Source organism: Diabrotica virgifera, chromosome 10 (genome assembly GCF_917563875.1).
Source record: "Diabrotica virgifera virgifera chromosome 10, PGI_DIABVI_V3a".
In the NCBI taxonomy this organism is placed as follows: domain Eukaryota; kingdom Metazoa; phylum Arthropoda; class Insecta; order Coleoptera; family Chrysomelidae; genus Diabrotica; species Diabrotica virgifera.
The window spans coordinates 7,860,813-8,004,991 of record NC_065452.1 but is presented as its reverse complement, the minus strand read 5'-3'; the positions used below and the strand labels follow the sequence as shown (position 1 = coordinate 8,004,991).

The 144,179-nt window shown below is 34.0% G+C and overlaps 1 protein-coding gene across 1 annotated transcript; it reads left to right on the top strand.

The window, feature by feature from the left end:
* The first annotated feature begins 1,587 nt into the window (after positions 1-1,587).
* LOC126878596 (uncharacterized) lies at positions 1,588-2,511 on the top strand. The gene has a single exon (XM_050641404.1). It carries the CDS (start codon positions 1,588-1,590, stop codon positions 2,509-2,511), a length of 924 nt encoding a protein of 307 aa, XP_050497361.1.
* Positions 2,512-144,179: the final 141,668 nt, after the last annotated feature.

The following is a 144,179-nucleotide window of genomic DNA, read 5'->3' as shown; positions in this document are numbered from 1 at the left end:
AAGCAATCAAGAAAAATCGCCTACTAAACTAATAAACAAATGATTCGGTTATTATGTATTAATTAATATTAATATTAACCTATAATTATTATAGCCGGGGAGGTAGTGTCAAATTTAACCGGAGCATTTTAGCATGGCTGTTTTTTTTATTTAGTTAGGTGTTCCAAAGCTTATTAACAAATGATGTGTCAGATGGCCCAAAACCGGGGATTTTAGGCAAGAAAAGGTAAAATGTGAAACTTGATGGAGAAACGCTACAACTTATGTGTCAAATATTTATCTCCGTGAGTTACGTGTATAAGAGCCAAGAATACCTAGCTACTGGCTTTCACCCAGACGACTCGGGTTCAATTCCTGGCCCTGAAAATCTTTTTTGTTTTTAAAATTGACATTTTGATTTGAAAAATGATTATTTTTTGATAATACCACGTTTTTATTATTTAGACGACACAATATAAAAAAAGTCTGTATGTCTTTTATGATAATATTATAATATTACTATGATTGACCTCCTTAATAAACAAAGTTGTCGTACATAATCCCCTAAAGCTTACTTAGTTAGTACGACCAATCTAAGTGAAAAGACATAATCTATAAAAGACATACAGACTTTTTTATATTGTGTCGTATAAATAATAAAAACGTGGTATTATCAAAAAATAATTATTTTTCAAATCAAAATGTCAATTTTAAAAACAAAAAAGATTTTCATGGGCAGGAATTGAACCCGAGTCGTCTGGGTGAAAGCCAGTAGCTAGGTATTCTTGGCTATTATACACGTAAGTCACGGAGATAAATATTTGACATATAAGTTGTAGCGTTTTTCCATCAAGTTTCACATTTTATCTTTTCTTGCCTAAAATCCCCGGTTTTGGACCAGCTGACACATCATTTGTTAATAAGCTTTGGAACACCTAACTAAATAAAAAGAAAACAGCCATGTTAAAATGATCCGGTTAAATTTGACACTACCTCCCGGGCTATTACTACTGTATGCGGCAAAATAAACAGTATTGAAATTTGTATGTATCAGGCGCCGAAACGTACTGAGTGGTTTCCGAATGTCGTTATAACGTATGTGAATGTCGTGATGATAGGTGCTTCAGAATGGTTCTCAGTTTTGCAGAAAAAATTTTATTATGGAGTACTATTTTCGGTCATACGGAAGAGGTCACGAAAACGGCCAAAGCTTAAAATCAACAATGGTTTCAGCAGGACGGAACAACCTGTCACACTGCCAGGAAGTCTCTTCGAATACTGCGCGATCATTTTGGAAGTTGCTACTCACCTGAACTAACGCCATCAGATGCGTACATATGGGGAATGCTGAAGGAGTCAGACAGATCCACCTTCTGCCATTTCGGATCAGCGGACTGGAATTAAAGATTTTTTTGTGCCAGAGTGAGTGGCAGATCTAGAAATTTGTCTTGGGAGGGGAAATTTGCCTTAGGGGGGAACTATAGTGGATTCAAATCAACAGAAAAATGTCATATGGAAGCCCTGGGTGTAAGGACTCCCTCAAATGCGGCGACTCAAATGCATGGTGCTGAACCAAATCTAATACGTTAAGAAAAACATATAAGTACAATGGAATTCAAGGCAGCTATAAACTCGATGCAAATGTCAGGTAACTTTTATGAAACTTGGAAATTCTTCATACAAAGATTCAAAAACTATTTACAAGCTACAGAATTAGCAAAGAAACCTGAAATAACCCAGTGTGCACAGCTATTACAGTTAATAGGGGAAGAAGGGTTCAAAATATATAACACGTTCAAGTTCTCAACGGAAGAAAAAGACAAGTTAGAACTGTTAATAAAAAAATTTGAAGCACATTTCAAACCAAAAAGCAACGTGTCAAATGCAAGGTATTGTCTGTTCACCAGAAAACAACAAGAAGGTGAGTCAGTAGACAAATTTATAACAGATATTATAAACAAGGCAAAAAATTGTGAGCTAGAGAATTTGGAGGACAGTCTGATTAAGACTTGCATAACTTGTGGGGTAGCAGATGAAACGATGAGACAGAGACTATTAGAAGAAGATGAGATGAGCTTGGAAAAAGCAATCAATCTGTGTAAAAGTATAGAAAGTTCGAAAAACCAGTCTGAAAAAATGAAATCAGAGGAGGTACACTACATAAAGAAAAGAAACTTCAATAAGAAATATGTAAATAGAGAACAGTGGGAAGACAGAAGACTGAATCCAACTCATTCGATGTCCCAAGACAGCCAGTTCAATGGTAAATCTGGAAGCAGTTCAGGGTGCAGTAGATGTGGAATGGAGCACAGGGGCCAACCTTGCAGGGCATATAAAGCTAAGTGTAATTTATGTAATAAAATCGGGCATTACGCAAAAGTATGTTTTCAAAAACAAATTAAGTATGTAGATGTAGATGATTCAGAATCAGATGATTTGTTTATAGGCTTGGTAAATACTGAAAATAGCAGTTTTGATGATAATTTCATGATAAATTTTAAAGTCAACAAGCATAATTTAAGCTGTAGATAAGATACAGGGACAATGGCAAACGTAATATCAATTAATAAGTTAAATTATCTAGAAGTTAATGTTGAACTACAGAAAATAAACTGCAGGTTAACAACATTTTCAAATGAAACACTTAGGGTCATTGGAAAATGTAGTTTAGAATGCAAATATCAAGATAACATGTACAACATAATGTTTTATGTGGTAGAAATTAATTCACCAACAGTACTAGGTCTTCCTACATGTAAAGCTTTAAATATATTAAAAAGAATCAATACTATAGAAAAAATTGAAAATAATTTGAATCCTAGAGAAGTTACATTTAAAAATGATTACTCTGATGTGAAAGAAATATTTAAAGAAGTTTTTCAGGTATAGGCTGCTTGGATGAGCCATACAAAATCGTGCTAAATGAAACTGCACAACCAGTTACACATCTTTCAAGAAAGATTCCACTACAGTTAAAGGAGAAACTAAAACTTGAATTAGCTGAAATGGAGAAAAATGGAATAATTGAGAAGGTTGTTGAACCTCCAGATTGGGTCAACTCTATAGTCTTGGTAAGAAAACCAAAAAGTAATTCCATAAGAGTTTGTATAGATCCTAGAGACTTGAATAAAGCTATCAAAAGAGAGCACTTTCAACTCCCTACGATTGATGAAATTGCTGCAAATTTAAAAGGTAATTTAAAAAGGTAAAAGCGTTTATTTCAGAAAGGTTGATGCCTCAAAAGCATTTTGGAGCATAAAACTTGATGACGAAAGTAGTAAATTATGTACTTTTAACACTTGCTATGGTAGATATAAATTTTTAAGACTGCCGTATGGCATTAGTTCAGCAAGTGAGGTGTTTCACAAAAGATTCAGTAACATATTTAATATGGAGGGTGTAGAAACATATATTGATGATTTAATTGTTTATGGCTCATCAAAACAACAACATGATAAATGTTTATATCAAGTTTTAGAAAGAGCTAGGATAAATAATGTGAAATTTAATTATAAAAATGTAGTTTTGGTGTAAAAAATGTAAAAATTTTAGGATTTAATTACAATAAAGATGGTCAAAATGTTCATAGTGATAAAATTAAAGCCATTCAAAATAATGAAAAAGTTTATATTAAAGATAAAAACAAATTGAGAGGTCTTATCACAGAGAAATTAAGAGATAAAACCTACTCGATTAAATTAAGAGATTCTGGGTCAGAAATTGCAAGAAATAGACAATTTTTAGTTCGCATTCGTGCAACTTCTGACGATGAACATTCAGATAACGAATCTGAAACTAGTGAGACCCAAAATTTTGAAAGTGTCTCTGATAACCATTCTGATCATCACTCTCCAATAAACTTACCTCCACAAACCTCTTCAGGTCGAATTGAAAAAAACCTGATAGACTAGATTTATAAGTAATTTTATTATAAAATAAAGGGGGTAAAGGATGAATGAAACAATTGTGGAAATTTATAAATGTTTATTTAAAGATTTGTTAAAGAAAGTTATGTTTATTTTGTCATTATAAAAAGAGGGGGATGTGATGTATGTAAATAGGTAGTATTCGGAACGCACTCAAGTTGGTAACATTGTAAGAACAAGAACCCTACCACGTGTTACATTACATTATTACACTAGCTAGGCACGGTTCGGCGATAGATGCCTAAGGGTGTGAGCCCCTCTTGCGCGTTTTTTGGGTTCTGTTGGTGTTTTTTGTGATTTGCGCCTTTTGTTAGTTTTTTATTTTTTGTTAGTTTTTTTTGTGGTTTAAGCCATTTTTTGTGTTTTTTGTCTATTTTTTTGAGAGCTGTCTGAAGCATATAAAATCAACATTAGTAAATACAATGCGATGTCAAAGGAGAGGGCGTTCTCTTCTTTTCATAGAGTTACGATGTACGATAAGTCGAAAAATGATTTTAAAAAATGGAGAATGAAATCGAATGAGCAAAAGTAATATGTACAGTAATATTTACAACCCGTAGAGGAACATGTCCACCTGTATGTATTAACCACAAACAAATACCACAGAAAGATGATGTAAAGTTCCTTGGGATTCACCTGGATAGAAAACTGACGTGGAAAAAACACATATTTTTCAAAAGAAAACAACTGGGTCATAAAGTGAGAGACATATATACTGGCTAATAGGAAAACAATCCCAGTAAATTACTCCTATACAAAGCGATGTTAAAGTGAAGACTTATGCGATAGAACTGTGGGGAACAGAGGCAAATTCTAATATAGAAATTATACAAAGGTATGCTTATTCTTCTTCTTCTTCTTCTTCTTCTTCTTCCTCTTCTTCTTCTTCTTCTTCTTCTTCTTCTTCTTCTCCTTATACTTGTAGATCTGTCGATTTGTTAATTCCGACGTTGAAGTATTTCTTGAGAGGTAGACTGTCAGCTATCTCTCCATCTTTTTGGTGGTCACCCCGGCGGACGCTTGCCTGATGGTTTTCCTTCTAGCGCAATTCTTGGTAGTCTGTGCTCCTCCATTCTTTTTACATGACTGAACCATTCTCTTCGACTTTGCCTGCCCCATCTGACTACATCTTGCACGCCACATTGTTCCCTGATGATGTTGTTTCGTATTCTATCTCTTCTTGTCTTCCCTTCTATTGCTCTTGGTGTCTTCATTTCGGCTGTTCGTAGCATGCTTTTGGTTTCATTGGTGTCTTCTCTTGATTCAATTCCATAGGTCATAATAAGTCTTGGTCTTATTATACAAAGCTGTCAGTCGAAAATACTAAGGATGATTTTAAATATACCGTGGTATATCACCAACAACGCCATATATCGAGATGCAGAAATAACTTATGTAAAGGAAGAAATTTCATATTGAATAAAAAAAATACAAGGACCGATTGCGGGAAAACCCAAATCACCTAGCAAGAAATTTTATGTAGATGCGTACAGTACATAGTTTAAAACGTATAGTGAACTAGTGTCAGCAGACAAATCATATTGTGCTTATTGCTAAGGATGTTTTTCCCAGAACCAATAATGGTCCAATAGACTAACATTAAGAGAGGCATATTAAAGGATATGTTCGCCACATTGTCAACAGTTTAACCGACATCAATAGTTGTTAATCCGTACTTCGTAAAAAATGCAGATTGTCATGATGCGGATGCCAATAAACAAATATAGAGTATGCTAGTTACATTAACAGGTACCGTAAATCGGTGGCCAAGTTTATTAAATGTTTATTAGAAATACGCAAAAACCACTCCTGTTAGTGTAAAAATTACCAACTATTTTAGAAGACGACTCACGAAAACCAGTGGTCAGTGATAATTACAAAAAATCTCGAGCCCGATACCGTAGGTCCAAATGGTCTTTATAATGGCTTTGTAGACCAGTAGTTTGTTTTCTAGAGACAACTTGGAGTTTCTGCCGATACTCCAGTATAGACGGCTTAGCTTTAGTCCTAACTGCTTGCGTTTAGTGAAAATATGTTTTCGCCATGTTAGTCTTCTGTCTGGGTGGATTCTTAAGTATTTTATATCTTCGGCTTGAGGTAAATTGTTGTTGTTAAGTTGTACTGATAGGCAAGTTTATTTACGGAGTGTAAATGTTACATGTGTAGATTTTAGTTCATTTGCTTTCATGCGCCATTTCGACAGTTATTTTTGTATCTTGTTGAGGCAGATTTGAAGTTGTCTTGATGCCATCTTTGGGTCTTTGTGTGAAGAGAGAGCAGCTGTATCGTCCGCAAATGTGGCTATTGTAACCATCGGTGTAGTAGGAAGATCACTTTTGTACAACAAGTACAGGATAGGTCCGAGTACACTGCCTTGTGGTACCCCTGATTTTATGGCGTTCACAGAAGAGTATTCTTGGTTTTGTCTGACAAGGAAGTGTCTATTGGTTAGGTATGATTTTAGTAGCAGGAAGTGGAGATATGGAAGTAGGGTGTTTCATTGGGAATCGGAAATACTTGAATGGTGAATAGAAGTCACTGAGGTGGTTCTAGATATACCACATTTATTGCCTCACTGATTTTTATAACCGAGTTACAGGGTGTTTTTTCGATTTTGCCCATTTCTTTCTGGGCCCATAACTTTAGAACCACCCTGTATATTTTTTTGATATTTGGTACACATATGTCCCATTTACAACCCAAACCATCAAATTACTAATCACAAGAAAAATCCAGGTCCGGACCAAAAAAAATTATAAACTCATTGTTATCTTAAAATAACACCCTGTAAATTGAAATTTTCAAAATCCGTTTGCATATTTGAAAACAGCACAAAAAACTAAGTTTAATGGTTTACTTAAATTTTTCGGCCAGTTAATTAATTGACTATAATTTTGAAATTATATTGAAGTTTTTAATATTTCTTAGATTAAAAAGCACGTATTATAAACATTTAAGCATAAATTGTTAAAGTTAATGAACAAATACTCATTTTAAAAATAATCAATACTTATTTGCTACATTAGAACTACCCATTTACTAATCATGGTCCAAGGTCAATCAAGAAAAATTCAGGTCCGGGTTAACAAAAAAACATAAAATAATTGTGACCTTGAAACAACACCCTGTATATTGAAATGTTCAAACTTCGTTTGCACATTTGAAAAGAGCACAAAATACTGAGTTTACAGGTTGGCTTAAATTTTTTGCGCAGAATATTTAGTGGCTTTAATTTTGAAATTAAATCTATTGAAATTTTTCAGAACTCCGAGATTAAAAAGTAGGTTTTAGTAAATTTTAATAATAAATTAATAAAGTTAATGAGTAAATACTTATATTAAAAATAATCAATACTTATTTACTACATTGGACCGACCCACATACTAATCACAACATAAATCCAGGTCCGGATTAACAAAAAAATATAAAGTAATAGGGACCTTGAAACAACACCCTGTATATTGAAAGTTTCAAAGTCCGTTTAAACATTTGAAAAAAAAATACAAAAACTAAGCTTCATGGTTCGCTTCCATTTTTTCGCAGAAGATTTAATGACTTTATTGAAATTATGCCGAAATTTTTAGGAACTCTGAGAACTGAAACAAAAATTTGAATATAATTTCAAAAGTAATTTCGTTAAATCGTCTGCGCAAAAAATTAAAGCGAGCGAATAAACTTAGTTTTTTCTGCTATTTTCAAATGTTCGAACGGATTTTGAAGATTTCAATATACAGGGTGTTTTTTCGAGGTGACTATGACTTTATATTTTTTTGTTAATCCGGACCTAGATTTTTCTTGTGATTAGTAAATGCGTCGTTTTAATGTAGTAGATAACTATTGATTATTTTTAAAATGAGTATTTGTTCATTAAGTTTAATAATTTATTATTAAAAGTTAATAATACCTGCTTTTTAATCTAAGAGTTCTTAAAAAGTGCAATATAATTTCAAAATTAAAGTTATTAAATTGTCTGGCCGAAGGATTTAAGCGAACCGTTAAACTTAGATTTTTGGGCTCTTTTCAAATATGCAAACAGATTTTGAAAATTTCAATATACAGGGTGTTGTTTTAAGGTCACAATGAATTTATAATTTTTTAGTCCGGATCTGGATTTTTCTTGCGATTAGTAGTTGAATGGTTTGGGTTGTAAATGGGACATATATGTACCAAATATCAAAAAAATATACAGGGTGGTTCTAAAGTAATGGGTCCAGAAAAAATAGGCAAAATTGATGAAACACCCTGTAGCTTAGTTACAAAAATCGGTGAGGCAATAAATGCGGTATATCTAGAACCGCCTCAGTGATCTCTATTCACCTTGCGAGTATTTCCGTTTTCCAATGAAACACCCTGTATATTACGAGTTTGCCTTGTCTAAAAACTTATTTTGAGTTCATTAGGGCTCTTAAACTATCTAATTTTTTATTCCCATTTGCTATTCTGACATCGAGCTCACATTCCCCTTTTCCATTTTCATCGAATACTGCACACAGGAATTCAAAATTGCCCACCCTTTTAAAACTATCACTTATAGACCTCACACTAAATTCTTCTTTTTTTTTTCTTCTGCACCTCCCTTGATCATATGTATATTTGGTTTTGTCTTCATTTAGCTCTTATCCGAATTTCTGTGCTCTTCAATAATTTTCTTCACCACTCTTCTTAATTCTTTCGCGGTTCTTGCTAGGATCGTTAGATTATCAGCAAATTCTAAGCACTTGCGCTTATAGTGGTTGGGGTAGTTACCCCCTATGATGGGGGTTGATGATGTAGAACACTATTGGTTAGATATGTATTTATTCACTAACTCTAAATGTACCAGTAACTAGTTGGTGGGCAACGTCTATCTTCTCACTAACTTGATGTTTCAATATTGAATGAATAAAGATTGATTAACGAATGATCTGTAATACTTTCTCCGTATCTATAAATAAACTTGTAATTGTTTTTATTATGATTGCTGACACGATTCGACCGTGAAATATTCATCAAAATAGCTGACAAGAGCGTTCTCGAAACAAGTGCATTATATTGGGAAATCTGTGTCACCTATTTATTTTACAACAAATAGTAATGTTTGTTTTTAGACCTTTAAAAATTAAATGGATATGAATTGCTTTTGGGATGCTAATATAATTCCTGTACACGCTCATTTTTCATTATTGTTTCTTCCACTTTCATGCTGCATTTTCTGATTACAGTTTCTAACACTAAGTTTAATAATGTGGTGGATAAAGGATCTCCCTGTCGCAAGCCTTTTGCAACCATAAATTGATTTGAAATGTGACCGTACCAAGCAATTTCACAGGTAGAATATGTATTTCCACAAATAAAACATGGAGAGGAACTTTACCTTCATAACAAGTTGTCTGTATCTCCTTTAAGAAGAATATGTTGTGTATAGTAGATAATAATATATCCTTTATAAAGCCGGCCTGATACTCATGTAGAATTCTTTTCATACCAAGTTTATTAAATGGTTATTACAACTATGCAGGAATGACTCTTGTTAATTAAATATTTTAAAAGACGACTCATAAAAACCAGTGGTCAGTGATTATTAAAAAAAATCTCGAATAACCGAAGTACAAAAATGCAGAGAATGAATTAATACACGCTTAAAAGAGGGGAGAATTTCCTGATTATCGAATTTGTATCGCGAAAGCATTGCCATTCAGTAACAATAATCGAAAAAACCATATGCTAAAAAAACCATTAAAGAGAGAGCACAGAATAAATGAGATTGAAATATAGTAGGATTAAATCCTGGTCCCCCCTTTATTGTCCCATTGTGCCGGATATCCACATTCATAAGTGTTGTTACTCTGCAAAAATGACAAAATGCGAACGTAAATGGGGTGAAAACGTTTCGCATTTCACATTTCATCCTTTTTACCACAGAGAGGGTGTCTGGCACTCGGTCTAATCGCATATGTTTTTTACTCTGCTGCGGAAAACAATTTTTCTATTAAATACGATCAAATACTCGTCCTTTGTACATCATGAGAAGAAAAGTTATGGTTATCGGAAAAAATTGGGTCATTCTCGTTGTACATTTATATAGTAGGTCACGTAAAGAGTGCTTATTAGAAGAAGTAAAATATATGGTTAAATGAAACAACTAAAATAATATAGAGCATCAAAAAGTTAATTGATGGATAAAAATATAAAAATATAAAACAACAAGATACGAAAACGCTATAAGATGAAATGCTAATACATCACTCATCATTCTCTTTGCCTTATCCCTATGCGGGGTCGGCTTCCCTAATTGCATTTCTCCACACAATTCTATCGTGTGTCATATCAATGTTAATCCTCTTTAATAACATGCCCTGCCTTATCGTCTCCCCCCAGGTCTTCTTTGGTCTTCCTCTCCAATTCCTTCGAGGGATCTGCACTTCAGCTAATCTTCGTATTGGGTGATTAACGTCTCGACGTTGAACATGACCAAACCATCTTAACCTATGCTCTCTCATTTTGGCATCAATTGGTGCCACACCTAGACTTCCCCTAATGTACTCATTTCTAATTTTATCTTTCTTTGTCACTCCACTAATCCATCTAAGCATTCTCATTTCCGCCACATGCATTCGTTGTTCCTCTTTCTTTTTCACTGCCCAACATTCAGTTCCGTACATCATAGCCGATCTTATGGCTGTTTTATAGAATTTTCCCTTCAGCTTCATTGGAATTTTTCTATCACACAACACACCACTCGCTTCTTTCCACTTCATCGATCCAGCCCTAATTCTACTGCATGCATGTCCATCTATTTCTCCATTACTCTGTAATACCGATCCTAGGTACTTAAAACTATTGCTTTTCACAATCATTTCACCATCCAAAGATACCATTTTACTTGTAGTAACTCCATCTTTAAATGTACATTCCAAATACTCTGTTTTTGTCCTACTAAGTTTTAAACCTTTTTCCTCCAGAGCTTGTCTCCACTGTTCCAGTTTTTGTTGTAAGTCTCTTTCACTATTTCCTATTAACACTACATCATCAGTATACATTAGGCACCATGGAATGCTACCTTGTAGTTTCGCTGTTATCTGATCCAAAACTAATGAGAATAAATAAGGACTAAGCACCGAGCCTTGGTGCAATCCTACTTTCATCTGAAATTTATCAGTCTCTCCCACACCTGTCCTAACACTAGTCCTAGTGGTTACTCCCTCATACATATCTCTCACAATCTTTACATATTCACCAGGGACTCCTTTCTAATTGAGTGCCCACCACAGAATCTCTCGAGGAACTCTATCATATGCTTTCTTAAGATCAATGAATACCATATGAGCGTTGGTCTCTTTATTCCTGTATTTTTCCTAAGCTGAAAAGCCCGAAATGCTAATACACTAAGCAGGAAAATTAACGCACCACCTTAAAAATGGAACATTTTTGATGTCTCGAATTTCCTCAACCTGTTGTGTGATTTGAGAGATTTTTTTAATATATTATAGAGTTTATTCTTTAAGAATATCGGTATAATAATATTTTTGCAGGACAGGTAAATATCTGTGTATACCGGGTGTACCAATCATACTGTGTTTTTTCCTCAACGTCCTTTTGGAATATTTTAGAATATATAAAATATTGAAACTAAAACTCAATTGTAGCCTTAGGCTTTTTTAATATTTTGTTTTTTTTTTTTATTAATTCGCTTATGTTTAATAATAAAAGATATATGTATTTTTATAATGCAAATCGTTTTTAGTAGCATAACGTATTTTCGAAACACTCGAAATGAGGTTTGATCTTGATCAATATTATTCCAATCTCGAGAGCTACTGTTTCTACTTCTTGTAGGGTTCTAGGTCTGTCAAACGCTGCCGTAGTCTTCTGCCAATTATGTCCCACAAATGTTCGATCAGGTTAAGGTGTGGACTATGTGGTGGCCAATTCAAAGTCCGCAGATTAACCTGTTGTAAATATTCGGTTACACTTCGTACAACGTGAGGTCTTGCATTATCTTGCATAAGCAAAAACATGTCACCAATATAAGGAGCAAAAGGTACAACGTGTTCAGATAAAATATCGGTTATGTACCTTTCACTGTTTAAATAACTTGCAAGTAAAGGAATAAGATCTGTTGCTGGTAAAGAGATTCTTCACCAAATCATAATAGACCCTCCATCAAATAAAGTCGTTGTACATAATATGTTGCGCTGGCCATAACGCTCATTTTGGTCTCGGATTACTCTTAAACGCCGATCGGAATTATAGAAGCAAAATCTGGATTTCAGAAGGAGATCTGGAGATTTGGAGATCAGAACAGGTCAAAATATTATTCCAGTTTACGTGTGCTCTACCAATTTGCGATCTAGCTCTGGGGTGGTATGCAGTTAATGCTGTTCTTGTAGCTCGTCTTCAAATACGCAAGTCATATTCTACAAGACGTCTTCTCGTGGTATCAAAATTCCTTGTCGGCTTAGTTCGTTCTTTTAACTCGCATAATTTAATAAAACGGTCTTGAACTAGTAACTCGAGGTCTACCTTCTCCGGGATGTCTGCTGTAGTCTTCCATTTCTCTAAAGCGTTGAACAATACGGGAAATTGATGTATATGAAACTCCCAAGTTCCGATCGATAGCATGGTAGCTAAGTCCTTTGCTGTGTAAAATCACTGCCTTCAACCCACTCATCACGAATCAAATTCCTTGTAGCACGTTCCATTTCCACAAAACAAGAAAAAAAAGTACAGACTTAATTGAAATTTTAAATAATAAACCGACTAATTTTCACAACAAACCAGACACTTTTTGACTGTTAACAATTTGACATCTATCAAATTGTTAATTTCTCATAGCCTACTTTTGGCTTGTTTATTAAACTAAACAGAAAATGAGAATTTATTTATGGAAAACATGGCTAGTTGTAACCGTACCTAATTTTTTGTTATCCAACATAAGCAAATAAATCAAAAAACAAACTATTAATCAAACCTAAGACTACAATTTATACAAAGTTTAATTTCAGTATTTTATTTATGCTAGAATATTCCACAAGCTGTTCCAAACTTCGAGGAAAAAACATAGTATGATTGTTACAACCTGTACACAATTACATTTACCTGTGTGTAAACGATATTACAACAATATTCCTAAAGAATAAGGCTATAACATACTAAAAAATAACTCAAATCGGACAACAGGTTAAGGAAATTTGAGACATCAAAAAGTGGTGCGTTAATTTTGCTGCTTGGTGTATATAACGAAGAACGAAGGTATAAAAACTAAACAAGAGAACAAAGACGATAGTAAAAAAATCATAAAGGACTCAAATACAAAATCTAATAAGGTCACAGAATAAAATCAATGATAAAATAAATGATAATGTGTCAATGGAAGTTAAGACATACATAGTCCCAGAAACAAAAAAAAAAAAAGTTTCAGTCCATAGAAATAAAGTATCTAAGGCGAGTTCGAGGTGTCAGAAAAAGAGACCGATTAAGAAGCTCCCAACTTAAAGTAGAACCTGTCAGAATTCGTGGAGAAGAGATAATTGAGCTGGTGGGGTCATTTGGTGACGATGGACAACCAAAGAAAAACCAAAAAAGTATGGTAAGCAAAACAACAAGAAAAATAAAGAGATAGAGACCAAGAACAACTTGGAACACATAAATAAATAACTAACTAATATGTAAAATAGGATGGTATGAGGCAAGAAGAATTGCATCAAATAAAATGGATTGGAAGAAATTTGATCACAGTGGAATTTAGATAAAAATATTACTCTAACACCTGTAAGGTGGTGTACCATACTTAGTGACCTAGATTATGAAGAATTAATTTTAAAACACCGGTACACAATTGGGTCGAAGACACCGTTATTCTGTCTGGGTAGATTATCAGATTTATGAGCGAGATTGCTCTTATAAGTGAGATACACAAAAATGTATAAATACCAAACACCAAAAAAATAAATAAGGAAGAGAACAACTCTTCAAGAAAAGAAACGGCGTCACTGTTTCTAAATGTTTGAATAAAAAAACAGAAATGGGATATTCACTAAACAAATTAAAAAAATGCAAATATCATTTATATAAAATATGTTAAAATTCTCTATATCAAACTATATTCAAAAATATCAAAATCATATTATAATATCACAAAATGCGCAAATAAAATATTCAGGTAAAATATTCAAATAAAGTAAACAAATGTCATATTAAATATTAATAAAGTTATTATCAGAAACAACATGAGAACTGTTTTACTAAACTCTTTGACTAACTAGAGTGGTGGTGATACACATGGGTAGTGTGACAAACTCCAATTCAGTCGAATTCGGAACAAGGCTCAAAAAAATACCTGAAATCCGGGACTTTTGAATGGAAATCGGGCCATTGGTTTTTTAAATATAAAACTCTAATATCATGATTTTATTGAGTATTTAACATTTTTATGTTGACAATGATATTTTTGATGGGATTAAGCCACCATTGGTTATAATGATTATTTTCTTTCATATGAGATTCTGACCAATAGAAAGCTACACAAATAAAAATTACAGCGATAATTTTTGATAATATGTATCCCGTCGTCAAGCATTACGTCAGATGCCCTTCGTTGCTACTCAAAAATGAACATTCAGTGACATTAATGACAATTAATGTTTTACAACTTATCACAGAGAACACCAAGAAACAGGTTTTAAACCAGGGAAATAAGGCAAAAATATACCATGTTCGGGACACTTGAGCAGCCAGGTTGCAAATGGGTATTATACAGGGTGTTTCATTAATAATTGTCCATATAGTAACTGGACAAACCTTAGCACAAAATATGAAGATTTACCCTAAAACATTTAATAAAATGTGGTTTCTTACTGAGTTACCTAAAAATTTTAAAACTATTTTTGCTCAGAATTTTAAAACTATTCGACGTATCCTTTTCATACTTGACAGAAAGTGCGACTACTATACACTCTACTAAATTATGATAAACAAACGTTTATATCTACTACCAGAGTCGTACGACAGGGGATAGTGAATGGTTGACCCTTCTCAAATTCTACGCCACTGGAGGAATTACTATTTTAGTGCCATTTTTAGATTTCCCAATACTTTCTACGTAAATAATATACTCTTCATTGGTAACGATAAAGTCATTAGTTTTCGTTATATTTGAAGTTAAATATGAAACGGCACAGTTATTTTGATTAATTTATGATGATTCATATGATTAAAATTTAAAAATTATTTGTACACAGTACTTTAAAATTATTTGGCGTATCCTTATCATACTTGGCAGAAAGTGTAGGTACTGTACACCCTACTAAATTAAGATAAATAAACGTTTCTAGCTACTACCAGAGGCGTACGACAGGGGATAGTGGCTGGTTGACCCTTCCCAAATTCTACGCCACTGAGGAAATTGCTTTTTAGTGTAATTTTTTGATTTTCCAATACTTTTTATGTAAATAATATACTCTTCATTCGTAACGATCAAATGATTAGTTTTCGAGATATTTAAAATTAAAAATGAAGCGACACAATACAATAATCAAAATAACCGTGTCGTTTCATTTTTAACTTCAAAGATCTCGAAAACTAATGACTTTATCGTTACGAATGAAGAGTATATTATTTTCATAGATAGTATTGGAGAATCCAAAAATTGAACTAAAATAGTAATTCCGCCAGTGGCGTAGAATTTGGAAAGAGTCAACCATTCACTTTCCCCCGTCGTACGCCTCTGGTAATATCTAGAAACGTTTGTTTAACATAATTGTTCCTCTCTCGATTTGTGGGGTAATTTTTAATAAAGTAACATAGTTTTACCCCCGAGAAGGGGTGACATATACCCCAGGCTAAAACCGCAAGTTGTTATTGTCAATTCGTGAAAATGAATGGAGATTTACCGAAATCGAAGGTCATAGTTGATTTTTACCTTCAGTGACTGCACTATAGAAAGAAAATGGCAATTCAATAATTGAGATGCGTATATTTTGCGAGCTCATAAATTATTAAACGATATGTAGTCGCCAAATTATTAATTTAAATTATTTTAAGTACTCTCTCTTAAGCCGGGGATATGGGATGGTTTTCTTGCGAAGGGGTTGTAGCTCTATAATCGAAAGACGCGTGATTTAAGAGTTTATTCTTAGAATATAAGCTATACGAATTAAACTACTATTAACTTTTTTTGTAAAAACTTACAGTTTTTCAGTGATTTACGAAAAACCGCTTCAAAACATGCATTTTTTTCACGAATAATTAAAATCTTTGATCTTTAATAACTTAAAAAGTATTGACTTATTTTAATAACTTTATATAATAAATTTTGCTTTTAATTTGTTCTTTTATTGATTTGTGCAGTTATTTTTTACAAAATAATTTTCACCCCCGAGAAGGGGCGGTATCCACCCTCAGGGTAAAGGCGCAAGGTGGTACCATGTCACTTTTGTTTCTTGAGGTATCCTCTAACCACTGACCAATTTTCGTGAAAATAGATGAAGGTTCACCGAAATTGAAGGTAATCGTTGATTTTTACCTTCAGTGACTGCACTATACAAAATAAATTGCAATTTACTGATCTAAATCCGCGTAATTTGCCAGCTTATAAATTATTAAATGATATGTAGTCGCAAATAATTAATTTAATGCATTTTAAGTACAACTTTCTCTTAAGCCGGGAAGATAGGGTGGTTTTCTTGCGAAGGGGTTGTAGCTCAATAATCGAAATGCACGTGATTTTATAGTTTATTCTTAGAGTATATAAACTATAGGAATTATATCCGCAATACGATATATTTTAAGTTTTCTCAGCATTTTTCTCTTAAGTGAAATCAATTAAAGGGTTGTTTGGGGTGAAGGGGATGAGCTCAAAAATCGAAACTATATAATTTCAGGAGCTCATAAATAGCTCGTAATTCTGCCGCAAAAACCGATTCAATATTCCTATTTTTAAGTAGTGGGGGGGGGCTGACTCAGTCCCCCCCACTAAGGTATTAAATTCCTGCTAAATTTTTAGTTTGCGGAATATGAAAGCTCATAAATAACTCATAAATCAGGGCTATTTGTTTTTTAATTTTTCCAAGTGGGGGGGGGGCAGCTCAACACGGGTCAAAAACCCATGTTGCGTCGCAGATTTAAAACGGGTAAAACGGTTGAGTTTAGCGAGATGAATGTAATATACCTTTTTTAAGTAAAAATATTAAGAGAATAAAAGTTTTTATTCCAAAAGTATGTAGAGTGGGTAATAACAAAAATTGAACCTATTAAATGAGCGCTGAAAGGCGTATGTTATGTATGTCTCATTTTTGGTGGCGAATTTAGATTCCTCGTCCCAAGAAACCCCGGTTAGCAAATTTCGTATTATTCTACCATGCCTATTAGGAAATAATTAAGAATAAATAAAATAAAAGTTTAACTTTGACACCCTGTATTTCGGTTAATATTAATTTTCGTACTGAGGTAAGTTAGTTTAAATCGACCTATTTTAACCTCAGGAATCTGAGGTTAAACTATGGCTCATTCTTTACCAAACACCCTGTATATTATTTATTTCATACATACGCTACCACAAACCGATGTAAAAAATATATAAACTGGGAGTGTAATGGAGATTTTTGGGACAAACTGTGTATGTATATATTTAGACAGAATGTTATTGTATCTGTGGGAGAAGATACCTACTGAAAGAAAAAGTGTAATTATGCAGTAAGTAATTGCAGAGGACGTGGCCGGGTCAGTAACTGGCTGTAGTGTAGATGATTCTCCGTAATTCGCAAATGAGTGGTGGTGATACACGTGGGTGTATTATGGAATTGTATGCAAGCACCACCGGCAGAAGCACAGGCAGGAAATAGAAAATGAATCAGGAGTGCGGCTCTCATGCTCTCAAGCATAAGCACCGGTTTTTGAAAAGTTCAGAAGTTGTAATTAGTTTTGCCGAGACCCGACGTACTCTTTTCTGTCCGATTGGGATTTTTAATTAAGCTTACCTCGGCTTTTTATATTCAGAAAGTGTTTTTCGACTGGAAAAATATTCAGTTCATTTGCTATTTGGCCGTCATCGCTACCCTTGGTTTGTTTTCTTGCCCTCTGCTCTTACCCCTTATGCCCTTGCCTTCGGCGATTCATTCTGCATTAACTGGCCACCGTTCAACGTTACAACAAAAACCACTCGCTAAATAACAGAGGCGTACGATTAGAATAATTACGAAGGTATTGTAGTTCAATGATGTCAAAGAAGCAGATATTTTTATTTCTCAATATTAAACAGAATAAAAATTTTGGTGATCTACTGGACCTGAATTTAAATTTAACGTTGTTGAATGGGTTTCATGTGAGAGTTCATTTTAAATGAAGTAAAACACAGACGTAGTCTCAATCATTTAATTGTGTACTTCCGAAGACCGGTTTCGCTCTCTATAGGTTGCAGAGCATCATCAGGTCAACGGTTACAAGTCACTAAATGATTCGGATACAAGGATCTATAACCTCATTATACCATAACATGATGTTTCTGCTTAAGTTATGCTAACGGGATATGGTGGAATAGACGGAGAATGTTACAAAGGTAAACAAGTTTATGGTATTTGGGATTTCTTGAGGGTGAAGAGATAGTTGTTGAGAGACAACCAACAAAACTGTGTCTATTCTTGTGTTTGTGAAGCAAAATAGTGGATGTCATATATACAATTTTTTAAAATGTTTACTGTTTACAAAAAATTTTTTGGAGGTTTTATTGGTTTTAAAGATTTATATTTTTACTTATTAAAGAATTTGTTCTTATTATTTTATTTATATTTATTAACAGAGTTCTATTTATTAATGTGTGTGTTAGTGCAAGATTGACAACGTTTGGATAAAGACGGGTAAAATGTATATTATGTATGTTAGATGTGGATGTGCAGCTGTATAATGAGGTTATAGCTCCTTGTATCCGAATCATTTAGTGACTTGTAACCGTTGACCTGATGATGCTCTGCAACCTATAGAGAGCGAAACCGGTCGTCGGAAGTACACAATTAAATGATTGAGAGTACGTCTGTCTTTTACTTCATTTAAATTTAACGATTTATTTCCGATTAATTACTAAAATAATATTTTGGATAAATAAAATAGGCCCTACACCACTATGTGGTAACAGGGTTTTTTGAAAATGTGTATACAGGGTGTTTGGTACAGACTGGGCCATATCTTAACCTCAGATTTCTGAGGTTAAAATAGGTCGATGTAAGCTAACTTAACTTAGTACGAAAGTTGATAATAACCGATATACAGGGTGTCAAAGTTGAACTTTTATTTTGTTTATTTTTTAATATTTCCTAACAGGCATGGGATAACTACACGAAATTTGGTGATAGGGGGTTTTTTGGGACGATAAATTCTCCACTAAAAATTATAAATATATTACCCAGAGGGCGTCATATAGGTGTTTCAGCGCTTATTTAATACGTTAATTTTTTTATTCCTCACTCTACATAACTTTAAGATCAAAACTTTTTTCCACCGTTATTTTCACTTAAAAAGTATACTACATTCATCTCACTAAACTCAAGCGTTTTCAAAATAAACGCGTGTTAAATCTACGCGTTTTAAATGCAAAATTCAATTTTTTGCATTTCATTGTAGTTACTAAAAACCATTTGACATATCTTTGTCATACTTGGCAGCAAGTGTAGGTACTGTACGCACTACTAAATTCTGTTAAACAAAAGTTTCTGGCCAATACCAGTGGCGTCCGACGGGGGAAAGTGAATGGTTGACCCTTCCCAAATTCTACGCCACTAGCAGAATTGGTATTGTAGTACAATTTTTCTATTCTCCAATACTTTCTGTGTAGATAATATACTCTTCATTCGTAACGATAAGGTCAGTAGTTTTCGAGGTATTTGAAGTTACAAATGAATGGGCATAATACATTAATCAAAATAACTTCCTATTCTTCATTTTTAACTTACGATATCTCGAAAACTAATGACTTTATCGTTACGAATGAAGAGTTCGTTATTTACATACAAAGTATTGGAGAATCTAAAAATTATGCTAAAGTAGCAGTTCCGTCAGTGGCGTATAATTTGGCAAGTGTCAACTATTCACTTTTTCCTGTCATACTCCTCTGGTAGTAGCCAGAAATGATTATTTAACATAATTTAGTAGGGTTTACAACCCTACACTTTCTGCAAAGTATGATACGGATATGTCAAATAGTTTTAAAATATTATTTTTTTTACATTTTATTCTTTATTTAAAGAACTATTATTCCTACCCGTTACTTTAAAATTATTTGAAATATTATCCTTATCATACTTGTCAGAAAGTGTAGGTACTGCACACCCTACTAAATTATGTTAAATAATCGTTTCTGGCTACTACCAGAAGGCGTACGATAGAGGAAAGTGAATGGTTGACCCTTCCCAAAATCTACGCCACTGAAGGATCTGCTATTTTAGCATAATTTTTAGATTCGCCAATACTTTGTACGTAAATAATGTACCCTGCTTTCGTAACGATAAAGTCATTAGATTTCGAGATATTTGAAGTTAAAAATTAAACGGCACAGTTATTTTGATTAATGTATTATGCCACTTCGTTTTTAATTTCAAATATCTGGAAAAGTAATGACTTTATCTTTACGAATAAAGAGTACATTATTTACATAGAAAGTATTTGATAATTCAAAAATTGCACTAAATAGGAATTTCGCTAGTGGCGTAGAATTTGGGAAGGGTTTACCCTTCAGTTTCCCTCGTCGTATGTCACTGGTAGTAGCCAGAAACGTTTGTTTACCATAATTTAGTAGGGTGTACAGTACATACACTTGCTGCCAAGTATGACAAGGATAAATCAAATGGTTTTTAGTAACTACAATGAAATGCAAAAAATTGAATTTTGCATCTTATATTTAAAATGCTTTTAACTCAAAAGCGGTTGAGTTTAGCGAGATGAGTGTAGTATACCCTTTTTAAGTAAAAATAATATTGGAATAAAAGTTTTGATCTCAAAATTATGTAGAGTGAGGGATAAAAAAATTGAACGTATTAAATGGGCGCTAAAATACGTCTCCGGATAATATATATTTTTTAGTGGGGAATTTATGTTTCTCCTCTCAAAAAACCCCCACTTACCAAATTTCCTATTGTTATCCCATGCCTGTCAGGAAACATTCAAAAATAGATAAAATAAAAGTTTTACTTTGACACCCTGTATTTCGGTAATTATCAACTTTCGTACTTAAGCTTAAATCGACCTATTTTAAGCTCAGAAATCTAAGGTTAAGCTATGGCCCATTCATTACCAAACACCCTGTATATATAAATCAAATAAATCACCTAAATCACCTTGAGGCTTTCGAAATGTGCTATAGTAGAGGTGCTATAGAAGAATTTTAAAAGTTTCTTGGGTGGAGAAGATTCGAAACTCCACGATGCTAGAACGTCTCAGCAACACTACTGAGATTATAAAAAACTTCAAGTAGAGAAAGCGGGAGTATTTCTGACATGTAATGAGAGGTCAAAATATAGGTTGCTGCAAAATATTATGCAAGGAACAATAGCAGGCAAACGCAGTCCAGGACGAAGAAGAATCTCATGGTTGAAGAATTTGCCAGATTGGTATTGTGTTGAAACAAGCATGCTGTTTAGGGTGGCAGTGAATAAAATTAAGATCATCATCATCATCAGTAACTCGACAACACTTTTTGGGTCCTGGCTTGTTGTAGGATTTTCCGCCATTCTGTTCTGTTCCTTGCTTTGTTTTTCCAGTTGGTAATCTCAAGCGTTTTCAGATCTTGTTCCACTTGTTCCATGTATCTAAGTTTGGGTCTCCCCTTTGACCTTCTTCTTACTGGTGTCTGCCTCATTATATGTTTTGGTGTTTCACTTTCCAACATCCGTTGAACATGGCCCATCAAGCGCAGAAGTCCGATCTTTATGGATGTTATGAAGTCGGGTTTGTTGTATGCTGCGTATAGCTCAAAATTATATCTTCTGCGCCATACGTCATTTTTTTCACCTCCTTATATATGCGTCTAAGGATTTTTCTTTCAAACATACCTAATAGGTTCTCATAGCTTTTCGACAGTGTCCATGTCTCTGATCCATATATAAGAACCGGTTTTATGAGGGTTTTGTTTATTTTGCATTTGGTTTATATTGTGATGTTGTTAGATCTTAGATGCTTAATTACCCCATTATATGTTTTATTAGCAATATGTATTCTTCTCTTAACTTCTTCACTGACATTGTTATCTGCGGTAACTAGTGAACCTAGATATGTAAAATTTTTCACGCTTTCGATGTTATAGTCTCCTATTGTCAGATTCTGTAGGTTTCTTTGGCCTGGCGATTTGCTGGCCTTCATGTATTTGGTTTTTATTTCATTAATCTTTAGGCCGCTGTTTTGTGCCGCTCTTTCTATCGCATTAAATGGTTCTATCATCTCTCTTTCGCTTCTAGCTATGATATCAACATCATCTGCAAATGCCAATATTTTTTGTACACTTTTTGTTATTATTGTTCCTCTGGTGTTGACTTTTGACTCTCTAATTATTTTCTCTAATGTGATGTTGAATAGAATACAGGATAGGGAATCTCCCTATCGTAGGCCCGTTCTAACATGGATTGTATCTGTTAGTGCGTTTTGAATTCGAATTTTGCTTTGTACTTTAAGTGTTTCTTTTACTATATCAATGAGTTGAGTTGGAATATTAAAGTTTTTCAGGGCGTGGATTAGAAATTCTCGATGGATGCTATCATAGGCACTCTCAAAATCAATGAAGAGATGATGTGTGTCTATATTAAATTCACTAGTCTTTTCCAAGATTTGCCTCAAGACGAAGATCTGATATATTGTGGGCTTCTGCCTGCAGAAACCATATTGATGTAATAAATTAAGATAGCTATGATTGTAACCAACGTTCTGAAAGGACATGGTGCATGAAGAAGAAGTAAATTAATGAAAATTATGACATTAAGAAACATAAAATTTTAATTAAAAACACTTTTTTGAGGTGAGAATTTTTACATAAAATCGTTAAAGAAATGAGAAACATGGGCATAGATATACAAATAAAACAAAAAATAGCAGTTCAGTTTAAAAAACTAAACCTAATAAAAATTAATATCCTTTTAGCAGAGTTATTTGGTGGCGATCGATAGACAAGGAACAAAGCCGTTGTTGACCTGGCCAGACAAAGACAGTAATCAGCCTCAGACAAGGACAGTAATGAAGCAGCTGGTAAAAAATAAATATTCAATCGATTTATTGTCCCAACGTTATTAAAAACGGTCATCTGTATCTGTCTTCGCTAATGGCTTTTCTATTTGTAATTTATGAACGGCACATCCACAATTTTAATTTCAAGGCCAGGGCTCCATCGAATTTCTGACTACATGAAACACCCATCACCCATGTCGCACTATTGGACGAACTTTCGACAAAGATTCAAGCGAATGACTTCCTAATGAAATCATTTTATGTGGGAGAAAACTTAAAAAAGTCGCCAGAATAGCATCAGAACCGGATCTACTGCATCATCCTAGGCTAAAGAATTTAAATATTTTTTTATTATTTACAAAAAAATAGTCGCTTTAACCAGTCGGGTCATTAGCGACATTAGTTATTACATTATATTAATAGGCCAGGGTAATAAGGCAAAAATATACCCTGTTAGTGACACTCGAGCAGCCAGGGTACTGAAGCCTTTTTTCGACAGACAATACCTATGAGAACAAATTGTAACTATTTCCTGCGTAGGATCTGGCGGCCATTTTTATTTATAAACAATTTAATGTCGAAAAACGGCATTTTTTCCGTTTTTTCTCAAATCAATGGAAAACAGTGTACCTTGTGGTTACATTAGTACAAACATCTTCGTGAGCATAGAAAAACCTTTAAAATAACGTATTACACAGATTGATATACTTACTTATTGTTAATATAATTGCGAAAAAAGGTCTGAATTGCAAAAAAATTAATTTTGCCATAACTATTGTAAAAATTAGTGTACAGCTTTGAAATTTTTGTCAAATGAGGATTCTGTAGTGCGTAATATGTGACAAAAATTTCGAAGCGATTTATTCAATTGTTTATGTTTTATTCAAATTGTTTATCCCAAAGAGGTTTTTTGCAATAAAATAAGTCAGAAAAACAGAATCTTAGAACCATTCTGCAGGTGTCAAATAAAAGAGCATAAGCTAAACTTTCAAACTTGTTTAAAAAAAGTTAATAAAAAGTGCATTTATTAGTAATAAATAATTATGCAAAAGTCTCGTCAATTTTTCCTTATAAACAATTTGAATAGCTTTTTTGTTATGGCCGGTACAAACATCTTTTTACATATTCTACAAGATGGTATTTTTACACAAACTTTAAAAAAAAATAATTTAGCCTAGGTCAATGAGGGCCAAAGTTAGCAACATTTTTTTTTAAATTTACAGCTAATTTGTTTTTAATAAATAGGTATCGAAAATAGCGCTTTTTCACTTTTAAAGACATGAAGTCTTCATACAAAAAATTCTGGCTCTATTTGCTTTTCAAGGGAGTCGTCAATAAAGCTTCAGAAATGAAGTATGTAAATCCATACGACCTAAAATTGAAATATTAACTTCAAAATCCTACAGTTTTTTGTATCTTGGGAACCAACCAATGGATTTTAATGTTTTTTTTAATTTGTATGTACTTTTAGCGTACTTTACAAGTAAGGAGTCAGTTGATTCATAAATTATAATAACCAATTTAATTTATTTAAACAAAAAAAAAACAATTTATTAAATTTTTTACCGTGTTTTAGGTGCACAACTACCAAGTAATGTTATGTATATAATAATTGATAAATAATTGTTATGAATATATATAATATATACAGGGAGGGGCTAAATTATGGAAAAATTAATTTTCTCTAAAATGGAAGATTGTGGAGAAATCCCGAAACAGGTCGATTTGTATTTTTAAATTACAATGTTTTGGCATATATTTCATATTAGTGACGTCATCCACCAGAGCGTGATGACGTAATCGATGATTTTTTTAAATAGGAATAGGGGTGGTGTGACACCCCATTTGAAAGGGTGTTTAATTATCTATTCATTAATATAAATATTAATATCATTATTTATACAGGGTGGCCAAAAAAATAATTTTTGAATTAAATTAATTGACAAAAAAGAAGAATGTATACAGTTTATTTATCTCAAAATACTTTCTATCGCTGTCAGAAAATTGAAAAAATGTTTATTTGGCAAATAAACATTGATTTTCGCCCAAATTAAATGTTAAAACTGCAAAGAGGTTGTTTGTGATTTAATTTAAGCGAAAAGAAATGTTTATTTGTGAAATATTTTTTTTTATTTACTGACAGCAGTACAAGGTATTTTGAGTTAAATAAATTACATACATTGTTCGTTTTGCGTCAATTAATTTAATTCAAAAATTATTATTTTGGTCACCCTGTAAAAATAAGGATATTATTGTTGATATTACTGAATAGACAATTGAACACCCTTTCAAATGAGGTGCCACATGACCCCTATTCCTATTTAAAAAAATCATCGATTACCTCATCACGCTCAGATGGATGACGACACTAGTATAAAATATATGCCAAAAAAATTGTAATTTAAAAATACAAATCGACCTGTTTCGGGATTTTTCTTCAAAGTCGTCGATTTTAGAGAAAATGAATTTATTCCATAATTTAGCCCCTCTCTGTATATATTATATAATAATAGAAAAAATTCTATAAAATTTCGACTTTTACTCTATAAGATTGCTTACAGTTGCAGTAATTTGAATTTTGTGATTCATTGTTTATCAAATCATTTTTATGTCTTAGATTTTATATTTATATGAATAAAAAATATAAAGTTTTTTTCAATTACAAATTTAAGAAGATTTTTTAAAATGTACCTATAGAGTAACTATTTATACGAATTTTCTATTAAAAATCATTACATGTGAAAAGAACTCATTTGGAAAGTATATACAACAGCTACTATTAAGTGGAGAAATTTTTTACTTTTTTGTAAAAAGTACATGTAAACATCTATTTGTAAGCTAATTTTTGAAGTATCCGAATATCTCTTTTCTTGTAAGAGAGCTGTAAATAAAACACTGCTTTGAAGGTTTATTTAATTAAAAATATCAAACGCACTAAGATTAAAAAAAAACAAAACAAAATTAACAACAAAACGAAACAATTCAATAGTGAGTATGTCCATCTCTTGCAGCAACGACTTCTCGCAATCTGTTTGGCATCGAATAATGGTGTGTTAATATTGCCTGGGGAATAGTCCGATATTCCTCTACCAAGGCCATAACTGTACCAAATTTTCTGGAGGCCTGGGATAACGGCGAATAGCTTTTTTTTAATTCATCCCATAAATGCTTAACAGGATTGAGATCTGGGCTGCATGCGGGCCAATCTTATCACTCCAACCTCTATTTTATGAGTCAATCAGTGTTTTAATTACAAAAAATGATACAGCTCTTACAAGAAAAGAGATATTCGGATAATTCAAAAAACAAAATTTTAGTGATGTCTTTGGGATAATATGACAGGACTATAACACAAAATGAGCCCTTCCGTTTTTCCACAGAATTTTTTTAAGTAAAAGCAGAAAAAAACGGTTCCGTTCACCCCTGTATAATGCCATGCAAGCAAATTTTTTTTGTTACCGGAAAAATACGAAACGATATCAATATACTTATGTATGTATCTACAAATTGGTGCAAGAATCTTAAAAATCGGAGCACAAATATTAAAGTTATAAACTATTAAACCTAATAAAAAATTTTGGGTGGCCGAATTTTGTGTCGGTGAGTGTAGTAATAATATATTTATTACAATTTTTTATCAATTATTACATACATAACATTGTAGTTGTTCACCTAAAATACGGTAAAAAAAATTTTTTTTGAAAAAAAATTTTTTTAAACAAATTAAATTGTTTATTAAATAACTTATAAATCAACAGACTCCATATTTGTAAAGTACGCTAAAAGTACATACAAATTAAAAAAACATTAAAATCCATTGGTTGGTTTCCAAGTTACAAAAAATTGTAGAATTTTGAAGATGATATTTCAATTTTAGGTCGCACGGATTTTATGCTTCTACTTCGTCGGTAGCAATCGGGTCGCTTTTGTACTTCATTTTTGAAGCTTTATTGACGACTCCCTTAAAGAGAAAATAAATCCAAAATTTTTTCTGAATACTTCGTGTCTTTGAAAGTGGAAGTGCGCTATTTTCGACTCTTATTTATCATAAACAAATTAGCTGTGGATTTTTAAAAATATGTTGCTAACTTTGGCCCTAATTGACCTAGGCTAAATTATTTTGTCCTAAGTTCGTATAAACATGCCATCTTTAAGAATATGCAAAAAAAAATGTTTGTGCCGGTCATAACAAGAAAGTTATTCAAATTGCTTATAAGGAAAAATTGACGAGACTTTTGCATAATTATTTATTACTAATAAATGCACTCTTTATTAACATTTTTGAAGTTATACTTCTTTAGGCGCGATTGAGAGTAAAATTTCATAATACTGCGCGCATGCGCACACAGAGAGTATGGTATAAACGTTATACGGGATCTGATTGGGAGTTAAAATCATCTGTCAATAATTGTTCAATATGGAGATTTTGGATAAACAAATTAATGTTGTGTATGTTAGTTTTTATTGTTGTGATGGCAGAGCAAAAAACAAATTTATAATATTGTAGTGACTTTTTAAATAGATTTTAAAAGCGACAGGTACGTAATAATTGTAAATGTTTCAGTATCCTAATAAAAAAATTCATAGGTTCCTACCTATTTGGAAAATTTAAAAAGAACCTAGCAAAATAGTATGTAATGCTTTGATTTACATAATTTGATTACCATCAAAATTTCTATCAATATTCACCTAATATATTGTTTTCTTACTCTATGTTTTGTTTTTAATATTTCTTTAAATTCTAAATAATTTCAATTCAAAATCAAAATAAATAATTTGGTTAAATTCAGAACCGTCAAAAGTTTAATTGGTTTAGTTAGTTGATCTTCGCACATGATGACACATGGTCTCCGTGGGTAAAAGTTTAAGGTGAATGAATTTCAATACTAACTGCGCTGAAAAGCGGGTTCGAACCCCAATGGAAACTTTTATTTTTTATTTTTTTATACATTTTATGATTGTAAGTTTATTTATTATATAATTTTTTTCAGAAAATGCGTATTTAGTTAAAATTGTTTCCTACATTGTTCAGAAATCATTTGTGGCATTTTTCAATGTATTTGTTTGTGTGTGTTTTATTCTTTTATTATTTTAAATTTTGGCACTGTTTTTGGCAATTTTTGAGAAGTAGTAAGTATTAAAATTTGTTTAATATTTAAATAAAATATAAATAAACTGTTTAAAGTATATTAATTTCGTTGAAATCATTTAATAGGAGTATAACTTCTTACGTGCGTACAAAGTACACACACATTCTTTTTTTAAACAGGTTTGAAAGTTTAGCCAATGATCTTTCATTTGACACCTGCAGAATGGTTCTAACATTCTGTTTTTCTGACTTATGTTATTGTAAAAAAAAGCTCTCTGGGATAAACAATTTGAATAAAATATAAATAATTGAATGAATCGCTTCGAAATTTTTGTCACGTGTTAAGCACTAATGAACCCTCATTTGACAAAAATTTCAAAGTTGTACACTAATTTTTACAATAGTTATTGCAAAATTATTTTTTTTGAAATTTAGACATTTTTTCTCAATTATATTAACAATAAATAAGTGTATCAACCTTTGTAGTACGTCATTTTAAAGGTTTTTCCATGCTCTCGAAGATTTTTGTACTAATGTAACCACAAGGTACACTGTTTTCCATTGATTTGAAAAGAAAAAACGGAAAAAATGCCGTTTTTGACACTAAATTGTTTATAAATAAAAATGGGCGCCAGATCCTACGCAGGAAATAGTTACAATTATTTGTTCTCATAGGTATTACCTGTCGAAAAAACGCTTCAGTTCCCTGGCTGCTCGAGTGTCATGGAAAAAACCTTATTACCCTGGACTATAAATTGTACAAAGATGTATCGTTTAGAAAGCTAATTAAGTTTTTGGTGTTTAATTAAAGTTCACTTAACACCGTTTTTAAGTCACTGGAATTATTATTAAAAACATGATACAAAAGTAAAAACTTCAACTTGTATTCTAGTATAAAATCGTTTATTTAAAAACTATCTAAAAAGTCATCCAAATGGATTGCAAAACGTTTTGATTCTAATTCAGAACATCTTCAGTGCATTCTGCAGAGTAGTTTGAAACTAGCACACCATTCAAAGTGGTAACCCCATAATATATGGTTTAAATATGTTATTTTAACAAAACATGGTGACTACAAGTCGATGTTATTTATTAGATATAATAGAACACATGCTCAAAGGGCAACATGGTTCCCTGCTCGAAAATGCTAGGTACTTGCCAGTACAATGGGCACAGACCAACTTTGGGCCCTTTGAGCATGTGTTCCTATTATATCTAATAACATCGACTTGTGGTCACCATGTTTTGTTAAAATAACATATTTCAACCATATATTATGGGGTTACCACTTTGAATGGTGTGCTAGTTTCAAACTACTCTGCAGAATGCACTGAAGTTGTTCTGAATTAGAACGAAAACTTTTTGCAATCCATTTGGATGACTTTTTAGATAGTTTTTAAATAAACGATTTTATACCAGAATAAAAGTTGAAGTTTTTACTTCGGCATAAGTTTTTTAAACTATGGTATACAGCCAACTATTGGGTTTTTCCCATTGATTTTGGAAATATTATTATTTTGTCTGTTCACTGTAGGTTTTCCACATTCTGTTTGAAGATGTTTAAGTAATGTTGACTTGACGGTAGTCACACGCTGGAATGTCATCCTTAGTTATTATCGGAGTTTGGCTACCATCACAACAATCTTAACTTTGTTGGCTGCAGTTCTAAAGAATTGTATTGAACTGCACCCGTACCACACCCTTAAATTTCGCCACCAGGAAATCCTCCTACGTCCCACATTTCTCTTTCCCCAGATTTTTCCTTGGATTATGAGCCTTAGCAGGGAGTACTTTTCCCCTCTTATCATGTGGGCTAGATATTCCAGTTTTCTCGTTTGTATGGTTTTTATGACTTCGTATTCCTCCCTTTCTTCAGAAAAACATCTTGAATGTTTATATTTTTTAGTGTCCAAGCTTTCATGCCGTACATAAGAACGGAGAAAACACATCTATTTAGCATTCTCGTTCTCAATTTGAGATTTATATCTCGGCAGCATAGGAACTTTTTCATTTTGATAAATGATTGTCTCGCTATTTCTATTCGCCTCTTAATTCCTTTTGTGTGGTATCTGGTAATTTCATTATACTCCAGGGTAATAAGCTGGAAATAGACCATGTTCGGGACACTCAAAGATCCAGGAAGCTGACTACTTTTTTAGTTATTGTAGGCCTATGGGAAGAAAACCTACCTGTTTCCTGCCTAAAGTTCGCGTCCGCTTTTTAATTAATAACAATTTAGTGCAAAAATCGCGGTTTTTTCGATTTTTTGCACCCCATTCAAAAGCTAAACAGTTGACATGAAACTACAAAATTTAAGTTTTTAGAATTTTAAAAAGCCTTCAAAATGCCGATTTTTGAAATTTAAAAAGTTAATTTGTTGCTACGCAAACTGCAAAATAAGTGAAAATCGCTATTTCTCAATAACTTTTACTAAAACTACTTTAAAACTTAAATGTTTCACCAAAAGTTGTGTATTGGTGTACTTAACAAACCCTCAAAATTTGAGACCTATCCATGAATTAGTTTAAAAGTTATTCTATTTGTTTATCCCAGAGACCTCTATTTTGCAATCACATAGGACAGAAAATAATGAAGATAAGGCAATTCTGCGTATGTCAAATGAAAGTAGAAAAGTGATACTATCAAAATGTACTAAAAAAGGATTAAAAAATTATCTAATATAGTCAAAAATACTAATGCCCAATTTTTGAAATTTTGTAGTTTATAAACATTTAGAACAACATTAAAAATATTGTCCGTAGAAAAAATCATTTTACATATTCGAAAAGTTGGTATTTTACACAAATTCTTAAAAATATTGTTCATTGTTGTATTCTCTTATCGCCCTGCAAATGACACCGTCTAGCCAGCCATCCTCCGATAGTTGCAAATAGTAGTTTCGTGAACGTGCTTCATTAGGATGAGGTAATTTAAAATTTGACTCTCATAAAATTTTGGTTATCGCTATTGTTTTAAACGGAAATTAATCTTTCAGTAATCAAAAATGAATAACCATTTTCAATTTCGTTGCAAAACGAAAATACAGCCGAACCATATTCCAGTCCAATCAGAGAGTGCTGCAAGCACCTCTACCGGTTTCGAAACTTATTAGTCTCTCATCAGGAGGCACATATGCTGCTCTCCCTGATCCAACCAAAACAAACCCCAGCGTGCAGTCCCGAATTGCAACGAACGAAATGGCATAGATGCCCTAGCGGCAACTGCTAGCAAAAGACTAAGTTTTCACTCTAATGGCATATAACATATCCCACCAGAATGAAAACAATGGGAACCTTCTCTGGTTACACCTCCGAGGCTTCTACAATTTGCAAGCCATACGGATGCTGAGACTAAGGAAGATGAGGGAATTCTACAATTTACAATTCACGTCACATCTGCTCAGCGCGGTAAAGTTCCAACGAGACTGGTTCCCTTCATACTCCACACAGAGTAAATGTAAATCAAAAATGAATAACCATTTTCAATTTCGTTGCAAAACGAAAATACAGCCGAACCATATTCCAGTCCAATCAGAGAGTGCTGCAAGCACCTCTACCGGTTTCGAAACTTATTAGTCTCTCATCAGGAGGCACATATGCTGCTCTCCCTGATCCAACCAAAACAAACCCCAGCGTGCAGTCCCGAATTGCAACGAACGAAATGGCATAGATGCCCTAGCGGCAACTGCTAGCAAAAGACTAAGTTTTCACTCTAATGGCATATAACATATCCCACCAGAATGAAAACAATGGGAACCTTCTCTGGTTACACCTCCGAGGCTTCTACAATTTGCAAGCCATACGGATGCTGAGACTAAGGAAGATGAGGGAATTCTACAATTTACAATTCACGTCACATCTGCTCAGCGCGGTAAAGTTCCAACGAGACTGGTTCCCTTCATACTCCACACAGAGTAAATGTAAATCAAAAATGAATAACCATTTTCAATTTCGTTGCAAAACGAAAATACAGCCGAACCATATTCCAGTCCAATCAGAGAGTGCTGCAAGCACCTCTACCGGTTTCGAAACTTATTAGTCTCTCATCAGGAGGCACATATGCTGCTCTCCCTGATCCAACCAAAACAAACCCCAGCGTGCAGTCCCGAATTGCAACGAACGAAATGGCATAGATGCCCTAGCGGCAACTGCTAGCAAAAGACTAAGTTTTCACTCTAATGGCATATAACATATCCCACCAGAATGAAAACAATGGGAACCTTCTCTGGTTACACCTCCGAGGCTTCTACAATTTGCAAGCCATACGGATGCTGAGACTAAGGAAGATGAGGGAATTCTACAATTTACAATTCACGTCACATCTGCTCAGCGCGGTAAAGTTCCAACGAGACTGGTTCCCTTCATACTCCACACAGAGTAAATGTAAATCAAAAATGAATAACCATTTTCAATTTCGTTGCAAAACGAAAATACAGCCGAACCATATTCCAGTCCAATCAGAGAGTGCTGCAAGCACCTCTACCGGTTTCGAAACTTATTAGTCTCTCATCAGGAGGCACATATGCTGCTCTCCCTGATCCAACCAAAACAAACCCCAGCGTGCAGTCCCGAATTGCAACGAACGAAATGGCATAGATGCCCTAGCGGCAACTGCTAGCAAAAGACTAAGTTTTCACTCTAATGGCATATAACATATCCCACCAGAATGAAAACAATGGGAACCTTCTCTGGTTACACCTCCGAGGCTTCTACAATTTGCAAGCCATACGGATGCTGAGACTAAGGAAGATGAGGGAATTCTACAATTTACAATTCACGTCACATCTGCTCAGCGCGGTAAAGTTCCAACGAGACTGGTTCCCTTCATACTCCACACAGAGTAAATGTAAATCAAAAATGAATAACCATTTTCAATTTCGTTGCAAAACGAAAATACAGCCGAACCATATTCCAGTCCAATCAGAGAGTGCTGCAAGCACCTCTACCGGTTTCGAAACTTATTAGTCTCTCATCAGGAGGCACATATGCTGCTCTCCCTGATCCAACCAAAACAAACCCCAGCGTGCAGTCCCGAATTGCAACGAACGAAATGGCATAGATGCCCTAGCGGCAACTGCTAGCAAAAGACTAAGTTTTCACTCTAATGGCATATAACATATCCCACCAGAATGAAAACAATGGGAACCTTCTCTGGTTACACCTCCGAGGCTTCTACAATTTGCAAGCCATACGGATGCTGAGACTAAGGAAGATGAGGGAATTCTACAATTTACAATTCACGTCACATCTGCTCAGCGCGGTAAAGTTCCAACGAGACTGGTTCCCTTCATACTCCACACAGAGTAAATGTAAATCAAAAATGAATAACCATTTTCAATTTCGTTGCAAAACGAAAATACAGCCGAACCATATTCCAGTCCAATCAGAGAGTGCTGCAAGCACCTCTACCGGTTTCGAAACTTATTAGTCTCTCATCAGGAGGCACATATGCTGCTCTCCCTGATCCAACCAAAACAAACCCCAGCGTGCAGTCCCGAATTGCAACGAACGAAATGGCATAGATGCCCTAGCGGCAACTGCTAGCAAAAGACTAAGTTTTCACTCTAATGGCATATAACATATCCCACCAGAATGAAAACAATGGGAACCTTCTCTGGTTACACCTCCGAGGCTTCTACAATTTGCAAGCCATACGGATGCTGAGACTAAGGAAGATGAGGGAATTCTACAATTTACAATTCACGTCACATCTGCTCAGCGCGGTAAAGTTCCAACGAGACTGGTTCCCTTCATACTCCACACAGAGTAAATGTAAATCAAAAATGAATAACCATTTTCAATTTCGTTGCAAAACGAAAATACAGCCGAACCATATTCCAGTCCAATCAGAGAGTGCTGCAAGCACCTCTACCGGTTTCGAAACTTATTAGTCTCTCATCAGGAGGCACATATGCTGCTCTCCCTGATCCAACCAAAACAAACCCCAGCGTGCAGTCCCGAATTGCAACGAACGAAATGGCATAGATGCCCTAGCGGCAACTGCTAGCAAAAGACTAAGTTTTCACTCTAATGGCATATAACATATCCCACCAGAATGAAAACAATGGGAACCTTCTCTGGTTACACCTCCGAGGCTTCTACAATTTGCAAAATCCGTATGGCTTGCAAATTGTAGAAGCCTCGGAGGTGTAACCAGAGAAGGTTCCCATTGTTTTCATTCTGGTGGGATATGTTATATGCCATTAGAGTGAAAACTTAGTCTTTTGCTAGCAGTTGCCGCTAGGGCATCTATGCCATTTCGTTCGTTGCAATTCGGGACTGCACGCTGGGGTTTGTTTTGGTTGGATCAGGGAGAGCAGCATATGTGCCTCCTGATGAGAGACTAATAAGTTTCGAAACCGGTAGAGGTGCTTGCAGCACTCTCTGATTGGACTGGAATATGGTTCGGCTGTATTTTCGTTTTGCAACGAAATTGAAAATGGTTATTCATTTTTGATTTACATTTACTCTGTGTGGAGTATGAAGGGAACCAGTCTCGTTGGAACTTTACCGCGCTGAGCAGATGTGACGTGAATTGTAAATTGTAGAATTCCCTCATCTTCCTTAGTCTCAGCATCCGTATGGCTTGCAAATTGTAGAAGCCTCGGAGGTGTAACCAGAGAAGGTTCCCATTGTTTTCATTCTGGTGGGATATGTTATATGCCATTAGAGTGAAAACTTAGTCTTTTGCTAGCAGTTGCCGCTAGGGCATCTATGCCATTTCGTTCGTTGCAATTCGGGACTGCACGCTGGGGTTTGTTTTGGTTGGATCAGGGAGAGCAGCATATGTGCCTCCTGATGAGAGACTAATAAGTTTCGAAACCGGTAGAGGTGCTTGCAGCACTCTCTGATTGGACTGGAATATGGTTCGGCTGTATTTTCGTTTTGCAACGAAATTGAAAATGGTTATTCATTTTTGATTTACATTTACTCTGTGTGGAGTATGAAGGGAACCAGTCTCGTTGGAACTTTACCGCGCTGAGCAGATGTGACGTGAATTGTAAATTGTAGAATTCCCTCATCTTCCTTAGTCTCAGCATCCGTATGGCTTGCAAATTGTAGAAGCCTCGGAGGTGTAACCAGAGAAGGTTCCCATTGTTTTCATTCTGGTGGGATATGTTATATGCCATTAGAGTGAAAACTTAGTCTTTTGCTAGCAGTTGCCGCTAGGGCATCTATGCCATTTCGTTCGTTGCAATTCGGGACTGCACGCTGGGGTTTGTTTTGGTTGGATCAGGGAGAGCAGCATATGTGCCTCCTGATGAGAGACTAATAAGTTTCGAAACCGGTAGAGGTGCTTGCAGCACTCTCTGATTGGACTGGAATATGGTTCGGCTGTATTTTCGTTTTGCAACGAAATTGAAAATGGTTATTCATTTTTGATTTACATTTACTCTGTGTGGAGTATGAAGGGAACCAGTCTCGTTGGAACTTTACCGCGCTGAGCAGATGTGACGTGAATTGTAAATTGTAGAATTCCCTCATCTTCCTTAGTCTCAGCATCCGTATGGCTTGCAAATTGTAGAAGCCTCGGAGGTGTAACCAGAGAAGGTTCCCATTGTTTTCATTCTGGTGGGATATGTTATATGCCATTAGAGTGAAAACTTAGTCTTTTGCTAGCAGTTGCCGCTAGGGCATCTATGCCATTTCGTTCGTTGCAATTCGGGACTGCACGCTGGGGTTTGTTTTGGTTGGATCAGGGAGAGCAGCATATGTGCCTCCTGATGAGAGACTAATAAGTTTCGAAACCGGTAGAGGTGCTTGCAGCACTCTCTGATTGGACTGGAATATGGTTCGGCTGTATTTTCGTTTTGCAACGAAATTGAAAATGGTTATTCATTTTTGATTTACATTTACTCTGTGTGGAGTATGAAGGGAACCAGTCTCGTTGGAACTTTACCGCGCTGAGCAGATGTGACGTGAATTGTAAATTGTAGAATTCCCTCATCTTCCTTAGTCTCAGCATCCGTATGGCTTGCAAATTGTAGAAGCCTCGGAGGTGTAACCAGAGAAGGTTCCCATTGTTTTCATTCTGGTGGGATATGTTATATGCCATTAGAGTGAAAACTTAGTCTTTTGCTAGCAGTTGCCGCTAGGGCATCTATGCCATTTCGTTCGTTGCAATTCGGGACTGCACGCTGGGGTTTGTTTTGGTTGGATCAGGGAGAGCAGCATATGTGCCTCCTGATGAGAGACTAATAAGTTTCGAAACCGGTAGAGGTGCTTGCAGCACTCTCTGATTGGACTGGAATATGGTTCGGCTGTATTTTCGTTTTGCAACGAAATTGAAAATGGTTATTCATTTTTGATTTACATTTACTCTGTGTGGAGTATGAAGGGAACCAGTCTCGTTGGAACTTTACCGCGCTGAGCAGATGTGACGTGAATTGTAAATTGTAGAATTCCCTCATCTTCCTTAGTCTCAGCATCCGTATGGCTTGCAAATTGTAGAAGCCTCGGAGGTGTAACCAGAGAAGGTTCCCATTGTTTTCATTCTGGTGGGATATGTTATATGCCATTAGAGTGAAAACTTAGTCTTTTGCTAGCAGTTGCCGCTAGGGCATCTATGCCATTTCGTTCGTTGCAATTCGGGACTGCACGCTGGGGTTTGTTTTGGTTGGATCAGGGAGAGCAGCATATGTGCCTCCTGATGAGAGACTAATAAGTTTCGAAACCGGTAGAGGTGCTTGCAGCACTCTCTGATTGGACTGGAATATGGTTCGGCTGTATTTTCGTTTTGCAACGAAATTGAAAATGGTTATTCATTTTTGATTTACATTTACTCTGTGTGGAGTATGAAGGGAACCAGTCTCGTTGGAACTTTACCGCGCTGAGCAGATGTGACGTGAATTGTAAATTGTAGAATTCCCTCATCTTCCTTAGTCTCAGCATCCGTATGGCTTGCAAATTGTAGAAGCCTCGGAGGTGTAACCAGAGAAGGTTCCCATTGTTTTCAATTTGAAAACTTAGTCTTTAGTCTTTTAATCTTTCAGTGTTCATTTCTTTTCTAAATTTAGTTATACTTTGATGTTGCTTAACGATTTTACGATTAGCAAGATATTTTTACAGTTATTTTAATAAATATACAAAAGTGTGCTACTGGGTATGTTGTAACAAAACGTTGGGGCTTGTTGTAACATATTACAAATTGCGCTGAATCTTACTAAATTTATGATCTACAATATAAAAAGGTATTATTTAGTTTAGTAATAGTCCAGAACGAGACAACATAAAAGAAAATCAGAAAGGGCAACTCAAAGCCAGGAAGTCAAGTCTACGAGTTAGGTTCAGCGGAAATTTTAGATAATCAATGTAGCATAAAGCAAGCAAGTAAAACAGCACGGACTGTGTCATGTGTCTTTATAACGATATAGAAAAAAAGGAAAACATTAAGAGTCTACAAGTGGGCTGTAAACCAGGGATAGTTTTTACAGCCGAAGAAGAAAGTAAAATGGCTTCGTATATTCTGAAGTGCACCGAAGTATACTTTGGACTAATTCCCATGAAGATGTGAAAACTGCCTTACCAATATGCTGTGAAACTCAGTGCTAAGCAACTTCCTTCTTCTTGGTATCAAAATTATACAGTTGGTCCAGATTGGGTCCAAAATTTTATGCGTAGAAATTTACATTTATATTTAAGAACACCAGAAGCCACCTCATTAAGTCGAGCAACATTTTTCAACAGGACCAACGTTGGTATTTTCTTCGAAATATTCCAAAAAATTCGAATTTTCGTAATGTTACAACCTGCCCCAATAGATGTTACAACTAGCCCCAAGCGCGGGGTAAGTTGTAACAATGCACTTTTTTTGGTAAAATGCTAGTTGATTAAAAAATAACAGTCTTCTTAACTTTTCTTCAGTTCAATTTTATTCAAAAAGAGTTAAACTAGCCTTTAGTGTTTAATTAGTGATAATTGGGAAAATAGCTGTCAAGATATATTTGATTTTATGAAAATTGTTACAACTAGCCCCCTGCTCCCCTACTTGCTCTTTTACTTTACAACTATTACGCCAGTAGTGTGTTCGTATAGTTCAGTTAAGCGAAATTAAGTGTTGTGGTACGCCTACTTCTTTTAGTTTCTGTCATAAGTGTTGATATTGGACCCTATCGAACGCTTTGCAATAATCTATAAAATAAATGTATAGTAGGATATTGAATTCCCTAGATTTTTCTATTATTTTTTGTCTTATGTTCAGAAGGTGTTATTGAGTACTAATACCTTTGGTAAAACCAGTTTGCTCTTGGGGTATTTCTCTTTGTAGGAAAGTAGAAAGCAAATTTATGCCGGTTTCTTTTGTCGCTTTCAGCATTTCTGCTGTTAGCATATCTGAACCTGGTGCTTTGTTATATGTACTTGATAGAGATGCATCAAGTCAAACTAGTTTGATTTTACTCAACAAACTTGACTTGACTTGAAAATCAAACTTTTTGTATAAAAAATTTTGACTTGACTTGATTTCGATATCTTTAGGTTTGACTTGAATTCAAACATCTTCAAACAGTTTGGAAAGTTTGAATATTAAACGTGTTTATTTTCAATTTTAAATGAAACCGCCTACGCCTTTATTTGTTCACTGGCGGATCAACGGGGGTGGGGGGAGGGGTATGGGAAATTCTCCCCCCCCCCCTCCCAACAAGGTCCAAAAAATTTTTTTTGACAAATTTCAATAAACATATAAATGTATTGGCTGATACGATATTTAAACCGCAGGCAGACAAATAAAACCCAATAAACGCGCCAGTTAGGATAATTATTAAGAAAGCTTACATATTTACATGTAATGCATATTTATACATTAATTTTTTTTAATTTAAACCCAACATTTGTAGCCTGTATCCGTATAAAAAAATTTAAATTGTAGATATAAAACCATATAGACCCGGATCCCGCGTACCAAAAAAAAGTTGATTAATAGCAAGCTGAAAATTCGTTAATAGCTTAACGGTGTCTAGTCAGACAAACTTTGATGCATGGGAACACTGGAACAGAAGAAGTTTTAATTGTGGAAAAGGTTAAAAATTTGGAACGTCAGACTACGTAAACGTTCCATGTATTTTGTCAAGCAAATATTGAAATTAAGTCAAACTCAAGTCAAGTTCAAACATTCAAGTGAAACATGTGCAACTCTAGTACTTGAGTTTACTGATCGCCAGTCTTATTTTATTCTGGAGTATATGAGGTTATTCTTCCATTTCTTCAGGGGTTCGGTGAACAAGTTCCTAGCACTGATCAGGTTTGTAACTACCATTGGGACAACCGGGGGCCCCCGGCCAAGAGGGCTCACGCAGTGGTCCCCGTTTAGTTGGCCGTGCATAGATTGTAACAAGGTCAAATAAACTTTTTAAAGTACTTTCAGTCAAGTTCTACTTCGAGTTTTATGTTCTGTATGCATGTTCTGCAAAATATTTAATTACATATCACACTTGATGCAAGACTTCTCTGGAAAGTCCACATTAAAAAGAAAAGGAAAGAATTAGGTATCCGTTACAAAAATATGTATTGGCTGATGGGAAGAAAATCTGCATTGTCCACACATAACAAAATACTTCTATACAAACAAATACTGCGACCAGTATGGACGTATGGTTGCCAAATCTGGGGCTGTGCCAATTCAAGTAATATTCAGATTATCCAGAGATTCCAGAATAAAGTGTTGAGGAACATCGTTGATGCTCCTTGGTATATCCGAAATGTCGACCTCCACAAGGACCTTGAGATGGAAGATGTAGACAAAGTTATCAAGAAGATGGCAGGTAGTCACGAACAACGGCTCCATAGCCATGTAAACATCGAGGCCGTCTCCTCGATAATACTGGGTAAGAAAGAACAATTTAAGATAATACTGGGTTAGAGAGAACCAAATAACGAAGAAAATCATTTTAGTTAGTGTAAAGTGTTAGTGTAAAAGCAGAGCATAGTGTTGCATTGTGTATTAGTTTTAAAGTGCATACATCTTAAAAAAAAATAGGAGGACACCATAGGGTTAAGATCTTAGATTACGTATATATTTAGTAATTTAATTTAAAGAAAAACTGATAATTGGTCAACTGATGACCAGATTGTAGTAGAAAGAGCTTGTGTTTAATAAAAAAAAGCTTCGAGTTAGCCGATTGTAATAAGTAAACGGCATATTAATTCTAACAACTTCAATGGTCGATTTTAACCTGTTTCACCAGCACAAATTTTGTCTTAAAATCTCTTGATGAAGTCGCCTCATTTTCTTTGCTTTCAAACCACAAAGCAACTCCGTCTTTTAAGGAGCATTCAAGTATTACGTAACGCGGTTTTTGAAGATTTTTGACCCCCCTCTCCCCTACGTAACGCAATTTTTGAAGATTTTTAACCCCCCCCCCCAAACTTCCTTACGTAATACTTGAACGGTCCTTTAGATGGCTTCTTATAACTTCTTTGCAGTCTTCGAAGTTCAGTATATGTTGGAATTTGTTTTTTAAGATTTTAATGAAAGGTTAAGGTTTTAATGAAAGGATATTGAGGAATGTGAGAGAAAGTACGATAGTTTCGGCATGCATAAGAAGATCAGAGAAATGACTGGTACAAAGAAGAAGACTCATAGTGGAATGGTGAATGATTCAGAAGGCAAGATTATAATAGATTTCAAACAAAAACTCACAAGATGGAAAGAATATGTAAAAGAACTTTTTGACGACGAAAGAGAATTAATAACAGTGAAACGAGAAGAAATGAAGGGTTTAATGATACTTAAACAAGAACTGGAATATGCTTTAAAAAACACCAAGGATGGTAAGACACCAGGGCCTGATGAAATACCGGTTGAAGTATTAAAACTTATTGATGGAGAAGTGATGAACATGATACTAGAGTTATTTAACAACATATATGATACTGGAATAATACCACAAGACTGGTTAAGGTCCACATTCATTTTAATACCTAAAAAATCAAATGTAAAAGAGTGCTCGGATTACAGAACGATTGCCTTGATGAGTCATATGCTTAAAGTTTTTCTAAAAATCATTCATAATAGAATTTTCCGCAAACTTGAAGAAGATATAAGTGAAACACAAATGGGCTTCAGGAACGGCCTTGGTACGAGGTAAGCGCTCTTTGGTGTGGGCGTACTATTTCAACGGTGTTTGGATATCAATCAGGATGTATACGCCTGCTTTATAGACTTTGAGAAGGCCTTCGATAGAGTCCGACACGACCGACTGAGACAACTTCTAATCGAAAAGAACATTGATGGAAAAGATATTAGAATAATAACTAATTTGTATTGGAATCAAACAGCACAAGTCAAGGTAGATGATGAAATGACCGAGGAGATCAAAATATGTAGAGGAGTAAGACAGGTGTGTATTCTGTCTCCTCTTTTGTTTAATTTTTATAGCGAAGTCATATTTAAAGAAGCTCTGTCGGACGTTAGTTGTGGTGTAGTGATCAACGGAAATACAATCAACAATTTGAGATACGCTGACGACACAGTGATATTAGCAGACAATCTTACAGATCTGCAACGATTGATGGAACGCACTAACCACTACTGCAACAGCTACGGACTTACATTAAACCTCAGAAAAACTAAATGGATGGTAATAACAAAAGATCCACACGCCAGGAATGATTTGGTTGTCAATAACACGGTTATAGAAAAGGTATCCTCCTATAAATACCTTGGAGCTTGCCTGGACCATACAGGCGATCAAACAAAAGAAATAAGAGCAAGAATAGAAATAGCTAGATCAGCATTTAACAAGATGAAAATATTTCTCTGTAGTCGTGACATAAATCTTGATCTGAGAGTGCGTATGCTGCGGTGTTATATCTTCTCCACTTTATTATACGGAGTTGAGTCATGGACCATCAAGATGGGCAGCATTAAATACATTGAAGCTTTTGAGATGTGGTGTTACCGTAGAATGCTACGTGTATCTTGGGTGGACCACGTGACGAATGCCGAAATTTTACGTCGGATCGGAAAAGGATGTGAAGTTGTACTTACTGTGAAAAGAAGAAAGCTTGAATACTTTGGCCATGTTATGAGAGGTGACAAATACTCGCTGCTGAGACTGATCATTCAGGGTAAAATCAGGGGTAAGAGAAGTATCGGTAGGCGCAGAATATCTTGGTTAAGAAATCTGAGGGAATGGTTCGGCTGCAGTTCCATCGACTTATTTAGGGCAGCCGCCAGTAAAATAAGAATAGCTGTGATGATTTCCAACCTCCGATAGGAGACGGACTTAAAGAAGAAGAAGAATGAAAGGTACCATATGTATTTTCTAATATCCCCGCCAAATTGGGTTCTGATCTCATTAGAGCTGTATACAATTACTTCTCGATGGTCTTCTCCTTTTTGACATTTTCCTATTTCCTTCAATTTTTCTTCCACTTTTCAATTTTTTGTATCTTCTCAGCAATCTACTTTACCTCTTTCTGCATTTTCTCTAAATAAACCTTCATATCTTCATATATTTCCAACTCCCAAAGACCAGTATCGTTCGTTGGGAGGCACAAGTCCTCATACCAATCTGAAAGATGTTCCTCGAAAGTGACTCTAAAACCTCTCAATATTCAACACTCTGGGCTGGAAGATTTGATGCAGTCAATAAATTGAAACACAGATTTTGCGATGTTTTGAAGTGCCTTTCAAGTCCAGTTCTGACAAGTAATAACAAAAGAAATGAAAGAGATGAAGCAACACAACAGAAAAAAAGAAATTAGAATCATTAAAATTTGTTTCGTTATTAGCTGTGCAAAATTATATCCTTGAAATCCTCAACATAGCCTCGAAAACACTATGTATAATCAAAATCGTTGGACCTTTTAACAACTTACAGTTGGCTTGAAGACAGCCTCTTAAAACTAACTGAAATAAAGGGACAATTTGAAACTTTCTTTGAAGAGGCTCCAAATATGTGTCAACGTTGGGGAATGTAGGGTTCGCTACAAAAATAATGCAGAAGACGAAAAAACATTTTGATGAACTGTGCAAAGATGAAAGACTTCAAGATCCCAAGTCATACTTTAGAGTAACCGTGTTTTACTCAATGATCGACACATTATGCCATCAGTTAGATACAGCAGTGTTAGATACGTACCTACCGAATTGTTTAACCAAATTTTATTTTGAATGCAAACGAACAAGACCTTCAAAACGAAGCAATCAACTTTGTAAAACGTTTTCCAAATGATTCCAGATGAGAGATGGGGGGTTTACACCTCCCCTTCCGCTGGGAAGTAAACCCGCCGAGACCCCCGGTAGGGGGCCCCCAGATCACGTTTGCCACGGGGCCATCAACATTGTACTTAGGGCCCTGGCACTGATCATCTTTATTTATCAGAATCTTTATTCTACATAATCCCATTTAAAAGATTTAAAAGATAAAAGATTAAAAAAATAAGTACTCGTATAATACCATATACAGTGGAACCTCGATTATCCGCCTCTCCATGAACCGTCACCTCTGTTAACCGTCAGGGTCCGTACCTAAGTTGTATTGACTACATAAGCAACAATTGATTCAAATTCATTTTTTTAGCATTGTGATAAACCAAATTCGCTGAAATGTAAAGTTCATCATGAAACAATGCATCGAGTGGTACTCTCGACAAGAAGTCGATAAAGTAGATTGCATGATCTTACGCTGATTATGAAATTTAGCCGTTTCAAAATGTGAAGCAACAGTACAACAAACAAAAATTTCAGAATATTTTAAAACAAATTGATTCGATGGTACGAACACAAATCCCTCTTATACATATTGTCAAATAAAACATAAAAATCAAATTTGAGAGTTGCACTGTGAATTTTATAATCTTCTCGATTATCCGTCATACCCTTGGTCTGGTGCCCTGACGGATAATCGAGGTTCCACTGTATGTATTATAATGATTAATAACACGGTATTACCGTACCTATGCAGAAAAAATAAAATACTTGAAGTTTTAAGCATTTCAAGGTTCAAAAGTTCTGAAAAGAAAAGTTATAAAAAATCATGAAAGGAAGCCGAGTACAAAAAATAGAATTTGCGTAGTGTTTACAGTTTTGACGGAAATGATATGTAGTCATGATACTACGATGTAGTGCCCTTAGTGTGAATATGAGCACCGAAGGTGACACTAGCGAACTCTGTCAACAACATAGATAAGGGACTTGTTATCTCTTTTTGTTTATTAATTTGTTAAGTGAAATGAAATATGAAATTTCGTAACCGAAACACTCAAGTGTAAATGATTAATAAATCTGTATTTAATAGGTTTAAAAAATATCTTTGGGTTTAAGGGTCATGTGAAAAATATAAAAACAGGACATATACAAATTTCACACGAGAATGGCATCTGGTTTAAACACGGAATTCCTCACTCACCAGATTAGATCCATCCGTCCAAAAATCTAAATGCTTGTGATGATTTTTCTGATTGTCAACATCCACCTAAACAAGAAAATATTGTTACGATCTGCTTTCTCTTACTTTTATATTAATTAGTAATTATTTAATTAATGATTCAATTGTCGCAAATCATACAAAAAAAAATTAAGAAAAATCTCAGGGTGACTTTTTGTCCTAAAAAAAATAACTAAATTATCTTAGGTTATACTTATCTTTTCTCGTGGCTTCAGTATCTCTTAGTTGATCATTATCAAGATAAAATAGGAAAAGGAAATAAATAGAAATATGTACCATAAATAAGCACATACAAATACCGTTATTATCAAAAAATGCTCTGAAAATTTATCAATTAAATCCTGTGGGTATAACTGTCCAAATGAAATTTTACCATATAAATTAATCTAATTCAAACAAATATTTATCGTTTTGTTCTTGATAACATTAATAAAACAAGCTAAACAAACAAATTTAGGTATTCGCAAAACTACTTATACTTCCTATTAAATTTTTGAAATGTTGGAATCTTAATTCATATGCTTTTACGCAAAAAGAAATTAACTTCTGATTATAAAGAAAATCTATCACATAAGTTATTGACTGACCTTTTTGATTTACACACAATGATGTCTCCTCTTGACCCAAACAGCTCCTCCTTGTTGATTATGTTAGGCTACCAATCAAAGCCCTCTCCGTTCTCAGCATCATTCCAGCAGCATACCAGCAAGTATTTCTCCAAAACACGAGCCAGGCCTCTTTTGACCAGTACTCGTTCAATAAACTCCAAAACTCTCTCCTCTCTTTCTCACAATAATAATCTCCTGAGACCCAAGTATCTTTTTTACTTGGTGTCACAAATAATTTTAATAACTATAGTTCTTGTAACTTACTCTCTTGGACTTTACAGAATCAAAGAGGTATTTCTTCACGATTTGATTTGTCTCTCGTTCCATAAAATAAGAAAGATGAAGCCAATAGAAAGAAAATACCACGATTAGTAAATCAATAACATATCAAGTTAGTACATATTTTATATTTTAGTATTACTTATTGTATATCGATGTATGTATTATTAATATTATTTATAATTTAAACATATTAAAGTCAGAATTTGGTATTTGTTTCTTGAGAGTAAATTAAATGTAAGACCAAATACTTACGATGACGGGATAGTATCACGAGGTTTTTCCTGGTTTTCCCTCGTGATTTACTATGGAATCTCTAACGCGAGAATTTTACTGTCATCGTTGCATTTGGTTGTCTTTTTAAAGACAGATCACATGCTATGATTTTTTTGTGACGGATATTCTTGAGTTGGGATTGATTTCATGTAATCGAATGAACTATCTTTCAGTAAAGTCGTCCCAGGAACGCAACTCATAAATATTAGCAATATCATTTTAAAATCTTCTACTTTAAAAGGTATAATATATGTCTGAATTGCCAATATAAATGAGTCAGATTAAATAAATTATTAAAAGAATTTTTTACTTACCAACAACATTTTTGTTTAATTTAGTAGTATTTTGTATTTTGACAACGACACCCGATTTGGGCGTCGAACCGTTAATAAAATTATTTTTTTCAATTTAATTGTGGCTTATTTCCCATATAAATAGTTAATCATAAATCAACATATCGGAGAAGGCATCAAAAAATCAAGTGATATATGTTAAAAGTTGAGAAATTAGATGTATTTGAAATGCTTTAAATAAATTAAATGATCGGATAGCCACTTTCAAATTACAAACAATCCATATAGAAACCCGAATGTTAATCAGGTCTATTCTCCAACAAGTGTTAAGTCAGAGCAAGAAATAAAAAAAAATGTATAACATAAAATAAAATATTGCGGCTGACAAAAGTGGCGAGATAACGATTATCATAGATGACCTTAACGCTAAAACTGGATTTAGTGCTAAATGAGACAACATAGGAGCATACGGTCTCGGTATTAGAAACAATAGGGAAAATAGACTTGTACAATTCTGCAATAACAACCTGTTAATAGCCAATACATTTTTCAAACATCCAAGAAGACTTGGAAATCACTTGGAAACAAAGAAGACAAAATTGTTAGGAATCAGATTGACCTCATTTGGCTCGATCACAACTTAAGAAGTACATAAAATCTACTAAAGCATACCCTGAAGCTAACATTAGTAGCGATCACAATCTAGTAATTCAGTTTAGATTAAAAAGATTTGAGAAAGTTAAAACAGGACATTATGACATCTCATAACTGAAAAACCCTGAAAGGCAGTGAAAGGAAAGGTCGACAAAATGTCTAGAAGTTGGACAACTTTAGGAAAGATGATACGACACTAAATATAAATGGAACCCCAGCATAGACAAAAGCATCTACGCTGATGATACTGTTTTAACCCGGCATCCGACAGGTGGGGTGTAGTACACCCCAACAATGCTGAAGCGGCTAAAACATAAGGAAACTTTGCATGTAGTGGAACTACGGCTAGATAGCTTTTTATTGTATATTCATCTATGTGATGACACATAGTTTTTAGTCGTCTGTTTAGTTTCAGCCATTTGGATTGAAAGTGGTCACACCCCACGAGTCGGATTTTGTACTTTCTGCAGAATTGTCTATATTTTGTTTTACTCCTATAAATAAGTAAGTATATGTAAGTGAATAATACTTATTACAGATTTTAACATATTTTTTATTAGTCTATGCTAAAATGAATTACGAACGAGAATAAGCACGCCTTCAGACCCTATGGGATGAAGCAGACAGTAACGAATATATAGACAAGAGTGATTCGAAAGTAAGTGAAGAAATAGGCAATGTGAGTGTAAATAGTGACTATCCTGATCAGCTTCAAGATGTTGACGTTCCACATATCACGGAAAATTAAACGTAAATATATTTTTTGAGATTCTTTAACTCTTTCAATTGCTGGGGTTTATCACACCCCACCTGTCTGTTAGTGGCAAAAAAGTTCACCTGTCGGATGCCGGGTTAATAGCAAGAGATACAAAATATAATAAATTCCGTAGTTCATCATCGTGAAACGGCCTAGCCGGGTAAGATGATGAAAAGTGCCCCCAACTCGATTCGAATTCCATATAGGTCACCGTTTAGCATATGTAGTGAAATTCACTTTCTGAAATTTTTAGCCCCCTAGGTGGTCATGTGACCCACCTAGAGCCTAATTAGGGTTTTTATGTTTTTATCTTTTATCTCAGCCGCATCGAGAACTAGCGAAAAACTTTAAATAAAAAAGTTGTAAGACTTAAAAATTTATGTTCGAAAATTTTTTTTTAATTTTTGGCGGGAAATTTAAATTTTAGAACGATTTTAAAATTTTAAATATATATAAAAAATAACTAAGACATTCGTTTTTACGAAAAAAATACGTAACGTGTATTTTTGCATAATGTTTCACCCTGAATTTTTAAAAATTTTTAAAATTGGTGAAACGCACCTTTAAAAATAAAAAATCGCATTTTTTCGGTTTTTTTTTCGTTTTTGATACAATTTTATAAATATTTTTCAAAGAAGGTAACACCGTCACTAGAATAGGTAAAAAACTGAAAAATAATTGGGGTTTGCTTAATAAAAATTTTTTGTAATGCCATCCATTTTTAAGAGACAGGGCGTTAAAGAAAACAAAATTTTACACATTTTTTACGATTTTGCCGAAACTACTGGCAACATTGTAATAAAACTTGGCAGGTTTTAAGAGGTAGTTATTGTGCATGTTTTGACATACAATTAAGGATTTGATATTCATCATTGGCGCGCATAGGGGTAATGGTCTGAACTTTTCAAAGAAAAAAGATAGTACGTCACTGACATATTTCAAATTAACAATCATTTTATAATTTCTTGTTAAATTTGCGATAAAAAACTATCTTCTAATTTTTTTATACGACGCGCCGTTTTGCTGTAAAAAATAAAATATCTTAACGCTTCCAAAGTATTCGAATTAGTTTTTATAATGGATGTACGAGTTTATGCATGTAGATGTAAAAACTGCTAGAAGTTCGAATACTTTGTAAGGGTTAAGATGTTTTATTTTTTTAATAAAAATGGCGCGTCGGATGAAAAAATAGGAAGATAGATTTTTTGTCACAAATTGAACGAAGAATTCAAAAACGATTGTTAATTTTAAATATGTCAGTGGCGTACTATCTTTTTTCTTTAAAAAGTTCAGACCATTGCCCCTATGCGCGCCAATGACAAATATAAAATTCTTAATTGTATGTCAAAAATTTCACAACAACTACCTCTTAATACTCGCCAAATTTTATTACAATGTTGCCAGTAGTTTCGGCAAAATCGTAAAAAATGTGTAAAATTTTGTTTTCTTCAACGCCCTGTATCTTGAAAATGGATGGCATTTTTATTAAGCAAACCCCAATTATTTTTCAGTTTTTTACCTATTCTAGTGACGGTGTTACCTTCTTTGAAAAATATGTATAAAATTGTATCAAAAAACGAAAAAAAAAACCGAAAAAATGCGGTTTTTTATTTTTAAAGGTGCGTTTCACCAATTTTAAAAATTTTAAAAAATTCAGGGTAAAACATTATGCAAAAATACACGTTATATATTTTTTTTCGTAAAAACGAATGTCTTAGTTATTTTTTATACTCATTTAAAATTTTAAAATCGTTCTAAAATTTAAATTTCCCGCCAAAAAATAAAAAAAAAATTTTTCGGACATAACTTTTTAAATCTTATAACTTTTTTATTTAAAGTTTTTCGCTAGTTCTCGATGCGGCTGAGATAAAAAATAAAAACATAAAAAGCCTAATTAGGCTCTAGGTGGGTCACATGACCACCTAGGGGGCTAAAAATTTCAGAAAGTGAATTTCACTACATATGCTAAACGGTGACCTATATGGAATTCGAATTGAGTTGGGGGCACTTTTCATCATCTTACCCGGCTAGGCCCTTTTCGGTTTAAATCTAAATATTTCCAAGGCTAAAATTCTTCTATCTATGTATTTTCAAAGATACCAAAATTGGAACAAGTAACTTCCATAAAATATTTGGAAGCAAATATTAACAACCACTGTAACCTAAAAAAAGAAATCCCATCAAGAATCGAACAAGTGAGTGAAACACTCATGAACATGAAAACATTTTTTACAAGATATCTTCAGCAGTGTCTTTGACTCCCTAAATAGAACCAAAATGGGAAGAGCATTAAAGAAGATAGGAATCCCAAACAAACTTATAAAACTACAGCAGATGTGCCTGCAGAACTCCAAAGCAAAAATCAAATTTCAGGGAACAATATCAAACGAAGTTAACATCATTAGAGAAAAGAGAAGACTTAATAAAAGTCATAAACAAGCTGGATGTAGAAGCAAAAAAGGTGGGATTAGTAATTAATGAAAACAAAACCAAATACATGAAATTGAACGGGAAAGCTGGAAGGGGACTAATCATAACGGGAAAATATAAATTTGAAGAAGTAACCAAGTTCAACTACATAGGTGCAACAATGGTGAAAAGCAACAAAGATAGAATACAGGAGAAAATCCATAAGTGAAGCCAAGCTTTTGGAAGGAATAAGGAAGTAAAACAAGCGAGTAAAACACTCATGAACATGAAAACATTTTTTACAAGATCAGACCTTATTTGGAGCTAAGAATTTTAATGATCAGATGTTACGTTTCCTCTGTCTGGCTGTATGGTTCTGAAAGTTAAACAATGTTATCTTTTTCAGTGTCCAAGCTTCCATGCCGTACAACAGTAAGGAGAAAACATACCACCTTAACATTCTCGTTCTAAATTTCAAACTTATATCCCGGTAGCTTAGGAACTTTTTCATTTTGATGAATGATTGTCTCACTATTTCTATTCGCCTCTAAATTTCTCTTGTCTGGTCATTAGTATCAGTGAACCAAGCCCCTAAATATTTATAGGACGTAACTCTTTACACTTGCTTTTTAGACCATACTTGTTGGTATGAGTGTTTATATTTTCCAGCAAATATTGTAAATTTTCTAGGTTATCTGTTACTATTAACGTGTCATCAGCGTATCGTTTATTGTTAATTAACTCTCCGTTAATGTTCATACCAATGTATTGCTCTAGGAGCGCTTCTTGGCATATTGTTTCGCTATATATATATTGAATAGTAGCGGAGAAAGCACACAACCCTGACGCACACCTCGACGAATCTCAGTTTCTTCGGTCGAAGCTACAATTTCCATTTGGATCGCCAGTCTTCTAAAGGAGACGATGCAATAAGAAGAAGACATATTGAGGGATAATATATATGTAGTAGAAAAATGTGGTGGAACATAAAATATTTAAATTAAATAAGTTATCGAAATTAAATTTTTTTCTTTGAGAATAACGATGAATATACTGAATGTCTCGTATTTAATACTTTTCTATGGTCTATTTAATAAAAAAAATGTTTATATATATTTTATGTACAATGTACCTACATAAAATATATAAAAAAAATTTTATTAAATAAACATTAAAAATTATTAAGTAGATATAAATCATCTGGTATATTCTTAATACATTGTGTAAAAAATACTAATAAAAAAATGAAAAAAAAAATGTCATTTTGTAAAAAAAAATTATGATAAATGTTTTAACAAATTAGTTACTTAATTTGCAATTTAAATAAAAGTTAATTGCACATTTGTATAGATCATCAAAGGCTTATGCAAATTAAAAAACGGGCATTTATGTTGAGTTGTAGTCGAGATATAACAACGTAGGTACTTAAATTTGAAGTTTTAATTTCACTTTTGATTGTTTGAAATTCACACTTCTACCACTATCCTCCATTCTGGCTCAATAATTCTTTATGTATAAAGCTTTACCAAGGATTTATTTTTAAAATAGTCCTTTTTGCAATTTAACGAAGTAAAACTTTAAGAAATTTTAAATAATTAAACGAATTTTTGTTCCTTAATGTTTATAAATAAAGCTGTGTTGAATTAAAATAAAATCAATAATTATTAATACATAAAACAGTTATTCTAGTAACTTATTTATTTAAAAATACTGAAATTTTATAACGAAACATAATTAACTTTAAATACTAAATACGAGCGTCGCGCCAGGTTTTAGTTTCGGAGTCCCACGGCGAGAATAGTAGATGGCCAGACTATTGCTGCGCGATATTTTACAGCTCAGTCTGGCCATCTACTATTCTCACCGTGGGACCCATTCTCGCGCTGATTTTTACTGCTCTTAGGCTACGGCTCCACGGGCTGGAAATTGACGCTAGCAGTAGCCGCAAAACGAACTTAAGGTTCCGCAGAACGGAATAGGAATAGCCGAACTGTACCGACTACAGGACTTGTGCGTAGTCGGTTCAGTTCGGCTATTCCTATTCCGTTCCGTGGAACCTTAAGTTCGTTTTGCGGCTACTGCTAGCGTCAATTTCCAGCCCGTGGAGCCGTAGCCTTACGGCGGCCTTAAAAAACCGCCCGTGTGGCCAAACGCTAACAGTTAAAGATGAGTATATCAAATACTGTTAAAGTACTGGATACAAATATTTAATATTTGTGTAATATGTAATAGGGATGTTTGATTAAAAATCTAAAAAAATTGTGTACCCAGTACTTTAAAAGTATTTGAAATATCCTTATCATAGTCGCCAAAAAGCGTAGGTACCTACTGTACTGTACTAATCTACTAATTTATGTTAAATAAACGTTTCTGGCTACTACAAGAGGCGTACAGGGGAAAGTGAATAGTTGACCCTTCCCAAATTATACGCCAATGATGGAATTGCTATTTTATTACAATTTTTAGATTCTCCACTACTTTTTATGCGTGACCCGTCAAAATAGCCCGGTCAAAACAGCCCCGTCAAAAAAGCCCCGTCAAAATAGCCCGGACACAAAATAGCCTCGACAAAATAGCCCGCAAACAAAATAGCCCCGACAAAATAGATCGCACACAAAATAGCCCCGGTCAAAACAGCCCCGGCTAAAACAGCCTCTTAGAAAACACCTCCAATAAAAAGTTTTACCTTTTAACGGAGTACCATTTCTTTTAAATTACTATTATAATTGAGAAATAAGCCACAATTTACTTAAAAAAATTATTTTATTAAAGTTTCGACTTCCACTTCAGACGTCGTTGTCAAAATACAAAATATTGATAAACTACACAAAAATGTTGTTGCTCAGTAAAAAAATTCTTCTAATAATTTAATTTAATCTGACTCATTCATATCATCAATTCAAACGTACAGTATGGTGCAAATGGAAGGAATAAATTCGTTATTTCGTAAACCCGCGACGTTAAGGAAAAATCCTGAAATAGATAGATTTTTATTTTTAATCTCATTTGAAAGGTTATTTAATTCTCTATTTAGTAATATAAACAATAACATAATTATTTATACAAGGTGTCCAAAAACTTTTTTTTTATTTAAATTATTTGACAAAAAGGAAGAATGTATTTAAAGACAGGACTCGAGTTCTCTGAAAAGACCATTTTTATTTAATGTGGTTAAGATAAACATCTGAATAGAGGATAATTACCATTTCCGAAAAAATTTATTTTTAAGGAATTATTTCATGATGAATTCTGAAGGGAGTTTTTTTGTCGGGGCTATTTTGTCGGGGCTATTTTGTCGGCGGGCTATTATTCCGCGGCTATTTTGCCTGCAGGCTATTTTGTCGGAGCTATTTTGTGTGCGGGATATTATGTCGGGGCTATTTTGTCGGAGCTTTTTTGACGGGGCTATTTTGACGGGGTACCCTTTTTATGTAAATAATATACTCTTCACTTCATAAAATCATTAGTTTTCGAGATATTTGAAGTTAAAAATGAAAGAAAAAAGATGAAATACAAGATGAAAGATCAAAATAGCTGTGCCGTTTCATTTTCAACTTCAAATATCTCGAAAACTAGTGACTTTATCATTACGAATAAAAAGTATATTATTTACCTGGAAAGTATTGGAGAATTGAAATATTGTACTAAAATAACAATTCCGCGAGTGGCGAAGAATTTGGGAAGGAAAATGCATTCACTGTCCCCTGTCGTACGCCTCTAGTACTAGCCAGAAACGTTTGTTTATCATAATTTAGTAGGGTGTACGGAAACTACACTTTTTGAAAAGTATGACAAGGATATGTCAAGTACTAGGTAAAAATAGTTATTAAATTTTTAAATAAAACACCCTGTAAATCAGTAATGAGGCACATTTTATTCAAGTGATTTGGGTTAAATCTTAATATTTTGAGGTCTACATAGAATCTACAACTCAGAGATTGTACATTCTTAGTGAATCACCCTGTATACCTACCACTCATTCTGTGTAATATTTCTCTTATAATAAACCAGAAATAAAGTGGTAACATAAACATTTTCATTATGAATAAATTGTTACAAAGTTGTTATTAACTTTATTGAAAAAGACATTAATTTCATTTTTGATGTTTTTAGGACAATCGGGTGTATAGTTAAGCTGTACTAGTGGCAAATATTCAGAACGCTTTAGTAACTATTGTATATTTGTAGGAACCTGTCATTAGCTTTTATGTATATGAACCAAAATGTCCGTGATTAAGAGAAGCATAAGCAAACCGTTCTGTATTGTTGTGCGGGAACGTGCCGCAAGGCAAGCAACTTAACACCCCTATTATTTTCCATTTATGTTTTTCTAAGTATTTCCTGATGCAGTAACACCCCTTAAAAGTACTGCGGTTAAAATACCAATAATTCGCCGGAAAGTATGTATACTCTTAGAGTTTACTGAATATTATCTGCATTTAGGAAGACGCGGTTTTGTTTACTAAGGTCAATATGTTAAAAGCAATCTTAAAAGGTGTATTTGAACGGAAAAGTATAGATTATATACCCTAACTATATACTCTGAGGTGGTAATGCAGATGACCACAATGTATTTTATTAACATGTAGAAATTTGGGATGTATAACATCACCAATGCGCATCACAGTAGAAACATTATTATGATAACATGTGGGAAACACATTTAAGATCCAATACAATTTATAGCTCAGAGAAATTTGCACATGGCGTATGCCTACCGGTTTTTATAAAAAGAGTGATATTTTTAAGACAACGTGAACAGAGTAGCATAAAAAACAAAATGGTGAAAACTAGAAATAAAAATACAAGCTTCGTAAGTTAAAAGAAATTCACTATATTATTAGCTCCTATGTAAAAGTCAGGCTAAAGTTGTGACAGAACTACTAGTCCAGGGCGCATCTGTTTTGAGATGGACGTTGAGAGGTGACTCAAATTTTTTTGCAGAAATTGCTTGAAAATAAATTAAATAATAATATTTGAGTTATCCTCCCTCTCAAAAAGGTCCGGAACATTGTTTAAATAATCAAAATGTCAAAAATGAAGGAAAAATTCGATTTTTTTCTTCGTTTTTTGATTATAACTTTAAAATTATTCATCTCCGAAAAAAGTTGTACTGACATAAAAGTTGCATAATTAAATTTTCTACAATATAGAATTGGTTAAAAATTTAAAAAATAGTCAACCTTGTTGCAAAATAACAATAATTGCGAAAAAAACATACAAAAACAAGTATTCGCATTTTACGTTTTTTAACCATTTATACTACACTTAGGACCTTCATATTTCACCCAGAAAAACTTTATGATACATTAAAACAATACTGTAAATTTAATTAAGATCGGTATAATAGATTTTCCAAAATAAATTTTGCAATCCAGAATTCGCAAAAAAAATTCATTTTTTCTAAATGTTACAGGACTGAAAATAAAGCATGTAGCAAGTTGAAGTAGTTTTTTTGCTTGTAGAAGTGTACTGTACCTTTGATTTGCAATTTGCAAAATTAAAATCGATTAATTACCACGGCGTCAGGAAATTTTTTAAATAAACATTAATTTTTGGTGCTACGCGCAGGACAGCGGTGTTCGATTCACACAAGTTGATTTCCACCAAAATTTCTTCCAATCTTTATCTAATATATTATTTTCTTACTCTATATTTTGTTGTATTTTAATATTTTAATTCCACAAAAATCAAACTAATTTTATTTTTGTTTGTGAAATATTGTTTAAACAATTGCATGTTTAAAAATAATAAACTTTTATTCTCTAAGTTAAAATATATGAACAAAGAAAGTTTTTGCTAATAAAAGTGTTATTTCAAAGGATAGAGTATGTGTTTTTATTTTGCAATAAACAAATTTATTTATTTATATCGAAATGTAATAAAAATTAAAATGTATCAATCATTATCAAAGGTCATTGGAATGCCCAATAAGAGCAAACTATCCGCTGTCCTGCGCGTAGCACCAATACTTAATATCTATTTAAAAAAATTTCTGACGCCGTGGTGTTAATCGATTTTAATTTTGCAAAATTGCAAATGAAAGGTACAGTACACTTCTATATGCAAAAAAAAATTCAACTTGCTATCTGCTTTATTTTCAGTCCTGTAACATTTTGAAAAAATGAATTTTTTTTGCGAAAGCTGGATTGCAAAATTTATTTTGCAAAATCTGTTAAACCGATCTTAATGTAATTTACAGTATTGTTTTACTGTATCATAAGGTTTTTCTGGGTGAAATATGAAGGTCCTAAGTGTAGCGTAAATGGTTGAAAAACGTAAAATGCGAATACTTGTTTTTGTATGGTTTTTTCGCAATTATTGCTATTTTGCAACAAGGGTGACTATTTTTTTTAAATTTTTAAAGCTGACGGCTTTATTTATGATTTTTTATTTTAATAACTAAGTTTCTTTATTTTTTCTCTATTAATTGGTGTACACATGACTAGAAATCCTGCAGATAAAACTATTCTAAAAAAGGCCACACAAAAACTAAAGCGAGAAATCAAACGCATTCAATGAGAATCTATAGGGAAGTACATCAGTGAACTGCTGAACTGCTGAGAAAACGACAGATTACTCTCCATGGAAAGTAGCTAAACGATTTAAAAGACCAGTTATAAAAATTCCTTCTATTGGGTAGGAATATCAATGGCACCTGGGCTCGTAGCAATAAACAAAAGCAACAATATTCGCAGATCATTTAGAAAATACATATCTACATTCAAACATGATGGAGAAGAATTTCAGAAACAAATGGAATTAAATGATAAAAATGCAAAAATCAGCCCTGTTACATCTAAGGAACTACATGTAGAAGCAGAAATAAAGCACAATTTGAATCCGAAAGAAACACCTGACTTTGATCTTATTGCTGGTTAGATTTTAAAGCAGCTGACAAAGAAAACCATTATAAAACTGACCCACATTTTTAACGCTTCATGTAGACTTAAAAATATATCACGAAGTTGTGGAAACTGACAAAGGTGATAATGATATCTAAACATGACAAACAACCTCAAGAAGTAACATCGTACAGACCAATAACATTCATCTCTGTGATAGCAAATCTCTACGAAAAAATGCTCCTAAAAAGGCTAATGCCAATAATTGACAAAAGACAACTAATCCCATCATACCAATTTGGTTTTAGAGAGAGCCATTCTACTGTTGATCAAGTGCATAGGATCACTGACATTATAGAAATCGCACTGGAAGAAAAGAAAGTTTGCACCACTCTCTTCCTGGATATGGCCCGAGCATCAGTTAGATAGATAAATGGATTGAAGGATAGTAGATCAGTTAGGTAATGGACTGAAGCATGAAGAAGCAAGTTGAATGAAACCAAATTGATACATATTGATTGTACTGATAAATTTAGACAATACGTACTAGAATAAAAATTTAATCCAGGTTCCATATAAGAATACGGCAAAATATCTTGGTATCACTCTTGATTCAAGGCTCAGATAGAAAGGACGTATTAAGAATAAAAGACAGGACCTTGAAATCAAATATAAAAAAATGTATTGGTTGCTTACACGTGACTCCAAGTTATCAATTCGTAATAAATAGCTACTCTACAATCAAATTCTCAAGCCTGTTTGGAGTTATTGCATACAACTATTGGGGTGTATTAGCGAAAGTAATGTACACATTATTTAACGCTTCCAGAACAAGGTACTAAGGAACATCGTTGATACCCCTTGGTACATTAGAAACAGTAACAACCATAACGATCTGGGGATCGACACCGTTAGACAGACTATCTCTAAACTTGCCCGGAACCATGAAGACATGCTCCATCGTCACGTGAATGTTGAGGCGCTCCAGCTACTTGACAACACGAACCAGACCAGACGGCTCAAAAGAACTAAACTATATGAGCTAGTGTAGTGCGCATAATGCGGTAGTGTACACGTGAATTGTAGTGTAAATAGTCGATATGCTGATGTAAACTAAAGAAATACTGCTGAGTAAGACTTTAGCTTAGAAAAATATAGTTAGATTAGGTTAGAATTGAGTTACTCACTGTTTTATCAGTGAACAGATTATAATGCTACTCCGAGTGGAGGATTAAAAAAAATATTCAATAATTCGCCGGAAAGTATGTATACTCTTAGAGTTAACTGACTATTATCTGTATTTAGGAAGACGCGGTTTTGTTTATAAACATAAACATATAATTTTGTAGTTTATAAACATTTAGAATAACTTTAAAAATAGTGTACGTAGATACAATAAGCTCTCAACCACTGATGAAAATCAACTGAGAATATTTGACCGCAAAATACTAAGAACGATATTTGGACCAACCCATTGCAGCGATGGTCCATGGAGAAGTAAAATGAGCTACGAGCTTGATGAACTACTGCAGAGCGCAGATATTGTTAGATTTGTAAACTCACAAAGACTAAACTGGCATGGTCACTTAGAAAGAATGCCAGATAATCGAGCTGTAAAAGTAATATAGAGATGGAAGCTTCAAAGAAATAGAACAAGAGGAAGGCCCCCTAAAATATTGATAGACGACGTAGAGGAAGCTCTTAAAACCATAAACATCAGGCAGTGGCGAAGGAAAGTATTCGACAGGGCAGAATGGAAGAACATTGTAAAGCAGACCAAGACTCACAAAGGGTTGTAGCGCCATTAGAAGAAGAAGAAGAAGATTTCGCTAGACCTAACTATGTATGAGATAAATACTAAATAAGAAAAAACTTCATGATTATGTAAACAAGAAGAAAGAAGAAAATGAATGTAATTAAAATAGAGCTGATGCCTCTGCGATTTGCCGTGGTGTCGTTAACCGTGATAAAAGTTTCATAACAAATTACCGCAAAAGCAATAGTTCGTTAGTTGTGTAAATGAAATTCAAAATTATTCATTTTCATGGTGACTTGAGTCTTGGAATAAATATTAAAGATTTTATAGGGAATATATTCGTTCTGCTTGGCGATTGTCCTGCTTTACACTTGCAATAATTAAGGACTATATCCGTTAGTTATTTTTAATTTAAAAACTAAATGTATCAGCACATCAAATCTGAATACCGCCTAAAATTTACATGGGCGCCGAACGACGGATATAAAAATCTCACTATCTTCAACTCGAATAGATAATTATATAAGCCGTTATACACTTTCTTCACTGCTTCTCATTCTTTGCTTGGTTTCTTGTTTATTAATTGCTGATTCCCCTTGTCTCTAGGATTGAGGTTACATTATCGTCCTATGTCTTCAGTGGCCTGCCCCTTGGTCTTTTAATTTGTCTTCTTACTTCCCGTATTTGTTTAACTTACTTTCTTGATTCATTCTAATCATGTGTTCATACCACCTCAGTTGGGCCTCTTCAATTTTCCTGCTAATTAGTTGGACCTAAAGATGTTCTCCAACTGTCTCATTTCTAATCCTGTCCAACCTGGTTATGTCCATTATTCTTCTAAGAAAGTTTCTTTCTGTGCTCTCTCTTTTCAAATTTATTAGTAAGCGATAGGGATGGGGAAAACCTACCGGTTATACATCGGCTTTTTTCTACTGCAATAATCGGTTTTTCCGGTTGTTTTTTTGTCACGGTTAAAACCGTTTTTTTTTTTAATAATAACCGGTGAAAAACCGGGTAAGTGGTAAAACTTCTGCATTCAGAAAAAAATATGAAAATTTTTCGCCCACCGCGCGAAAATGAGAAATTTTAAGCTGACTGAACCCGATTTCACGACACTGATGACTGATTGCTGTACTGATATGGACTGATATCCATTCGAATGGAGTATCGCAAAGTGAAGCGCAATGTAAATGTAACCTATTGGGTATTGGCTGTGACTAAAAAAACCGAACACCGGTTTTTGGAACAACCGGTTTTTTTGACCGGTTATAACCGGTAGGTTAAACTGTAGATAAAAAAACCGGTATAACCGTAAACCGGTGTTTTGTCAACAACCGCCATCCCTAGTAAGCGACCTTTCACTACCAAATGTTAAAATCTGCACAAACACCGTCTTATAGATGGTCACTTTGGCTTTTTGTGGCTCTTTTGTGGACAAAAACATACTTTTAATTAGGTGGTACATCCGAGCATTGCTTCCTATTCTTGAACTTATTTCAGTTTCTTCAGTACCTCTGTTCTCTATTTGCACTCCCAAGTATTTGTAAATTTCGATTTGATCGAGTGTATTTTTGTTAATTTTTACCTTCGTTTCTTTTCTATTTTTTCCGCTTATCATTACTTTCGTCTTTTTGTCATTAATCGTCTTTCGTTTAATAATTTATATGTCATAATTATGTCATAATTTTATATAAGCCATTAAGGAGTTGCCATTAAGTCATTGAAATGTAATCAACTCAATTTGGATCCCACGTGTTGGGAAATCTCAATACATTACCTTAGGACATTATCCTGGTTGCCATGTGACCATCTGTTACTGATGAAGAGACTGATGGAAACTGTCGCAGCAAAAAGCTTAATCCCAGACTATCAATTTGGGTTTCGTCAGAAACACTCGACAGTAGAACAAGTGCATCGTGTTGTTAACACAATCATCAAAGCATTCGAAGATAAAAGTTACTGTGAATCAGCTTTTTTTGATGTGAGCAAAGCCTTTGACAAGGTGTGGCATGAGGGACTCCTTTACAAATTAAAAAAGCAGCTACCAACAACAATACATTTGATTCTAAAATCCTACTTAGACGAACGATACTTCAGAGTCAGATACGAAAATGAAGTAACTAAACTACGCATCATCAAATCAGGAGTCCCACAAGGGAGTGTCTTAGGCCCAGTCTTATACCTACTCTTCACAGCTGATCTGCCATGTACTGATGACACAGTCACCTCTACGTTTGCTGATGACACAGCTATATTAGCAGTAAACAGAAATCCTGAAGTAGCAGCGACAACACTACAAACCAGTCTCAACAATATAGCAACGTGGGCAAGGAAATGGCGAATTACAATAAATGAAAGTAAATCTGCACACATAACATTCACAAAATGCCATGGTGAAACGCCAAGCATTACATTCAACAATGAACGAATACCTAAAACAGACAGCGTAAAATATTTGGGGATACACCTGGACAAACATCTAACCTGGCGTACCCACATATGGAAAAAAAGAAAGCAGCTGGATACTAAATGGAAAAAGCTGTACTGGCTCCTTGGCAGAAAATCACAATTATCATTGCGGAACAAATTACTAGCTTACAATACCGTTCTCAAACCAGTATGGACCTATGGAATCCAGTTATGGGGAACAGCATCTAAATCGAACATTGCTATCATCGAGAGATTCCAGTCAAAAGCCCTGCGCAGTATAGTAGATGCTCCTTGGTTCGTAACAAACCGAGACATTTATAATGATCTAGAGATGCCAACGGTTACTGCAGTGACTAAACAGCTTAGCACAAACTACCTAAGACCCTTAGAGCAACATCCAAACACACTGGCAATTAATCTGCTTGACAACAGTGAAGAAACCGGAAGGCTGAAAATAAGAACACCCTTGGATCTACCATTCCAACAGCAATAATTGTACATATGAAATTAATTTTAAATTGTGACAGTTTTATTTTATTTTTTAATATCAATGTAATAATGTAAAATTACAAATTTTTATTGTTTTTAACATAAATGTAAGAATGTAAAAGTGCATACAGAGAGTGGATCATTGGACAAACTCTCTCTCACGACATTGTACCAATCAACATGTATGCTTATTGTTATTGTATGATGTAACAGATTGCAAAATAAACATTAAACAAAAAAAAATGTGACCATCACAGGGCTTTTTATTGAAGGATGAACTTTTAAGGCATCTATATTATATGTAAAAGGTTGTTACCCGGATATTTTTCTTTTGTGGCTCAGCTAGCATCCAGTTTATCGAACACTGATGATGATTTTTTATAAAAATCGAAAACGTTTTGTTGTGATGTAGCCCTTTTAAGGGATTTTAATAAAAAAATTTTTTATACCTTTTACAAAGGATTTCTTTCCAATTTTTATATAAACCGTTGTAACATACCTATATACTCCAGGGAAATAAGGCAAAAATATACCATGCTCGGGACACTTGACCAGCCAGGTTGCAAAGGGCTTTTTTGGGTACTATATATCTAATACATTATAAATACAACAATGCCCGTCACAGTTCGGACGAGAATTTAGTTATTTATAAGTAAGGGTCAAAAATGGCAGTTTTTTCCTTTAAATCGCTACAAGTATAAATAATGTAATTAAATATATTATTTAGACTTAGAATATTCATATTCATCTTTTAGTAGATGGACAAATGTTTAAAATGTCAGTTTTTGAATTTTGGTCAGATCATCTGTTGCTTTGTAAATTGCAAAATAAAGCTAAAATTTTGAACATCTTCTGATCTGACACAATCGAAGGCTTTAGTCAGATCTATAAAGCACATAAATTCAGGTTTATTATATTCCAGTGCTTTCTCTGTAATTTGCCTGGCTATGAACATGGCGTCTATTGTGGATCTATTTTTCCGAAAACCTTGTTATTCCTCACTAATTGTGTATTCTTTGTTTATTTTATTGGCAAGTATTTTTGTTAAAAGTTTAAGAGTTGTGTTCAGCAAGGTGATGGTAAGGTAGTTGGTAGGGTCTTTACCGTTTCCTCTCTTGTTTATTGGTATTGTTATACTCGTCCTCCACTGGTCTAGTACACGCTGGCTACATATTATTTCTTCAAAGACAATCTGTATGTTTTTGATTAAGGTTTCTCCTCCGTATTTTAGGAGTTCATTTGGTATCCCATCGGGTCCTGGGGCTTTTCTGTTTTTTTAATTTACGTAAGTATGTTATTCCTTATTTCTTCTTTTGTGATTTCTAGTTCTGTGTCTATGTTCGATTCGTCTTCCTTTCCCGTTTCTTCCTCTTCTTCAGGTATTATAGTATCTTCCTTATATAGTTCTTCTATATAGGCGGTCCATTGTTCTGCTTCTATTTTATTTAAACTTCTATATTTTTTAATGGGGTTATTCCTACTTTTTAGTATTTCCAAACTTTTCTTTCCGCTCCGTACAAATCGTGTTCCATTTCTTTGGTAAAGCGTGATCAATATTCTCTTCTTATATTTATTATTTTAGAATTGATGTAATTTCTTGTATCTCTGTATTGTTGGTAACTGTTTGGTGTTTGGTTAGTGCAGTACCTATTGTAGGTATGCTTTCCTCTTCTCATACTCTAATAGATCTCTTATTTCAGCATTGAACCAAGGCTTTGATATTTTTGTTGCATTCAGGTTAATTTTTCTGACTCCTATGCTTTCGTTTGAGGCTTGTAATTATATTATTATATTCTATTTTTGCTTATGTCTCATTGACTCCTTCACCTGTTGTTACTGGGTTTATCTCAAATCTTTGTTGTAAACGTCTTTTATACAGACATTTTGTGTTTTGTTTCTCTAGAGACTCTATGTTTAGTTTTTCGAAGTACTTTTTTTTTGTGGTTTTGTGGGTGGTTTTTTCTTGTTTTGTGGTATTTTGAGCAGAAATTTTCCAAGAACCATTTTGTGGTCTGATCGAATATTGGGTGATGATAAAGCTCCTACGTCTAGTATTTGTTTAGGTATTATTTCTCTATTGACCTAAAAAGAGATGGGAAGACGAAGTCGATGAGGATGCCAGGAACTTCCTGGGAACGCGTTCATGGAAAAGAACAGCGGTAAATCGAAATGATTGGGGAAGCTTATTGAAGGAGGCCAAGGCTCGATTTGGGCTGTAGTGCCATTGGATGGATGGATTATTTCTCTATTGGTAATTATATCGTCTATTGTTGATTTTTGCCTTGCGCATTGTGCCACGTGCATTTTTGTGTTGGGGTTTGTGTGGAAAAAACATGTTGTTTAGTCTCAACAAATTTTGGGTACAGAATTCAACAAGGTATTCTCCATTTCGGTTCAATGTATCTTCGTTGAATCGTTGGTTGATATTAATATGCTCTCGGTTTCTATTCTTGCATTGAGGTCTCCAAGAATAATTATTTTATGGTTCTTGTGTATCTTGTCGATGGCATCCTGTAGTTTATTGTAGAAGTCTTCGGTCTCCCCCTGGGGTTTACTTATATCTGGTGCGTAGACTGATATAATGTGGAGTTTAGTGTTTTCCATATTCAAAGTCGTCATCAGGATTCTATCGTTAATATATTCGATATTTTCTGTTTTTTTCAAATTTCATGTGGATTATAAGGCCCACTCCTGAGCTAGCATAGTCCCCCTTGTCTATTCCGCTGTATATGAGTAGGAAATCTTGGTATTTTTAAGTTCCTTTTCCTTTCCTTCTGGAAGCTATAACAATAGGTGTAATTATTTTAGTTGAAACGATAAGAAGAGTTGCCGTGCCCAAGGACTATACAGCAGGAGAAAGTTACGGGATGCCGAGTTAACCAGGCAGCACAAGATTGATCACGTAAATTGGTGTCTTCAACACTCAACGAAAAAGGTACGTAATATCAATAAAAATGTTAATTCAGACAACAAACGCAATACTTAAAATTTGTCCAATTCTTGGTTTTATTGGGACAACAAAACGATGTTCATCAATTCATTATTTTCGTTCGTTGAGCCAATGTATTACGTTTATTGAATGGATGAACATACATTATGTATACCATAATATCACTTTATTGGTATTACGAACTCTGTTCACCGAGTCAACGAACACAATTTATTGAAACAACAATGTCGTTAATTGACCGACAAAGACTATTCGTTGTGTCAATAACAGTGTTATTTCTCCTAACGTATTTCGTTTATTTCTACAATTATTTCCGTTTATTGTTACAATTAATTCCGTTCATTCCCACAATAAATACGGTTTTTCTTACAATCAATTATATTCATTCTTACAATCAGTTTCGTTCATTTCTACTATGAACGTATTTTATATTAATAATTACTGAATGCAATAGCCCAATGTATGATATTAATTGATTAATAATAATTTTTTAAATCCCCCTTTTTTGTCCTTAACCTAAAGGACTTTACACTGTGTGATTTTTCATATGATTTCACTTATACAGTGTACTGGAATAAGTGTTAACCCTTCCTCCACCCCTTATTAACTTATTTATTTTTAGCACATAAGCAAAACGCTCAGACAGGTCGATTTTTAAAATAATCAAAGTATATTATAACATCAATGTTTCGAACTTTACACGATCCCTCTTCAGGTGACAGGCGCGGCGTAACTTTGATTTTTTTTATTGGGAAAGTACGTCATGTGACAGCTTATTTAAAAGCGTTTGAAATAGTGATTCCAAAAATGTATAACACGTTAATCCTTTTTGAGAGCGCAGGTGCAAAATTTCGATCGAATTCTTTTTAAACGCATTTATTTTTTTTTGAATTCTGAGAAAACTAATACGTATTTTTGAAAAATTTAAACGCAGAATAAAATATTACATTATTACCGAGGGCAGAAAGTCCCTTAGAATAAACAAAAAGTTTCTGTTGAATGGTATCCCTATTTGAAATTAAAAATCATACACTAAATTTTCTCTTTTTCACCCCTTTGACTTATTATAATAATCATTATAGAGGTTCTCAGGGACTTCAGACCCTCGATAATACTGTATTATTTTATTTTGCATTTAAATTTTCAAAAATAATAATTAGTTTTCTCAGGATTCGAAAAAAATGAATACATTTAAAAAGAATTCGACCGAAATTTCACGATAATAGACACACAAAAACTTCCTTCTTCTACGGACTGTACTACGGACTACACTTGAAAACAAAATGCAATTATTATTCGGCACTTCGGTAACACAGAGAAGCTAAGGGTATCACGATAAGGAAAAGCCGTTAACTTTTAAATGGTCAAGCAAAACATTTATTGTCTCAACAACTACGATTATTGTCACCAAGGAACGCATTGATTGTGGGTATTAAATGCAGTAGTAGATTGATTAATGCATTCGTTGTCACAACAATCAATTTATATCTATTCAATAATCATATGTTACTCTGTATTAACAACATTTGTACATTGTTTTAATGAAATATGTACGTTGTCACGATAAACCAAGGTAATTGCTTGTTATCTACGAAATCAAGAACGTGAGTTGCTTCCAGAATTAACAGTATTTATTAAATATACGAAACTAAGTTATTGGTTGAATAAATTGAGTGTTATTGATTAATGTACTCTAGTTATTCTCACAATTAATATTCAATCATTGTGACAGTAACCAAATATATTCGTCAATGTCTAAAAGTTCGTTGAAACAACAAATTAAATTGTTGTGACAACGAAATACTATTCAGTAATCACTGTTAATCAATATTACGAACTAAATTTTTTTGAGTGAACCCCAAAACTGGAACATTGGAAATTGGAACAGTGTGCTAATTCGTGTACTTAGAAGGCTAGGAAGACAAGCAATAACAGAAACTGCCAGATTTGTTCATAAATATTAAAGAGGAAAGATCATGTTCTGGGGAGGAATTATGATCTGTAAAAAAATCCTTTAATTTTCATCCAACCAACTTTAATAGCTCGCAGCTATGTTGATTTGGTTCTATAATCTGTAGTTAGGCTCCTGAGAGATGCGAAGGAAGAAAATTTAATTTAGCATTAATTCGCTTAAAATAATAAAAAATATCAGATGATTCAAACTCATCAGATGATTTAACAATGTCTTTCATTTTTTTCATTTATATTTCTGTACGAGAAAATACCTGAAATAAAACAATAACATTACTGAATTACTTTTAAAACTATAACAATTTATATATCAGTACGTATTAATATTTGACGCTCAGTAAACTGGAAAATTATACGTTTCGTTATAGATTTGGGAATGTATTCTCATAAAATATCAGTCAAATTCATCAACGATTGTAAAAAAAATTGCTACGGCTATGGTTAAGGCTGTACGTTTCCGACGCGCAACGCAAAAGAGGACGCGAAGATATTGTAAAGTGTAAATTATTCAAATCGGACACTGTAGTATCAGAGACCTTGCATTTGACTTAATTTAACTGGAAGATTTCCCAGCGATATCTGTAGTGTCGTTAAGGTGGTCACATAGCGAATCAGATATGGAGATTAGTCAACTATTCCAGAAACAAATGAATGTTTAATTAGGAAACGAAAACATGCGCATTTTAAAGAGTGTTATGAGAACGATGGTCTCGAAGAGAATCAAAAGGAAGTCGCACCATTATGTTATACTCGTTGTCGTTACCGTCGCATCAAATTAGCAGGTTGGATAAACACAAAAATTATTCAATTTAACGGTATTACATCAACAATTTCAATATATTATATACTTTACAGTTTATTCAATTCAATTCTTACCATCTTAAATCTGAAATACAATGACATTTATGAAATCGTATAAGCAGTGGCGGCTGGTCCTATGAGGCAGGTGAGGCAGTGCCTCACCGGTATATCAATCGACTCTTTACATTATTTCGTTATTTATCATCAATTCTTTAAATACAATTTAAATTTTTGAAATTTGCTAAATAACTTAATTTTTATTATAAAACTTAATAACTTTATTTTTATGATAAAAAATAAAAATAGGTACGACCCTGAACCCTTATCTTTGTAGTTAAGCTTTCTTCATAAATACACCGGTACCTACTCTACGTGGGAGTATATATGCGTCTCATTCTCACTTTCTCAAATTATATAGCAGAGGCACCGTAGAAGCATGCCTCAGATGGGTCCTTGTCTAGCATATTACGGAGCCGACGGAGATCGGCCGGCAGCAATAAAATATAAACTGAGAATAATTTTTAGAACCGGGATTAAGTAGTATCCTTTTAGGCGGGCAAAAATATGCCTCTAGCATGGTTTGCAGGGCCTTATTACACTCTGGTTAGTTACTATTAGTATAATTAGATGTTTAGAATATGTTATCATACTGTGACTAGCTGTATCTTCTTCTTTAAGTACCGTGCCCAAATTTTTAGGCGTGGGTAGCTTCCATAACAATTTGCCGATATCGTTCTCGATCTTGTGCGGCATGTAACAATTGATCTCCTGATAAGCCAGTCCATTGACGAAGGTTTCGGAGCCATGAATATTTCTTTCGACCAATTCCTCTTTTTCCGTCGATCTTTCCATTGAGTATTCACTGCAGTATCCTGTATCTGCTACCTCTCATTATATGCCCCAGATATTCAAGTTTTCTCTTTTTTATCATCGTCATTAAGTCACCTTCGCCTAGACCTACTCTGTTTAAGACTTCTCTGTGTGAAATGCGTTGAACCCAAGATATTCTGAGCATTCTACGATATGACCACATCTCAAAGGCTTCTAATTTGTTCATCATGTTAACCTTCATGATCCAGGTTTCACATCCATATAGTAATACAGGATACACATAACATTTTAGGAACTTGATTCTTAGTTGTAAGTTCAGCTGAGAGTTGCTCAGAATAGATCTAAGTTTCATAAATGCTCCTCTTGCAATTTCTATACGAGTTTTAATTTCTTCATCCGGATATAGTGTCTCGTTTATCCAACATCCTAGGTATTTAAAATGGTTAACTTTTGTTATTGATTCATCACTGACAATTAGTTGCATAGGGCCGACGTCTTGTTTACTAACCACAAGTAACTTTGTCTTTGTTGCATTTATGTTAAGTCCGTTATTGGAGCATTCTCTAGTGACTCGATCAATAAGGAATTGACGATCTTCGATATTTTCAGCCATGATCGCGGTGTCGTCTGCATATCTGATGTTGTTAATAGTTTCTCCCCGATTCGAACTCCACATTGTCCTTCCAAGGCTTCATTAAAAATTATTTCTGAGTATACGTTAAACAAAGTTGGGGATAACACACAACCCTGTCTGACACCTCTTTGAATGCAAATTTTGTCTGTTTCTTTGCCGTCTACCAGAATAGAAGCTTCTTGATTCCAATATAGATGTTGTAAAAGTCTCAGATCTTTATCATCTATTCCAATCATTTCTAGATATTCAAACAACCTATCATGTTGAACTCTATCAAACGCCTTCTCAAAATCTATAAAGCAGACGTAAATTGGTTTCTGTACTTCCCATGATCGTATGCTAGCTGTATGCCATTTGTCAAATGTCAATTAAATAAATAAATTAATAAAAAAATTATAAATTATGATTTCTTTCATAATAGTACGCTGTTTATAAAAAAAATAAAAAACCAAAAAAATAAAATTTAACCTTTAGTTTATTTAACATAAAAAATCAATCTTATAATATAACAATAATTTGCTTACTTGCTTGTTTTTATTTCCCTATATTCAATACACTTACATTATAAGATTGGTTCTAAAATGAAATTATCACGTGTTTGAAGGTATATTGTTTGCGTACAATAATTTCATTTTGGCAAGTGATTAATAATAAAAGAATCAGTCAACGGAGTAACCAAGATGATCCTAAGGGGGGGCTACAACTGGTGGGTCTCTGGGGGTATGGAATTAAGTAGGATGTTAAGCGTATGGGGCGCTTATAACCCCCAAAACCCCCTGGTTACGCCACTGGAATCAGTTGTTGTCCGTTGTTGTCATGTAGTATAAATGTAAATTTTGCTTAATATGACTGTACAACGCTGATGAGACCAACGAAGGACGAAACATCTGATTCATACTCTTTTGATATGTGGTATCATATTAATTATTTTTAGCTAAAAATACAGCTACTAAGAGTATGAACCATGTTATAGACTTAGAACTTTCGTGGCTATAATTTTGCGAATAAAATTGTTATTTAATATCGTTTGCAAGCCTTAAAATAAATACGGTGCCGTTTTGTGACATTATGACGTCACAAAATCGACCTTCTGGCTATTAAAGAAAAGCTAACCATAATAATACAGTAAACTCCCTCTATAACGAGAACTGAAATGGCGTACTAATTACCTCGTCATAAGCGGATCTCGTTATATCAGACAACAATATTGTGCATACCACCACTACTGAAATGTTTTGATGTCTCCTACATAGTTTATTAGGGTGTCGATGATCGACTTCAACAATGAAACTTGGCCATCGCAAATTGTAAATTTCCTACGATATTCAATATCGGTCGACAGATAAATAGGAAGGAAGTTACAGGCGGTGGAAATTATTACAGCACTGGCCTGGGTAAGCACACAGATGTTGGGCATACCTCGTTATACCCGTGTTCGTTATAGAGAGAGTCTACTGTATTATTCCTCAAGTGTAGTGTGCCTCACCATCTTGTACTATCACGAGCCGCCCCTGCGTATAAGTACATATCCCTCAACAAAAAATGGGAGCGTGGCACTTGCAGAGTGCCGACAGGAGTGAATACTTCATATACACAGTATGTCCTGTAAGTTGCATCCATATGGAAAACTTTTTTATTATTAATTTTACGAAAAAAAGGTATTCTTTATAAAAAGTTCTGCATGGTCCAAAACCTAAGATTTAACCATCAAATATCAAATTTTTTGAATATTATGCGAGGTAGCTTTATTTTTCACAATATTGAAAATTGCTGTTACGAAAAGTTGTTTGGAATTAAAAACTATGTTTCAATATGCAATTAGATCCTTCTAATTGAAAAAAGTGAAAAATAATTTTGAAAAATTACACTAGTTTACAACCAATTTGCGATTGGAATGCAAAATGGTGTTTTTTGTTCATTTATGCTCTCTAAACATGATTATGATGGTAAAAAGTTCCCAACACGTAAGATTTTTGAGTTATGATTTTTTCAAAAAAAAAATGAGATGATTTTTAAGTTATGAATATTTTACTAAAAAAATTTTAAAACAGTCATTTGTAATATATCGGGGCGTGATCTTATCAAATTAACGTTTTTCCTAAAAATTGTGAATAATTTGGCCACACTGGGATATCTACGAATGTCTACGAATAACACATTAACATTTAAATAAAGAACAAACCAAAGGTAGTCCTTAATCAGTAAACCTAACCATTTAAACTTATATACAGCGTGTCTACTTGAGTTGGAAACATATGGGAAACTTTTTTATTATTAATTTTACGAAAAAAAGTTATTCTTTATAAAAAGTTCTGCATGCCCCAAAACCTAAGATTCAATTATCAGATATCAAATTTTCTGAATATTATACGAGGTATGTCAAAAAATATGAACTTCGTTCAAGAGTAAAGTACCTTTATTTCTCTCAATATCGAAAATGCTTATTCTGAAAAGTTGTTTGGAAATAAAAACTAAGCTCAAATATGCAATTACATGCTTCTAATTGGAAAAAAATATTTTCCAAATTTTTCTCAAATTTATTGATACTAACTTCGAAAAAATTACTTTTACGAAAAAAAGGTATTCTTTATAAAAAGCTCTGTAGGTCATAAGGCCGAAGATGCAACCAACAGATATCACATTTTATTAATTTTATACGAGTTATGTCAAAAAATATGAATTTCACTCAAGAGTAAAGTACCTTTATTTTTCACAATATTGAAAACAGTTATTAAAAAAGTTGTTTGGAACTAAAAACTATGTGTCAATATGCAATTACATCCTTCTAATTGAAATACTGTGAAATATAAAGGTGCTATAATATTGAGCGAATTTCATATTTTTTGACACACCTCGTATAAAATTAATAAAAGTTGATATATCATGGTTGTGTCTTAGATTTTAGACCATGCAAAGCTTTTTACGAAGAATAACTTTTTTTCGTAAAATGAATAATAAACGAGTTATCATATTTGTAATAATTAAAAACAATGTTGGGGTATCCTTAAATTTGAGAAAAAATTTTTTTTTCAATAAGAAGCATGTAATTGCATATTTGATCTTAGTTTTTAATTCCAAACAACTTTTTATCATAAGAATTTTCGATATTGAGAGAAATAAAGGTACTTTACCCTTGACCGAAATTCATATTTTTTGACATACCTCGTATAATATTCAGAAAATTTGATATCTGATGATTGAATCTTAGGTTTTGGGGCATGCAGAACTTTTTATAAAGAATAACTTTTTTTCGTAAAATTAATAATAAAAAAGTTTCCCATATGTTTCCAACTCAAGTAGACACGCTGTAGTTCTAAACCATTTTAACGACTGTTACTCTTGCATGACAAAAGTGTCTGGCTTTTCAAGGAAGAACAAGCATAAAATTAAATATCCAGATATTACCTCAGCAATAAAACCGGTTTTTCATGGAGAAGATTTACCAGTTCCAGGATCGCTGCAAATCAGGAGAAAGATTTGAAAATGTATGGTGACAAAAGTGAATCTGATGATGTATCAGAAAATAATGATTCTTATTTTCCTGAAAGCGACGTAAAAGCACCTTATTGCATCCAAAAAGCCGAATTACATGATTTAGTTCGAGACCTTCACTTGTCCAAAGGACATGCTTAACCCATAGGCTCTAGATTACAATAATGGATTTTTTAATGGAATTTACTAGCCAGGACAACTTATAACATTTAAGAACTGTAAACAGGAGCTATCCTCGTTTTTTACTATGCAGGATAAAAGTGTGTTTGTGTTAATCCAAATAGTGATATGGGAAAATTGGGATACGCAAAAAATTTTGTACAAAAGACTTAATATAATTTTTGTTTCTAGTAGTGTTGAACTTATATGTATATAGTATATAAGAATTTTTATAATAAACAGCCATATTTGCTGCATTATAAACTCCAAATCTAATATTTCACATGACCAGACAATGTACGGTGGACGCATAAGCAGAAATGCGCGGCGCTTTAAGAAGAAGATAACTCAAAATATATACGTGGTGGAATATTTTGGTGTTTGAATTCGCATTCAGGATGCTTTAAACTCCCCGATACAGCCATTTTAACATCAGTCGCAACTTTTTTTTTTTTTTAATTTGTTGACTAGTGTTATGGATAACTACATTATTTTCAGTTAAGTATTTCAATTCAGATAACTCTTTTATTATTAATTTTACGAAAAATAGTGATTCTTCATAAAAAGTTCTTCATGGTCTACAACCGAAAATACAACCATCTTATGTCAAATTTTATCAATTTTATACGAGGTATGTCAAGAAATATGAATTTCGCTCAAGAGAAAATAAGTTTATTTTCCACAATATCGAAAATTGTTATTATGAAAAGTTATTTAGAATTAAAAACTATGTTTCAGTATGTAATTATATCCTTCTAATTGAAATATTCTGAACTATAAAGGTACTTTACTTTTGATCTAAATTTATCTTTTTTGACATACCTCATATAAAATTGATAAAATATGATATAAGATGGTTATATTTTAGGTTTTAGACCATCCAGAACTTTTTATTAAGAATCACCTTTTTTCGTAAAATTAATAATAAAAGAGCTATCAGAAATGAAATAACTGAAAATAATATTAATTATCCATAATTTTTCAAAATTATTTTTCAAATTTTTCAATTAGAAGGATGTAACTGCATGCTAGGATATAGTTTTTAATTCCAAACAACTTTTCATAATAGCAATTTTCAATATTGTGAAAAATAAAGCTACTTTACTCTTAAGTGAAATTCAAACTTTTTGACATACCTCGTATAACATTCATAAAATTTGATATCTGATGGTTGAGTCTTGGGTTTTGGACCATGCAGAACTTTTTATAAAGAATAACTTTTTTTCGTAAAATTAATTATGAAAAAGTTTTCCATATGGATTCAACTTACAGGGACATACTGTATATACGATAAGCGTTAACGATAGTTGGAGATATCCAATATAATTGTTTCCCAATATGATTATTGCTCTTATGGGAGAGTGTGAAACGGCGTGTTTTGTTTCTCTTGATCAAAGATGGAAAGACCTTTACTAAAACACCTTGTCCAACTTTCCATGTCTTAAACTGTTTGTATGTAAAGACAAATCTCCATCTGAAAATACATTTTATACTTTTGCGCATATAAGATCACCTTCTTGTAAAAACGGCCTCATCATGTATTCATCATCCACTGATCTTCTCCTCAATTCACCACCTGGAAAATTTAGTAAAGATAGTAGCAGAGCTGAGTCAAATCTTGAATTCGCATCTACTTTCCACCTTTTTTGCTAAACCTGTGAAATCCGTCCTACTACAACATCACCGATTACTCCATTATATCTACTTTTTAGAGGTCTTATTGCGTATCTTCACTGATTAAAAATAATATTTATAAATTTTACTTTTATTGTACACACTTCAGTAGGATTGATATTTTTAAATAATTTTTTATTAAATTATTCCTATCCTCATCAAATTTTTGTCATCTACCGCTGGATTTGAAACCCTTCGATTTTTTCTCAAGTTTTCAGAAGTTTCTATATAATAATCTTCCCACAAATTTTACTATATCGTCCTACTTTGACTTTTAATTCCTGTCTTTATAAAGATTTATTTGGTGTTAATGTTGTGGTTTTCCATGAAGGGCAAAACTATCAGGAAATAGTGGATCAAATAGACACAGATACCGTCAAGAGGGTTTGTAGGTGTAGCGTCGGTAAAAACACAGCCCCTGGCCAAGATGGCATACGCAGGAGATGTCTTAAACAATTCCCAGTGCCCATCTTTTCAATACTAGTCAAAATTATCAATGTAAGTCTTCGGTTGGACTATTTTTCTACTATCTGGAAAATGGCCAGCACAACTATGATCCCTAAATCAGGCAAAACCTTCTCCAGTGATGAATCTTATAAATCGATTTAATTATTAAATAAACTAGGTAAGATCTATGAGAAGATCCTCAAAGAAAAACTCACTGAATACTTAGAGAATTTTCTCATCATTCCAAACATTCAATTCGGATTTATAGCTGGTCACTCCACACACAACGCATTGATAGGAGCAGCAATCTTCACTTGTCGGTCAATTAATGAGCACAAAAGGTAAACTCACAACAAAAATACTTATGAAGAAAATAATGGCGTGTATAAATATATCGGATGAACAACAAGGATTTAGAAGTGGAAGATCATGTAACGATGCAGTTTTTGTGATAAGGCAAATAGCGGAGAAATCATTAGAATATAACAAACCCGCCTTTTTCTGTTTCATAGACCTGGAGAAAGCGTTTGATAGAATCCAATTAAAAGATGTAATACACCTACTATATGACAAAAATTTACCACTGGATATCATAAAACTGATCTCTATCTATCTAATTAGCCTTCTTCGGTCCATCTTTGGACATAGGCCTCCCCAATCCTTTTCCATTCTTCTCTGTCTGTCGCTACAGTTATCCACCTAGAGCCCACGTGCTTCTGGACATCATCTGCCCATCTCATTTGTGGTCTTCCTCTGCTTCGTTTATATTGCCACGGTCTCCAATTTATGAGAATTTTGTTCCATCGGTCTTCCTTTTGTCTTATAGTGTGTCCGGCAAATCTCCATTTCAACTTTGCAACTTCTTGTCTAACATCCCTAACTTTGGTTTTCTCTCTTATCCACTCGTTTCTCTTTTTATCCAATAGTTTTATGTGCAACATTTGCCTTTCCATTGCTCTTTACGTCTTTATGATCTTGTCCATGTTTGCTTTTGTAAACGTCCACGTTTGGGAACCGTAAGTGAGAACAGGGAGTACGCATTGATTGTATACCTTGGTCTTAAGATGTTGTGGATATCTTTTGTTTTTAAGGATGTAGCTTAGTTTTCCAAATGCCGCCCATGCCAGTCTAACTCGTCTTTTGATCTCTGCTGTTTGGTTTTCCTTGTTAAGTTTTATAATTTGACCCAGATATATATAATCATGAACTTGTTCTATTTCATCTTGTCCGATCCTCATTGTGATGTCCTCATCTGTATTTGTTATGATTTTGGTCTTGCTGTAATTCATATTAAGGCCTATCTTTCCGGCTTCTATGTCCAGTTCTTTCATCATTTTTCAAACAATTCTTCTTTTTTATCGGTTATCAATACGATGTCATCGGCGTACCTTAGATGGTTCAAGCGTTGTCCACAAATTTTTATACCTTTTTCTTCCCATTCTAATCTTTTAAAGATATCTTCCAGAACCTGATTGAAAAGTTTCGGTGTTATTGTGTCACCCTGTCTTACGCCTCTATTTATTTGAATTGATTGTGTTCCTTCGTATACTTTAATTGTTGTTGTGGCATCTTTATATATATTGGCTATTAGGTCTGTATATCTGTGGTCAATTCTGCTGTTAATCAAAGAACTTTTCACTGCCCAATGTTCGACACTGTCAAAAGCCTTTTCGAAATCTATGAACGCTACATATAGAGGGATGTTGTATTCATTTGCTCGTTCTATAAGGATTTTCATAAAAACTGATAGAAAACATAAATATATGTAAGAAATAAAATAGAAATGAAAGTCAATGGAATAATAACAGAACCCATAGAAACAAACACAGGAATCAGGCAAGGAGATTCACTAAGCCTTCTACTGTTTAACATAATGTTGGATGCAATCATAAAACAAGTGAAGAAAAAAGAGGGTACAAAATGGGCAATAGAGATATAAAATACTCTGTTACGCTGATGGAGTAATTGAGTATGCCCAAATTGGAGTTAGAAAATCAAATTATACAACAAGTAATGACTTTCAAATATCTGGGAATTAATCTATCAGCCGAAAACAATATCGAAGAAGAGGTAAAAGACCAAATAATTAAAGCCAGTAAAACGGCCGGATGCCTAAACGACACAATTTGGAAAAACAAAAACCTAAGATTGGAAACAAAGCCCGAATATATGTCAGTTATTAGGTCAGTTATGACTTACACGGCCGAAACAAGACCAGATACAAGCAAAACACGAAGACATCTGGAAACCAACGAAATGAAGATCTTAAGAAGGATTGCTGGAAAAGGACTACTGGATAGGGTAAGAAGTGAGGAAATCAGACGCATATGTGGGGTAGACAATATAAATACCTGGGTAAAGAACAGAAAAGAAGAGTGGAAGGAGCACATAAGCAGGATGTCTGAATCAAGGATAGTAAGAATAGCCAGGGACAAGTCACCGTTAGGTAGGAGAAGTATAGGACGCCCAAGGAAAAGATGGAATGAAAACTTAGGGTCAGAATGAAAGGCACCGTTGAAGAAAAACAGGCAGTACTGCCTATATAAAAGAAGAAGAAGAGAAGAAAAGGTAAACTATTGGCATCTTTCTAGATGTTCAAAAAGTATTCGATCAGTCTGGCACGCTGGTGTATTAGAAAAACTACCACAAGCCTTAGTTCCAATGCCTTTCCTGAGAATAATTCACTCCTACTTTTCTGCTCGGACTATCCGTGTAAAAGTTGCTGACAAGCTATCCACACTATTCGCTCCTCTAGCAGGAGTCCCACAGAGCTTAATACTAACGCCTATTCTATATACAGTCTATAACAGTGACCTCCCTCCCCCAAAAACAGCTTCCAAAAGTATTCTCTTGTATGCTGGCGACACAGCCCTACCCTCCGCAGAACCTCCACAGAGCAACTGTAGAGAACACTCTGTATTCGAAGAGGCCCAGGGGCGTAACAGAGGCCCCCGTAGCGTGAAGCTTGCGGGGGCCCCAATCGCTTAGGGGCCCCATCTTGTCATCTGACATTAAATTTCTAAATAGACGTATTTGCCAAGTGAATCATCTCATAATATCTAGACACTTAATCCCTTCCGGCCTACCGAAATTTTATGTTAACGACAATAAACTAAAAGACTATTGAAAGACTTTGTACGTGACTATTGAAAGATATGAGAATTGCAATTTGCCGAATTTTAGAACAATATTTCTAAATCTAGAAATGGGGTTTCTCTTTAATCTTTACCTACGTTTAGTATTTCGATACAATTATCCAGAAGCGTAACAGAGGCCCCCGCAGAATCAAGCTTACGGGGGTCCCAATATGTCAAGGGCCCCATCTTGTTGTCTAATATATGTAAAAATGTGTTGTTATATTATTTGCATACATACGTTTTTTAAGCAGTACAGTATTGAAAATGAAGTTGTCCATCCGAATTAATAAAATTGTAGATATATTCGTTGATAGTAGATAGTGCACGAAGAAAGTTATTTATCTCATAGAATAATACTAATGTAGTAATTTACTAATTTTTGTTCCATTTTATTCTATAACAATAAAGATAAAAAATGTAAGTCGTCATAAACAATGCATGAATACACCAATAGCTCAGTAAATGACAGTTTTGGAGTGAAATTATCAGCGTCACGACGGACGTATTTGCTTGAAAATTTTGATTTAGGTTCTAGTTACACTCCACTTCAAAATTGGATTTATGCCGTTGGCTGCTTTTACTTCAGGGGGTGACATCCCTCCTTGGGATGTAAAGATACGTTTAAAATAAGTCCGGAAATGTTTAAATTTACTAAGTATAACCAACTTTTGTTCTTCTATAGAGTTTCTTTATCTATGCTAATACTTTTTAAGTCATTTGCGAGTGAAAATGTTTATTATTAAAAAAAACAACGTTTTCAGACGGGTTTTTCGCAAATAACTTAAAATAAGTATTTATCGAATTAAATATTACATATAGAAAAAATATTTGTAGCAAAAATATAGCTTATAGGATACAGAAAATGGTGTACATATTCATGAAGTCTATCGACACAGTAAAAGCACAGTTGAAGCTCATGAAAAATTATTCTCTTTTGTCCAATTCCAAATCGAATATTTCAACCTGAAATAACCAAAAAATGAAGCAATTTTTGGGAAAAATTCTTAAAACTTTTTTTAAATGTTTCAAAAAATATACGAGTTACGCTCAAAATAAAGTTGGTCCCTTTTTTGGTAAAAAAAAAATCTTGAAAATCTGCCCCTATTTCGCACCTCAAATAAAAATTATCGTTAGCGCTTTACTATTTACTTTAAATATTTACTGCTTATATGATCTGTAAGTTTGACCGGTTCGAAGTTCTTATTTTTTAAAAGATTTAAAAGTTTTTTATTTTGGAAAAAATGCTTTTTTCAATATAACTTAAAAAGTATTAGTGATACGAAAAATTTCAAAAAGTAAACAAATGTTGGTAGGTCTTGCTTTTATAAACATTTTGGCTTTATTTTGTTTTTCTGCAAGACAAAAATTGGTTAAGACATAGTTAAGGATATGTCTGTTTAAAATTTGCATATACTCGTGATTAGTGACTTGTTCAAGCCCTTCAACTAGAACCCTTTTAAAAATAAGCACTTTGAACCGGTGAAACTTACAGGTCGTATAAAAAAGTTAGGTAATTTAAGGCAATAATGATTAGTTTCATTTGGGGTGCTAAATAGGGGGAGATTTTCACAATTTTTTACCAAAAAATGGGATTAACTGTATTTTGAGCGTAACTGGCTTAGTTTTGATGCTAGAAACTTTTGTAAAAAATAAAGCTTCTTTTAAACACTTTAAAAAAGTTCTAATGGGCTTTCCCGAAGAGTATTTCATTTTTTGGTGACTTCACGTTAAATTATTCGATTTGGAATTTAACAAATAAGAAAAACTTTTCATGAGCTACAATTTTATTTTACTGAGTCGATATACTTCATTTTTGTTTCATTTTTTTATAAGCTAGATACATTTTTGCTAACAATATTCTTTTCGATCGAATACTTACTCTTTGAACTATTTGCGAAAAATCGCCTAAAAACGTGTTTTTTTATTGAGCAATAAACATTTTTACTCATAAATAACTCGAAAAATCTTGAGTTTATCACTTGAAAAATTACACGGTATCGCCATATTTTACGTTGATTTACTGGGCTGTAACACATATAGGTATTTGTTACACATGTCGCATTTAGTAATTTTTTTAAGGGGGCCCCAGTTTCAATTCTGCGGGGGGGCCTCGACGGAGTTTGTTACGCCACTGAAGAGGCCCAAGCACAGCAAACTTCATATCTATTTTTCTGACCATCCATATTTCAGCTGCGTATGTAGCAATGGGGAAATAACGGCATTGACCAACCTGAGCTTAGTATTCCATGTTTTTTCGATCTGTCTATATTTTAATTATTAATTTAGGTGTTGCGGTTCGGGCCATTCCTAGTCTACGCTTAATTTTTACAGAGAAATCGTCATTTTTGATTATCAGGGAGCCCTACTAAATCTGTCTACTACTTTGAAATTTGACATGTCGTGTATGTGCGGTAGATTATTATTTGCCCTATCTACGATTGTTATTTTTGTTTTTGCGGTGTTCATCTAAAGTCCGATTTCTTTGCTTATCCGGCTCTGTCGTTAGGTGATGATATCTACACACACCGGCAAAATTAGCCGAACGCCTTAAAAATGGGACATGTTTGATGTCTCGATTTTTCTAAACCTGTTGTCCGATTTGAGTGATTCTTTTAGTATGTTATAGCCTTATTATTTAAGAATATCAGTGTAATAATATTTTTGCTAGACAGGTAAATGTCATTTTATACCGGGTGTAACAATCATTCTGTGTTTTTTTCTTCAAGTTCGGAACACCCTGTGGAATATTCTAGCATATACATATAAAATATTAAAATTAAAACTCAATTATAGCCTTAGGCTTTTTTAACATTTTATTTTTTGATTCATTTGCTTATGTTGGAAAATAAAAAAGTTATGAGCTTTAACAACTAGCTATGTTTTTCATCAATAAATTCTCATAGTAGGGGAGGAAAGTATGCTAAATTTGTAGTTACTCGAGCGTTATGGGGACCTATTGGACTGTAAAGGGTGGGTGCTAAAACCAAAAAAAGTTAAGATAAGTTTTCCATAAAGTGTAGGATATTTTTTAATTTAATTTTCCATTTCCTCCGACGCCCCTGGGGGGCATAAGGAGTTTCGAGAAAGAAGAAGAAGAATTTTCCATTTCCACCAATCGTTTTTTCCGATTATAGCGCTATCTATCCATAATTCGAAAAAATCAGTCCAATTAAAGTTGCTTATTTTTACGTAAAGAATCCAAATCTGCAATAAAAATTGGGGGCTCCTATTTAAGATTTTAAATTAAATCCCCCACCCCACCTCCGTGGAGGCTCGTGTTTGGTGCCATTCGATAGATTTTTCAAAAATATTGAATACGTGTATTTTGCAGTTTTACGATCTGATGTTCATTTCGCGAAATATCGTATTTAAAATTTTTAATTTACCCCCACCCCTCTCAGAGAGTTATTGTGTTTAGTATTATTTGATAGATCGTTGAAAAATATTAACACGCATTTTTTAGTTTTTCGATCTGACGTTTATTTCGCGAAATATTCGCTTTTTTTGTGAAACTTTCTCATAGCCTAGTTTAGGATTGTTTATTAAACTAAGCAGAAAATGAGGAGTTATTGATGGAAAACATGGCTAGTTGTTAACGCACATAACTTTTTTATTGTCCAACACAAGCAAATAGTGAGAAACCTTGTACCCTGTAAGTGTATACCATAATATTGCGTCTTAATACAGTCGAGTTCGTTAAGGGGGATCCGAAGAAAAATCTATCCTCAGAAAAATAGTGTATTTTTAAAAAAACTGACAATTTGAACGTGGCCTAAGAAAATGGGCGAGTCACAAAGTTTCACAAAAAAAGCGAATATTTCGCGAAATGAACGTCAGATCGTAAAACTAAAAAATATTTGTTTAATATTTTTCAAAAGTCTATCGAATGATACCAAAATCGAACCCCCAAGGAAATGGGTGAGGGGAAAATTAAAAAGTTTAAATACGAACCCTGCGATATTTCGCGAAATAAACATCAGATCGTAAAACTGCAAAATACATGTATTCAATATTTTTGAAAAATCTATCGAATGGCACCAAACATGAGCCCCCACGGAGGTGGGGTGGGGGATTTAATTTAAAATCTTAAATAGGAGCCCCCAATTTTTATTGCAGATTTGGATTCTTTACGTAAAAATAAGCAACTTTAATTCGACTGATTTTTTCGAATTATGGATAGATAGCGCTATAATCGGAAAAAAACGATTATTTCAAATTAAAATTAAATTAAAAAATGAAAAGTCCCCACTTTGTGGAAAACTTAACTTAACATGTTTCTGGTTTTAGCACATACTCTTCACAATCCAATAGGTCCCACAACGCTCGAGTAACTGCAAATTTAGCATACTTTCCTCCCCTACTATGAGGATTTATTGATGAAAAACATGGATAGTTGTCAACGCACATAACTTTTTTACTATCCCACATAATTAAATGAATCGAAAAGAAGAATGTTAAGAAAGCCTAACTCTACAACCAGCTACTTACCTCCAGCCACTACATGGAACCCAGAAGTGCTAAAGACTCATCCACATCCTACTATATACATCGGCGACTTCAACAGCCACCACGAAATGTGGAAGTACACCACGAATGATGAAAATGGGGAGGCACTAGTAGAATGGTCCGAAGAGCAAAACACATACCTAGTTTTTGATGCCAAAGACAGAGGAACATTTAAATCAGCTGCATGGAGAAAAGAATATAACCCAGACCTATGTTTTGTCTCAAAAGATACCAATGACAGACCACTAACAACTGCGAGAAGTGTCCTTGCAGACTTCCCACATACTCAACATCGTCCGGTGCTTATCACCATCGGAATATCAATTCCAATAATTAGATCATATCCTCGACCCAGGTGGAATCTTAGAAAAGCAAACTGGAAGAAATTCTCTGAACAACTAGACCGGACCTTGAGCTGGGTCCCTCCAACCAGCAAACATTATGAGAGGTTTGTGGGCGCAGTAATAAGCACTGCCAAGAAAACCATCCCTAGGGGGTATCGCAAAGAATATGTGCCTGGATGGACTGAAACATGTGAAGACTTATACACGAAGTTTCTCGAAAGTGGTGACCGAGAAATAGCCGATGAGCTTTTACACAACATCGATACAGCTAGACGCCAAAAATGGATAAAGACTGTCGAAAACCTTGACTTCAAAAAATCAAGCCGGCAGGCATGGTCCTTGTTGCGGAAAATTGGAGGAGCTAACCAGCTGGAATCCAGAGAGTCTAAAATGTCTCCTAACAAGGTTGCCTCCCATATAGTATCTCTATCCAGAGCTCCACGAGATCGAACACATACTACCAACGTGAAAAGAGACTTAAGGGCATTAAAACAAATGAACAGAACGAACTCCGAATATTCAGCAAGAATACTTATTTCTGAAATCACACATGCGCTGAAAGAAATGAAATCAGGTAAAGCACCTGGCTTTGATGGTATCCATCCAGAGTTCTTGATACACAGTGGTGCATACACGAAACAGTGGCTTGCAATGTTCTTTAATGATATACTTCAGTCAGGTAACATTCCTTTCTCACTTAAACGAACAAAGATAATTGCAATTCCGAAACCGGGCAAATCAAACGATAAGCCAGAAAACTACCGCCCCATAGCTCTACTCAGCATGGTATATAAACTATTAGAAAAGCTTCTCCTCAACAGAATTAGTCACAGGATACTAGAAAATGTCCCCATTGAACAAGCTGGCTTCCGCCCTCATCGAAGCTGTACGGACCAAGTGCTGTCATTAACAACTTTTATAGAAGCTAGTTTTCAAAAGAAACAAAAGACAGCAACAGCATTTATAGATCTAACAGCAGCATATGATACTGTTTGGAGACAGGGATTAATATATAAACTGGCCCGCATTATCCCCTGCAGAAAGATAATTAACCTCATTGACAACATGCTGACCAACAGAGCCTTCCAGGTTATAATGGGAAAGGAGACGAGTAGACAGATGAAACTTAACAATGGTCTTCCACAGGGTTCTGTCCTTGCCCCTTTACTTTTCAGCCTCTATATTGCTGACATGCCTGAAACCGAATCTCGGAAGTTTGGATATGCTGACGACTGGACCCTTGCAACAAGCCACCAATTTTTAGAAACTACAGAAATCACTCTCACGAATGACTTATCCATCCTCAGCGAATACCTTAAGAAATGGAGACTACAGCCAAGTACTACAAAAACTGAAGTATCAGCTTTTCATCTAAACAACAAGTTGGCAAACAGAGAATTGCGAGTGTATTTTAATAACAAGCTGTTAAAACACAATAAATACCCGAAATACCTTGGGGTTACTCTAGACAGAACGCTCACATTCAGAGAACACCTGACGAAAACAGCAGCAAAATTGAAAACACGCAACAATATAATACAGAAGCTCTGCGGCACTACATGGGGGTCCACAGCATCAACATTAAGATCCCCTGCTCTTGGCCTGATATATCCGGTGGCAGAATACTGTGCTCCAGTGTGGCTAAATAGCAGGCATACCCACCTGGTCGACACCCAACTAAACCGTACTATGCGTATGATAACAGGCACAATTAAGCCCACCCCTACAATGTGGCTACCTACCCTTAGTAATATAGCACCACCCAACCTACGCCGCGAACATGCATTGGTTAAAGAATATAACAAAATAATGGACAGTCGCCAGCTTCTAGTCCACAACGACATCCCCGATATTCTTGGAAACCGTCTCCGATCCAGGTTACCCCCTCTACAATCTGCTCAAGCGCTGCAGCAATCCAACTTTGACTTAAATACCCGATGGAGAGAAGATTGGGAAAGTAAGACAGATCCGCATTACCATAGTCTACCGGACATCATAGGGAAACCTGGCGAATTTGAACGTCCCCGTAAGATTTGGGCAGCCCTTAATCGAATTCGAACAAACTGTGGAAGATGCGCCGACTCCCTCCACAGATGGGGTAAACTCCCCTCGCCTTCTTGTGACTGCGGCGCTGCAAGACAGACGATCAGTCACATTGTTCAGGACTGCCCACGCAGAGCATACACAGGCGACCCTATAGACTTTGTAATGGCAACCGAAGGGTCAATCGAATATATAAAAAAATTGGACATCTGTTTGTGATGCATTGTATAATGCATAAATCTAACTATATTCTGTGATATACTTAAGCCATACGCTAAATAAATCTACAATCGAGTTTTAATTTTAATATTTTACATATGCTAGAATATTCCACAGGGTGTTCCAAACTTTAAGAAAAAAACACAGTATGATTGGTACACCCAGTATAAAATGATATTTACCTGTCTAGCAACAATATTATCACAACGATATTCTTAAATAATAAGGCTATAACATACTAAAAGAATCACTCGAATCGGACCACTGGTTTAGAAAATTCGAGACATCAAACATGTCCCATTTTTAAGGTGTTCGGCTAATTTTGCCGGTGTGTGTAGTTTTGACATCTAGTTATAATTATATATTCGCTGCTAGTATATGTATGGCATCTGTGTATCGCTTCTTCTTAAGGTGCCTATCCGTTCCGGATGTTGGCGATCATCATGGCTATCCTAATCCTATGGCTGTGTATCGCAGCTTGCCGATTTTGCTGCCTCCTTTAGTGATTCCTCCATTACATTCGTCAAATACTTTCCTCATTATACATGGTGTTTATATTCCTTATATTCCTGAGGTTAAAATAGGTCTATTTAAGCTAACTTACCTTAGTACTAAAGTTGATAATAACCGAAATACAGGGTGTCAAAGTTAAACTTATATTTTATTTATTTTTGAATATTTCCTGACAGGCATGGGACAACAACACGAAATTTGGTGAGTAATGCTGGTATTGTTACCCTATAAAATTACGTTAAACAAACGTTTCTGGCTACTACCAGAGGCGTACAACAGGGGAACGTGAATGGTTGACTCTTCCCAAATTCTACGCCACTGGCGGAATTGTTATTTTAGTGCAATTTTTTTATTTTCCAATACTTTCTATGTAAATACTCTTCTATCGACCTCTTCATTCGTAACGATAAAGCCATCAGTTTTCGAGATATTTGAAGCTAAAAATGAAGGAGCTTAATACATTAATCAAAATAAGTGTACCTTTTCATTTTTAACTTCAAATATCTCGAAAACTGATGACTTTACCGTTGCGAATGAAGAGTACATTATTTGCATAGAAAGTATTGGAGAATCCAAAAATTATGCGAAAATAGCAGCTTCATCAGTGGCGTAGAATTTGGGAAGGGTCAACCATTCACTTTCCCCTATCGTACGCCTCTGGTAGTAGCCAGAAACGATTATTAAACATAATTTATTGGGTGCCTACACTTACACTTGCCACATACAGTGCCATACAGTGCCTACACTTTTTGCCAAGTATGACACGGATACGTCAAATTATTTTAAAGTATTCTTTTTTTAATAATTTATTCTTTATTTAAAACTTTAATAACTATGTGTACCCGGTACTATAAAACTATTTGACATATCGTTATGATACTTGGCAGAAAGTGTAGGTACTGTACACCCTACTAAATTATGTTAAATAATCGTTTTTGGTTAATACCAGAGGCGTACGACAGGGGAAAGTGAATGGTTGACCCTTCCCAAATTCTACGCCACTGGCGGAATTGTTATTTTAGTGCAATTTTTTATTTTCCAATACTTTCTATGTAAATAACATACCCTTCATTCGTAACGATAAAGCCATTAGTTTTCGAGATATTTGAATGTCAAAATTAAGGAGCTTAATACATTAATCAAAATAAGTGTACCTTTTCATTTTTAACTTCAAATATCTCTAAAACTGATGACTTTATCGTTGCGAATGAAGAGTACATTATTTGCATAGAAAGTATTGGAGAATCTAAAAATTATGCGAAAATAGCAGCTTCATCAGTGGCGTAGAATTTGGGAAGGGTCAACCATTCACTTTCCCCTATCGTACGCCTCTGGTAGTATCCAGAAACGATTATTTAACATAATTTATTGGGTGTACAGTGCCTACACTTTCTGCCAAGTATGACACGGATACGTCAAATTATTTTAAAGTATTCTTTTTTTAATAATTTATTCTTTATTTAAAACTTTAATAACTATGTGTACCCGGTACTATAAAACTATTTGACATATCGTTATGATACTTGGCAGAAAGTGTAGGTACTGTACACCCTACTAAATTATGTTAAATAATCGTTTTTGGTTAATACCAGAGACGTACGACAGGGGAAAGTGAATGGTTGACCCTTCCCAAATTCTACGCCAATGATGAAACTGCTATCTTAGCATAATTTTTAGATTCTCGAAAACTTTCTATGCAAATAATATACTCATCATTCGTAACGATAAAGTCATTAGTTTTCGAGATATTTGAAGTTAAAAATGAAAAGGCACACTTATTTTGATTAATGTATACTCCTTCGTTTTTAGCTTCAAATATCTCGAAAACTAATGGCTTTATCGTTACGAATGAAGAGTATGTTATTTACAGAGAATGTATTGAAGAATCAAAAAATTGCACTAAAATAGAAATTTCGCCAGTGGCGTAGAATTTGGGAGGGGTCAACCATTCACGTTCCCCCGTCGTACGCCAGAAACGTTTGTTTAACATAATTTAGTAGGGTATACAATACCAGCACCACTTACCAAATTTCGTGTTGTTGTCCCATGCCTGTCAGGAAATATTCAAAAATAAATAAAATAAAAGTTTAATTTTGAAACCCTGTATTTCGGTTATTATCAACTTTTGTACTAAGGTAAGTTAGCCTAAATCGACCTATTTTAACCTCAGGAATCTAAGGTTAAGCTATGGCCCATTCTTTACCAAATACCCTGTATATTCAGAATATTATGTTATATAATAATGATGATAGTATGCAGCCCTGTCTAGTTTCTTTCTTTGTTTTGAAAGCACTTGAATATATTCCGTGTTTTTTGGCCGAGTTTTGTCATAAAGCTTTCTTGTTAGATTAACTAGGTGGTTAGGTACTCCCATATTTTCCATTTTACTGCAGAAGGGATCCCATTTTACTCAATGGAAAACTTTTGTGTAATATACGAAACAAAGCAGCATTTGTATAATGTGTTCCTCGCTTTTTCTATTATCTGTCTGGTATTCAACATCTGCTCACACGTTCCTTTTCCTGGTACGAATTCTTCCTCGGCTGTCTCAGAAAGAAGAAAGTTCTTTATCCGTTGATTGTTAGTATGATAAATAAGGGCAGCGACTTTGTAATTGCTGCGTATGTTTAGTGATCCTTCTTATGGATAGGAATGAAGGTTGATTCGCACCAGTCATCAGGTTATTCATCAGGTGATCCATATCATGTTCTAAATCTTTCTTTGCCATTCAACATCTAATGAGGTCAAAGCTTCTCTCAAGACGGGCCAGAACACAAATGTACAAAACCATAACACGACCAGCAGTGACATACAGAAGTGAAACGTGGACATTTAGACAGAAAAAAATCAATAAACTCTTGTATGGGAACGCACACACAGAATTTCGCCGTAGATAGGGAGTAACCGATGCAATTAAAAGAATATCGACCTTGAAATGGAACTGGGCAGGGCATGTGGCGCAAACGAAGGACAGCAGCTGGACGAAACGTTTTCTCGTCCTGTCTGGAGGCCCAGACAGGACGCCTTTCGAAGCAGAGGACGACACCAACAAGATGGACAGATGACCTGAAGTGGATATGCCAAAACTGGATGCAAGCGGCTCAGGACAGGAATTTGTGGGGTGAACTACGGGCGGCCTACGTTCAGCAGTGGACAAGTATAGGCTGAATGATGATGATGATGATGATGATGGGAACGCAAAATCCTGCGAGTTATATATGGCCCTTGCAGGGGCGGCGTGACAAATGAATGGAGGAGTAGATACAACAATGAATTAGAGACTCTCTTCGAACAGGGAAACATCTTGAGATACATAAAAGCCAATAGACTAAAATGGCCAGGCAACGTGGTACGGAGTTATGAAGGCAGACTGATTAGCAATGTGTTTTGAGAAAGACCAGATGGTAGAAGACCTGCAGGACGGCCTAGAAAAAGGTGGAAGGATGCAGTCAGAGAAGACCTGGAGAAGAAGGAAGTGAGACCATGGGAAATAGTAGCACAGAATCGAAACCAATGGAGGATAATAGTAAACGCCGCAAAGACTCACGAAGAGTTGTAAAAGCCATCCATGAAGAAGAAAACCATGGAATACAAGAATATTTAGAAAATTTAACACCAACTCAAGCTACAGATTACTCACTCTGGAAAGGCACGAAAAAACTCCCCCCCCCCCCAACAGCATAACCCACCAATCAAAGATGAGGCAAACACCTGGGCTAGGAACGACAAAGAAAAAGCTGTTTTTTTGGCAAGCACCTTCAAAAAGTATTCACGCCATACCCTTCTACAGTATCTACAGAGGAAGAAACAGAACTAACCAGATTCCTAACAGCACCGTTTCAAATGGATCTGCCCCACACGAAATTTACAGTCAACCAAGTAAAACAAATAATAATAAATGAAATCAACATCAAAAAAGCCCTTGGATTTGACCTAATCTCTGGCAAGATTCTAAAAGAAGTCTCGGATAAGTGCATAACACTAATCACTAGAGAGCGGAATATATGCAAAGTGCATATAGATGCATATATTGCATATTTTCAGACAACAAACACAACATTGCATATTTAAGCTAAACACGACTTATTTTGCATATTTTAAAAATAAATTATATAAAAGTTTAAAATTTTCCTCTCTTAGTTGGAATTTTATAACTTAGATATGAACGAGCTCGTTATTTATCTATCTATCGCTCATTATTATCTATCTGGACTTTCCCATTACTACCTGAATTTAACAATTATGGGTGTTCCCAGAAAAATATTATTTTATTAGCGTAGCAAGTCGTAGGTACCTACCTGCTTTTAAGGGTCTAATATTTATTTTGTCAGTTTCCGGCCAATATTTGTTTAAAGTAAACGTTGTATCGTATTTAGTGTTTTTGAAGTGATTGGTATATATCAAATTTAAATATGTCTACCATTCAAAAAAGTGCTTGGATAAAGTGTTTTCCCGAGTTAAACCTAAGTGGAGACAAAGTATTTTGCAAGGCCTGTTCCAAAATCGTAAGTTACATTCATTTTCACATTTAATTTTTTAAATGAGGAACTGACAAACAAAAGCATCATGTCCCACAAAAGAAATTTTTCTGGAAAGAGTGTTTTTATTCGACAAATTCGCTTTTACTAACAAAATATTGTCCTATAACATCAGTAGATGTAGAACGAACTTTTTCTGTGTCCAAACACGCTTTTAGTGATAGAAGGCAAAAGTTGCTAGTTGAAAATTTTGAAAAATATTTGATTATAAATTCATACTATAATTTAGATTCTTAATTTAATTATATCAGTTTTTGTGTGTAATTTCATTTGTTTTTATGTGAAAAATAAATATGTATTAAACATAAATGTAGGTTGAATTTTTTAAACATAAATGTTTATATTTAATACATATGTTGTTTTATTTTTGAGTATTTTTAATATGCATTTGCATATTTAGACAAATTTAGAAAAAATACCTGCATATTTGTAGTAAAAGTAATGCATATATATGCGCATATTTTGGTAATATTGTGTTGCATATACTCCGCTCTCTAATTATAACTTTTGACTTCAACTCCACAAAGCTAAAACATATCTTTTAACCCGGTCTATATAGACATTTCAAATAACAAAAATTGCCGGAGGGCCAAATTTTGGTGGAGAGCTAGGGTATACCGTAACAAATAAAGTTTAAAAAGTCCCCATCGATCCCATGTGTGCGTCAAAAGTTATTCGGGGTCAAAGGTCAAAATTTGAGATTTTTTGAATTTTTTTCGAAAGCGGTAAGTTTTATCAAAAAAAAACCTTAAACCAAAGTTGTAGATCTTAAAATTCTCTACAAAAATAGTCCTTACTATTTTTTTCCTAAGAGTTGCCATTCCTGAGATATCGCGATTCAAAGAGTCACATTATACATGATATGCACACGTTTCCACACCACCTGTGAGGTAGTGTATTCGGCGCGTTTTTTTTTACCGTGGTTTCCCCTGTAGGCCTACTCCACTAACTGTTTTGACAATTTTAGGATAATTTAAGGAAACAATACCGGTCAAGTTCTAGATATTACCTTATTATTGATATTGATTATTGATATTGCTATTGATTATTAGGTTAACTGTTGTTTTGATTTCTTTAGATATTTTAATCAGATTCATATTCTTGAAAGTCTACTTCAACAGTCAAGTCTTCTTCGATTTCATCTTCTTCCTCTTCCTCTTGCTGGATGTTCAAAAATTGTTCAAATGTGACTGAGTCATTGGTCTCTTCATTAAAATCACATGAGTCTTCCACTGTTGTACTAAACTGGACATTTGAGCAAGACTTTCCTTGGCAGTTGGTACACACTAGAGAACACAGCAACCCGACTTTTTTACATCCACATTTGGCACTACAACCTTTTTTGCAATTGCAAAAAATAGTGTTAAGGAGTTTTTCTGGAGCAGGTGGGAGTAAGGTTTTAATCGGTTCCAGGGTATTATCTATTAATTTCCAACCCCAGTCTTCTCGATTCAATTCATTGCCTAGCCATGTTTGAACTTGATAATATACTCGATACAAATGTTGAAAAGCAGATGCTGATGTCGGAGTAAGACATGATAGTTGTACTTGTTTCTTGTTTCGCGTATTTTTTACAAAAGTTAAGTATCGGTATTTATCAAAACAAATAATTTTTTTTGAGCTCCATAAAATGCAAGAAGAAAGCTGAAAGAAAGCTGAAATGGTAACTGACAAATTAACAGCTGCGAATATTGAAGTGAAACAAGCTAAAAATGACGCAGATGTCCTTATAATTGAGACAGCAATTGAAAAATTTAAGGCAACAAACACAACAATTGTAGTTGGTGAAGGTGTTGATTTGTTGGTACTGATTACTGCAAGGACTCCAGTAGATAAAGTTATTTATTTTCTGAAACCTGGAAGGGCTCAACAGCGAACAGAGATATATTCTTCGAATAGTTTATCGGTTTATCCCAAATGCTAAAATTACATTTTATTTTTACATGCGATAACCGGCTGCGACACTACGTCCGCAATGTACAGAAGGGGCAAAACGTCAGTACTTAAATTATTCGAAAAAAAAAAGATTTGACTGGCTGCTGTAAAGTTTTTACAGAACTTGATTCTACGCCGCAAACAATAATTGCGGAAGGAATTCGCTTTCTTCTTGAGGTTTATGGAGCTCCAAAAAAATTATTTGTCTTGATAAATACCGATACTTAACTTTTGTAAGAAATACGCGAAACAAGAAACAACTACAAATATCATGTCTTCCTCCAACATCAGCATCTGCTTTTCAACATTTGTATCGAGTATATTATCAAGTTCAAACATGGCTAGGCAATGAACTGAATCCAGAAGACTGGGGTTGGAAATTAATAGATAATACTCTGGAACCGATTAAAACCTTACTCCCACCTGCTCCAGAAAAACTCCTTAACACTATTTTTTTTGCAATTGCAAAAAAGGTTGTAGTGCCAAATGTGGATGTAAAAAAGTCGGGTTGCTGTGGTCTCTAGTGTGTACCAACTGCCAAGGTCAGTCTTGCTCAGATGTCCAGTTTAGTACAACAGAGGAAGACTCCTGTGATTTTAATGAAGAGACCAATGACTCAGTCACATTTGAACAATTTTTGAACATCCAGCAAGAGGAAGAGGAAGAAGATGAAATCGAAGAAGACTTGACTGTTGAAGTAGACTTTCAAGAATATGAATCTGATTAAAATATCTAAAGAAATCAAAACAATAGTTAACCTAACAATCAATAGCAATATCAATAATCAATATCAATAATAAGGTAATATCTAGAACTTGACCGGTATTGTTTCCTTAAATTATCGTAAAATTGTCAAAACAGTTAGTGGAGTAGGCCTACAGGGGAAACCACGGTAAAAAAACGCGCCGAGTACACTACCTCACAGGTGGTGTGGAAACGTGTGCATATCATGTATAATGTGACTCTTTGAATCGCGATATCTCAGGAATGGCAACTCTTAGGAAAAAAATAGTAAGGACTATTTTTGTAGAGAATTTTAAGATCTTCAACTTTGGTTTTTTTTGATAAAACTTACCGTTTTCGAAAAAAATCCAAAAATCTCAAATTTTGACCTTTGACCCCGAATAACTTTTGACGCACACATGGGATCGGTGGGGACTTTTTAAACTTTATTTGTTATGGTATACCCTAGCTCTCCACCAAAATTTGGCTCTCCAGCAATTTTTGTTATTTGCCAAGCATTTTGATCTCTAAGTTGACCGGATTATTTTTAAAAGATGAAGGTTTAAAAAAGGAAAACAAAGCAAATGAAAAATATGATGTCTCAAATATTTAGTTTTTTTAATATTTTCCAATTCATCAAAACCAGTTCATGAAATTTTTGTTTTATGTAACCAAATTTTAAAAATATACAGGACAATATCTATCAATATCGAAGGATTTAAAAACCACATTATAGATACATGTAACTAAACAAATAATTTACCGTTTTAATATGATTTATTTAATTTATTTTCCCATAACAAAAATATTTTCCATGTATACCTCGGACACAATACGTCGATCAAATTTGAAAATGTTGTAAATCATGACCAACCAAATCGTAGCTTGTCTTTGTCAATAAAGCATCAAAAACGTCGGGATTGTTGTATTGTCTCATTATACATCGTGTTATGTTGAACATCGCGAGCGTCAGCGTCATCTGCATTCGATGTACCGGATGTACTGTCAGTGTTGATTTGCCCTAAGGCGACGATGTTTTCGGTTTTGCTGCAAATAATCTGTTGCACAATGAATTGGAACGGCGGAACATGGGGGAAATTTGTTATTCACCCTCTCCAAATCGAATTATTCAATATTTGATTCAATCCGTTAATATGGCCCTAAAAAGTTCTTCCTTTTTTTGCCGACGCCAAACAGATATTCATTTTTCTATAGGTGACACTACAAAATAATGCTATTGTCTAGATAGAAATAAGCTTGAGTTGAAATTAAATGTTCCGATAGGTGACCAGCAAACATAATTTCAATGATGATGTCTCAATCATTTACTACGACATGTATACAACTACGAAATTATAGCATTTGGGTATAGGGATCATTAGATGAAAAATGATCAGTAGGTATGTCTTAAGGACTTCAAAAGGTAAAATGTATACAGGATGATCTATTTGAAAGAAAAAAGTTTATTTTTTCAGAAAAATGAAAAGTCTGACAACAATGTAAATATCACCGTTATATCGGCTACTTACACACTAAAATCTATAAAAATCGTGCCAGTCGTTTCCGAGATAAATGAGGCATTTCATACTTGAAACTCACTCTGTCGATTGAGAATGAAGAGAAAAACAAAAGCAGTGATTTATAAATATAAAAAAATTGATTAATTTTTGTTGTTTCAAGAGGTTTGTAGGTGCTTTAGAACAGATTCTAAGTCGAAATTTTTACACTCCAAAATCACTATTATTTTGCTCATTCCATTTTTAAAATTTCGCAAAAAGACATGATTACTTTATTTTTTCCTTCAGATTTAAAACATAAAAAACAAAAAAAATGGTCCTAAAACTTAATCCCTTAACCCAAAATAAATGTTTTTAGCATCAAAAAATGGATATTTTCTGTGGAATTCGACATTTTATAATTGCCTGTTTGTAGTAGTGGTATCTTTTCGATTAGCTGAATATTAACCCTTATTAAGTACATATACGCTTGCACTTGGTAAATATATTACCGAATCTGGGTTCCCACATCGTGCTTGTCATTGCCATATCAAAGTCAAGCAATTTTTTCGAGAGTCCACTTGAAAATTTCATTATACATCCTTCATCAATATGGAGCAAACATTATTTCAAATGAAAATGGCGTCTCAAGTGCAATGTCCTGTTCGTTTATTTAAAAGAGGACGTAAAGTAAGCTCATGGCGTATGCATATATGTCAAGCGGGGTCTCGCATCTGTCATATGACTGTTCCCATGAATTAGGGTCCAAAATAATAGAGCTGTACCCTCTATTTGAGTACGCCGAGTGCCCAAGTACGATATAAGGGCAATTCTCTTACCAATCAAAAGGGTATCTTTAGTAGGTGGAGCTCTTTTCTATTGACAATGCAGATTCAATATGGAAATTTTTTTCTTTTCGTGCTCGTCATGCATCAAATTAACTACTATACATGTAATCACGTGTAAGTACAAAAATCTAGGGGATATTACAATTTCACAATCACAAAAGGATTAAAGCGTATAATGGTTTACGAGAAAATTATTTATATAAATATTAATTAATTTTAGATTACATTTTGTTGATAAAACTGACTAGTTTGAGAAATAAATGACATATACAAAACTAATACAATACAATAATTAAAGACACCATATATCCTGTTCACACAATAGATTCAGACTACGCATACCACATTGACTGCTTGTTTATAAAATTGGAGGTTACTTAATAGAATGTATGTTCAATTATATTATAATAAAACATTCTTTTCATAATAAAACGTCTTTTAATTTTGATATCCTCAACTTGAGATGTCAGAAGAGAAATTTTAAATTATTTTAGCCTGCAAAACAATTTGCACAAATAAAAGACTTTTAAGCTCTTTCAAAGTTTAAAGTTGTGTTATTATACTCATGGCCTTGTAATCAAATGGTTGACATAAGTTGAGTTGATTTTACCGTTGAAAAAAACTACTCTTGTGTTCTGTCATCAGTTTTTAAAATCTTTTCCTATTTGACCTATCTATATTGTTATGATCTGCTTTTTATTAATTTTATATTAATTATTATTTATCTGATTAATTATTTAATTCTCGCAAATCATACATAAAAATGAATAAAAAATCTCAGGGTGCCTTTTTATACTATTAAAAAAAATCTAAATTATCTCACGTTATACTTATCTTCTCTCGTGGGTTCAGTATCTCTTAGTTGATCCTAATCGGGATAAAATAGGGAAAAGAAATAAAGCAAAATATTAAAATAAACATACAGAATTGTCTATTATTTGTCAAAATCAATACTCTAAAATCTATCAAATCTAAAACCTGTGGACACAGATGTCCGAATGAAATCTTTACCACTTAAATTTATTATAGTTAAAAAAAAAACAATTTATCGGTTTGTTCCCGATGACTTTGGTAAAACAAACTAAACAAAACAAATTTATGTATTCGCAAGATTAGCTATACTTCCTATTTACTTTTAGAAATATTGGAATTTTAATTCATATGCCTTTTACTCAAAATTTTAGTTTCCGAACATAAAAATATCTTTCACATAAGTTGACTGACCTTTTGTTTCACTCACTCTGATGTCTTCTCGTGACCCAAAACAGCTCTCCCTCGTTGAGTATGTTAAAGGCTACTCATCAAAGCCCTCTCCGTTCTCCAGCTTCAAAACTATCAGCATACCAGCACCAATTCTCTAACAAGCCGGGCCTCTTTTGACACGTACTCGATTCAAACAAAACTCCAAAAATTCTCGCTCTCCTTCTCACAATAATACAGAATCAAAGAGGTATTTCGTCTCAATTTGATCTGTCTCTCGTTCCACTTTTCAACACTATTCTCCACTATCAAACAACCACTGGTATTTGCTAACTACTTATCCACCAAAACGTCGACCGCTTTTCAGCGCTGCCAAATAACATATACTGACTTCTTTTTCAAACTCTTTCAATCATCCAATCCACTTTTCCCCTTCCACATTGCCAAGAATCAGAAACATCGACTTTTCCATTCGACAAACAAACAGTCATTTTCAAAATTATTCCGACCATCCTAATTACTTTCGGAGAACCCTACAACATTTACTCGGGTTGAAACAAAGATTAAAATTCCAAACTTTCTTTTTAAACCACTCTTCTAGAAATTGATAATTACCTTTACCTGTGGATTCTATAGTTCTCGTAATAAACAATCTATTTCCATTTTAACTCTAAATACATCGTCCTTTTCACTTTAATTATTCACAAAAGTCTTTAATGGTTCATCGGAAAGCTCATTAAAAGAGAAATCCACTTACATCCAAACTAAATTCTAATAAATATTTACAGCTCAATATACAGGGTGTGTCAAATTTATGTGCCCGCGTTATTTAAAAAAAATTTAATTTAATTTTCATTTTGCTTTTGATTGATAAATTTGAAAACACAATAATATATAGGTCTGGATCCCGCCTATCAAAAAAAGTGTATTAATAGCAAGCTGAAAATGTGTTAATAGCTTAACGGTTTCTAGTCGGACACACTTTGATGTACGGGAACACTGGAACAGGAGAAGTTTTAATTGTGGAACAGGTTACAGGTTTCGAACGTCAGACTACGAAAACGTCTCATGTATTTTGTCGGACAGAACTTCCAATTGATTTGTTACCCTTTTATTAAACTCTCATGCAAAAATGAGATTGTTATTTACCACCAGTATAATACCTGTCGTTTGATATGATCTGCGTGTCGGACTTATTAAAATGCCCAACATATTTTTCGGAGAAACATTTTTTCATATATTATATAAAGTTTGCTATTGAATAAACTTAAAAACAACCTGCTATCACAATCATAAACTTGTCAGTATGACACGTTCCACAATTATAATCACGTTCCACAATTAAAACTTCCCCTGTTCCAGTGTTCCCATACATCAAAGTTTGTCCGACTAGACACCATTAAGCTATTAACAAATTTTCAGCTTGCTATTTATTAATCAACTTTTTTTGGTACGCGGGATCCAGGGCTAATACTGATGTACCAAAATTGGTCTTTAATTTTTTTTTTCAAAAAATTTGTGTAGTCCCTTCTGTTAGTTGACTTATAAAAATGTTAATAAACTATGATGTAACTTATCGCTTATTTTTGGTTATTTATTATAAGATAAGTACGTTATCTTGGGTACACTGGTCTGGTACACACATAGACATCCATCCATCCAATGGCAACTCTGGCCTTGATCTCCTTCAATAAATTTCTTCAAAGATCTGGATCTACTCCTCTTCTTTTCCACGAACGTGCTTTTAAGAGATTTGTAGTATATCCTTATCTACTTTACCCTGCCATCTCTTTTGTGCCTTTTAACAGGTCTTTTATCTTGCATTCTTGCGTTGAGTAATTTTCTGGGGATTCTGTTCTCATGCATCTGGACCACGTGTCCTGTCCACCGTAACAGCTGCAGTTTAGTGTATTATGCTACTGTTGGCTCTGTATACTATTCGTATATCGCTTTATCATGTCTAATTCGTCAGTTGTTAATTTCACTGATTGGGCCCAGTATGATAAGTAATGATTTTGTTAAACGTCTACTGAATTGGCAGACTTCTGTGTTATGATCAATGTTTCACAACCATACTATGGGCCTTGATTATTGTTGGATAGACTTTGAGTTTTTTTCCGGCGTATACCTCGCGATATAAACATCTAGCAATTGGTGAAATAAGTTTTATTGGCCAGCATAAGTCTTCATTTAATTTTGTCTTATTCGTATTTATTTCTAGCCCTACAACTTCGGACTTTGTTTCAATTCTACGTGTTTTTTCGCCTCATCTTTTCTTCTGCTCACAATGATTATTTGTTTGTAACTATGTTATGTTCGATTATCGTTAACCGTCTAATCACATATTCAACAATAAGATTGAAAAGCGTTGGAGCTAGTCCGTCGCCTTGTTTAATTCCTTGGGTTTGCGTTATCATAATCGCATCAGTCAACTGACCTTTAATACATACACGTGCTTTTGTGTGTTTTTATCATTGTTATTTTCACTATTGTTAATATTTTGATGGCATTCCGAGTTCTTGCAATATATTAGGTGATTTTTTTCTACCTGTATCTATTGAATATAGGCTTGATTAGTTTATAACTTAGTAGATAGAATTCAATAGATATGAAGTCTATAATAATTATTGTAAATGTCTATGTCATATTCCCATGCTTGGCTAGTATTTGTTTGACTATAAAGAGTTGGTTGACGGTAGATCTACTTTGCTTAAATCCTGCTAAATACTCCCCGATGATTTTGTCAGCTAGGGGTTGAGCTTTTTTACTAAGAATATTTGTAAGTGTTTTGTATTCCGAAAAAAGTGCAGAGGTTCTTCTATATTCTTACATAATAATTTTCCTCTTTTTTTATAAATAGGGTAGATTATAATGTTGTTCCATTGTCATTGAGATTTTCTCTTCTCAAATATTTCTTGTAGTCGCTGGTGCTTCTGTTTTGTCATTTGGTCCCTCCTTGCTTGTATACTTCTGATAGGTACACATAGACAGGTATATTTAAGTTCGGTGGCGCCCAAATCCCGACAGCCAAAATCCCGATAGCCAAAATCCCGACGGCCAAAACACCGACACGCCAGAATCCCGACTCGCCAGAATCCCGACAGGCCAAAATCCCGACATGCAACAATCCTCGTATAAGTAAAAATTCCGACCACTACATTTTGAATATTTATTGTTTCCTTTTCAAATGCAATACCAAATCATATTAGAGAGTATTGAAATTGAAAAATTATTACTGATTAATAAGTACGGGTACTAATTACTTATTATGTATTTTAAAAGAAAAAAGTATTTAAACACTTTATTTTATAATATAAAACCTATACTTACTGAAATGTAAGGTTGTAAGTGACATGATAATATCTATTATATGAAAGTAAACTTGAATTCAGGATTTGATTATACATATATTATTGGACTATACAGGGTGTTTCATTAATAATTGTCCATATTGTAACTGAAGAAACCTTAGCACAAAATACGAAGATTTAACCTAAAACACTTAAATAAAATGTGGTTCCTTACTGAGTTACAGGGTGTTTTATCTAAAAATTTAAAAACTATTTTTGCTCAGCATTTTAAAACTGTTCGACTTATTCTTTTCATACTTGGCAGAAAGTGCGACTATTATACACCCTACTAAATTATGATAACCAAACGTTTTTAGCTGCGACCAGAGGCGTACGACAGGGGATAGTGAATGGTTGACCCTTCTCAAATTCTACGCCACTGGAGGAATTACTATTTTAGTGCCATTTTTAGATTCTAAAATACTTTCTACGTAAATAATATACTCTTCATTGGTAACGATAAAGTTATTAGTTTTCGAGATATTTGAAGTTAAATATGAAACGGCACAGTTATTTTGATTAATTTATGATATGATTCATATGACTAAAATTTAAAAATTATTTGTACCCAGTACTTTAAAACTATTTGGCGTATCCTTATCATACGTAGCAGAAAGTGTAGGCACTGTACACCCTACTAAATTAAGACAAATAAACGTTTCTAGCTACTACCACTGGCGTACGACAGGGGATAGTGGCTGGTTGACCCTTCCCAAATTCTACGCAACTGACGAAATTGCTATTTTAGTGTAATTTTTTAAATTTCCAATACTTTTTATGTAAATAATATACTCTTCATTCGTAACGATACAATGATTAGTTTTCGAGATATTTGAAATTAAAAATGAAGCGACACAATACATTAATCAAAATAACCGTGTCGTTTCATTTTTAACTTCAAAGATCTCAAAAACTAATGACTTTATCGTTACGAATGAAGAGTATATTATTTTAGAGAAAGTATTAGAGAATCCAAAAATTGAACTAAAATAGCAATTCCGCCAGTGGCGTAGAATTTGGAAAGGGTCAACCATTCACTTTCCCCCGTCGTACGCCTCTGGTAATAGCCAGAAACGTTTGTTTAACGTAATTTAGTAGTTTGTGCAATACCTATACTTTCTGCTAAGTATCAAAAGTATACGTCTAATAGTTTTAAAATGCTGAGCAAAAATAATTTTTAAATTTTTAGATAAAACACCCTGTAACTCATTAAGGAACCACATTTTATTTAAGTATTTTAGGTTAAATCTTCGTATTTTGTGCTAAGGTTTCTCCAGTTACTATATGGACAATTGTTAATGAAACACCCTGTATATTGGCAAAAAAATAATTTAATTCATATACCCATGTTAGAAATTTTATTTAGAAAATTACTTCATATTAAATGGTAAATACTTTTGTTTAGTAACACAAAATAAAAACAGATGGCCATAAACAAAAAACAAGAAATAAATGTAATTATATATTAAAAATAAACTTATCAAACCTGTCGGGATTCTGGCTTGTCGGGATTTTGGCCGTCGAGATTGTGGCTGTCGGGACTTTGGGGTAGACCCATTTAAGTTAGCTGTTGCGGATACTACTTTTAAGAGATCATCATCATCATCATTAATGGTGCTACAGCCCTATCAAAGAGCCTCGACCTTCCCAAGTCTATTACGCCAGTCACTCCTATCTATTGCCAACCGTTGCCAGTTTGCTGCTCCTATTTTTCTCCCATCCTCATCTACACCATCCTTCCATCTGAGTTTTGGCCTACCCCTTTTAGAAGATAGGACCGCACCCTCAATAATATAGAGGCACAATTAAAAAAAGTAGATTTTTGGGAAATCGCGTTTAAAGATTCTGGTTTCCAAAATCAGGGCCTGTTTTACCACTAGGCCCGTGAGGCACCTGCCTCGGGCCCGCATTTTAATGGGGCCCGGAAAGATCACCAAAAAAATTTTTATTGCAATAACAAAATAAATTTTCAATTTTTTTCATTTTACTAACAGCAAAAATGATAAAATGATGACTCCACTGTTGATTTTCAAGCGACTTCACTTGTCACAAGTACATCTCCGTCATCTCCTATAGAAAACGACAATGTCACTAACTCTTTTCCTAGCGATAAAGGGGATTGGTCAAAACATGTAAATCTAAAATTTCAACAATATTTTATAAATAATCGACCGAATCAATATATTGATAAAATTAGTGAATGTGTTACAAACTGTTACACAACTGGATAATAATAAAACCAGACATTTGCAAAGTGCGATTTTTTATAGAATGAAAGCTAATAAGGAAAAAATTCATCGTGAGTTGTTAGCGTACAGTCCTAAATGTAGCCGTATTTATTGTCACGTTTGTAAACTGATTTCCACGAAAATTATTGGCCTTCTAACATTCGATGGGTATAATGACTGGAAAAATATCAATAGGGCAGTTATTCAACATGTGAGATCTCCTGAACATATTTCATCAATTGGTACGTTAGTCAAGAGAAGTAGTACCTACGGCAGCACAAATTGTAACAATAATGGAAAAAAGTTATTTAGAAGAAAAGGAACATTGGAGAAATATTCTTCAACGAATAATCCCAACCAATAAATTTTTGCCAAAGAACGGTCTATCCTTTTATGGTTCAACAACCAAATTATTTACAAAAGGAAATAATATAATATATACAGTGTGTCGCATTTAAGATGAAGACAGCCCTATATTTTGGCTATCGAAATAAATACAGATTTGAAGTTTTGCACAGTCATACAGGTTGAATGTTCACATTTAAGATACCCAACTGAAGTTTAAATTTTAATCGCGGTCTACTGCGAATCCACAAGCAGGTTAAATTTTCGATATTTTGCTTCCCGTTAGAGATATCGGAAAAAGATATTTGAAAAAGTTGTTCAAAATATTATTCTAACCCCACATACCTACCATATTTCATGACAAAATTCGCACTTTTAGTTTTTTTGATATTTGTAGTCAGGACCCTCAAACTTAAAATTGGCTGGCCCGAAATGCTTCTCAGGACAACTGAGATGAGTTTTAGGGACCTGACACATATACAAAGATTGAAAAAAGTAAAAGTGCGAATTTTGTTATGCAATTTGGTATCTATGTGCTATTAGACTAGTACTTGTTCAAATAACTTTTTCCGATATCTCTAAGCAAAATATAGAAAATTCACCCTTTCTGTGGTTTCGCAGTAGGCCGCGATTAAAATTTAAATTTCAGTTGAGTATCTTAAAAAATGTGAACTTGCAACCTGTATGACTGTGCAAAACTTCAAATTTATATTTATTTTGATAGCCGAAATATAGAGCTGCCTTCATCTTAAATGCGACACACTGTATTTAAAAAATGTTTAATTGTTTAAATACAAAATTTTATTTATTGTTAATTAAAATTTAAATTTCTGGTGCAATTATATTTCTATTAAAAAATCCATTTATTAATTCATAATTCATAAGTTATTAATATTATTAAATCAAATTTGGGGGCCCGAAAATTGGGTAGTGCCTCGGGCCAGATTTGAAGTAAAATAGGTTCTGTCCAAAATTATAGCTATTTTTTCAAATAACATGCTTATTATTTAAGTCATAAATGTAAAATTTGGCAGATTTGTTATTTGTCAATTGCACTATAAATAGCGATGAGAAAAAAAATTAATATAAATAAATTCCATTAATTACATGTAATTGAAAAAAATACTTTCAAGTTAGTCCCATATAGTACAAAAAAACATAACAGAAATAAGGAACTGTTTAAGTTTGATCCCTTCTATTATTAATGCCCTGTCACTGTTTATGCAAAATAACAATCTATTATGAATTAGACCCATTTATTTACTATATTTTGCATAATATAATGGCTCAACTAAAAACTGTTCTATATAATACAGAATGTTAAAACACAAACTAACTAGAATTTTCATCATAGAAAGACATGTTACTGATTGCTGCCTTGTAGCAGTAAAAACCAGAGGTGGCCGGGGAGAGTGTGAGAGAGGCATAAATATATTTTACCCAACCATTCATGTTCTTTTTCTCCCTCTGTCAATGCTAACCGGTAGAGAATTTCATTTTGTGTTTATATCATTCAAAATCACAATTAACACAAATTTTGAGTTGAGCCCTTATATTACTGAGGGTGCAATATTTATGTTAGGTGTAGGATTAAGTTAGGATTTTGACAAGAGCCATGAGTATGAGTCATGCCGATTTAGTACACAAGTTTACGTGTAATTTTCAAGGTCATAGCTCTTGTTAAGATTCGTTAGATACCTATAAATCCCCCTTTACTATTTCATATACATACTCTCAAATACATTTTCCAAAGTTCCTTAGGGCGCAGCAGTTTGAGAGTACATGTAGAAACGTAAAATGTAGAAGAAAAACGTCATGGCTTAGAAACATGAGAGAATGGTTTAACAGATCCTCTGCATCTCTTTTCCGAGCTGCCGTTAACAAAATTACTATAGCCAATTTGTTCGCCAACGCTCGATAATCGAGCACGGCACATGAAGAAGAAGAAGCACATGTATAAAAATTCATAATCTTCTTAGGAAGGCCGCACATCAAAGAAACATGAAACGTAAATTACGTTTCATGGAAATAAACCACTGCTAAACAAATATATGTCCGGCCATTTATGAAACTCTCCGAAAATAAAAATGTGTCATGAGCATGAATCACACTCGTTTCATTGGTAGGCGGACTTTGAGATTTGTTTAGCAGTGTTTTCTTTTCATGAAACATGTTTTTCGTTTCATGTTTCATGTTTTTCGTTTCATGTTTCTTTCGTGTGCGGCTTGGCTTACAGAATCTGCTTTCTGTCTCATGTATTACCTTCAATGTTTGTAGGTGTTTTCTCAGTCGACAATGACCAGTAAGCATTACTGTCAAGACAGAGAGTCCATTTTTGCTTAAACAAGTGCAATTTTTAAATCCGATATGCTTATTAACTCCATAGAACTATTTTTTATTCTCTCATTGCCTGGAATTGAAAATTTTTCCACCTTCTGTCTTTCATTGGTACAAAAGTGCACTAAATGAGATCAAATTTAATTTAATTTCCGGAATTTCAAACGTTCATGTAATATAAAATTTTGGACCATTTAATCAAGATATTATATTCTAATATACATCAGTCCATACTTTATACAGGGTGTTTCATTAACAATTGTCCATATCGTAACTGGAGAAACCTTAGCACAAAATACGAAGATTTAACACAAAACACTTAAACAGTGGCGACGCGTGACTTTTTCTAAAGTGTTACCAAAACCAGATATTAAATATATACCAGATATATTATATATTATCTATATATATAATGTATTTTATAAATATTTTTATATATACAGTGTTCCCATACATCAAAGTTTGTTCGACTAGGCACCGTGAATTTTCAGCTTGCTATTAGTCAACTTTTTTTTTGGTACGCGCGATCCAGGTCTATTATAAAAATAGATGAAATAAAATTAAAAAATTAAAAATTTAAGAAATTATATAAAGTATCTACAAACTAAAAACATATTTGTTGTTTTTAGGTAAAATATGTATTATATCACCTTTATACTTTATTAAAAAATCCAAATTGTATAATTAGTATACTAATCAGTTCATTCATTTGTCATTTTTAGCCTAAAATATTAAATAATTTTTATTTTATTGATACTACAATGTACTGTATAATCAATATTATTATATGTCATATTATAATAATGTTGTTGTTAATTAATATATTTCGACAAGTAATTAAAATCGATTAATATGATTTATATAGGATAAAAAGGTATAGATATATTATCTGTATAATAAGCAAGTACAGTTACAAGTTATAAACTAATAATTAATAATGCATATTATGCAATAATCGAATCCAAAGGGCCGGTACGGTTAACTAACCGGAGTTTAATCGAGAAAATACCGGCCCTAAGAATAACAGACTTCATAAATGGAATTATAATTGGGCCATGTTAAACAAAAAGCAACCAACCCTCAATTTGTAAATTAAGAGAAAATTAACTTTTTATGTTTTTCTAAATATTTAATTTTCCGTAGTATTTTTTTAAACGAAAACTTCACTAATCAATAGTTTAATTTTAGAGCAATTTTATCAGAGTAGTATCAAAATTATCCTAATAAATGTTTACAAAAAAAACAGCCATATTGAGGGTTGGTTTCTTTTTGCTGTTGGAAATATATCTAATAAAATGCAATCTGCAAAATCCAACCAACCCACAAAATCCATGAATAAAACCGAATAATTTCAGTCAACTCAATAATACCATACAGTAGAATTTCTCCTATTAAACATAATATCAATACAAATAAAAAATATGCGATAATCAGTCCATAGGCGTAACCAGGGGGGGTTTTGGGGGTTGTAACCCCCCATTGGGATGTACTTTGAGCTCTATACGCTTAACACCATAGTTCTCAGAGACCTTCCAGTAGTTGTAACCCCCCCCCCTTTCAGGTAGTTGTAACCCCCCCTTAGGATCATCCTGGTTACGCCTATGAATCAGTCAAAACAACAAACCATAATATTTAAAAAGTAAGATAAACATAGCCTTAATCCTGAAACTTACCATTTTCTGCAATTTCGCGAGCCGCTTTAATTATTTTAACAGTTTTTGATTTAAACATATTTTTCGCATTAAAGATTCAAAGATTTCTTCATAATATAATAGATATAACACAACAAATATTTTAATATTTAAGCACGAACTAATATTGGTCAGTACCTACACGTAAAAACAAAAAGATGCAACATTCCAGGAAACGTAATCGGCATAACAATATCAACCCACTTGGCTGGTATTTTTCGACAGTGCAATGTAATAATATGTTCAGTCCAGTGATACACACAAACAATCCAAGTGGGTTGGTTGTCTTATGCGAAATCTTAAGTGAACTATTATTAAACAGAAATAATTTGGAGTAGTATTTTTCATGGTTTAATATTTAGAATGGCTTGGTTGCTTTTTACACAATGTAGAATACACATTTTTAAATCGATATGTGACATTATCTTGTTTTCCTCAAAAATGTGGGTTGGTTGCTTTTTGCATAACAAGGCCCAATTATTACCTATAATTATAATAATAATTAAAACTGCATTTATTAAGTCTGATATTCTTACGGTCGGTATTTTCTGTCCCGATAGACACCGGCCCTACCTAGCGTCACCAAATTAAAATTTGGTAACACCAATACGCGGTTTCAGAGCCATCGTCCCCGCAAAATTTTCAGTGACGATCCAGTCAAAGATCCTACTATCGTTGCCACTCACAGAAGTGGTAAACGGCGCGGCGCACGGTAAGGGCACAGTATAATAAATATGGAACCTCTTTATACTGTGATAAGGGCGTATTATAATAACGTGCAACCGATTTTACATAAACTTGCTGATATTTTCGTGCGTCTAGTTGGCTATTTTACTGAATTAGGTAGATACTATTAACAAATATTTCTATTTTTAAAAAATATAAATGGAATCATTTCATAGTAGTCATAAAATGTTTATTTACAAATTTTAACTGTTACCAATGGTAACAATGGTTACATGGACGCTTCGCCAGTGCACTTAAATAAAATATTCTTCCTAACCGAGATACAGAGTGTTTTATAACAAATGTTCTATAATGATTTTAGCCCATGGTTAAAGCACCTTTTAATATTTTTTGTTCAAACTTGACACACAGTTTACACATGCTAGGGTACTTTAACTAGTCTTAAAAGATAGTTTTCCGCTGTTACCAGAGGCGTGCTGTAGGGACATATACTTCCTATTCGCCCCTTTTCACCCCTTACAATCTACGGCACTGTCGTAATAATCATTTCAGCATGTTTTTTTTATTCTTCGTTACTTTTTACGTAAATATCATCCTTATTAAAGTTATTTGCTTTTTAATGTAATGGATTCAATAAGATTATGTATTTTAAACATATAATCTTATTGAATGTAGTTTAAAGTACATAGTTTTATGGAATCCATTATCTGTAAACGCAAATAACTTGAAAACTATTTACTTTATGGCAATGAGATAAAAGGATGATATTTATGTAAAAAGTAACAAGGAATCAAAAAACATGCTGAAATGATTATTACGACAGTGGCGTAGATTGTGAGGAGGAAAAAGGAGCGAAAATGAAGTATATATCCCTACAGTACACCTCTGGTAACAGCGGAAAACTACCTTTTAAGACTAGTTAAAGTACCCTTACATGTGTAAACTGTGTGTCAAGTTTGAACAGAAATTATTAAAAGGTGCTTGAACAATGGGCTAAAATCATCTTAGAATATTTATAATAAAACACTCTGTATCTCTGTAAGGAGGAATATTTTTCTTAAGTGATTTGGGTTAAATCTTCGTATTTTGTGCTAAGGTTTCTCCAGTTACTATATGGACAATTGTTAATAAAACACCCTGTATACTCCCATAATATAGAACTTCTTAAGAAATTAAACAGATTAAATAATATATTAAAGGAAAGATTTTAAATACTCTGTTTGCATATAATAGTATAATATGTAACGAGCATTTAACCATGGTCATTATGATGCGAGTATGAGGTTTACAACATGTGCCGAGTAGCTACGAATGTCGTATTGAATAAGAGCATCATAATGAGAATAATTAAATGCAAGTTGCCATACATGATTTTTTATTTTGATCATTCACAATAACAAAAAAATATATTCTTTATTAATTTTGTGACAAATTAAGTATTTATATGATTAAATTAATGATTTTGTTGATACATTTATATTTTGTTAAAAATTAATAAAATAAATTTGACGTTAAATTTTCACTATCCTTATAGTTCTCAGATATTTTCTTAAAAATATTTATTATGTATTCTTGAAATTTTTCAGATTGTTTAGATGTTGTGAAATCGTATGCAATGTGACTTGATATTGCTTTTTGTGCATGTGCCATCTACGAGTCAGAATCAGAACGTCATCTCGCGATTCTATTGGTTAAACATCTGCATCATAATGAAAATCTGTATCATAATGAAGCCCATACATGTATTGAAACCATAATTGATCTATTAAAGTATGAGAGTCGAAAAAAAGATTTATACAGGGTGTAACAAAAATACAGGTCATAAATTTAATCACATATTCTGGGACCAAAAATAGTTCGATTGAACCTAACTTACCTTAGTACAAATGTGCACATAACAAAAGTTACAGCCCTTTGAAGTTACAAAATTAAAATTGATTTTTTCCAATATATCTAAAACTATTAGAGATTTTTTATTAAAAATGCACATGTGGCATTCTTATGTCAGTAGCATCGTAAGAAAAAACTATAGTGAAATTTGGACTTCCCATAAAAATTGTATGGGGGTTTGGTTCCTTTAAACCCCCCCCCCCCAAACTTTTGTGTACGTTCCAATTAAATTACTATTGTAGTACCATTAGTTAAACACAATGTTTTTAAGACTTTTTTGCCTCATAATATTTTTTCGAAAAGTCAGTTTTTATCGAGATATTTTGAATATTTGTCAAATCCACCACATATTTGTATATGGTTAAGTACGATTATGGAGACTTGGTAATAATATGAAAATTTATTTATGATTTACATTTTTAGGTATATTTTGAACCATATTAAAAAAGAAGCCACATATCGATAAAAGGTGCCTTCTCGAAAAAATACAAAGAGGTAAAAAATTTTAAAAACACTGTGTTTGGTATCGCCGTAATATTTTAATTGGTACGTACACAAACATTTGGGGGGTTTAAAAGAACAAAACCCCCATAAAATTTTTATGTAAACATATCAAAAAAACAATCCTCAACTCTATAAAATCTGCCTTATCGAAAAAATACTAAGAGACAAAAAAGTTTTAAGAATATTGAATTTAACAAATGGTACCACAATAATAATTTAATTAAGACGTACACAAAAGTTGGGGGGGGGGTTTAAGGGGGTGCACAAATTTGACTATAATTTTTCTTTACGATGTTCCTGCCATAAGAATGCCACATGTCTATTTTCAGTAAAAAATCTCCAATATTTTCGATATATTCGAAAAAATCGATTTTTTTTGTAACTTCAAAGGGCTGTAACTTTTTTTATGTGCACATTTGTACTAAGGTAAGTTAGGTTCATTCGAACTATTTTTAATTCCAGAATATGTGATTTAATTTATGACCTGTATTTTTGTTACACCCTGTATAGCTGCACAACTTAAATTCAGTAATTTTCTTAAATTAAGAGTCGTCGATTGTAGTTTTTAAATGTTCTGTTTTGAACACTTTTAATTAATCTGATTAAAGTTTTCTGAAGTTTAGGAATATTTTTTCGCAAAAGATTGTACTAACATTTTTGTTTATTTTGGCCTAAAATATCATAGTAGTGTGGATTTACTTTCTTTGTTATTTTCGAGGACCTCTTATTACGCGGCTTTTTGGTAGGTACACCGCAGAACCTGAGGGTATCCTCAGACTGGTTCTCGCCTGATGAAAAGAGTATTAGCTCCTTTTTTATCAACACCAGAAGCAATATCGTTACCAACAATTCCCCCATGTAAATTAGTTGGTGCAACACCCTTGTGTAATTTCCTCTTTTGTGACTCCTGGCTAATTGATGCGACGGATTGACATCTCCTGTTATAAAAAAAGTACGAATTTTGTAATTTCAAAATTACAATTGATTAAATTACTATAGGTTCTTAAAATAAAGAGCTTACTCTATAGCGTCTCTTATCTAAACTAACAAAATAGTATACTACTCTAACATGCACACCCGCACAAGCACTGTTCTTTTCACTATCACTAAAACTAGTTCAAAAGGTTTTGTCGTCTTCAATCTTGCCCAGTACTATCAAGGAACTGGATTGCCTCAATATTCTGCAATCTTCTTGATGATTATATCCACACTTTCCATTACTATGTCCTTATGGAGGTCACTATTTGCAGTGTAACAAAGAGATTATAATATAATGTGTCTCAGTGTTTTATTCTGGATTTTTTTATTATTGTTATATTGCTTGTGCGTAGTGGACATCCATAGATCCATATAGGTCTCAATATTTGTTTGTAAAGTAGTAACTTAGTGTGTTCTATCTAGCCAATACATTTTTTTATACCTTGTGTTTAGTTCTTCCTTTTTTGGTTGACATTAGACTTCTAGCGTAGTTTAGTATGTAATGATATAGTTAAATTCTTAGCAGCTCTTCACATGGTACTTGAATATTGATGATTATAACCGGTTAACATTGTATTTTTTTATTGGTAAAAATTAACATGAACATATAGCTTCATTCAGCCTGATTCTCCATGTTTTTGTTCATTTATGAATTTGGTGAACTGCTATTTAGACATTGTTCATCGCATTTTCACTAGTGGTCCCTACTACTTGGATAGCCGTATCATCAGCAAAGATGGCAACTCTGTTGTCTTCCAGTACTCGAATAGTAGGTATACGCATGTGTGCCAGACTTTATCGAATGCTTGCGAGATGTCTAGAAAAGCGGCAGTATAGTACATTTTGTATTCCAATGCTCGATTCACAGTTCTGTATATCCGATGAACCTTTTCTATGGTTGCGTGTTGGGATCTGAATCCAAGCTGGTGGGCAGGCATTAGTTCTCTATCTGACAGGAGTGGTTGAATTCTTAAGAGTATTAGTTTCTCTAGGATCTTTCACACTATCGGAAGTAAACTAATGGGTCGATATGATTTGAAATCCGAATAGTCGAATAATTATTGTGTAATGCCTGGTTTATTTTATTTTTATATTACAAGCGATAAAATCATAGCATTAGCAGCTCCGTCAAAATCAGCAATTCGGAGACACACCTGCTCCCAACTTTAGTTGTGTATTGTTCTTTATTTTATTCTACCAATTCTAAATAGGTACAATTTAATTATATTAAATTAAATGAACCATTTACCGCTCTGTTGAACTTATGACGATGTTCTCTACTTGTTCGTATCACTCCATAACACACTTACACACACGTGTATACTTTCCGACGGTCAATCGAATAATTTTTAATGACATGATATTAAAAAATTCCTCCAATTTATTCTTATGATTACTCATGTAAGCAGAATGAACATTTTTACACTGACCCGCAAAAATAACCGGACACTAATGTACACTTCCCCAAGAAATTAACACAAATTTCCTAAATCTGTTGTCCGATTTGAGTGATTTTTTTGAATATGTTATAGCCGTATTATTTAAGAATGTCGCTGTAATAATGTTGTTGCTAGACAGGTAAATTGTCATTGTAGACCGGGTATTCCAATCAAACTGTGTTTTTTTTAAGTTAGTAAGAGCCTGTTGAATATTCTAGCATTTATAAAATACTGAAATTAAAATCCAACTATAGCCTCATGTTTTCTTAACATTTAATTTTGTTTTATTCATTCGCTTATGTTGGATAATAAAAAAGTAAGATACTTTGACAATTAGCTATGTCTTTCATCAATATGTCCTGATTTTCTACTTAGTTTAATAAACAAGGATAAAATAGGCTATGAGAATATTTTTTTAAAACACCTGTACGATGTTTGCATATTTCTATCTGGTCACAAATGACCAATTTATCAGTTATTCTCTGACCTAACTTAATAACAACAAATACTTAAATCTAAGGGCATACCCTATGGCTTACTCTTATTATATCTATCAACTAATGCACTACAATTAACATGCAATAACATCACAGCACTATGCTCTGCTTTTTACACTAAACTGTTACACATTTACACTAACTCAAATGGTTTTGTCCTCTTGAGTCTTCTCTTTAGTTCAGTGTTGTCAAGAAGCTGGGTTGCCTCGACATTCACATGACTATGCATCATCTGCTCGTGACTTGCTGCTGTTCTCTTGATTATTTCGGTCACAGTTTCCATACCCAGGTCCTGGTGGAGGTTGCTGTTACGAATATACCAAGGAGCATCAACAATGTTCCTCAGTACTTTGTTTTGAAATCTCTGGATAATATGTAGGTTACTAGCTTTGGTACAGCCCCAGAGTTGGCACCCATATACCCATACTGGCCTCAGTACTTGTTTGTAAATGGATAATTTATTATGAATGGATAATGTTGAATTTTTTCCAATCATCTAATACAATTTCTTATACCTCATATCTAGCTCCCCTCTTTTCTTTTTGACATGGACTTTCCAGCGCAGCCTCGCGTCTAGGGTGATGCCCAAGTATTTTGCTGATGTTGCATAAGGAACTTGGGTATCATTTATTCTAACTGGGAAATTTTATATTTTTATATTTGTTAAGTTAATGTGTGCGGATTTAGATTCATTTAATTTTATTCGCCATTTTCTGGTCCAGGTATGTATTGTATTTAGTGAAGAAGAGACTGATAAGTTGCAACTCTCAGTAAATGAGAAATTAACAATTTAATAACTAATGTCAAATTGTTCATTTATTAAATTGGCAAATATCAATTATGTAACTTTCACTGTTTAAAGAACTGCCACGTAAAGGAACAAAATCTGTCTGTGCTGTTAAAGAAATAAAGTCGTTCTGTATGCTACACTTGGCATAACCCTCATTTTGTCTCGGATTACTCTTAAACGTCGATCGGAACTATACAGGAACTGTAGAGGCAAAATCTGGATTCATCTGTAAACAGAACGTTTTCACAGTCGTCATTATTCCAGTTTACTTTTGCTCTGGCAAACTGAAATCTAGCTATGTTGTGGTTTGCAGTTGGGCCTGTAGCAGATCTTTGAATATGTAAGCCATGTACTACAAGACATCTCCTAACGGTATCAATGCTGGATTGGATATTATGAACCGCACTAAGTTCAGTTCAAACATTCCTTGGCGTGGTAAATCGTGCTCTTAAGGTGCATAATCTAACAGAATGGTTAGAGTTGCACAAGTTTGACTTGAATGTGTGAACTTGACTTGAGTTTGACTTAATTTCAAGTCAAACTCAAGTCAATCCTTCTGACAAATATTTCAAGTCAAGTCAAACTGGTCAATCGTGCAGGTTTGAAAATTCAAACTGTTTGTCAAACTAGTTTGAAAGAGTTTGAATAATAATTTATTTAGTAGATATACTTTTTTGTCGAGATAGACATGTTAGTTGCCAATTAAGATAAGAAAATTAATAATACAATGAGTGCCACATAAAAGTCAAAATTTTTAATGTGTTTTAATTTAAAACTTTTAAATGTAGATATTTATTTTTTTCGAATCCTGAGAAAACTAATAAGTATTTTTGAAAAATTTAAACGCGCAGATTGAAAGATTGCGTTATTACCGAGGACCGAAAGCCTCTTAGAATAAATAAAAAGTTTGTTTTGAACGAAATATTTGCAATTAATAACAACACTAAATTTTCCTTTTTATGTTCACCACTGTAACTTATTAAAATAAACATTATACATAGAAGTCTTCAGGGATGTTCTTCCCTCAGAAATATTGTAATCTTTCATACTGCGTTTAAATTTTTTTTTAAATTCCTATTAGTTTTCTCAGGATTTGAAAAAAATTAATACATTTAAAACAAATTGAACATTTTGATAAGCGACATGTTACGCCTATGTCCTTAAGGGTTACAATAAAATAAGACTATTTTGTTTTTCAATGGATAGCTCAAAATAAACTTACCTATTTGGAATTTTTATGACTTTCTTTTATTAAAAATGCATTTATTTATCTTAGGGCCAGTTCGAAAAAACATGTGGTACCAAGCTGCTAGTTCACTCGAAAATATGTACCACAATACAAAAGTTAGTATTGCCAGAGGGTTAGAATTGTTAGAACAGTGGTCGTTGTTCTCGGTATTGCTCTGGTCGGTATTACTGTATATTCGTTGGTATTTTTATTCAAAACTAACCATAGGGTTATTAGACCTGGATCCCGCGTACCAAAAAAAAGTTGATTAATAGCAAGCTGAAAATTTGTTAATAGCTTAACGGTGTCTAGTGACTAGCCCAGTCGGACAAACTTTGATTTACGGGAACACTGGAACAGGAAAAGTTTTAATTGTGAAACAGTTTAAAAATTTGGAACGTCAGATTACGAAAACGTCCCATGTATTTTGTCGGTCAGAACATCCAATTGATTTGTTACTCTTTCATTAAACTCTCATGCAAAAATCAGACTGCTATTCCTATCATTTGACATGTTCTTCGTGTTCCACTCATTAAAATGCCCAGTTGGTGATAAACACCAGTCTGATTTTTGCATGAGAGTTTAATGAAATAATAACAAATCAATTGGAAGTTCTGTCCGACAAAATACATGGAACGTTTTAGTAGTCTGACGTTCCAAATTTTTAACCTTTTCCACAATTAAAACTTCTTCTGTTCCAGTGTTCCCATACATCACAGTTTGTCTGACTAGACACCGTTAAGCTATTAACGAATTTTCAGCTTGCTATTAATCAACTTTTTTTTGGTACGCGGGATCCAGGTCTATATGGTTTTATATCTACAATTTAAATTTTTTTCGGATACAGGCTACAAATGTTGGGTTTAAATTAAAAAAAAAAGAATGTGTGTGTACTTTGTACGCACGTAAGAAGTTATACTTCTATTATATGATTTAAACGAAATTAATATACTTTGTATTTATATTTTATTTAAATATTAAACTAATTTATACTTACTACTTCTCAAACATTCTTATAAAAACAGTGCCAAAAATTAAAATAATAAAAGAATAAAACACACACAAACACATTAAAAATGCCACAAATGATTTCTGAACATTAATTGTCGGAAAATTTTTTAACTAAATACGTATTTTCTGAAAATAAAATTATATAATAAATATACTTACAATCATAAAATGTATAAAAAAAAATAAAAAAATAAAAGTTTTTATTGGGATTCGAACCAGCTATCAGCGCGGTTGGTATATTGGGGTTCATTCGCCTTAAACGCTTCGCCACGGAGGCAATGTGTCATTATGTGCGAAGATCGACTAACTAAACGGATTAAGCTTTTGACATTTTTGAATTAAATTAAATTATTTTAATTTTAAATTGAAATGATTTAGAATTGAAAAAATACAACAAAACATAGAGTAAGAAAACAATATATTAGGTGAACATTGATAGAAATTTTGATGGTAATCAAATTATGTAAATAAAAGTATTACATACTATGTATTTTGGTAGGTTCAAATAGGTAGGTACCTATGATACATTTACAATTATTACGTACCTGTTGCTTTTAAAAACTATTTAAATGTCACTACAATTATAAACTTTTTTGTTTCTGTCCTCACAACAATAAAACTAATATATTATACATTTGTTTACCTTCATATTGAACAATTATTTATTATTGACAGATCATTTCAACACCCAATCAGAGCCCGTATAACGACTAATACCATACTGTCGGTGTGCGCATGCGCGCAGATCAATATAAATTCACCCTCAATCTCAATCGCGCCTAAAGCAGTATAACTTCAAACAATTAATAATGTATAAATATGCATTAAACTTTCTTAATAATTATCCTAAGTGGTGCGTTTATTGGGTTTTATTTGTCTGTCTGCGGTTTAAATATCGTATCAGCCAATACATTTCTATGTTTATTGAAATTTGTCAAAAAAAATTTTTGGACCTTGTTGGAAGAGGGGGAATTTCCCCTACCCCTCCCCCCCCCCCCGTTGATCCGCCAGTGAACAAATAAAAGCGTAGGTGGTCTCATTTAAAATTGAAAATAAACACGTTGCGTAACATTCAAACTTTTCAAACTCTTTGAAGATGTTTGAATTCAAGTCAAACCTAAAGATATCGAAATCAAGTCAAGTCAAACTATTTTATACAAAAAGTTTGATTTTCAAGTCAAGTCAAGTTTGCTAAGTAAAATCAAACTAGTTTGACTTGATGCATCTCTAAGAATGGTCTAGAACCACCGTAGTAACTCGAGGTCTACCTTGTCCGGGACATCTGCTGTATTCTTTCATTTTTCTAAAGCGTTCAACGATACGAGAAATTGATGTAGTATGTAAAACTCCCAACCTCCGACCGATAGCATGGTAGCTAAGTCCTTCGCTATGTAAGGTCACTGCTTGAACACACTCATCGCGGGTCAAATTCCTTGTAGCGCGTTCCATTTCCACCAAATAACAAAAAAAATTATAGTCTTAATTGAAACTTAAAAATAGTACTAATTTTCACAACAAACCAGACACTTTTTGATTGTTAACAGTTTGACATTTGTTAATTGTCAAATTTTTAATTTCTCGTAGCCTACTTTAGACTTGATTACTAAAGTAAGCAGAAAATGAGGATATACTGATGAAAAACACGGCTAGTTGTTAAAGTACCTATAGTTCAGTTTATTTCAAGATGCACTATTATAGAAATAAACATACCAAGACACGTTGAATGTTACAAGGAGCACTCCCAAATCATTATTTACAATGTATATACATTGTATAAATCCCAAATCATGGTTTACAAAGTTTATACATTGTAAATCATGATTCGGGAGTGCTCCTTGTAACATTGAAGTGTCGAGGTTTTGTTTATTTCTAGTGCATCTTGATTGTGAATTTAGTATAACTGTTTTATTATTGAACACAAGCGAATGAATCAAAAAACAAAATGTAAAGAAAGCCTGAGGCTATAGTTCGGTTTTAATATCAGTATTTTATAAATGCTAGAATATTCCACAGGCTGTTGCGAACTTTGAGAAAAAAATACAGTTTGATTGGTACACCCGATATACAATGACAATTTACCTGTCTAGAAATAAAATTATTATAGCGACATTCTTAAAGAATACGGCTATAACATATTAAAAAAATCACTCAAATCGGACAACAGATTTAGGGAATTTACGTTAATTCCTTGGAGAAGTGTATATTAGTGTTCGGTTATTTTTGCGGGTGAGTGTATATATCGGAATGTTTTCTTAGTGTACATTTCCTTTTTTATGTATCGGTCTATTTCCATACTAAAATATTTATTTACCTCACTATTTGAAAAACACTAATCGTATTCATAAACAGAAAAAAAAGGAGGAAAAAAGTAAAAGCCATCGTGTGATACGAAATAATGCATACGGTTCCAAGCATTCGCTTTGAATATTAAAGAGTATATTTCTGGGTAAGTGACAAGCTTTGCACGTATTCTCTGTCACTTGTCTCGGAGTGTCGTGTCCAAGCTTTTTAACATGACGTCTGAATGGTTGTTATGACAGCGAGGCTGTTCAGCAAAAATAACACTTTGTCACTATTATTTCCTGTTGTAATACACGAATGGCTTGTTTTTCATTACAGTTACGTAAGGGCTTGACACCTCTATTCGTATTTTATAACTTTCGCGTGTCACACCACAGGATACTTTCGCTACAATAATTTTTTATACTCTCGCCGAATGTTAGAAATTTACGTAATTGGATACACAAATAACTACGTTTACTCTTGTTTATAGAGACATTGTTTAACCGGTTCCTATCTTTCAATTTAAATAAAACGTAATTTGTACAAGATACCTATCATTGAAAATTTTTATTCGTTTGGAATACCTCTCGATGTCATTCATCATTCTCTTTGCATTTATTTATATGCTGGGTCGGCTTCTCTAATTACATTCCGTTCTATCATTACATTCTATCTTGGGTCATATCATTATCAATCCCTTTAACCGACATATCCTACCTAAACATCTCCCTCCACAGCACCTTTGGTCTTCCTCTCCTGCTCTTCGTATTGAGTGATAAACTTCTCGACGTTTAAAATGACTAAACTATCTTAACCTTTCTTCTCTCATTTTGGCATTTTGGCACCAATTGGTGCCACCCCCAGACATCCCCTAATATACTCATTCTAAAATCGATCCTTTTTTGCCACTCCACACATCCATCTAAGCATTTTTATTTCCGCCACATGAATTTGTTGGTCTTTTATCTTTTCACCTTCCCAACATTCAGTTTCGTACATCATAGCTGATCTTAACCATTCTCATTTCCGCCACATTAATTTGTTAGTCTTCTTTCTTTTTCACTTCCCAACATTCAATTCCGTACATCATAGCTAGTCTTACAGTTGTAAACTACTAAAAATATAACACTGCATCATCAGCATACATTTAAGCACCATAGAGATCTTACGGACCAAGTCCATAAGAACCTGGTCTTCGGCGTTTCTGAGACCTAGACTGCACCGGGCTCCCATTCTAGTCCTCCAGAAACCTTATGGCCTCACAGAAAGCCACAAGTCTCTTAAAAGGAAACTCCCTCACCTGGCTCGACTACATAGATGCCGATCCCAGGATCTGCCACCTCCGATAGGCCAATGCCGGGCACTCCCAGAGGACATGTGAGGAGGTTTCCTCCTCCTCATTACAGAGACGGCACCGTGAGCCATCTGCCACTCCAAGTAGATGAAGGTGCCGTCTACAGTGGCCGGTGAGCACACTGACCACCAGCGGACATCTTCTACGATCTATAAGAAGCAATTGGGCTGTAAGACTTTTGGCTGGTCCCACTATGTGGAACCTGGCCTGTCTAAAACCTCCTCAACTGGCCCAGAAGCCCTGGAACCTTAGCAGAAGAATCTCCCTTAGACTACCCCGACCAGTACTGAAGGGCACTCCAATCACAGGTTCGGGTTCCACAGGCAGAGATGATGAGCCCCGTCTTGCCAGTGCGTCAGCCCGTTCGGACCGTTCAGTCCGTCAGCCAAGTTGATGGTATAGATTTAAACAGGCTTCTGCTTTAGCTTTTGCCACTGCTACTATCGCTTCCTTTTTGACAACTTTATAGGCTTAACGATCTGTGCAGGACCTATTTTTTTGCCACTGTTAGATAGTATAATTTATAATATATTTATATTATAAGTTTCTTTTCTTTTTTATTATTTATTGTAAAACTTCGTATGACCCCACTAAGTCTTTTTATTCTCAAAACTTCTTTCCTGATGTTTTTCCAACTGTTTCAATGCAGCATCTCCAATGATACTGGTCATCTTCCTCCAATTTGTATTAAGCCTTCCTTCATGTTCCAACACATTTTATCTACTATACTTATCGTGAATAGACTTTCTTTCTCATCTTTTAAAGTAATCCACTTGATTATTTTTGGTCTCCTCCGATATTTTGGTATCTGGAGGCTGGACCAACGCAACGAAGGTAGCGAGATGGGCAGGGCATGTGGCAAGTCCATTTTTAAGGACATTTAAACTAGAAGATAATTGTAATGGCGACCACGGGCAGACAAACGAAGCAGAGGTCGACCACCAAAGCGCTGTAGTGGCGATATAAAGAGGAACTGCCGGGAACTGGATCAGGGTAGCTCAAGACGGGGAGACGTGGAGAAACTTAGAGGAAGCCTATATTCAGCAGTAGACGATAACAACTAGATGATCATGATGATGATCAAGCTCGTGAAAATTTATTGGTTGGCTTATTCTTTGGCTCTGGGGTATGTAAAAAAAAGCCAGAGTTAAAAAAAAGTTTTAAAGCAAATAAATATAATACAAACAATATTTTAAACGTCACATCTACAGTGAGTCATGTCTAAATTTTCTACATTAATGATTTTGTTAGTTTTGATGAAAAGCCATGACATGAAAACCCTAAAGACCTATCGAGGTACGGGACTACGTTGGGCCACAATCTGACTTAATTCGAAATATCCGTGCGGTTATTGACATAACTTGCTCCAGCTGGGGCTGGCAAAAACCCTTTTCGTACATAAGGGTTAATATGAACTTATTCGCAAAGCATTACAGAGCCGAACTAGCATATTCAGCAACTAGAAAGGATATTTATTGATTTTTTAAGTAAAAATAATTAGAAGGTTCTAATTTCAATTAACTGTGAATTTCTTATAATTTTTAAAACCAATTTTAAAAGATATAAAAACGCTTTTTTTAATAAAAACTAGAAACACGAAAAATAATAATAATAATTGATGTTACAGTAAAACTTCCGTTAACGGACACCTCTCCACAAAGGAAACCTCTGCTGAACGGACAGTTTTTAGGTCACCGGTTCATATGTGGGTAAATAGGAAGACACCTCCGAACAACGGACCCTCTTCACAACGAATTTAAGACACTTTCTAAACAATTATTGTTACTTTACCTTTGATTGATTCGTTTCTTCGAGAGGTCCTTTCGTCGAAAAGTCCTAGTAGGGAACTTACTAACGAATATTCTGGGCGCCAGGAAAGAAGCAAGGTTACCGCCCAAAGTATCTTATTATATTACTGCAAGAGTTAACGTGTATACATTGTCTATAGATGTCACTCCATGTCACTGTGAGGCAAAAGAATGTTTCATTTGGTTATTCTTGCACTGCGGCGACATCCAAAGTAGTTTTCCTTAATTCGCGCTAGTGTATTAATGCTTTTGCACTGTCGACATCTACATGTAGTTTTTGGCTTTAAAATTCAAAATTTTGTCGATCGGATAGCTCAGTGCGACTAGCGGCTGACCCACACTTCACTTCCCTCGAGGTATGTGAGTTCAAGCCCAGCCCAGGCCATCGGAAAAACAAAAAGGCTAACGCGCCAGTATAAAATTCTAAATATGAATCTGGCGCTTAGACTGGAATATGCGGGCATCTGATCGACCTATGAGGGAGCAGTACGGCAAGGGATAAGGGCTTACGGCTCGGTAATACTCCCCCATAGATCCCGACCGAAGGGCGTTGACGCCTAAGAACGGTGTAATACAATTTAAAAATTTCTGTTATTACTAGACCTAACAACTATGTTGGAACAAGCAGTTATTTGGCGAATAAAACGCCAATTTACCGAATTTCTTTTCTTTAATTTTTTTTTTAAATGTAAATATGAAATTAAGACCAATTTTTACGATGTATGGAATTATTTTACGGTTTAATTGTATAGGTATTATATGTTGATTATTGTCCAATTAATTGTTTAGTAATAATCGAAAACTGTTGACAACTAAATATTGGAACATTTTTGGATTTTCCTCGCGTTTTAGCGTGCCTGGGATTACCGACAAAAACATGGGATGAGGTGATTAGAGACAGACTTAAGAAGAGAGGAAAAACGTGGACGGTAGCAAAAATACTAGCAAGAGACAAAAAAAAGTGGGGAAAATTTGTACATGAGCTTTTATTGTAAACTCTTAGTGGTAACCTTGGGAGTAATTCTCGTATACCTTAGGGTAAAACGAATAACTGATTATATACATTTTGGCTAAATCAAAACTTTCGTGGACCACGAGAGATGATGAAAACTCTTGACTGGAACAAAGTTATCTATAGCGACGAAAGCAAATCTGATATCTGTGTGGGAGATTACCGAAAGCGTGTGATTCGGGAAAAAACAGAAGCATTCCATTAATATTTTCTCAAAAGGACTGTAAAGTTTCCATACGACATCATAGTGGGAGGCTGTATGTCGGCCAAAGGGTTGGGAACTTTAATTGTATTGAAGTCATAGTAAACGCAGCCAAATTTCAAGATATCCTTGAACATTGGTTTTTACCAAGATGCGGCAACGTTATATCCATCCGGAGGTTTTATCTTTCAACAGCACAGAGCCTTATGCCATACGTCTAAATCTACCAAAAAATGGATGAGAGAACATGACATTCTTCTAGCAGCCTAGATCTTAATCCAAAAGAGACACTTTGGCACAAAATAAAACAATGCCTAAGAAATAACCCTCAGCGTACTTTGCCACAGCTACGTGCTAAACTGCAAGAAATATGGGTTAGTTTCACCCCTGAATTCTATAAAGGCCTAGTTGATACAATGCCTAATAGAGCTCAGGCTGTTATTCAAGATAAAGGCGACGTTACGCCTTATTAATTTTTATTTTAAATTGTTAAAAACCTCTTGTTCCAATATTTAGTGGTCAGTATTTTTCCATTATCCAACAATTAATTAAATAGCAGTCAACATAAAACATATAACTAAATTGTAAAAATAATTCTACACACCAAATAAATGTTGTTATTTCATACCTACAATTAAAAAAAATAAATAAAAGAATTTCGAATAATTGGCATTTGATTCGCAAAATAATTGCTTGTTCCAACATACAGGGTGTTTGGTACAGAATTGGCCATAGCTGAACCTTAGATTCCTGAGGTTAAAATTTAAGCTAACTTACCTTAGTAAAAAGTTGATACTAACCGAAATACAGGGTGTCAAAGTTAAAATTTTATTTTATTTATACTTGAATATTTCCTAAGAGGCATGAGATAATAACACGAAATTTGGTAAGCGAGGGTTTTTTGGGACGAGAAATCTAAATTCGTCACAAAAAATGATGTATTACCCAGAGGGCGCCACATCTTAGACCGCTCATTTAATAGCTCAATTTTTTTTTATTACCCTTCGCATCTATCTATTTTATTACCCTTCTCATTCAAAAAGCATCTATATGCTTTTTGAATCAAAACTTTTATTCTCTTAATATTTTTACTTACAAAAAAGTATACCACATTCATCTCGCTAAACTCAACCGTTTTCGAGATAAACGCATTTTAAATCTGCGAGGCAACATCATTTTTTGCATAATATCATTGTAGTTACACCCGAAAAATAACTTAAAACTATAAAAATTTACAAAAATGTTTCGCAAATTTCGTCAAATGGAATTTGCGATGCAATGACGTAAATATGAGAACTGGCACAATTATTATGGTTTCAAGTTTATTTTTCGGGTCTAACTACAATGATATACAAAAAAATAGGTTGTATCGCAGATTTAAAATAGGTTTATCTCGAAAACAGTTGAGTCTAGCGAGATGAATGTAGTATACCTTTTTTAAGTATAAATATTAAGAGAATAAAAATTTTGATTCAAAAATATGTAGAGTGGGGGAGATTTAAAAAAAATTGAACGTATTGAATGAGCGCTGAAAGACGTATGTGGCCTCTGGGTAATACATCATTTTTGGTGGGCAATTTAGATTTCTCATCCCAAAAAAACTCCTCTTACCAAATTTCGTGTTGTTATCCGATGCCTGTCAGGAAATATTCAAGAATAAATAAAAAAAGTTTAACTTTGACACCCTGTATTTCGGTTATTATCAACTTTCGTACTAAGGTAAGTTAACTTAAATCAACTTATTTTAAGCTCAGGAATCTACGGTTAAGCTAGGCCCATTATTTACCAAACACCCTGTATAGTTTTTAGGGCTCGTATAATTAATGATATTTTCAGTTTGACCGGTAATATGGAATAACATGCATTAGTAATAGATTGTAAGTTTCAAATTCTAGGAAATCCAGCTGGCACATGATTTAACAGAGCAGTTCAAAATCTTACTCATAAAGTTGGAGAAAAGTTCTTCTTCTTCTTCTTCTTCTTTCTGTATAGACATGAGTCATGAGTATGTCTGTTTTGTCAATGTGCCTCCAGTAAGTTGTATTTCCGTCGTTTTCATGGTCTTCCAACTGATCGTCTTCCTATTGGGGAACCATCTCTCTCTGTTCTTACTACTCTATGTGTTATTATTCGGCTTACGTGGTTGTTCCATTCTACTCTTCTGTTTCTTACCCAGTTATGTATGTTCTACTATCTATTGTTTTATGGGTTTTAATCTCTGCTCTTTCTAGTATTTTGTTGTCGTGTTTGTGTCAGGTCGTATTTCTGTCGCCTGTCATTTTTGGTCTGATGACTATTTTGTAAATTCTGCCTTTCATTTCTTTTCCGATATTTTTATTTTTCCATATTGTTTCATTCAGGTAACCTGCGTCTCTGTTTGCTCTATTCACTTGATCTTCCACTTCTGTTTCGAGATTTCCGTAGCTATATAATGTGAGACTGAGATATTTAAACCTCCATCACTTGTTCTATTATCTGGCCCTCCAGCTCTTATTTATATCTTAGCAGATTTGGTGTTATCTTCATGCATTTTGTCTTTTTTGGAGAAATTAACATGTTAAATTTTCTTGCGGTTATAATAAATTGGTAAAGCATACGTTGTCAATCATCTTCACTTTGAGAAATTAGTATTGCATCGTCTCCATATTAGATGATGTTAAGCAGATTTTCTCCCATTTGGTATCCTAACTACTTATTATTGTCAGTGACAAATGTTTGTCTGTGATTCTAGAGACAAGAAATTTGTATTTCAAGAGCTCAACGATAATTATTGTCCTGCCGGCTATCATTACACTGATATTCATACACCTGCTAATGTCAAAATATTTTATTTAATTTATAGACCAGTAATGTAGCTCAGCTATATTACTAAAGGTTTTATAAAATCCAAAGTGACCTGATGTCACATCATCAGGGAAATTGTCAAAACTTCATCCCTATTCGCTGTTGGCATAACTATATTCCAATCAGACATATTAGACAAAAACTCGATAGGTTTGATAACATGCTTCCATGCTTATAAAGATAGTATTCTGCTTCTGCCTGTATAAGCAAGCAAGCAAGCAATTTGATTTAACCCGCCCTATAAGATATGTCCACCCTATCGAAAAGCATATTCGGGTGTAACAATTCATTGGAGCGAGGTGTATTAACCCGAGTAAAATCGGGAGTTACTCCACATCGCTCCAATGCTCCAGACCATCCCTTTATCCCCTATAGCACGCTGATGCGCAATAGGGGCACAACTATCAGCCAAATGCTCTTCACATGGGAATCCTGGGTAATAGAATTCCAATGTGGTGCCCTAGTCGATTTTCAAAATAGGCCAGCGTGATGCGCTATATGCCTGCATCCTCTTTTGACTTATCCGCGAACTAAAATTGCTTGCTTGGGCCCCGAGTCACTGTACTGAGCTAATCTAAGCTCGACCCAGCAGTGACTCGGCTTTCAAGTTTTTTTGGGGTTTTTTGTCCGGGTTTTTTTGTTTTTTATGATTTTTTTGGTGGCTTTCGACGATTTTTTATATTTTTTTGGTAGGAGGTCTATGTTGAAGATCGAGATGTTGGACCTAGGCATGGGGTTGCATATTTCTTCTTTCGATATTTGGTGATTCGAGCTACGAACTATATACTTCTTTTGTTTTTACTTATTTATTCTTCCTTTATCGTTCTTTTTTATTTCACTTTATTTTCTTTGTCACTCTTTAGTTGGTTTATTTATTTCACTTTATTTTCTTTGTCGCTCTTTAATTGCTTTATTTATTTCACTTTATTTACTTTATCGTTCTTTATTTCTTTCTCTTTATTACTTTATTCCACTTTTTACTATTTTGGACGTTTGTGCTTCCATCGATGGAATGCATCATACCCTAGAATCTCTCGCTGTATGGGGCTTGGGTGGTGTTCCAGCTTCGCGAATTTTATTCTTGCTTTATCTGTCATCATCTCCGTGACTCTGACTTGGTGTAGTTCTCTGAATAGAAAGCGTTCAGCTACGTACTTCGGGACTTTGCCTGCTTCTCTTAGGCTGTTGTTGTGGGACGCTTTTATCTTCTTTTAGGTTGTGTCACATGACATATCCCCAAGCGAGAGACGTATGTTAGTATCGATAATCGGTAGTATTGTTTATTAGCCTTATCTTTGGTTTTAGTCTTAATTTGTTTTTCTTTCCTGTGAGTCCTCTTATTCTTGCGCTGCCATGTTTGCCTTCTGAACTGTGGCTTCTATGTGTTTTTTGAAGGTTAATCCTTTGTCCATGATAACTCCTAGATATTTGGCTTCTTCTTTCCACTCGATGGGGTTGTTCTGCTCCTTCAGTTGTTCTTCTGGCTGTTGTCTTCTTTTCTTATATAGCACCGCTTGCGTTTTCTCGGAGTTGATGGCTATCTTCCATTTTATGCTCCATTCCTCGATATCTCCTAACCCTGTTTGCAGGTTGGTCACTGCTATATCTACGTTTCGGCGTTTGGCCGCTATCGCAGTGTCGTCAGCATACAGACTCAACAGGGTACCTGGTGTTATTGGTACATCGGCGGTGTATATTTTTTGTAACAACAGTGGTGACAGGACAGCTCCCTGCGGCACTCCAGCCACCGGGTTTCAAAGCTCGGACAGGACTTGTCTTATCCGAACCCTGAAACTCCGGCCGCCCAAGTACGAAGAGATCAGTCTCGTCATCGCTCCGCTGTATTCGTATCCTTGCATTTTGTAAATAAGTCCTTCATGCCATAGTCTGTCGAAAGCTTTGCTTACGTCCAGGAAAGCTGCTCCAGTGTATTGGTTATCATTTAATCCAGCTGCCATGTACTCAGTTAGTCTGAGTGCTAGTAGCTCGCTGGAATGCTCTGCTCTAAATCCGAATTGAGCTTCTGGAATTATTTGTAATCCGTTTGTTTCTGCTTGGAGTCTGCTGGGTATAATTCTTTTCACTATCTTGCTGATTGCTGGAAGTAAGCTGATTGGCCTGTAGTTCTGCAGGAACGTGTGGATCTTGCCAGGTTTTGGAATCATAATGACATGTGCCTCCTTCCACCTGTTTGGGAATATCCATTATCTCAATATCGCGTTTACTATGTTTGTTAAAAATACTATAGCTCTCGCAGGCAAGTATTTTAGGGCTATGTTCGTTATTTGGTGTAGACCAGGTGCTTTTCTCGGTGAGCTGTTTCTTTTGTGTTCATTTATCTCCTCCGGTGATGTTCGGTGATCCGGTGATGGATCCTCTGGTCTTTCTTGTTGCTCTTCGATTTTTTCCATGAAGTTTACGTCCTTGTCTGGGTGGTACCTAGTTCAGTGTACACTCTCTTTCGAGGGTGAACCTCATCACCTCTGCTTTTTCTTCTATGCTGTATACGATACCGTTTTCTCCATGTAGTGGGGGGATGGGTTTTTGTCGCTTCTTAATAGGGAGTTTTTGTTGCTACGTAACGTACGCATCTCCGTATACGTAAAGCAACTAAAGTGTCGTAGAGGATGAATGTTAAAATAGGTAGTTTTTGTAACTGCCTTAACGTAACGTAAAGCAAATCGTAAAGTCATTTTTAAATTCCGTTGACATTTAAAAAAATAAAACAATGTTCACACAATATACAATTAATATACAAATGTAAAAAAAGATAAATGAATGATGAAATTGTATGGTTTTAATTGCTTCTATTTAAATATAAAAATATTATTTTTCCTTAGGTTAAAATTGTTTTATTTTTGTTTATACCTACTTTTTAGTTGTAAATTATTGTATACCTACATCAGAATTCCAGTAGGTATAATGTAAATAGTGTGGTAATATTTATTTGAAAATTTTACTGAAACTAGGTCATTTGTTTATCTAGTTATTAATTGTGGTGATCACTGTATTTCTTAAATTCTTACAAGATTTGTTTGTTTTGCTTTATTAATAGACAACTTAAAAACAATAAAATTTTAAATCTATTATGAAGCTCCAGTTTCCAATTACAAACACAGAATAATTTTACTCAAATAGACTAAACCAATAACCAATATAACCTTAAAATGTTTATAAACAGGTAGTACGCTGATGAAATGTTCATTTGGTAGGTAATCGGGCAAGATCCTCGTATGCATTCGGTGACTTTCGGCTCGATAGGGATGCGTATGAACCAGCCCGTAACCTTAGGTAATACGTATCGCGATACGGGAGTTCAACCATTAATGCGCAAGCGTATATGTCAAAAAGATGCGTTACGTTTACGTATTTGTGTGCACAAAAACTCCCTATTATTTTTTGGAGCTTCCAAACATTTTTCATGTTTGTGTCTTGTTCCTCCATCTCTTGTAGGTAGTTGTCCCATTTTTCGCTGCGGTGTTGTCGAAGAGCCGTTTTAACCTCTCTGTTTAGTGTGTTTACCCAGGTTCTGACTACTTGGTTCCTTGTTCTTCTGGCTACGGTTCTTCGGGGCCCATTGCCACTATGTCCTCGTTGTTTTCTATGTACTTGTTTAGTAGTCGTCCGTTTCTGTTCGTAGCTCTGTCATTCCAATTTGGGATCTTGAATTTAGGTCTCCTATTATTATAGATGTTCGGCTATATTTAGGAACGCATTCTTTATAGCTTCTGCCTGTACATATGTCACTCTACAGTAGTTGTCCCCAATAAACGCTATTACATGAATGCTTTTGCACTGTCGACATCTACATGTAGTTTTTGTATTTAAAATTTAAGATTTCTGTTATATATGTTTCTAAATAAAAAGATATTTTATTGTTTTTTCTTAATTTAGTGTTATTGAATATGTGTTTTACGCTTGGCCGGATACATCCAAAATTAATTAAATAGCAGTTAAGAAGGTTCTGAAACTGATTTTTTGTAGTTATCTTCGTTAAAATATTCCAAAAATATTATTTTAAACGAATATAAAATGTAGGTATACAATATATATCCCGTTAACAGGTCAGTGGCGGATCTATACATTTGCCTTAGAAGGGTTGGCGAACTTCCAATGAAATTAACCAGCCATAGAGACATAAAAAAGATAAACCCAAACAACACATGAATATAAAAAATAATTTTTATGTTTCAACAATTTTTTTCTTTAATTTTGGACCTTGTTAGGAGGGAAATTTCCCCATTTTCTATCCCTCTAGATCCGCAACTGTTACAGGTATATCCTGGCAATAATTTTTAGTCTTTCTCTCGTACTCATTCCAGGAAATTACGACTCCTCAATTATTTTATTGGGTACACTCCTAAACTTTCCCTAGTGCCCTAGTATTTATTCAAATGCATTCCTAATTTTATCCCTTATTATCATTTCACTTATTCATCTAAGCACTCTTTTTCCGCTACCTGCATTCGATTTCCTATTATTTATATGCGTACATCAAAGCTAGTCTTAAGCTCAATCTATCTTACGATGGGACATGAACGACACGTGCTGTAGAACAATAGACGGCGCATGTCCCCGGTGTCGCTCCGTACCGTTGTACGATAAACTAGCTAATGCTTTTCATATCAGACGATTCTGCAAGTTCCTGTAAGACAGCGGTGTCATCCACTTCCCAGTTGTAAGATATATTGGGCTTTATGGCAGCTTTCTGAAAACTTTCCTTCCAGTTTTATTCGAAATTCGAAACTTTCTATCACACAACAGACTACTCACTTCATTTCAGTTAGAATAATTTCATCCTTTGATTTCTTTATAGAATAATTTCATCATTACAATTTGTAGTCTTAGTTTTAGTATAGACTTCATCTTTAAATGAGCGTTTTAGAGATTCTGTTTTGGTGCTTTTCGAACCGCACAGTTCTTCTTCTAGGTGACAGAATCTGCATAGGTCATAGGTCATATTCCAATTCCTGTTAGCCCTGTTAGCAGATATACTATGGCTTTGATTGTTTTCCTATTTTTATTTGTTAAGCCTGCAGTAAATTTTGGCAAATATTATGTAATGAACTGTTTTTCCTGTCTTTGACCTGGTGAATTCTCCCCTATTCCAGCGATTTGTGAGCTACCCACTTTCTTGTATAGCCGATATTGTTATTGCCTTTGCAACCCCGCAGAAAGGTTAGAGTCCAAAGAATGGCATTGATGACCCTTGTTTGGTTATTTCATCTGCTTTTTCATTGTCCTTATTACTCTTACGTTCCGGTACCGTAACGTTGCCATTGTCCGTTAGTTTATTTGTATCCACACAATCCCATACTAGCATAGATTTGACCTCTACAGAATTAAGTGCCTTAAGCACAGCATGGCTATCTGTGACGATGGCAATTGAACGGTTCGTTCTTTTCGCTTTTTATTCCTTCCAGGCTGTGATGAATTACGTACTAAGAAATGGATCCCTTGCATTGTTCCTACCATACCAGGCTCCTGCACCCTCCGATGTTTTTGAGCCATAAGTGTACCAGGTAGCTTTTGCTTGTATGGATACATCTTCCTTGAAGTTTTCCTTACTTACTTACTTACTCCGTGGCGTTACAACCCTCCGCGCCCTTCCAGTTTTCCCTACCTGGTAGGTATATTAATTTTGAATTTATTATCACAGCTGTATCTCGAAGGTGTTGCATCGATGAGTTACCCCTTTACAACATCTGCTTTTAGCTCCTTAAGTATCTTCATATTGTCAGCACTATGCGCCTGGCTTATGTGATGCTGACTATGTATAAATTTGTACATGACTGCTAGCTTCGCCCAGTATAAAGATATGAAATCGTGGTAGATTCAGCAAGATTTCCAATACCGCTGTATGAGTTGCGCTTATGATCTCCGTAGTACACAGACATTCTAGCTTGTCTGCATTACTTAGCAGCATTATTGCTGCCATTCTCTGGATCTTTCCACCAAGTCACAGATCCATAGGTTATCATTGGTTTAATAATCCTTGTTTGTAACCATATGGTCATTCCAGGGTTGAGTCTCCATTATCATTGCATATTCTTCTACATCCGTCCACACACGAGTAGTTTATACATATATGGAAAATCATGTAAAGGGCAATATTCTAAAAATGAAAATATAGTTTTAAAACTAACGTTTAATTAAAGACTTTTTTGAAATAAAATAATTTTAACGAATGTACTGATGTGCCTAATACAGCCCTGCATCTTGACTAATTATTTCGGTTGAAAGATCATAATCCCCACATATAATGGCCAGTTTTGAACTTATCAAATCTACCATCATGGCTGCCATTTATGTACATAATAGAGAAACCCTTGTTAACTGTCTATTATCTAATAAAATTGCGACACTCTATCCCTCCAAAATTAACAAATTTCAACCCTCATAATGTGCCATTTCGACTCAAATGTATAGACCCATTAAGTGTACGGTTATTATTCCACCGGTATATTCTTAGGTTAATGTCCTATTTTGGTCACCTGAATGAGTTTTACAAGCAAATATGAGTTTGGACTAAAGCGAGACGGGGGCGTCGCGTCTCAACCCTTACATTCACGCAAAAATTAACAACGAAATTATTTCAGAGAGAGCAATAATAATCCTATATGGCTGCTACTATAGTATGCGGTCTACCGTCGCTTTTCTCCTATAGCTTGCGGTCTACCAAGGGATGCGGCGTATAACCTCTAATAATATTGCATTGCCGGTAAATCCTTACAAAGAGATAAAACGCATAAATCAGAAGAATTGTCATTTTAATTCTAAAAATTAGTATATTGTCATACCAATTTACTATTTTAATTTGGAATAAGCGAATTTTGTGGGTATGACAAAATATTCATTTGTAAAATTAAAATACACTAAGCATCAAAATTAACGCACCACCTTAAAATGGGAAATCTTTTTTGTCTCGTATTTCCTAAACCTATTATCCAATTTTAGTGATTTTTATAATGTGTTGTAGCTTTATTCTTCAAGAATATCGATGTAAAAATATTGTTGCTAAACAGATCAGTGTCATTGTATACCGGGTGTAAAAATGATAGTGTGTTTTTTCCTCAAAGTTTGGGACACCCTGTGGAATATTGTAGCGTATATAACATATTGAAGTTAAAACTCGACTGTAGCGTTAGTCTTTCTCAATATGTTGCTTTTTGATTCGTTCACTTGTGTTGGATAATAAAAAGTTAGGTACTTTAACAACTAGCAACATTCTTCATCAATACAGGGTGTTTCTGAATAAGTGCGACAAACTTTAAGAGGTCATTCTGAATGAAGAAATAATGCCCATTTGCTTTATAAACATATGTCCACAAATGCTTCGTTTCCGAGATACGGGATGTTGAATTTTCTCTAAACCCGGTTAAGATATGCAAATGGAATTTAGTAGGTTTTAAGAGGTAGTTATTGTGCATTTTTTGAGATACAATTAAGAATTTTATATACACCATTGGCGTGCATACGGGTAATATGACCGGGTAATTAAACCGGGTAAATAAAAAACCTACTAAATTTCATTTGCATATCTTAACCAGTTTTAGAGCAATAAATAAATCGTCAGTTTGTAAGAAAAAATTCAACATCTCGTATCTCGGAAACGAAGCATTTGCGAACATATGTTTATGAAGCAAACGGTCATGTTTTTTCTTGCAGAATTACCCCTTAAAGTTTGTCGCACTTATTTAGAAACACCCTGAATTGATGAAGAACGTTGCTAGTTGTTAAAGTACCTAACTTTTTTATTATCCAACACAAGCGAATAAATCAAAAAGCAAAATGTTAAGAAAGTCTAAGGCTACAGTCGAGTTTTAATTTCAATATTTTATATACGCTAGAATATTCCACAGGGTGTTCCAAACTTTGAGGAAAAAACACACTATCATTGTTACACCCGGTATACAATGACACTTACCTGTTTAGCAACAACATTATTATAACGATATTCTTGAAGAATAGAGTTATAACATATTAAAACAGTCACTAAAATCGAAGTCCTAAACAGGTTTAGGAAATATGAGACCTCAAAAATGTCCCATTATTATGGTGGTGCGTTAATTTTGATGCTTAGTGTAATAATTCTTCTGCTTTATGCGTATTATACACTTTGTAAATATTTTCATTATTGTGTACAAACCATTCTGAGAAAAGATTATCGTGTTGTTTAGTGACAGAGGTTTACAGTCATGGCAAAAAAATCTTTGCGAAGCAAATAAAACGCATAAATCAGAAGAATAAAGCTAACTGTGAATAACTTCACTTGCACAAAACAAAATATAATTTGAAAATTTCACGTTTTAGTAATCAATTTCTTTAATAATCAAACAATATGTTATGTCACTTTAACCTGTACCCTGTAAATACTCACCCGTTTACAACCAAAAGACTTTTTATTGTATAAACATCAGAGCGTGGCCACCCAAATCACCAGAATTTAATAAACTGGACTGATTTTTTTGGGGTTACGTTAATAATGAAATTTATAAAATACCTCCAACAACAAGGGATGAGATGAAAAATAGAATACAAAGTGTATTTCGATGTGTTAATTTACAAATGCTCCGTAGAGTAAGTAGCTCATTCAATGATCGTTTTTAGGCGTACATAAATGTGTTAGGAGATAATTTTGAACACCTTATATAATTAAATATTATGTAACAATATGTTATGTCACTTTAACCTGTACCCTGTAAATACTCACCCGTTTACAACCAAAAGACTTTTTATTGTATAAACATCAGAGCGTGGCCACCCAAATCACCAGAATTATTTAATAAACTGGACTGATTTTTTTGGGGTTACGTTAATAATGAAGTTTATAAAATACCTCCAACAACAAGGGATGAGATGAAAAATAGAATACAAAGTGTATTTCGATGTGTTGATTTACAAATGCTCCGTAGAGTAAGTAGCTCATTCAATGATCGTTTTTAGGCGTACATAAATGTGTTAGGAGATAATTTTGAACACCTTATGTAATTAAATATTAAAAATATTTTATTAAAAATAGCTTCTAATTTTTTCAAACATGTTTTTTTGCAAAATGTATTACTGATAAATTATGTTTCGTTCTTTATTTGTTACACTGTTACATTTACATAAAAAAGTAGTGTTTAATTGTCTTCACAAAATATTGTATTTTGTGTTTGTGTGTGTTTTTTTAAATTTATTACTAATTTTCTTTTGTTTATTTGTTGCATTTACATAAAAAGATAGTTTTTAATTGTTTCAAAAATGTTGCATGTAGTGGTTGTGTTTTTGTTTGTAAAATGTATTACTAATAAATTATTTTTATTTCTTTATTTGCTACAGTGTTACATTGATTACCGGATTGATAAGTAATCTTCAATTGTCAATTCAGTCATGGCTTACTTAAAATTTAGATAAATTTAAACACCTAAAATAATTTGCTCTGAAAAATGAAAATATCTCGAAAACTAATAAATTTGGGCATTGGGAATATTATATAAAAATTAAAGTACGTTAATGTTACTTTTCAATAATGATATAAAATACAAGGTGTTCCATTTAACATTACTGAGAAAATAATGTACTTGCGTTGACTCACCTTGTATTTGATATAAAGAAAATTAGCAATATAAATCATTCTTAAAAATTTTGACAATAAATAAAAAATATGGCATTAATAAACCATTGCTGTTGTGCTTATTTTTATTTATACAGGGAGTTGAACTTGTTACGATTTTCATACAAAATTGGTTATAACTTTGTAAATACCCTGTATAACATTACAAACCTTTATATTTTTGTGATGGAGAAGTTAACAGGATTTCGAATATAGAATAAAATATAGGGTGTTCCATTTAAAAAAACATAAGTTAGGTCTGCCTAGAAAGAGGAGGTGGGTTTAGTCGGTAGGCGGCCCGGCAAGATAGAGATAGGACGGACTGAATCCGACACACCTGGGACGCCTTCCCAGACGGTCTTAAGAAGATTCCCACCTCCAAAAAAAAATATGTAGATTACTTGGGTTAGGGAAAAAATTTGATAATTAAATATTAATTAATATTATATTTTCTTATATCAAAGTATAAGGAAGCGGTGCTTCCCCCGCTTCCATGGACCGCACGCCTCTGGTTTCACCCCTTTTGGGGAGTGAAAAAATAAACCTTTAAAATAAGTCCGGAAGTGAATGAACTGATTAATTCTAAGCAACTTTTGTTCTATACAGTTTTTTCACTAAGTCAATACTTTTCGAGTTATTTGGTTTTTTTTTGTTGAAAAATGAACATATTCACTCACAAATAACTCAAAAAGTATTGACTTAGTGAAAAAACTGCATAGAACAAACGTTGCTTAGAATTAATCAGTTTATCCATTTCCGACTTATTTTAAAGGTTTCTTCTTTCACCCCCGAAACGGGGTGAAACTCACACCCAGGGTAAAAGCACACATCGGCACAAATAACTTTTTTTGTTTGACATGTTAGCTACGTGCATGCCACATTTCATGTCATTCCAAGTGGTTTTTTTTAATTCAGAGCAAAAACCGTGAGTAAACGTACTATAAACCGTTATTTTTGCAATAATTTATTAATAACAAAGTCGGAACGTGGTTTAAGCTATCACGACTAGCGACAATCCACTTAGCATATAAAAATACTATGAAAAAGACTACAAACTTGCTATAGATAACGCATTTCGAGCTTTTCGGCGAATAAACAAATATTTTGTTATTAACAAAATAAGAACACATTTTGAGTAATCGCGACTAGTCGCATTCGATTTAGCGACCAAAAATATACCAGAGAAGACCTTAACACTATCAATTTATTTACAGGGCTTCTAATAATTCCTGAAAAATACCTAATTTTACCATAATTTGTTAATAACAATTAAACGCACGACATTTGGACTTCCACACCACTTCCATTGGATTCAGCGACCCAAAAAATCTATAATACCACCATCAAATCGCGGCGAACTAAAAGTGTCCACGGGACCCCCTATGTTGCGACTAGACTACATAGAGAAATGGTAGTTTACAATGAAAATTTTATTTTCAATTATTTTATTATATTATTATTTTATTTTAATTTCAATAAAGTGATTTGTCGCCGTGTCGGAATAAAAGTGGTGCCCAGCACTGGTGTTTAGCGGGTGTATGAATATTTAATAAAAAAGTTTAAGATGGTCTGGCCCAGGCAGGCAGGTATATGTTTTAACCGTGTTATGTGAATAACCAAACATAAAAGAGATTATGCGTGATGGAAATCACAGATTTTAAATTAAGATTACGTGCAATTAATAATAAACTAGTTAACAACGTAACGACACGATCAAGATTTCCTTTGTCATTTAATAATATTTAACAAAATGGGCACGACAAAAGAGAATAAAATACGGCGTTTATTACTTCCTGAGCATATGGCCTGGTTAAACCGACTCGGCTGCTTCTACCTGCTGCTTTTAGATCAATTACCAACCCCGGGAAAACGGTTCCATCGCTTTTATCTAATAGTTTTCGGTCTTTCTCTGCTCAGATGACAGCCTATTAACAATAAAAATCACATCTTTTTTAGGTATGCGCGGTGGGACGCGAACAATTAGTATTCACTTTTGAATTGAGCCCATTTCTTGTCACCTGTTGGTTGAAATTGATTCAGCCAATTTCATTAATATATTCAGCAATAAATTATAAAAAAAAAATTCTTTCTAGTTTTTCATCGATTGTATCGTTTTACATTTACAGGTATCCATATTAAGATTGTGTGTCCTAGAAACCATTTTTATATTTATTTTTCTTCATTATTAGATTTTTCAGACGTTTTTCCGCTTTCTACCTGTTTTTCTGATCATCCTTGGTTTCCAATTTTTCATATCACTCATTCGTCGTTTTCAGCAATCTTTTTGGTAATATATCTGGGTTAATTTTGGCTCCATAGTTTGCTGTTATTTTTTACAAGTTGTTTTTTGCAGCCGATGGAGCCGTCAGTATATCTTCCTTATTAATGCTTAAGTCAACATGTAGAAGAATTAAAACTATTCATTAACACGCAAAAAAATGACATAATGCTGATTACAGAAACTCATTTTACATCCAAAGACCACATTAATATTCCACGATTTACAACTTATCATACGCAACATCCCAACGAAAAAGCACATGGAGGCACTGCAATAATAGTTAATAATAAACTAAAGCACTACGAAATACAAAAACATGAATGCGACTATCTACAGGCCACCAGCATTGTTGTGGAAGATCAACTAGGCCCACTAACAGTATCAGCTATATACTGTCCGCCAAAGCACAATAACAAAACGGAACAGTTTGAAAATTTCTTTAAAACATTAGGAAACAGATTTATAGCAGGAGGAGATTTTAATTCTAAGCATACTACCTGGGGATCCAGAATTATTACCACAAAAGGCAGAGAACTTCTTAAAGCTATAAACGCGACCAATGCAAATTATCTCACCACAAGGGAACCAACTTACTGGCCTACCGACAATGCAAAAATACCTGATCTACTCGACTTCTATATTGTTAAAGGAATTAATGTTAAATTGGCAAAAGTAGAATCTTGTTACGATCTACCCTCTGACCACTCTAGCGTAATCGCGACATGGTATGCACAAATAACAAACAGTACTAAACAACCATCACTATACAGTAACAAAACAGACTGGAGCATTTTCAAGACTAAACTAGATGAACTAATTGACATAAACATCCCATTGAAAACAGAAAGTGACATCTACGCAGCAGTAGAAAATCTTCAGAAATCTATACAAGAAGCTGCTTGGTATGCTACCCTTGACTGCTACCAAACAGAATTTAAAGAGCATTGCCCAACTGTAATAAAGGAAATGATTGCTAGAAAGAGAAAAATAAAGGAGGAGTGGCGAAGAAAAAGAACACCTGAGAACAAGACAAAATTAAATAAAATCACCAAGGAAATTAAACTACAATTGCATAATATCAAAAATAATAAAATACAAGAATATCTTACAGGTTTATCAGCAAACGCAGATAGTGAATATTTCCTTTGGAAGGCCACAAGAAAAATCAAACACCCGAAACAACAAATACCACCAATACGGAACCAAGAGGGAAACTGGTGTAGAAATAATAAAGAAAAAGCCGAAGAATTTGCAAATCACCTCACAAATGTATTCCAGCCACATCCCCTGGAAGATGGTGACACAGAGGAAGAAATAAATGACTTCCTGGAAGCGCCCTACCAGATGGACTTACCTATACAAAAAATCACCACTAAAGAAGTTAGAAATATTATCCAGCATGAAATCAGTCCAAAAAAAGCTCCAGGGTATGACCTGATCAACGGGAAAGTACTGCAGCAATTGACATGCAAAGGTCTGGAAATGATAACGCAAGTATTTAATGCAATATTTAGGCTAGGATACTACCCAGAACAATGGAAAGTTGCTCAAATTATTCTCATACCTAAGCCAGGGAAAAATAAAACTCAGGTGACTTCATACAGACCAATAAGCCTGCTACCTGTTCTATCAAAAATCTTGGAAAAACTTCTCCTTAAACAATTATCTCCAGTTATAGAAGAAAGGAAACTAATTCCCCAACACCAAAATTTGGGTTCAGAACACAACACGGAACGATAGAACAGGTACATAGACTGGTAAAACACATCAGAAGTGATTTAGAAAATAAAAGGTATTGTTCTGCTGCATTCCTGGACATTGGTCATGGCTTCGACAAGGTATGGCATGCTGGTATGCCCTTTAAACTAAAGAAAAACCTTCCCCATCCTTTTTGTCAAATCCTAAAAAGCTATATTTTCAACCGACATTTCCTAGTCAAGCAGGATAATGAATACACAAGCCTAAGACCAATAAAAGCCGGAGTACCACAAGGAAGTGTCTTGGGACCGATATTGTACTTGCTCTACACTGCTGACCTAACCACAAGTAACAGATCAACGTGTGCAACTTTTGCTGATGACACTGCTGTACTAGCCTCTCACCATGATCCAAATACAGCATCCGGAATCCTTCAGAAAGACCTTAATAATATACAAAGATGGCTTAAAAAATGGAAGATAAAGGCAAATGAGAGTAAATCCATCCGTGTAACCTTCACCATGAAAAGACAAAAATGTCCATCTGTAACACTAAATGAAACGCAACTCCCACAAACCGATACTGTCAAGTACCTAGGAATCCATCTTGATAGGAGATTAACTTGGCAAAAGCACATTTTTACAAAAAGAAAACAACTAGGAATAAAATTCCGAGAAATGTACTGGATCATCGGTCGTAAATCTCAACTATCTCTTGAAAACAAACTGCTGATATATAAATCTATATTAAAACCAGTGTGGACCTATGGTATCCAACTTTGGGGGACAGCCAGTCAAACTAACCTAGAAATACTGCAGAGATTCCAAAACAAAGTCCTTAGAACAATGCTGAATGCCTCTTGGTACGTGTCAAACTATGTGATAGAGCAAGACCTCAATGTGCTATCCATAAAAACAGTAATACATATTAACAGAATATTACAAAAAATATTCCAAGAGACTAGAATCTCATCCAAACGAGTTAGCCAGCAACCTCGCTGATGACCACAATGATGTACGACGATTGAAGAGATTCAAAGTAGTGGACCTAGCAAGAAGATTCGAATAATCTGTGATAACTAAACTTTTAACTTGTTTTAATTTAATTTATGTAAAGAGGGTGATCACTGGATCTCCCTCTACAGGTCAAATTTTCAATTTTTGTCAAAGAATTTACCTATTGTTCTTAGTTAAGGACAGATTGTAAAAATTACAACAATAAAAAAAAATTTAATGCTCTATCTATGATGTTGTTTTGCGCACAGAGTTGACATATAAGCTGTTTGCTAATTGGGTTTGTTCTATTGAACTCTTATACAGCATAATATGCCATTTCCCTTACCAGGACGTACTTACTGCAGCTGGAGTACGAGTATTACCAGATTTATTTTTTTTTTAATGTTAATCGCATGAATTGGCTCATGTCCTTCGACTACACTTCTGATGGAAGTGTGTCTAGTATCTGGGATAAAATCGTTTCTTATAATTTCCCGGTATTAATATGATATTATCTGTTTAGAAGCTTGAACCTGTGGATAGGTGTCAAATTTGGCATCCAGATGTTGTTGATAACGGATTGTTTCTTGGTCAAGATTAATAACTTTATTATTAACCAGATTTAAGCCATATAACTCTCACTCCCTTTAATGGAAAAATTCACTCATTTCATATCCCTGCGGTATCAAAAGAATTGAGATCTTTCCATGTTATCGAGCCCTAAATTACTCGGTGTAATATAGTATCTCTCAAAAATTTTCATACATCTGGACACACCAGCGGTGCCGGTTTTTGCATGGTTTTGTAGAGATTTTCACTAAAATCCGATTGGTTGTTTTTTTTTTTCATAAGGTTCTTCGGAATGGCAGCAGTAGCATAGAGAGAGCAAAAGTGGAAAATATATGCGTTGTTTAACTGTTTTATCCCATTTGACTCGCTAACATTAGCCACTCGATATATTAGTACTTGAAGGTCTTTGCTTTGAAATCGGCCAATAAAAATGTGTAATTTTGTATTAATAAAAGCTAAAAGAAACAGTACAAATGAAATTTTCCAATATATTAATCTAACTTCAAAGAAAACAAAAAAATGTTACGGAAAATAATATTAAGTATCGATTAATTGAAGGTATACGTTTTGTGGAAATTTATAGAAAAGTTCGTAAACACAAAGGATGGATACACAGGAAGATTGTTTTATAGTTACGGTTGTACCTATTGTGTGAGAATTTTTCCTCCAAATTGCGTATTGTGATCCAAGGTAGAATATAAATAATATTACTGTACGCACATAGGATTGACCGTGTACAACCGAAAAACAATGGCTAATAACAATAAAACTTTGGCGAGCAACGGTATCATTTTTCACAGCTAGACACAATTAGATGTAATTTTTTAAATAGGATTCCCATCTTATTGCACAATATTAATTTTATGTTCTGTACATAATGACAAGTGGTTGGTTTTTCTTTCACACTTATTACAACTTTCTGGCAGATACTTATTTTATTTATAAACAACAGCTCATGGGCGTACGTCTTTTTAGTCGATAAGTGCTTAATGACACTGTAACATGTTTTTTGAAGTTATACTTCCTTAGGCACGGGAGTAAATTTTTATTTTGCTGGGCGCATGCGCACACAGTCAGTATGGTATGAAACGTTATGAGGGATCTGATTGGGTGTTAAAATCATCTGTCAATAATTGTTCAAATAGAGATTCTGGATAAACAAAATGTTGTGTATATTAGTTTTTATTGCTGTGAGGACAGTGACAAAAAGCAAGTTCATAATTGTAGTTACTTTTTAAATAGTTTTTAAAAGCAACGGGTACGTACCTTATTGTAAATGTTTCAGTATTGTAATAAAAAATTACAAATTAGGTAGGTAAATACCTATTTGGAAAATGTACCTACCTAGCTAGTAGATAATGCTTTGATTTACATAATTTGATTACCAACAAAAATCTCCATCAAATATATTGCTTTTTTAGTCTATATTTTGTCGTATTTTAATTCCACAAGAATCAAACTTATTTGATTAAACTAACAGAATAAGCAACGGTAAAAAAAGTTTTAAAACGTCTACTTGCTAGGTACTTGCATTACATGGTGGGCATCAAAATGAAACAACTGATACCAGAAAACAAAAACAAAATAAAGGTAAAGAAATATATAAATAAACCAATTCGATTAGCAACAAAGAAAGAGCAAGAAACGTATGGGGAAACAATGGAAAGAGAACTAAAAAAGATACAAATAGAAGAACGAACAGAAAATAACTGGGACATCATAAAGCAAGTAATGAACAAAGCAGCAAAAGAGTGTAATAAACAGGAGAATAAAAAGAGAAAGGAGTGGTTCGACATAGAATGCCAAAACGAAATAGAACTAAGAAAATCATTAAGGATGGAAATGATAATGAAAGAAACGACAGAGACGAAGAATAAATATATAGAGCAAAGAAATAAAATAAAGAGATTGCTGAAAGAAAAGAAGAGAAAACACGTAGAAAATAAGCTAAAAGAAATAGAAGAGAACTACAGAAATAAAGAAGTAAGAAACCTGTATCAAGGTGCCAGAAATGAGAAAAGAGGATACCAACAAAAACCAATATTCGTTAAAAACAAAGCGGGGAATAATATAAGCGGTGAAGCAGAAATAGTAGAGAGATGGAAAGAGTATTTTGACGAGTTACTAAATGGCAAGAATAAGTCAAACCAAAGAGAATACATGGAAGCAGAAGAAGGAAATGAAAACTTAGAAGACATAGAAGATAATTCACCCAGCAAAGAACAAATCGAGGAAATCATAAAAGATTTGAAGAATAACAAATGTCCTGGAAGCGATAATATAACAGCAGAGATGATGAAATATGGTGGAAAATTGCTACATGAGTGGATATACAAGATCATAAAAGAGATATGGAGAAAAGAACGGATACCAAAAGATTGGAAGGAAGCAATTATTTGCCCATTACACAAAAAATGAGACAAAACAGAATGTAGTAATTACAGAGGAGTAGCATTACTAAATACCATATATAAAATCTTATCAAAATCCATAAAAGATAAACTTGAAAAAGAAGCTGAAAATATAATAGGTGAATATCAGTGCGGATTTAGACGATGAAGAAGCACAACGGACCAAATATTCGTAATCAGAGAATTACAAGCAGAAAGCTATGAACACAACCTACCAACGATAGCGCTATTCATCGATTTCCAGCAAGCGTACGATAGAATAAAGAGGAAGAATTTAAAGCAGGCGCTTGAGGAATTGGGAGTTAGCAGAAAGTTACGCAACATGATACATATTACGTTAGAAAATACAGAAAATAGAGTCAAAATAAACAATCAGTCATCAGAAAAATTTATACAATATGATGCATCTAACCAAAATCAGCAAAATCTTAACGTACTCGTTTAACGTAATCTAATGGACCGTTCAAGTATTACGTAATGCAGGTTGGGGGGGGGGGGGGGGGTCAAAACTCTTCAAAAATTGCGTTACGCAATAGTTAAACGCCCATTAGAGTGCGTTACGTAAAGGGGAAGGGGTCAAAAATCTTCAAAAATCGCGTTACGTAATACTTGAACTCTCCCTAATCATAATAATACTTAAACAGCTTTTCTGTTCTTTAGCTTTTCAGGTGTTTTTTGAACTTCCTGTGTACTTATATTAATATCTTCATTTGTGGTAATTTCTGTTGTTTCCGGTTCTAGCATCATTTGTTCATCCTCTGCATATAGCTTTTTTAGATAGTCAATCCATGTATCCTTTTCTATATGTTTTGGTTCTATTAGTTCCTTTACCTCCGTACTTTTACATTTCTTTCTAAAGACGTTCCCAGTAATAATGTGGTATTCTTCTTACGACTGAATATGTTTCGTTCCCACCACAAAGCGGTGTCCCAGTACCCATTCTAGATATATTGTCCATATCAGATATTCCTACGTTTCCACACACTCTTATAGAAACCTTTGTGGATGACACCGTCATCTTCAATTCACCAAGATCCAGTAGATGCTTCCAACATCCTACAAAATGATTTAGTAAACTAGAAAATTGGGTCAAAAAATAGAAAATCAAAATAAATGAGGCTAAATCCATTCACGTCGACTTTACTACAAGAAAAGATCACTGTAAATCACTATACATAAATAACAAATTTATTCATAAAAACAGCTCCTTCAAATACCTCAGCATACATCTAGACTCTAAACTTACTTAGAAAGTGCATATAACAAATAAGTGAAAACAAGTCGACATGAAAGTAAAAGAAATCTACTGGTTTATAGGAAGAAAATCAAAACTAAGCTTGGAAAACAAACTATTGACACACAACATCATATTTCATGTATGGTGTCGAAGGCTGGGGATGTGCAAGCAAATCAAATATTGCTATCATCCAAAGAAGCCAGTCAAAAATACTACGTATGAACACACAGGCACCTTGGTTCGTGTCGAATGTAACAACATATCAAGATCTTAAGGTTCCATTTATAACAGATGTCATTTAAAATAGGTGCAACAAACACCACGAGAAAATGGAAACACACCTCAACGCAGTTTTACAGCCACTAGTACAACCACTAAGGTTAAAGTGATTATGTCTAGCTGACATAAAGACAACCTAGGTCTCCTTCACTGGAAGTAATCCCTTCACGCCAATGAGGAGCCCAACTCCCAAGTCAACATATTACGAACTTATACAGGGTGTTTGGTAAAGAATGGGCCGTAGCTGAAACCTCAGGTTCCTGAGGTTACAATAGGTCGATTTAAGCTAACTTACCTTAGTACAAAAGTTGATAATAACCGAAATACACGGTGTCAAAGTTAAACTTTTATTTTATTTATTTTTGAATATTTCCTGACAGGCATGGGACAACAACACGAAATTTGATAAGTGGTACTGGTACTGTACACCCTACTTAATTATGTTAAACAAACGTTTCTCGCTACTACCAGAGGCGTACGACGGGGGAACGTGAATGGTTGACCGTTCCCAAATTCTACGCCACTGGCGATATTACTATTTTAGTGCAATTTATTGATTTTCCAATACTTTTCATGTAAATAATATACTCTTTATTCGTAACGATAAAGTCATTACTTTTTGAGATATTTGAAGTTAAAAACGAAGGAGCATAATACATTAATCAAAATAAGTGTGCCTTTTTATATTTAACTTCAAATATCTCGAAAACTAATGACTTTATCGTTACGAATGAAGAGTATATTATTTGCATTCAAAGTATTGTAGAATCTAAAAATTATGCTAAAATAGCAGTTTCAACAGTGGCGTAGAATTT

Coding starts and splice junctions, on each gene's coding strand:
- LOC126878596 (XM_050641404.1), top strand. CDS start 1,588: ATGGAATTCAAGGCAGCTATAAACTCGATGCAAATGTCAGGTAACTTT.